The following is a 144,179-nucleotide window of genomic DNA, read 5'->3' as shown; positions in this document are numbered from 1 at the left end:
TCCTACATATTCTACGAAGATCTTTATAGGTCGAACCGCATAACAACATACATTGTTCCCTTTGTCATCGGTATGTTACTTGCCCGAGGTTCAATCGTCGGTATCTCAATACCTAGTTTAATCTCGTTACCGGCAAGTCTCTTTACTCGTTCCGTAATGCATCATCATGCAACTAACTCATTAGTTACATTTCTTGCAAGGCTTATATTGATGTGCATTACCGAGAGGGTCCAGAGATACCTCTCCGACAATCGGAGTGACAAATCCTATTCTCGATCTATGCCAACTCAACGAACACCATCGGAGACACCTGTAGAGCACCTTTATAATCACCCAGTTATGTTGTGATGTTTGGTAACACACAAAGTGTTCTTCCGTAATCGGGAGTTGCATAATCTCATAGTCATAGGAACATGTATAAGTCATGAAGAAAGCAATAGCAGTAAACTAAACGATCAAGTGCTAAGCTAACGGAATGGGTCATGTCAATCACATCATTCTCCTAATGATGTGATCCCATTAATCAAATGAAAACTCATGTCTATGTCTAGGAAACTCAACCATCTTTGATCAACGAGCTAGTCAAGTAGAGGCATACTAGTGACACTATGTTTATCTATGTATTCACACATGTATTATGTTTCCGGTTAATACAATTCTAGCATGAATAATAAACATTTATCATGATGTGAGGAAATAAATAATAACTTTATTATATCATCTAGGGCATATTTCCTTCAGCAATCTTGTGGCTCCAGTCACCATGACGTGACGCGCAGGCCACTTAACATTACAAAATATAACCATCTCGTACATAAACTTATTATCATGATGAAGGTTGTACCACATCATATGCAAACCCTGCAAAACCAAGTTAGAAGTCCTCTAATCGGTTTGGCAAATATTAATTACGTGGCGTCTAGGGTTTTCGGATAAACCTAGCTACCTACGCGGACACCATAAAGTGATAATCCTTGTTGCTAGATTAACTTTCGGGGTGTGTGAAAGAAGAGACTTAATTAAAAATCTCGTTCCCCACACTAAATTTCATCTAATACGCGTGACTCCCTAGAATATCATCCATCTTCATTGCCCTCTTGTGCACACGATGGTTCACTATTCTTGACTATGGTGAAGCCCAAGGAACTGTTAGCAGATCATCGACAACCAGAGTCGAACGATTGACAGAACCTTGTAGAAAGAGATACCATGCCGTCAATGAACTGAACCAAAGCAACACTCGAGGGAAGCATAGCAAGAAAATCACCCTCACTATCACATGTGATCTAGATCGAAACCTGCATCTACTCATAGAACTGCTCATGATGCCACTATTGGGAAACGAAGTAGAAAACAAAATTTTCGCCCTACGATCACCCAAGAACAATATGAAGATGCATAACAGGTTTGGATCAATGATCATTACCGACTCCGGGAGTGCAGCGGAAGTAGAGGAGTCGGTGTAGATCGTACTTGAAGTCCCTCGAACGTCGATAATGATCCCACGTACCGCCCTCGAACGATCCCTCGAACGAAAGACCGAAAGCACGACCTCTCTACTTGGTTGCAAGCGTATGGTCTTCACGATCCGGCAACGCTTCACCGTCCAGAGCTAATCGTCGCTGGAGAATTAGAGGGAGGAGATTAGAACCACACGAGGCTTCTAATTATGAGGATTAGAGGTGCCTAGGGCTAGCTCTAATTAGTCAACTAGGACCGACGAGAACTAGAACTAGATCAACTAGAGGAGGCTCCAAAACTTATGTATCTAATTGGTGATAACCCACAAGTATAGGGGATCGCAACAGCTTTCGAGGGTAGAGTATTCAACCCAAATTTATTGATTCGACAGAAGGGGAGCCAAAGAATATTCTCAAGTATTAGCAGCTGAGTTGTCAATTCAACCACACCTGGAAACTTAGTATCTGCAGCAAAGTGTTTAGTAGCACAGTAATATGATAGTGGTGGTAGCGGCAACAAAAGTAAAGACAACAAAAGTAATGTTTTTGGTATTTTGTAGTGATTGTAATAGTAGCAGCGGGAAAGTAAATAAGCGAGAACCAGTATATGGAAAACTCGTATGCACCGGATCAGTGATGGATAATTATGCCGGATGTGGTTCATCATGTAACAGTCATAACATAGGGTGACATAGAACTAGCTCCAATTCATCAATGTAATGTAGGCATGTATTCTGTATATAGTCATACATGCTTATGGAAAAGAACTTGCATGACATCTTTTGTCCTACCCTCCCGTGGCAGCGGGGTCCTATTGGAAACTAAGGGATATTAAGGCCCCCTTTTAATAGAGAACCGGAACAAAGCATTAGCACATAGTGAATACATGAACTCCTCAAACTATGGTCATCACCGGGAGTGGTCCCGATTATTGTCACTTCGGGGTTGCCGGATCATAACACATAGTAGGTGACTATAGACTTGCAAGATAGGATCAAGAACTCACATATATTCATGAAAACATAATAGGTTCAGATCTGAAATCATGGCACTCGGGCCCTAGTGACAAGCATTAAGCATAGCAAAGGCATAGCAACATCAATCTCAGAACATAGTGGATACTAGGGATCAAACCCTAACAAAACTAACTCGATTACATGATAGATCCCATCCAACCCATCACCGTCCAGCAAGCCTACGATGGAATTACTCATGCACAGCGGTGAGCATCATGAAAAATTGGTGATGGAGGATGGTTGATGATGACGATGGCGACGGATTCCCCTCTCTGGAGCCCCGAACGGACTCCAGGTCAGCCCTCTCGAGAGGTTTTAGGGCTTGGCGGTGGCTCCGTATCGTAAAACGCGATGATTTCTTCTCTCTGATTTTTTTCTCTCCGAAAGCAAATATATAGAGTTGGAGTTGGCGTCGGAGGGCATCCAGGGGGCCCACGAGGTAGGGGGCGCGCCCTAGGGGGGACGCCCCCCACCCTTGTGAGAAGGGTGTGGACCCCCTGGTCTTCATCTTTGGCGAGGATTTTTTATTATTTTTTCTAGGATGTTCTATGGAGTTTCAGGTCATTCCGAGAATATTTGTTTTCTGCACATAAAACAACACCATAGCAATTCTGCTGAAAACATCGTCAATCCGGGTTAGTTTCATTCAAATCATACAAGTTAGAGTCCAAAACAAGGGCAAAAGTGTTTGGAAAAGTAGATACGACGGAGACGTATCAACTCCCCCAAGCTTAAACCCTTGCTTGTCCTCAAGCAATTCAGTTGACAAACTGAAAGAAAGAAAGAAAAACTTTTACAAACTCCGTTTGCTCTTGTTGTTGTAACTATGTCAAGCCAACATTCAAGTTTTCGGCGTAGATCATAACTAACCACATTTGCAATAATTCTCAGGTCTCATAATTACTCATATCAATAGCATAATCAACTAGCAAGCCATAATAATAAATCTCGGATGACAACACTTTCTCAAAACAATCATAATATGATATAACAAGATGGTATCTCGCTAGCCTTTTCTGAGACCGCAAAACATAAATGCAGAACACCTTTAAAGATCAAGGACTGACTAGACATTGTAACTCATGGTAAAAGAGATCCAATCATAGTCATACCCAACATAAATTAACAGTGATGAATGCAAATGACGGCTGTGCTCTCCAGCTAGTGCTTTCTAATAAGAGGGTGATGGCTCAACATAAAAGTAAATGGATAGGCCCTTCGCAGAGGGAAGCAGGGATTTGTAGAGGTGCCAGAGCTCGGTTTTGCAATAGAGATAAATTGTATTTTGAGCGGTATACTTTCATTGTCAACGTAACAACTAAGAGATGGCGATATCTTCCATGCTAAACACATTATAGGCGGTTCCCAAACAGAATGGTAAAGTTTATACTCCCCCTCCACCAACAAGCATCAATCCATGGCTTGCTCGAAACAACGAGTGCCTCCAACATACATCAGGTCCCAGGGGGAGTTTTGTTTACAATTAATTTTGATTTAGTTTGCATAAAGCATGGGACTGGGCATCCCGGTGACCAGCCATTTTCTCGTGACTGAGGAGCGGAGTCCACTCCTCTTGAGAATAACCTGCCTAACACGGAAGATAAGGACAGCCTTGGTTGATACATGAGCTATTCAAGCATACAAACAGAATGATTATTTGAAGGTTTAGAGTTTGGCACATACAAATTTACTTGGAACGGCAGGTAGATACCGTATATAGGAAGGTATAGTGGACTCATCTGGAATAACTTTGGGGTTTAAGGGATTGGATGCACAAGCAGTATTCCCGCTTAGTACAAGTGAAGGCTAGCAAAAGACTGGGAAGCGACCAACTAGAGAGCAACAGCAGCCATGTACATGCATTAAAATTAATAAACATTGGATGCAAGCATGAGTAGGATATAATCCACCACGAACATAAATATCGTGAAGGCTATGTTGATTTTGTTTCAACTACATGTGTGAACATGTGCCAAGTCAAGTCACTTAAATCATTCAAAGGAGGATACCACCCCATCATACCACATCATAATAATCTCAATAGCATGTTGGCACACAAGGTAAATCATTATAACTCATAGCTAATCAAGCATGGCACAAGCAACTACGATCTCTAATCGTCATTGCAAACATGTTTATTCATAGTAAGATGAATCAAGAACAAGGGACTCATCATATTTACAAAAACAAAAGAGGTCGAGTTCATACCAGCTTTTCTCATCTCAGTCAGTCCATCATATATCATCATAATTGCCTTTCACTTGCACGACCGAACGGTGTGAACAATAATAAGAGTGTACGTGCATAGGACTAAGCTGGAATCTGCGAGCATTCAATAAACAGGAGAAGACAAGGCAATATGGGCTCTTGGTTAAATCAATAATAATGCATATAAGAGCCACTTCAACAATTTAATTGTGGTCTTCTCCTACTGACCCCCAAAGAAAAGAAAAGAAATAAAACTATTTACATGGGAAAGCTCCCAACAAGCAAAAGAAGAACGGGAAATATTTTTGGGTTTTCTTTTTAATTATTACTACTATAGCAGAAAAATAAACTAGTACTAATTTTTTGGTTTTTCTTAAGGTTTAACAAACACACAAGAAGAAAGCAGGAAAAAGAAAATAAACTAGTATGGATATTACAGTGAAAAAGTATGAGCACCGACATCTAGCAATGAGTGTGTGTGAACATAAATGTAATGTCGGTGAGAAATACGTACTCCCCTAAGCTTAGGCTTTTGGCCTAAGTTGGTCTATGGCCACGGCTGGCCTGGCGGATATCCATAATAATAGTTGTTGGGGTCGTACTATGATGAGGAAGAATAGTTGGGATCATACTGATGTGCAGCGGTTATCGCCTGCTGAGCTGCAGCGTGGAGTCGAGCTGCCTCCGCTCTCCTCTCGTACTCTTCTGCCTCCTCTCTGGTAATAACATATCTTCTTTTTGTCTGTGAATCAAAGAAGGTAGGAGCAGGGAGAGTAATACGGAAAACACGTCGTTTATCAAAAATTAAACGATATAAGAGAGGTGATTCAGGCCTCTCGACAAACTGGTGCGAAGCCATAGAGTCATAATCTAAATATGCAGGAGGCAACTCCGTATCACCCTCACGAATGTCTATCTCAAGAAAATGAGCTAAGCGGGTTGCATAAATTCCTCCAAAGAAATATCCATTATGTCTATTATGATGCAACCTACGAGCTACAATGGCTCCCATATGATAAGATTGGTCTCCTAACACAGCACTCCTAAGAATGCTAAGATCAGGGACACACATATGACATGCTTCATCCTTAGCATTTATGCATCTACCGATGAAGAGAGCAAAATAATGTATAGCAGGAAAGTGAATGCTCCCTGTGGTAGCCTGTGTTATATCTCTAGATTCCCCCACAGTTATACTAGCAAGAAAGTTTCTAAATTCAGATTTAGGGGGATCCCTAACACTACCCCATGATGGAAGTTTGCAAGCAGAAGTGAAATCCTCTAAGTCCATGGTATAAGATTTGTCATAGAGATCAAACATGACTGAAGGAGAATTACGCGAAGATGAATACTCAAACCTCCTCACAAAGGAACTTATGAGATCATGATACTGGGGGCATTTGTTAGCCTCAAAATCCTCAAGACCGGCATTGCGCAAATATGCTTTGAATTCTTCTTTAATTCCCGCACGGTCCATAAAATTTTACGACGGCCATTCGCAAGGCCTTACTGGAGCGTCTCTTGGTGGATCCTCGTCAGCATCGCGCATAGCAATCCTGGGTCCTTGCTTCTTAGAGGAACCACCTTGGAACATCTTCCTAAGCATATTGTTTTTCTCTGAAAAATTCTGAAATTTTTAGTAACTTCAAACAAAAGTAAACAAACTTCAATAATATTGATAGAAATTACTCCTACAAGTAGCTAGAGCCTATATCAAGCATTAGAACTACTTGGAGCCATATAAATTCGACATGCAAGCTCAAGAAGATGGTCACCTATGCAGCACAAATTTGCAAAGAATAAAGCACTAGAACAAAACCTAATTGGGCCAATGGAGGAGTCACATACCAAGGAACAATCTCCCCAAGCAGTTCTGCGAGAGGTGCTTTGAGCAAGGAGATCAAAAATCACAGCAAAAGTGGTTGGAACTCGTGCTTGAGTTGGTTTTTCGGGTTTGTGTGAGACAAAGGAAGAAGATGGGTGCTGGGATAAGTGGAGGAGGGCCACCGTGGGCCCATGAGACAGGGGGCGTGCCCTAGAGGGGGGGCCCACCACCCTCATGGCCAGGTGGCAGCTCCTCCCACGGTAATTTTTGCACAGTAAATCCTCAAATATTCCCGAAAAAATCATATTAAATTGGCATGTCATTCTGAGGAATTTTATTTTCGGGATATTTTTATATTGCACGGATAAGTCAGGAAACAGATAGAAAAATACTATTTTTACTTTATTTAATATAAATAACAGAAAGTAAAAGAGGGGTACAGAGGGTTGTGCTTCTAGTTTCATCCATCTCATGCTCATCAAAAACAATCCACTAACAAGGTTGATCAAGTCTTGTTAACAAACTCATTCCGATAATCATGAAACCAGAGAAATTTCGAATAACACTAAGTTACCTCAACGGGGATATGCACATCCCCTATAATAAGTATATCATATTTCTTTTTGACAGTAGGAAGAGGAAATTCAAAACCTCCAATTATAATCGATGGAATTTTTCCAATGGAGTTGATACTATGAACTTGAGGTTGTTTCCTCGGAAAGTGTACCGTATGCTCATTACCATTAACATGAAAAGTGACATTGCCTTTGTTGCAATCAATAACAGCCCCTGCAGTATTAAGAAAAGGTCTTCCAAGAATAATAGACATACTATCATCCTCGGGAATATCAAGTATAACAAAGTCCGTTAAAATAGTAACATTTGCAACCACAACAGGTACATCCTCACAAATACCGACAGGTATAGCAGTTGATTTATCAGCCATTTGCAAAGATATTTCAGTAGGTGTAAACTTATTCAAGTCAAGTCTACGATATAAAGAGAGAGGCATAACACTAACACCGGCTCCAAGATCACATAAAGCAGTTTTAATATAATTTCTTTTAATGGAGCAAGGTATAGTAGGTACTGCGGGGTCTCCAAGTTTCTTTGGTATTCCACCCTTAAAAGTATAATTAGCAAGCATGGTGGAAATTTCAGCTTCGGTATTTTTCTTTTATTAGTAATGATATCCTTCATATATTTAGCATAAGGATTTATTTTGAGCACATCAGTTAATCGCATACGCAAAAAGATAGGCCTAATCATTTCAGCAAAGCACTCAAAATCCTCATCATCCTTTTTCTTGGATGGTTTGGAGGAAAAGGCATGGGTTTCTGAACCCAAGGTTCCCTTTCTTTACCATGTTTCCTAGCAATAAAGTCTCTTTTACCATAATGTTGACTCTTTGATTGTGGGTTATCAAGATCAACAGCAGGTTCAACTTCTACATCATTGTCATTACTAGGTTGAGCATCATCATGAACATCAATATTTTCATTAGGTTCATGTTCATTACCAGATTGTGTTTTAGCATCAGACATAGAAATATCATTTGGATTATCAGGTGGTTCAGCAATAGGTTCACTAGAAGTTTGCACGGTTCTATCATTTTTCTTCTTCTTCTTTTTAGAATAACTAGGAACATCAATATTATTTCTTTGAGAATCTTGCTCGATTCTCTTAGGGTGGCCTTCAGGATACAAAGGTTCCTGAGTCATTCTACCAGTTCTAGTAGCCACTCTAACAGCATAATCATTTTTCTTACTATTCATTTCATCAAGCACTTCTTTTTGAGCCTTAAGTACTTGTTCTATTTGAGTGGTAACCATAGAAGCATGTTTGCTAACAAGTTTAAGTCCTTTAATATTAGCCATATAATCACCCAAGCGTCTAATCATATAAGCATTTTTCTTTTAATTGTCTACCAAAATAAGCATTGAAGTCGTCTTGCTTAAACATAAAGTTATCAAACTCATCCAAGCACTGACTAGCAATTTTAGTAGGAGGGACTTCAGCTTTATCATATCTATAGAGAGAATTTACCTTTACTACCTGTGTCGGGATATCGAGATCAGGAGGTTCTTCAATAAATAAAGAATTGAGATCATATGTTTCTTCAACAGGCGGTATATTAAGACCATGTATTTCTTCAATAGGAGGTAAATTCTTAACATCTTCAGCTTTAATACCTTTTTCTTTCATAGATTTCTTTGCCTCTTGCATATCTTCAGGACTGAGAAATAGAACACCTCTCTTATTCGGAGTTGGTTTAGGAATAGGCTCAGTAATTGGAGCAGGAGTTGGCTCAGGAGCTGGCTCAGGAGGTGCCCAATTATTTTCATTTGTCAACATATTATTCAATAGGATTTCAGCTTCATCCGGTGTTGTTTCCCTAAAAAGAGAACCAGCACAACTATCCAGGTAATCTCTGGAAGCATCGGTTAGTCCATTATAAAAGATATCAAGTATTTCAGGTTTCTTAAAAGGATGATCAGGCAAAGCATTAAGTAACTTGAGAAGCCTCCCCCAAGCTTGTGGGAGACTCTCTTCTTTAATTTGCACGAAGTTGTATATTTCCCTCAAAGCAGCTTGTTTCTTATGAGCAGGGAAATATTTAGCAGAGAAGTAATAAATCATATCCCGAGGACTACGCACACAACCAGGATCAAGAGAATTAAACCATATCTTAGCATCACCCTTTAATGAGAATGAAAATATTTTGAGTATATAAAAGTAACGTGATCTCTCATCATTAGTGAACAGGGCAGCTATATCATTTAACTTAGTAAGATGTGCCACAACAGTTTCAGATTCATAGCCATAACACGGATCAGATTCAACCAAAGTAATTATATCAGGATCAACAGAAAATTCATAATCCTTATCAGGAACACAAATAGGTGAAGTAGCAAAAGCAGGGTCGGGTTTCATTTTATCTCTAAGTGATTCTTTGTTCCATTTAACTAATAACCTCTTAAGCTCATATCTATCTTTGCAAGCTAAAATAGCGGCAGAAGATTCCATATCAAAAAGATAGCCCTCAGGAATAACAGGCATGTTTTCATCATCACTATCATCATCATATTCAGATTCAATAATTTCTTTTTCTCTAGCCCTAGCAATCTGTTCATCAAGAAATTCACCAAGGGGCACAGTAGTATCAGGCATAGAAGCAGTTTCATCATAAGTATCATGCATAGCAGAAGTGGCATCAGTAACATGCGACATATCAGAACGAATAGCAGAAGCAGGTGTAGGTGTCGCAAACTTACTCATAACAGAAGGTGAATCAAGTGCCGAGCTAGATGGCAGTTCCTTACCTCCCCTCGTAGTTGAGGGATAGATCTTGGTTTTTGGATCCCTCAAGTTCTTCATAGTGATAAGCAGATATAAATCCCAAGTGACTCAAAGAATAGAGCTATGCTCCCCGGCAACGGCGCCAGAAATTAGTCTTGATAACCCACAAGTATAGGGGATCGCAACAACTTTCGAGGGTAGAGTATTCAACCCAAATTTATTGATTCGACACAAGGGGAGCCAAAGAATATTCTCAAGTATTAGCAGCTGAGTTGTCAATTCAACCACACCTGGAAACTTAGTATCTGCAGCAAAGTGTTTAGTAGCACAGTAATATGATAGTGGTGGTAGCGGCAACAAAAGTAAAGACAGCAAAAGTAATGTTTTTGGTATTTTGTAGTGATTATAACAGTAGCAGCGAGAAAGTAAATAAGCGAGAACCAGTATATGGAAAACTCGTAGGCATCGGATCAGTGATGGATAATTATGTCGGATGCGGTTCATCGTGTAACAGTCATAACATAGGGTGACACAGAACTAGCTCCAATTCATCAATGTAATGTAGGCATGTATTCCGTATATAGTCATACGTTCTTATGGAAAAGAACTTGCATGTCATCTTTTGTCCTACCCTCCCGTGGCAGCGGGGTCCTATTGGAAACTAAGGGATATTAAGGCCTCCTTTTAATAGAGAACCGGAACAAAGCATTAGCACATAGTGAATACATGATTCCTCAAACTATGGTCATCACCAGGAGTGGTCCCGATTATTGTCACTTCGGGGTTGCCAGATCATAACACATAGTAGGTGACTATAGACTTGCAAGATAGGATCAAGAACTCACATATATTCATGAAAACATAATAGGTTCAGATCTGAAATCATGGCACTCGGGCCCTAGTGACAAGCATTAAGCACAGCAAAGTCATAGCAACATCAATCTCAGAACATAGTGGATACTAGGGATCAAACCCTAACAAAACTAACTCGATTACATGATAGATCCCATCCAACCCATCACCATCCAGCAAGCCTACGATGGAATTACTCACGCACGGCGGTGAGCATCATGAAATTGGTGGTGGAGGATGGTTGATGATGACGATGGCGACGGATTCCCCTCTCCGGAGCCCCGAACGGACTCTAGATCAGCCCTTTCGAGAGGTTTTAGGGCTTGGCGGCGGCTCCGTATCGTAAAACGTGATGATTTCTTCTCTTTGATTTTTTTCTCTCCGAAAGCAAATATATAGAGTTGGAGTTGGCCGGAGGGCATCCAGGGGGCCCATGAGGTAGGGGGGCGCGCCCTAGGGGGGCGCCCCCCACCCTCGTGAGAAGGGTGTGGGCCCCTTGGTCTTCATCTTTGGCGAGGATTTTTTTTTATTTTTTCTAAGATGTTCCGTGGAGTTTCAGGTCATTCCGAGAATATTTGTTTTCTGCACATAAAACAACACCATGGCAATTCTGCTGAAAACAGCGTCAGTTCGGGTTAGTTCCATTCAAATCATACAAGTTAGAGTCCAAAACAAGGGCAAAAGTGTTTGGAAAAGTAGATACGACGGAGACGTATCAATTGGGCACCAAAACTCCACTATATATAGGTTAGAGGGGAGAGGGAGAGCTGCCACCATGGAAGGAACCCCTCCTTGGGGCGTCCAACCAAGGGGAGGAGGATTTGGACTCCTCCCCCACTCCTATTCGGCCTCCTTCCTTAGGGAAGGGCGCCTCTCCCCACTTGGGCCCTTGTGGCCCAAGTTGCTTTCCACCTCTTGGCTTTTTTAGACCCGTTGATATTAAACTAAATATATATTTATTCTAAACTTTTTTAGAACATTATATATATAATCTAATATCCTCGGAAACATTTTCCACCTATATATATATATATATATTAGTTGCTAATACCCGGTATTACCCGATATTCACTGAAACCCTTCCAGTGACCCCAAAATGCTTCCAAAACCTCTCTGGACTATTCCAGATATTAATGGAACAATTCCACAAATATATTCTCATTACTCTCGTACCACTAACACTCAGTAGATCGTGATTACCTTAAGCTTGTGAACCCGTAGGTTCGTTGTTCATAGACATGAACGAAACCCCTTTGTTCACTGACCGGTAGCGGAACTGTGGACATCCATATCGGTCCCTATGATTACAGGAATGATATTCGAGTGAACCTTTGGTTATCATGCGGTGTTCCCTTTGCTTCATGATACTTTACAAAACCCGGTGTGCATCGGTATCCTCCTGAGTCATCACCATGCTCACTATACTGTTGCCCCAGTTAGCGGGTTTTTTCTTCTTTCTCGTTGACATATTCCAGCATCCCTGTGGTGTAGTCAACTGTGTCTGCCCAGACAATGATGAATGTCGTCACATTGAGAGGGCCCTAAGAATATCTCTCAATCGTCGGAGGAGCAAATCCCACTCTCGAGCTATCCGGTCACTTGTCAAACTTTTCGTGAGCCTGAAAGTTGTCGTTATGATCACCTTGTTATAGATGATGTTTGAGCAACCCCAAAGTCCACCGTCTGGTAGGAGTGACCAAGACACTCTCATGGTCTGAGGAACTAAAACACATGCTAACACTCCGTGTTATAACAAATGATTTCAGACGATATAATCACAAAGTATAATAGCCAAGTTGAAGGAAATATGCCCTAGAGGCAATAATAAAGTTGTTATTTATATTTCCTTATATCATGATAAATGTTTATTATTCATGCTAGAATTGTTTAACCGGAAACTTAGTACATGTGTGAATACATAGACAAACAGATTGTCACTAGTATGCCTCTACTTGACTAGCTCGTTGAATCAATGATGGTTATGTTTCCTGACCATAGACATGAGTTGTCATTTGATTAACGGGATCACATCATTGGAGAATGACTTGACCCATCCGTTAGCTTAGCACGATGATCGTTTAGTTTGTTGCTACTGCTTTCTCCATAACTTATACATGTTCCTATGACTATGAGATTGTGCAACTCCCGAATACCGGAGGAACATTTAGTTGAAGGAAATATGCCCTAGAGGCAATAATAAAGTTATTATATATTTCCTTATATCATGATAAATGTTTATTATTCATGCTAGAATTGTATTAACCGGAAACATAATACATGTGTGAATACATAGACAAACAGAGTGTCACTAGTATGCCTCTACTTGACTAGCTCATTGATCAAAGATGGTTATGTTTCCTAGCCATAGACATGAGTTGTCATTTGATTAACGGGATCACATCATTAGGAGAATGATGTGATTGACTTGACCCATTCCGTTAGCTTAGCACTTGATCATTTAGTTTGTTGCTATTGCTTTCTTCATAACTTATACATGTTCCTATGACTATGAGATTATGCAACTCCCGTTTACCAGAGGAACACTTTGTGTGCTACCAAACGTCACAACGTAACTGGGTGATTATAAAGGTGCTCTACAGGTGTCTCCGAAGGTACTTGTTGGGTTGGCGTATTTCGAGATTAGGATTTGTCACTCCGATTGTCGGAGAGGTATCTCTGGGCCCTCTCAGTAATACGCATCACTCAAGCCTTGCAAGCATTGCAACTAATAAGTTAGTTGCGGGATGATGTATTACGGAATGAGTAAAGAGACTTGCCGGTAACAAGATTGAACTAGGTATTGAGATACCGATGATCGAATCTCGGGCAAGTAACGTACCGATGACAAAGGGAACAACGTATGTTGTTATGCGGTTTGACCGATAAAGATCTTCATAGAATATGTAGTAACCAATATGAGCATCCCGGTTCCGCTATTGGTTATTGACCGGAGACGTGTCTCGGTCATGTCTACATAGTTCTCGAACCCGTAGGGTCCGCACGCTTAAAGTTCGGTGACGATCGTAATTAGGGTTTTTTGTGTTTTGATGTACCGAAGGTTATTCGGAGTCCCGGATGTGATCACGGACATGACGAGGAGTCTCTAAATGGTCGAGACATAAAGATTGATATATTTGAAGCCTATATTTGGATATCGGAATCGTTCCGGGTGAAATCGGGATTTTACCGGAGTACCGGGGGGTTACCGGAACCCCCCCTGGGGGTTAATGGGCCTACATAGGACCTAAGGGAGAAGAGGAGAGCCGTCCAGGGCAGGCCACGCGCCCCTCCCCCCTAGTCCGAATAGTACAAGGAAGGGGGGCGGCGCCCCCCTTTCCTCTTTCCCCCTTCCCCTTTCCTTCTCCAACAAGGCAAGAGGGGGGGTCCTACTCCCGGTGGGAGTAGGACTCCTCCAGGCGCACCCCTAGGGGCCGGCCGCACCTCCCCCTCCCTCCTTTATTGTGACGCCCGGATAATCGAGCTACGGTAAACCTCTGCTAATGGTGCCACGTCACCTCGGTTACTGTTGATAATCTCGAGTTAGTTCAAAAACGATTCAAATTTAAAATTTAAAATATAGGCAAACAGTAAAATTTTCAAATATCAAAACTAAAATGTTTGGGTTGTGTCAAATAAATCATAAGTAATTATGGTGGAGAAACTAAACTTTGATAAAATGTTTAAAGGCTCTAAAACAATTAAAACAGTAGTGAGAACAATTAAACAAATGCCTATCGAATTTATAAAATGCTAAAACTATTTTATTATGGGTTAAGAATTAATCTTACAATAGTTTGTTGATTATTACAAATTTGGGCACTAGTGGTAATTTTGTAAAACTAAAAATAGAAAACAAAATTAAATAATAACAAAAAACAAAACAACAAAAAAAGGGGGAAAAGGGGGGGAAACCCCCTGCCCCCTGGGCTTCGGCCCGGCAGGCCGCAAGCCCCCCTCCTTGGGCCACAGCCCACCTGGCCCAGCCGGCCTCCCCCAGTCCTCCTTATCCACTCCCCATAACCCCTGGGGCGACCGAAACCCTAACCCCCCCCACGACCGCACGCTCCCCCACTCCCCACTCGCTCTCCCCCTACCCCCTCGCTCTGGATCTAGATCGGTGAGAGGCCCGACCCCGTCGCCCCCGGACCCCGTCGGCCGAAGCGCCGCCTCGCCGCCCTCCTCCTCGACGGACCACCTCGCCGGCCTGCTTCCTCCTCCCCACCGACCTGCCTCCCCGCCGGAACGTCGTCTCCGATCTCCTCCTCAACCCTCGCTGCCCGAACCCCTACGCCTCCCTGTGAGCTTCCCCCTCTGCTCCCCTGTCTTCCACGCGCACGCGCGCACGCCCCGCGGCCTCGTCCTGCGCTCGCCGCGCCGTTCCGCACGCGCACGCTACCGCGCACCGCGGCCCCTCCCAACGCCCGCTCGCGCTCCGCCGCGGCATCCCCGGCCACGGCCACGCATCGGCCGCGGCCTATGCCACACCCGCAGCGCGCCTCGCGCCGCCGACCCGTCGTTGCCTCGCCCCCCCCCCCCCCCGCACTGGCCTCCCCCTGTCTCCAGTCGCTGGCCACGGCTTGGCTGCGCCTTGGTCGTGCTGGCCGCGAGCCCCGTACCTGCTTGCGCTCGCGCGCCCCGTAGCGCTCGTCGCCGCCTCCGCTCCATATGCCCTCCCGTGGCGCCACCCGGGGCGACCCTTCTGCCGCCGCCGCCGGCCGGCTGCACCAGCCGCGCCCCTCGGCCCTGCTCCTGCTGCGCCTCGCTCCTGGGCGTGCTGCGGCTTCGCCCGCAGCCGCGCCCGCACGCCCGACGCGCTATGGCCCCCCTGGGCCTATGACACATGGGCCCCGCCCAGAGAACGTTAAAAAAAGAGATTAAAAAGAGATGAATAAATAATTAATTAATTAAAAATTAATTAATTAAGGAATTAATTAAGTTAATTAATCCTACTTAATTAATCTAATTAACCTGTTAGTCTAACTAAGCAATAATTAGTTTAACCTAACCCTAATTAACTTAACATAGTATGACAGGTGGGTCCCACTGGGCCCACACGTCAGTTTGACCCAGTCAACCTTGTTGACTGCTGATGTCATGCTGACGTCAGCAAACACTGTTCTGGATAATGTTGCATTAAAATAATTAAATAAATCCTGAAAATGATTTAAATCTTTTAAAATTAATAGAAAATAAACCGTAGCTCGGATGGAAAAACTTTGTACATGAAAGTTGCTCAGAACGGCAAGACGATTTCGGATACGCAACCCCTTTGTCCGCCACGCATCCCTAGCATAGCAAACACGCAACTTTCCCCCTCCGACTCATCTGTCCGAAAACGCGAAACACCGGGAATACTTTCCCGGATGTTTCCCCCCTTCACCGGTACCACCTCGTACCGCGTTAGGGCACACCTAGCATCACGCTTTGTCATGTCATGCATCGTCATGCATTTTTTTGCATTATATTTATTGTTTCTTCCCCCTCTTCTCTCGCTAGACACCGAGACCGACGCCGCTGCTACCCAGTACGACTACGGTGTTGACAACCCCTCTCTCTTGCCAGAGCAACCAGGCAAGCCCCCCCTTTGATCACCAGATATCGCCTACTCTTCTCTATACTGCTTGCATTAGAGTAGTGTAGCATGTTACTGCTTCCCGTTATTCCTATCCTGATGCATAGCCTGTCCTTGCTACTACTGTTGTTACCATTACCTGCTATCCTACTGCTTATTATAGGATGCTAGTATTTCCATCTGTGGCCCTACATTCTTGTCCGTCTGCTGTGCTATACTATCGGGTCGTGATCACTCGGAAGGTGATCACGGGTATATACTATTTACTTTATACATGATACATGTGGTGATTAAAGACGGGTCGGCTCGTAGGAGCACCCGCGAGTGGATCTTTGAGGCGGAGCGGCAGGGCAGGTTCCGACCACCTAGGAGAGAGGTGGGCCTGGCCCTGGTCGGCGTTCGTAGATACTTAACACGTTTAATGAGATCTTGGTATTTGATCTGAGTCTGGCTACTGGCCTATACGCACTAACCATCTACGCGGGGACAGTTATGGGCACTCGACGTCGTGGTATCAGGCGAAGCCTTCGTGACGTCAGCAACGGAGCGGCACGCGCTGGATTGGACTGGAACGCCACTAGGCTAGGTCTGCTTCCGGCCGCCCACGCAACATGCAGGTGTGCTAAGGGCGATGGGCCCAGACCCCTGGGCGCTTAGGTTTAGACCGGCGTGCTGACCTCTCTGTTGGTATAGGTGGGGCTGCGACGTGTTGATCTTCCGAGGCCGGGCATGACCCAGAAAAGTGTGTCCGGCCAAATGGGATCGAGCGTGTTGGGTTATGTGGTGCACCCCTGTAGGGAAGTTAATCTATTCGAATAGCCGTGATCTTCGGTAACAGGACGACTTGGAGTTGTACCTTGACCTTATGACAACTAGAACAGGATACTTAATAAAACACACCCTTCCAAGTGCCAGATACAACCGGTGATCGCTCTCTCACAGGGCGACGAGGGGAGGATCATCGGTTAGGATTATGCTATGTGTTGATACTTGGAGGACTTCAGTCTACTCTTTTCTACATGCTGCAAGATGGAGGTTACCAGAAGCGTAGTCTTCGAAAGGACTAGCTATCCCCCTCTTATTCCAGCTTTCTGCAGTTCAGTCCACATATAATAGCCTTATCCCAGTTGATACCAATGCATACATATGTAGTGTAGCTCCTTGCTTGCGAGTACTTTGGATGAGTACTCACGGTTGCTTTCTCCTTCTTTTCCCTCTATCCCTTCTACCTGGTTGTCGCAACCAGATGTTGGAGCTCAGGCGCCAGACGCCACCGTCGACGACGACTCCTACTACACCAGAGGTGCCTACTACTATGTGCTGCCCGCTGATGACGACCAGGAGTAGTTTAGGAGGATCCCAGGCAGGAGGCCTGCGCCTCTTTCGATCTGTATCCCAGTTTGTGCTAGCCTTCTTAAGGCAGACTTGTTTAACTTATGTCTGTACTCAGATATTGTTGCTTCCGCTGACTCGTCTATGATCGAGCTCTTGTATTCGAGCCCTCGAGGCCCCTGGCTTGTAATATAAAGCTTGTATTATTTTAATTTGTGTCTAGAGTTGTGTTGTGGTATCTTCCAGTGAGTCCTTGATCTTGATCGTACACATTTGCGTGTATGATTAGTGTACGGTCAAATCGGGGGCATCACAAGTTGGTATCAGAGCCGACTGCCTGTAGGAATTCTCCTTCCACACTCCTTGGCCGAAGTTGAGTCTAGTCATTACAAAACTTTTACTAACATGGCTATGTGCCTTACGAGCCCACATCGCCATTTGGGTGGTATTAGAATCTTTTACTCCTCGATCTTTACTCCGGGATTCTGAACTCTCTTCTATTCGGGTTAAACGATTTTTACTAAAATCTAACTTTAGGTTCTCGAAATTACTTTCTCCCGGAGAGCCCCTTCAGTCCAGATGATCGTCGGCTGCACCAGAAGATTTCGAAGATACTCTCCAATATTCTCTCGAGACCTTGTGCCGTTGCTTTTGCAATTCCCTTCCACCGAAATATCCCTATGGATAAATACTTACACCTGTCGTGCTTACTTTTATTCCCAGTCGATCTTGTTATTATAAGATACCCCGAGAATACTTTGTGCCTACTGCCTTGCAGTTCTTTGCCACATGCATACCACTACGGATAATTACTCGCATTTATCGAGTATCCGCTCATCCCCAGATATTCATGCAGTTCACAAAATTCTTCGAAATACCATTCGGTCTTCCGAAAATCCTGAGCAACCTATTGCTCCTGAAATTCTTGCTTGCTTGCATTATGGTTAATCCCATAAGTATAGTAATCTTATTGGCAACCTTTGTCAATATCATTTTGAGTCCATTGACTCAATATGTTGCGCATGCTCGCAATCCTCACTCAGATCATAGAATTCATCCTTCCAGCTCAGATTTCATTTAAAACGTGAGCTGGTCCTCAGCCAATCAGATTGCCATCGATTGTACCCCTAAGTCTATTCAACTTGTCCGTCCTTGATCAGAGCGTTTGCTCCTGATCCCTTGATTTGAAAGTCATAAATCCTTTGTTATTTAAACGTTGAATTATACAGACGTTCTGTAAAACGATGCATTTGCATTCTTTCTTCCTCTGATTGGGTATCGATACTCACATCAGCTCCATTGTGGATCACCATATCCACTGATGGGTTATTATCCGACAATGTCCTTCATAATTAATCACCTTGTGAGTTCTTTCTCCGATACATAATGCCTTTGGTAATTTGTATCCTCTCCTTTTGCCAACCATGCTCTGCTTTCGAGCTGGTAATACTTACTCTCAAAGCTTGTGGTATAGGTTTCCATGATACCCTGACGGGTTGAACCTATGCCTTCCTTAATTTGTGTGACCTCGAAAGTTATGCGGGTTATACCCTGCTGACGCTTCGTCAGTTAACTTTTCAGCACTACAACTTCGAAAAAGGGGAGGTAAATGTAAGGTTATGCATTGAAGAAGTGGGAGTCGACCTTGAACTTTGTGTTCATGCCCATGGACACAATGTATATCTTATCATTAAAGCTTCTCTTAAATTAATTACTCCCTTGGTATAAGTTCATATTATATCTGGGATCTGTCCTTTTGCAATCGTGGTTTCGACCATGTTCTCTTTTAGGTACCGTTTCTCGTGCAAGTTTAAGCACTTGTCTTCTGCAGAGCAATACCCCAGACCAACCTCTACTTTGATCTGTCGTCGAGTATTACCCCCTGGTATCTCGAGGATACCACGGGATACATAACTTCTTATGAGTTCTTCATCAACTAATATTCTTGCCGATTCCATTTTTCCAACGGGTTCTCAGTTGTTAGAACCCCTCAAGGACACCGACAACTGAATTGAGTCCGCACTACGATTCAACAACTCTTGGTAACCTTCATTACTTACGAGTCGGAACTCGATCACGTCATTCCGAGCCTACTCGGCTATATCATTATTGTGCCAAATTTTAACTATGCTACCTGGTCCTTCTTTCCGGAGCACAATTTCGACGATGGGCTAAGCTTACGTCGATCTTCCTTGTCTTATCGTTTCACCTCAAACAACAAACTTGATTTCAAGTTTGTGTCGTACCCATGGTTGCAATAACCTTTCGCTTCATCATTCGTTTGACTTGATGTCATCGCCGACCGATTACATCTCCATGAAACCTCTCGACAAAAATTGTCATGATCATCATCAACATTTCGAGCTCCTCAAGGATATCAATTGAATTCCTGATGAGAAATACCATCCTTGCCCTCGATGATTTGTGTTATCATCGACCACTCGATTGCCTTCCGTTCAACACAAACTTGTTCGTGTTTTGTGTTATACCTTGAGATCCTTGCTATCCAGCATTTGTTCTCCTTTACCTTGGAGTATTGCCATCTTTTATGTCAAGAATGTTGTGAGAATTTCACCACCTCTTAAGAATTCTTGGTATCGTGATACTTCTCACCATCACCATTCTTTCTAGGTCCTCGTGTTGATTCCAACGGGGTACCAACAAGTGAACGGTGTTGTTTGGATTCTGCACTTCTAGCAACCCTATTGGTTTGAAGTTAATGGTCGACCGTTCGTTCTTAGACTATTGATTATTGAATCACCATTCTGACATTGGTCGTGCAACCCAACCCATATTTTTGGCGCACCTTTCAACCAATGTTTAATTGTGTATGTTTTCCGTGAGCATACTCCCTTATATCATTTGATCTGACAAATGTTATCTCCTTGTTCACTTAATTGTGGAAATCCATCTTTTGGAAATCTCGATGAATTGCTGTTGAGTTCACCAGACACCTCCTTGTCCTCTCCTTGGATTAATGATGAACTCTTGTTAACGGAAATCACTTCATAGTTCATTTCCCGAGAATCTTACATTGTCATCTCGTCAATTGTGTTGCACCTTTTCTTCTCAGGCTTACTAAGTCGGAGGTATCCTGGCACTAATCAGATCTGAATCTAGGTTAGATATGATGGTTGGAACATATTTCCAAGAGTTACAACAATGGTCCTTATGTGACCCGGTAAGGTGATGTCATGCCTAACACACCTGGCCGGAGGCCCAATTGTTATAGTTTCCCTTTTCAGCCAGGCTATCCTTTCTTCCATGAGGAAATTGTAAGACTTATTCTATAAGTTCTCCCTGATGGACCCCTTTTGTTTCCAAAGTCTGAACTTGCTTGAAGACCTTGTAATGCTATCTCGAAGCATGTTTGTGGTACTCCAATTTTCAACAAGGACATTTGAAGCCAATGCTAAATGTTTCCTGCTAAATTATCCAAACACCGCTGTATGGGTAATGTCATGAAATTTCTCTCCCTTACCTAAAGAGCTTTTCTACATTATATCCTATCATGGATATCATGCTCTGCTTGTCCTTGGGAAGGATATACCCCTGAAAGATGTGTTTAAACACATTTTTTTCCTTTCCATTGTTCTGTTTAACCTGAGGATCACATTTTCCTTTCCATTGGTTTGTTTAACCTTTCTTGTGATTTATATGATCTAAACAGTAAGATTCTTCTGCTCATGTAAACACATCGGTGTACAATTCTGTCAGCAAGACCCTGTTACTATTGTTTATGACATCCCGGTAACCACCGATGGATGAGAACTTTGCCTATTGGACCGCCTCGTTTAACGAGCAGGAAAATGGTTCTCTTCGTCCCTCGCCCTTGGTACCGACGCTGTTGCCAACACAACTGGCAGGCTACCCTATGACATGCCTTATCTACATGATCGTGCAAGGCATCACCGCCCTTCCTACTTTTACCCCACATGGTGGGCCCATAACCCACAGTTCCACAGGATCGAAACCTGACTCTCCTATACACCCTGTTGCCAAAGTTATTCCTAGAGCTTGACTTCGTATGTAATTTGCGAGCCACCTTCGTAGTGATCAATTATGGTATCGGACGCAATACTTATTCCCGTTGCTCTGAACCCCATTCACACTCTGTTTCAGGCAATGAACGATTGCCTATCCGCTTGAAACTTCTTATCGCACCGTCTTACTTTTCTCTCGATGTGTTTCATTTGTTCAACTCGAGAGATACTCATATGTTCATACTTGGGAAACCCCCAGAAGTTTTTTCCCTTATAACATCCTAGCGTTGTAGAGCTGCCCCTTACCTATTTGTAAGTACGATGGAGATCCCGAAGAAAGGATGACAAATTGATCATGGTGACTTGAAGCAGTGAAATGAAGACATCAACGAAAGGGATCAACCTCTTCGAAAGGGTAGCCAAGACCGAGAAGACTCGTTAGGTTTTTCGCTACCAACACCTTCCCCCCTTACTCCACCGCTTAAATCTCGGGACGAGATTTCTTGTAGTGGAGGAGATTTGTGACGCCCGGATAATCGAGCTACGGTAAACCTATGCTAATGGTGCCACGTCACCTCGGTTACTGTTGATAAGCTTGAGTTAGTTCAAAAACGATTCAAATTTAAAATTTAAAATATAGGCAAACAGTAAAATTTTCAAATATCAAAACTAAAATGTTCGGGTTGTGTCAAATAAATCGTAAGTAATTATGGTGGAGAAACCAAACTTTGATAAAATGTTTAAAGGCTCTAAAACAATTAAAACAGTAGTGAGAACAATTAAACAAATGCCTATCGAATTTATAAAATGCTAAAACTATTTTATTATGGGTTAAGAATTAATCTTATAGTAGTTTGTTGATTATTACAAATTTGGGCACTAGTGGTAATTTTGTAAAACTAAAAATAGAAAAGAAAATTAAATAATAACAGAAAACAAAACAACAAAAAAAGGGGAAAAGGGGGGGGAAACCCCCTGCCCCCTGGGCTTCGGCCCGGCAGGCCGCAATCCCCCCTCCTTGGGCCACAGCCCACCTGGCCCAGCCGGCCTCCCCCAGTCCTCCTTATCCACTCCCCATAACCCCTGGGGCGACCGAAACCCTAACCCCCCCACGACCGCACGCTCCCCCACTCCCCACTCGCTCTCCCCCTACCCCCTCGCTCTGGATCTAGATCGGTGAGAGGCCCGACCCCGTCGCCCCCGGACCCCGTCGGCCGAAGCGCCGCCTCGCCGCCCTCCTCCTCGACGGACCACCTCGCCGGCCTGCTTCCTCCTCCCCACCGACCTGCCTCCCCGCCGGAACGTCGTCTCCGATCTCCTCCTCAACCCCTACTGCCCGAACCCCTACGCCTCCCTGTGAGCTTCCCCCTCTGCTCCCCTGTCTTCCACGCGCACGCGCGCACGCCCCGCGGCCTCGTCCTGCGCTCGCCGCGCAGTTCCGCACGCGCACGCTACCGCGCACCGCGGCCCCTCCCAGCGCCCGCTCGCACTCCGCCGCGGCATCCCCGGCCAGGGCCACGCATCGGCCGCGGCCTATGCCACACCCGCAGCGCGCCTCGCGCCGCTGACCCGCCGTTGCTCCGCCCCCCCCCCCCTCGCACTGGCCTCCCCCTGTCTCCAGCCACTGGCCACGGCTTGGCTGCGCCCGCGCCTTGGTCGTGCTGGCCGCGAGCCCCGTACCTGCTTGCGCTCGCGCGCCCCGTAGCGCTCGTCGCCGCCTCCGCTCCATATGCCCTCCCGTGGCGCCACCCGGGGCGGCCCTTCTGCCGCCGCCGCCGGCCGGCTGCACCAGCCGCGCCCCTCGGCCCTGCTCCTACTGCGCCTCGCTCCTGGGCGGGCTGCGGCTTCGCCCGCAGCCGCGCCCGCACGCCCGACCCGCTATGGCCCCCCTGGGCCTATGACACATGGGCCCCGCCCAAAGAACGTTAAAAAAAAGAGATTAAAAAAAGAGATGAATAAATAATTAATTAATTAAAAATTAATTAATTAAGGAATTAATTAAGTTAATTAATCCTACTTAATTAATCTAATTAACCTGTTAGTCTAACTAAGCAATAATTAGTTTAACCTAACCCTAATTAACTTAACATAGTATGACAAGTGGGTCCCACTGGGCCCACACGTCAGTTTGACCCAGTCAACCTTGTTGACTGCTGATGTCATGCTGACGTCAGCAAACACTGTTCTGGATAATGTTGCATTAAAATAATTAAATAAATCCTGAAAATGATTTAAATCTTTTAAAATTAATAGAAAATAAACCGTAGCTCGGATGGAAAAACTTTGTACATGAAAGTTGCTCAGAACGGCAAGACGATTTCGGATACGCAGCCCGTTCGTCCGCCACGCATTCCTAGCGTAGCAAACACGCAACTTTCCCCCTCCGACTCATCTGTCCGAAAACGCGAAACACCGGGAATACTTTCCCGGATGTTTCCCCCCTTCACCGGTACCACCTCGTACCGCGTTAGGGCACACCTAGCATCACGCTTTATCATGTCATGCATCGTCATGCATTTGTTTGCATTATATTTATTGTTTCTTCCCCCTCTTCTCTCGCTAGACACCGAGACCGACGCCGCTGCTACCCAGTACGACTACGGTGTTGACGACCCCTCTCTCTTGCCAGAGCAACCAGGCAAGCCCCCCCTTTGATCACCAGATATCGCCTACTCTTCTCTATACTGCTTGCATTAGAGTAGTGTAGCATGTTACTGCTTCCCGTTATTCCTATCCTGATGCATAGCCTGTCCTTGCTACTACTGTTGTTACCATTACCTGCTATCCTACTGCTTATTATAGGATGCTAGTATTTCCATCTGTGGCCCTACATTCTTATCCGTCTGCTGTGCTATACTATCGGGTCGTGATCACTCGGAAGGTGATCACGGGTATATACTATTTACTTTATACATGATACATGTGGTGATTAAAGACGGGTCGGCTCGTAGGAGCACCCGCGAGTGGATCTTTGAGGCGGAGCGGCAGGGCAGGTTCCGACCACCTAGGAGAGAGGTGGGCCTGGCCCTGGTCGGCGTTCGCAGATACTTAACACATTTAACGAGATCTTGGTATTTGATCTGAGTCTGGCTACTGGCCTATACGCACTAACCATCTACGCGGGGACAGTTATGGGCACTCGACGTCGTGGTATCAGCCGAAGCCTTCGTGACGTCAGCAACGGAGCGGCGCGCGCTGGATTGGACTGGAACGCCACTAGGCTAGGTCTGCTTCCGGCCGCCCACGCAACGTGCAGGTGTGCTAAGGGCGATGGGCCCAGACCCCTGGGCGCTTAGGTTTAGACCGGCGTGCTGACCTCTCTGTTGGTCTAGGTGGGGCTGCGACGTGTTGATCTTCCGAGGCCGGGCATGACCCAGAAAAGTGTGTCCGGCCAAATGGGATCGAGCGTGTTGGGTTATGTGGTGCACCCCTGCAGGGAAGTTAATCTATTCGAATAGCCGTGTTCTTCGGTAACAGGACGACTTGGAGTTGTACCTTGACCTTATGACAACTAGAACAGGATACTTAATAAAACACACCCTTCCAAGTGCTAGATACAACCGGTGATCGCTCTCTCACAGGGCGACGAGGGGAGGATCATCGGTTAGGATTATGCTATCTGTTGATACTTGGAGGACTTCAGTCTACTCTTTTCTACATGCTGCAAGATGGAGGTTACCAGAAGCGTAGTCTTCGAAAGGACTAGCTATCCCCCTCTTATTCCAGCTTTCTGCAGTTCAGTCCACATATAATAGCCTTATCCCAGTTGATACCAATGCATACATATGTAGTGTAGCTCCTTGCTTGCGAGTACTTTGGATGAGTACTCACGGTTGCTTTCTCCTTCTTTTCCCTCTATCCCTTCTACCTGGTTGTCGCAACCAGATGTTGGAGCTCAGGCGCCAGACGCCACCGTCGACGACGACTCCTACTACACCGGAGGTGCCTACTACTACGTGCTGCCCGCTGATGACGACCAGGAGTAGTTTAGGAGGATCCCAGGCAGGAGGCCTGCGCCTCTTTCGATCTGTATCCCAGTTTGTGCTAGCCTTCTTAAGGCAGACTTGTTTAACTTATGTCTGTACTCAGATGTTGTTGCTTCCGCTGACTCGTCTATGATCGAGCTCTTCTATTCGAGCCCTCGAGGCCCCTGGCTTGTAATATAAAGCTTGTATTATTTTAATTTGTGTCTAGAGTTGTGTTGTGGTATCTTCCAGTGAGTCCTTGATCTTGATCGTACACATTTGCGTGTATGATTAGTGTACGGTCAAATCGGGGGCGTCACCCCTAGGGGCCGGCCGCACCTCCCCCTCCCTCCTTTATATACGGGGGCAGGGGCACCCCATAACACACACGTGTTGATCTTCATGATCGTTCCTTAGCCGTGTGCGGTGCCCCCTTCCACCATATTCCACCTCGATCATATCGTAGCAGTGCATAGGCGAAGCCCTGCGTCGGTAGAACATCATCACCATCATCACGCCGTTGTGCTGACGAAACTCTCCCTCAACACTCGGCTGGACCGGAGCTCGAGGGACATCACCGAGTTGAATGTGTGCAGAACTCGAAGGTGCAGTACATTCGGTACTTCTCGAAACAGGGACTACGGATTAAGCGAACACTGGCGAAGGACGAGGTGACGATGCACGTGGGAAATGGTTCCAAAGTCGATGTGATCGCAGTCGGCACGCTACCTCTACATCTACCTTCGGGATTAGTATTAGACCTAAATAATTGTTATTTGGTGCCAGCGTTGAGCATGAACATTATATCTGGATCTTGTTTGATGCGAGACGGTTATTCATTTAAATCAAAGAATAATGGTTGTTCTATTTATATGAGTAATATCTTTTATGGTCATGCACCCTTGAAGAGTGGTCTATTTTTGATGAATATCGATAGTAGTGATACACATATTCATAATATTGAAGCCAAAAGATGCAGAGTTGATAATGATAGTGCAACTTATTTGGGGCACTGCCGTTTAGGTCATATCGGTGTAAAGCGCATGAAGAAACTCCATACTGATGGACTTTTGGAATCACTTGATTATGAATCACTTGGTACTTGCGAACCGTGCCTCATGGGCAAGATGACTAAAACGCCGTTCTCCGGTACTATGGAGAGAGCAACAGATTTGTTGGAAATCATACATACAGATGTATGTGGTTTGATGAATGTTGAGGCTCGTAGAGGATATCGCTATTTTCTCACCTTCACAGATGATTTAAGCAGATATGGGTATATCTACTTAATGAAGCATAAGTCTGAAACATTTGAAAAGTTCAAAAAAATTCAGAGTGAAGTTGAAAATCATCGTAACAAGAAAATAAAGTTTCTACGATCTGATCGTGGAGGAGAATATTTGAGTTACGAGTTTGGTCTACATTTGAAACAATGCGGAATAATTTCGCAACTCACGCCACCTGGAACACCACAGCGTAATGGTGTGTCCGAACGTCGTAATCAAACTTTATTAGATAGGGTGCGATCTATGATGTCTCTTACTGATTTACCGCTATCGTTTTGGGGTTATGCTTTAGAGACGGCTGCATTCACGTTAAATAGGGCACCATCGAAATCCGTTGAGACGACGCCTTATGAACTGTGGTTTGGCAAGAAACCAAAGTTGTCGTTTCTGAAAGTTTGGGGTTGCGATGCTTATGTGAAAAAGCTTCAACCTGATAAGCTCGAACCCAAATCGGAGAAATGTGTCTTCATAGGATACCCAAAGGAGACTGTTGGGTACACCTTCTATCACAGATCCGAAGGCAAGACATTCGTTGCTAAGAATGGATCCTTTCTAGAGAAGGAGTTTCTCTCGAAAGAAGTGAGTGGGAGGAAAGTAGAACTTGATGAGGTAACTGTACCTGCTCCCTTATTGGAAAGTAGTACATCACAGAAACCAGTTTCTGTGACACCTATACCAATTAGTGAGGAAGCTAATGATAATGATCATGAAACTTCAGATCAAGTTACTACCGAACCTCGTAGATCAACCAGAGTAAGATCCGCACCAGAGTGGTACGGTAATCCTGTTCTGGAAGTCATGCTACTAGATCATGATGAACCTACGAAATATGAAGAAGCGATGGTGAGCCCAGATTCCGCAAAATGGCTAGAAGCCATGAAATCTGAGATGGGATCCATGTATGAGAACAAAGTGTGGACTTTGGTTGACTTGCCCGTTGATCGACAAGCAATTGAGAATAAATGGATCTTCAAGAAGAAGACTGACACTGACGGTAATGTTACTGTCTACAAAGCTCGACTTGTTGCGAAAGGTTTTCGACAAGTTCAAGGGATTGACTACGATGAGACCTTCTCACCCGTATCAATGCTTAAGTCTGTCCGAATCATGTTAGCGATTACCGCATTTTATGATTATGAAATTTGGCAGATGGATGTCAAAACTGCATTCCTGAATGGATTTCTGGAAGAAGAGTTGTATATGATGCAACCGGAAGGTTTTGTCGATCCAAAGGGAGCTAACAAAGTGTGCAAGCTCCAGTGATCCATTTATGGACTGGTGCAAGCCTCTCGGAGTTGGAATAAACGCTTTGATAGTGTGATCAAAGCATTTGGTTTTGTACAGACTTTTGGAGAAGCCTGTATTTACAAGAAAGTGAGTGGGTGCTCTGTAGCATTTCTGATATTATATGTGGACGACATATTACTGATTGGAAATGATATAGAATTTCTGGATAGCATAAAGGGATACTTGAATAAGAGTTCTTCAATGAAAGACCTGGGTGAAGCTGCTTACATATTGGGCATTAAGATCTATAGAGATAGATAAAGATGCTTAATTGGACTTTCACAAAGCACATACCTTGACAAATTTTTGAAGAAGTTAAAAATGGATCAAGCAAAGAAAGGATTCTTGCCTGTGTTACAAGGTGTGAAGTTGAGTAAGACTCAATGTCCAACCACCGCAGAAGATAGAGAGAAAATGAAAGATGTTCCCTATGCTTCAGCCGTAGGCTCTATCATGTATGCAATGCTATGTACCAGACCTGATGTGTGCCTTGCTATAAGTATAGCAGGGAGGTACCGAAGTAATCCAGGAGTGGATCACTGGACAGCGGTCAAGAACATCCTGAAGTACCTGAAAAGGACTAAGGATATGTTTCTCGTATATGGAGGTGACAAAGAGCTCATCGTAAATGGTTACGTAGATGCAACCTTTGACACTGATCCGGACGATTCTAAATCGCAAACCGGATACGTGTTTATATTGAACGATGGAGCTGTCAGTTGGTGCAGTTCTAAACAAAGCGTCGTGGCGGGATCTACATGTGAAGCGGAGTACATAGCTGCTTCGGAAGCAGCAAATGAAGGAGTCTGGATGAAGGAGTTCATATCCGATCTAGGTGTCATACCTAGTGCATCGGGTCCAATGAAAATCTTTTGTGACAATACTGGTGCAATTGCCTTGGCGAAGGAATCCATATTTCACAAGAGAACCAAGCACATCAAGAGACGCTTCAATTCCATTCGGGATTTAGTCCAAGTGGGAGACATAGAAATTTGCAAGATACATACGGATCTGAATGTTGCAGACCCGCTAACTAAACCTCTTCCACGAGCAAAACATGACCAGCTCCAAGGCTCCATGGGTGTTAGAATCATTACAGTGTAATCTAGATTATTGACTCTAGTGCAAGTGGGAGACTGAAGGAAATATGCCCTAGAGGCAATAATAAAGTTATTATTTATTTCCTTATATCATGATAAATGTTTATTATTCATGCTAGAATTATATTAACCGGAAACATAATACATGTGTGAATACATAGACAAACAGAGTGTCACTAGTATGCCTCTACTTGACTAGCTTGTTGATCAAATATGGTTATGTTTCCTAGCCATAGACATGAGTTGTCATTTGATTAACGGGATCACATCATTAGGAGAATGATGTGATTGACTTGACCCATTCCGTTAGCTTAGCACTTGATCGTTTAGTTTGTTGTTATTTCTTTATTCATAACTTATACATGTTCCTATGACTATGAGATTATGCAACTCCCGTTTACCGAAGGAACACTTTGTGTGCTACCAAACGTCACAACATAACTGGGTGATTATAAAGGTGCTCTACAGGTGTCTCCGAAGGTACTTGTTGGGTTGGCGTATTTCGAGATTAGGATTTGTCACTCTGATTGTCGGAGAGGTATCTCTGGGCCCTCTCGGTAATACACATCACTCAAGCCTTGCAAGCATTGCAACTAATAAGTTAGTTGCGGGATGATGTATTACGGAACGAGTAAAAAGACTTGCCGGTAACGAGATTGAACTAGGTATTGAGATACCGACGATTGAATCTCGGGCAAATAACATACCGATGACAAATGGAACAACGTAAGTTGTTATGCGGTTTGACCGATAAAGATCTTCGTAGAATATGTAGGAACCAATATGAGCATCCAGGTTCCGCTATTGGTTATTGACCGGAGACGTGTCTCAGTCATGTCTACATAGTTCTCGAACCCGTAGGGTCCGCACGCTTAAAGTTCGGTGATGATTGTAATTAACGTTTTGTGTGTTTTGATGTACCGAAGGTTGTTCAGAGTCCCGGATGTGATCACGGACATGACGAGGAGTCTCGAAATGGTCGAGACATAAGATTGATATATTGGAAGCCTATATTTCGATATCGGAATCGTTTCGGGTGAAATCGGGATTTTACCGGAGTACCGGGGGGTTACCGGAACCCCCCCGGGGGTTAATGGGCCTACATAGGCCCTAAGGGAGAAGAAGAGGGCCGGCCAGGGCAGGCCGTGCGCCCCCTCCCCCCTAGTCCGAATAGGACAAGGAAGGGGGGGGCGCCCCCCTTTCCTCTTTCCCCCTTCCCCTTTCATTCTCCAACAAGGCAAGAGGGGGGAGTCCTACTCCCGGTGGGAGTAGGACTCCTCCAGGCACACCCCTAGGGGCCAGCCGCACCTCCCCCCTCCCTCCTTTATATACGGGGGCAGGGGCACCCCATGACACACACACAAGTTGATCTTCGTGATCATTCCTTAGCCGTGTGCGGTGCCCCCTTCCACCATATTCCACCTCGGTCATATCGTAGCAGTGCTTAGGCGAAGCCCTACGTCGGTAGAACATCATCACTGTCATCACGCCGTCGTGCTAACGAAACTCTCCCTCAACACTCGGCTGGATCGGAGCTCGAGGGACGTCACCGAGTTGAACGTGTGCAGAACTCGGAGGTGCCGTACGTTCGGTACTTGGATCGGTCGGATCGGGAAGACGTACGACTACTTCCTCTACGTTGTGTCAACGCTTCCGTTGTCGGTCTATGAGGGTACGTAGACAACACTCTCCCCTCTCGTTGCTATGCATCACCATGATCTTGCGTGTGCGTAGGAATTTTTTTGAAATTACTACGTTCCCCAACATTAGTGTGCTATCAAACGTCACAACGTAACTGGGTGACTATAAATATGCGCTACAGGTGTCTCCGATGGTGTTTGTTGAGTTGGCATAGATCGAGATTAGGATTTGTCACTCCGAGTATCGGAGAGGTATCTCTGTGCCCTCTCAGTAATGCACATCACTATAAGCCTTGCAAGCAATGTGACTAATGAGTTAGTTACGGGATGATGCATTACGGAACGAGTAAAGAGACTTGCCAGTAACGAGATTGAACTAGGTATTGAGATACCGATGATCGAATCTCGGGCAAGTAACATACCGATGACAAAGGGAACAATGTATATCGTTATGCGGTTTGACCGATAAAGATCTTCGTAGAATATGTGGGCGCCAATATGAACATCCAAGTTCCGCTATTGGTTATTGACCGGAAATGTGTCTCGGTCATGTCTACATAGTTCTCGAACCCGTAGGGTCCGCACGCTTAACATTCAGTAACGATCGGTATTATGAGTTTATGTGTTTTGATGTACCGAAGGTAGTTCAGAGTCCCAGATATGATCACGGACATGACGAGGAGTCTCGAAATGGTCGTGACATAAAGATTGATATATTGGATGACTATATTCGGACACCGGGTGATTTCCAGGGGTCACCGGATAATTATCGGAGTGTCAGGGGGTTATCGGAACCGCCGGGGGATCTAATGGGCCAACATGGGCCTTAGTGGAGAGAGAGGGCCGGCCAAGGTAGGTCCGGGCGCCCCTCTCCCTCTAGTCTGAATTGGACTAGGGAAGGGGGGCGACGCCCCCCTTTCCTTCTCCCTTCTCCTCTCCTTCTCCCCCTTCCTCTTCCTAGTTGGACTAGGAAAGGGGGAGTCCTACTCCTACTAGGAGGAGGACTCCTCCCCTCCTTGGCGCACCCCAAGGGTCGGCCGGCCTCCCCCTTGCTCCTTTATATACGGGGGCAGGGGGCACCCTAGAACTCACAAGTTGATCATTGATCCCTTAGCCGTGTGCGGTGCCCCCCCTCCACCAAAATCTACCTCAGTCATATCATCGTAGTGCTTAGGCGAAGCCCTGCAACGGTAGCTTCATCATCACCGTCATCACGCCATCGTGCTGACGAAACTCTCCCTTGACACTCAGCTGGATCAAGAGTTCGTTGGACGTCACCGAGCCGAACGTGTGCAGATCGTGGAGGTGTCGTACTTTCGGTACTAGGATCGGTTGGATCGTTTAAACGTACGACTACATCAACCGCGTTATCATAATGCTTCCGCTTACAGTCTACAAGGGTACGTGGACTACACTCTTCCCCTCTCGTTGCTATGCATCACCATGATAGATCTTGCATGTGCGTAGGAATTTTTTTGAAGTTACTGCGTTCCCCAACAGTGGCATCCGAGCCAGGTCTATGCGTAGATGTTATATGCACGAGTAGAACACACAGGAGTTGTGGGCGTGGGTATATACATATTGCTTGCCGTCACTAGTTGATTCTTGATTCGGCGGTATTGTAGGATGAAGCGTCCCAGAAAGACATTACGCGTACGCTTACGCGAGACTGGTTCTACCGACGTGCTTCGCACACAGGTGGCTGGTGGGTGTCAGTTTCTCCAACTTTAGTTGAATCGGATTCAATGAACAGGGTTTTTTCTGAAGATCAAAAAGCAATCACTATACCGTGTTGTGGTTTTTGATGCGTAGGTAAGAACAGTTCTTGCTCAGCCCTTAGAAGCCACGTAAAACTTGCAACAACAAAGTAGAGAATGTCTAACTTGATTTTGGAGGGCATGTTGTGATGTGATATGGTCAATACATGATGCTAAATTTTATTGTATGAGATGATCATGCTTTGTAACACAGTTATCGGCAACTGGCAGCAGCCATATGGTTGTCGCTTTATTGTATGAAGTGCAATCACCATGTAATTGCTTTACTTTATCACTAAGCAGTAGCGATAGTCGTAGAAGCAATAGTTGGCGAGACGACAATGATGCTTCGATGGAGATCAAGGTGTCAAGCCGGTGACGATGGTGATCATGACGGTGCTTTGGAGATGGAGATCAAAGGCACAAGATGATGATGGCCATATCATATCACTTATACTGATTGCATGTGATGTTTATCCTTTATGCATCTTATTTTTCTTAGTTCGGCGGTAGAATTATAAGATGATCTCTCACTAAATTTCAAGGTATAAGTGTTCTCTGATACGTCTCCAACGTATCTATAATTTTTGATTGCTCCATGCTATATTATCTACTGTTTTGGACTATATTGGGCTTTATTTTCCACTTTTATATTGGACTACATGATAGTATTTTGCATGTCTATGTTGTTGTAGATAGATGGCCCGTGCTGTTGTTCCATTGAATTTTAATGCGCTCCTAGAGAAAGCTAAGTTGAAATATGATGGTAGCAACTACACGGACTGGGTCCATAACTTGGGATTATCCTCATTGCTGCACAGAATAATTACGTCCCGGAAGCACCGCTATGTGACAAACCCGCTATAGGAGCAACGCCAGATGTGGGGAACACCTGGCAGAGCAAAGCTGATGACTACTCGATAGTTCAGTGTGCCATGCTTTAGGGCTTAGTACCGGGACTTAAACGATGTTTTGAACGTCATGGAGCATATGAGATGTACCAGGAGTTGAAGTTAATATTTAAAGCAAATGCCTGGATTGAGAGATATGAAGTCTCCAATAAGTTCTACAGCTGCAAAATGGAGGAGAATAGTTCTTTCAGTGAACATATACTCAGAATGTCTGGGTACCACAACCACTTGACTCAGCTGGGAGTTAATCTTCCTGATGATAGTGTCATTGACAGAGTTCTTCAATCACTGCCACCAAGCTACAAGAGCTTCGTGATGAACTATAATATGCAAGGGATGGATAAGATGATTCTTGAGCTCTTCGCAATGCTAAAAGCTGCGGGGGTAGAAATCAAGAAGGAGCATCAATTGTTGATGGTCAACAAGACCACCAGTTTCAAGAAAAAGGGTAAAGGGAAGAAGGGGAACTTCAAGAAGAACAGCAAACTAGTTGCTGCTCAAGTGAAGAAACCCAAGTCTGGACCTAAGCCTAAGACTGAGTGCTTCTACTGCAAAGGGACTGGTCACTGGAAGCGAAACTGCCCCAAGTATTTGGCGAAGAAGAAGGATGGCGAAGTGAAAGGTATATTTGATATACATGTTATTGTTGTGTACCTTACTAATGCTCGCAGTAGTGCCTGGGTATTTGATACTGGTTCAGTTGCTAACATTTGCAACTCGAAGCAGGGGCTACGGATTAAGCAAAGATTAGCTAAGGACGAGGTGACAATGCGTGTGGGAAATGATTCCAAAGTCGATGTGATCGCAGTCGGCACTCTACCTCTACATCTACCTTCGGGATTAATTTTAGACCTAAATAATTGTTATTTGGTGCCAGCGTTGAGCATGCACATTATATCTGGATCTTGTTTGATGCGAGACGGTTATTCATTTAAATCAGAGAATAATGGTTGTTCTATTTATATGAGTAATATATTTTATAGTCATGCACCCTTGATGAGTGGTCTATTTTTACTAAATCTTGATAGTAGTGATACACATGTTCATAGTGTTGAAGCCAAAAGATGCAGAGTTGATAATGATAGTGCAACTTATTTGTGGCACTGCCGTTTAGGTCATATTGGTGTCAAGCGCATGAAGAAACTCCATTCTGATGGACTTCTGGAATCACTTGATTATGAATCACTTGGTACTTGCGAACCATGCCTCGTGGGCAAGATGACTAAAACTCTGTTCTCCGGAACAATGGAGCGAGCAACAGATTTATTGGAAATCATACATACTGATGTATGTAGTCCAACGAACATTGAGGCTCGCGGCGGATATCATTATTTTCTCACCTTCACAGATGATTTGAGCAGATATGGGTATATCTACTTAATGAAACACAAGTCTGAAACAATTTCAGAGTGAAGTGGAAAATCATCGTAACAAGAAAATAAAGTTTCTATGATCTGATCGTGGAGGAGAATATTTGAGTTACGAGTTTGGTCTTCATTTGGAACAATGCGGAATAGTTTCGCAACTCACGCCACCCGGAACACCACAGCGTAACGGTGTGTCCGAACGTCGTAATTGTACTTTACTAGATATGGTGCGATCTATGATGTCTCTTACTGATTTACCGCTATCGTTTTGGGGTTATGCTTTAGAGACAGCTGCATTCACGTTAAATAGGGCATCATCTAAATCCGTTGAGACGACACCTTATGAACTGTCGTTTGGCAAGAAACCCAAGTTGTCATTTCTTAAAGTTTGGGGCTGCGATGCTTATGTGAAGAAGCTTCAACCTGATAAGCTCGAACCCAAATCAGAGAAATGTGTCTTCATAGGATACCCAAAGGAGACTGTTGGGTACACCTTCTATCACAGATCCGAAGGCAAGATATTCGTTGCTAAGAATGGGTCCTTTCTAGAGAAGGAGTTTCTCTTGAAAGAAGTGAGTGGGAGGAAAGTAGAACTTGATGAGGTAATTGTACCTGCTCCCTTATTGGAAAGTAGTTCATCACTGAAATCAGTTCTAGTGATTCCTACACCAGTAAGTGAGGAAGCGAATGATGATGATCATGAAACTTCTGATCAAGTTACTACCGAACCTTGTAGGTCAACTGGAGTGAGATCCGCACCAGAGTGGTACGGTAATCTTGTTCTGGAGGTCATGTTACTTGACCATGACGAACCTACAAACTATGAGGAAGTGATGATGAGCCCAGATTCCGCAAAATGGCTAGAGGCCATGAAATCTGAGATGGGATCCATGTATGAGAACAAAGTGTGGACTTTGGTTGACTTTCCCGATGATCGGCAGGCCATAGAGAATAAATGGATCTTCAAGAAGAAGACTGACGCTGATGGTAATGTTATTGTCTACAAAGCTCGACTTGTTGCAAAATGTTTTCGACAAGTTCAAGGAGTTGACTACGATGAGACATTCTCACCCGTAGCGATGCTTAAGTCCGTCCGAATCATGTTAGCAATTGCCGTATTTTATGATTATGAAATTTGGCAAATGGATGTCAAAACTGCATTCCTTAATGGATATCTTAAAGAAGAGTTGTATATGATGCAACGAGAAGGTTTTGTCGATCCAAAAGGTGCTAACAAAGTGTGCAAGCTCCAGCGATCCATTTATAGACTGGTGCAAGCCTCTTGGAGTTGGAATATACGCTTTGATAGTGTGATCAAAGCATATGGTTTTATACAGACTTTTGGAGAAGCCTGTATTTACAAGAAAGTGAGTGGGAGCTCCGTAGCATTTCTGATATTATATGTAGATGACATATTGTTGATCGGAAATGATACTGAATTTCTGAATAACATAAAAGGATACTTGAATAAGAATTTTTCAATGAAAGACCTCGGTGAAGCTGCTTATATATTGGGCATCAGGATCTATAGAGATACATCAAGACGCTTAATTGGACTCACTAGTAGAAAAAGGGGGCTTTGGTCCAGGCCGGGTAACCCCATTAGTCCCGGTTCAATCCAGAATCGGGACCAATGGGTGCATTAGTCCCGGTTCGTGCGGCTAAGGCATTAGTCTCGGTTCACCTGGGCCCTTTAGTCCCGGTTCATGCCACGAACCGGGACTAAAGGGTGCGATGCCCATTAGTCCCGGTTAGTGGCACCAACCGGTACTAACCTTTAGTACCGGTTGGTGCCACTAACCGGGACTAATGGCCTTTGAGGCATTAGTATCGGTTCATGGCGTGAACCGGTACTAAAGGTCCAATTTTCAAACTCTCCCCCCCCCCCCCCCCCGTGGACCGCCTTTTCAGTTTTAGAAAAAACAAAAGAAAATGATGGAAATGTCAAAAAAATAAAATAAAATAAGTTTCCCATGTGATATGTGGTCTAGTTGTTTGGAAAATTTACAAATATGAATTTCGACTTTCTTTACAAAATCTCTCTGGAATTTGTAAAATGGGCATAACTTTTGCATACGAACTCGGATTAAAAAGTTTTTATATGAAAAATCATCTACTTAAAAAGTTACATCCGATGGAGACTGCCTACGGCCTGTTTGCAAATTTGTAGAATCCTCAGATTCCAAAAGGAAAAAAAGTTATGCTCAAATTTCAGTTTTTTATATGAAAAATCATCTACTCGAGAAGTTACATCCGATGGAGACAGCCTACGGCCTGTTTGCAAATTTGTAGAATCCTCACATTCCAAAAGGAAAAAAAGTTATGCTCAAATTTCAGTTTTTTATATGAAAAATCATCTACTCGAGAAGTTACATCCGATGGAGACAGCCTACGGCCTGTTTGCAAATTTGTAGAATCCTCAGATTCCAAAAGGAAAAAAAGTTATGCTCAAATTTCAGTTTTTTATATGAAAAATCATCTACTCGAGAAGTTACATCCGATGGAGACAGCCTACGGCCTGTTTGCAAATTTGTAGAATCCTTAGATTCCAAAAGGAAAAAAAGTTATGCTCAAATTTCAGTTTTTTATATGAAAAATCATCTACTCGAGAAGCTACATCCGATGGAGACAGCCTACGGCCTGTTTGCAAATTTGTAGAATCCTCAAATTCCAAAAGGAAAAAAGTTATGCTCAAATTTCAGTTTTTTATATGAAAAATCATCTACTCGATAAGTTACATCCGATGGAGACAGCCTACGGCCTGTTTGCAAATTTGTAGAATCCTCAGATTCCAAAAGGAAAAAAAGTTATGCTCAAATTTCAGTTTTTTATATGAAAAATCATCTACTCGAGAAGTTACATCCGATGGAGACAGCCTACGGCCTGTTTGCAAATTTGTAGAATCCTTAGATTCCAAAAGGAAAAAAAGTTATGCTCAAATTTCAGTTTTTTATATGAAAAATCATCTACTCGAGAAGTTACATCCGATGGAGACAGCCTACGGCCTGTTTGCAAATTTGTAGAATCCTCAAATTCCAAAAGGAAAAAAGTTATGCTCAAATTTCAGTTTTTTATATGAAAAATCATCTACTCGATAAGTTACATCCGATGGAGACAGCCTACGGCCTGTTTGCAAATTTGTAGAATCCTCAAATTCCAAAAGGAAAAAAGTTATGCTCAAATTTCAGTTTTTTATATGAAAAATCATCTACTCGAGAAGTTACATCCGATGGAGACAGCCTACGGCCTGTTTGCAAATTTGTAGAATCCTCAAATTCCAAAAGGAAAAAAAGTTATGCTCAAATTTCAGTTTTTTATATGAAAAATCATCTACTCAAAAAGTTACATCCGATGGAGACAGCCTACGGCATGTTTGCAAATTTTTAGAATCCTCAAATTCCAAAAGGAAAAAAAGTTATGCTCAAATTTCAGTTTTTTATATGAAAAATCATCTACTCGAAAAGTTACATCCGATGAAGACAGCCTACGGCCTGTTTGCAAATTTGTAGAATCCTCAAATTCCAAAAGGAAAAATAGTTATGCTCAAATTTCGGTTTTTTATATGAAAAATCATCTACTCGAAAAGTTACATCCGATGGAGACAGCCTACGGCCTGTTTGCAAATTTTTAGAATCCTCAAATTCCAAAAGGAAAAAAAGTTATGCTCAAATTTCAGTTTTTTATATGAAAAATCATCTACTCGAAAAGTTACATCCGATGGAGACAGCCTACGGCCTGTTTGCAAATTTTTAGAATCCTCAAATTCCAAAAGAAAAAAAGTTATGCTCAAATTTCAGTTTTTTATATGAAAAATCATCTACTCGAAAAGTTACATCCGATGAAGACAGCCTACGACCTGTTTGCAAATTTGTAGAATCCTCAAATTCCAAAAGGAAAAATAGTTATGCTCAAATTTCAGTGTTTTATATGAAAAATCATCTACTCGAAAAGTTACATCCGATGGAGACAGCCTATGGCCTGTTTGCAAATTTGTAGAATCCTCAAATTCCAAAAGGAAAAAAAGTTATGCTCAAATTTCAGTTTTTTTTTAATTTTCATTAAATCTGGTCACACTATGGTCAAACTACTTATTCAAGAAGTATTAGTGTTACTAAACAATTATTCAAGAATATTAGTGTTATTAAATAATTATTTTAGTTTTTTTGAATTTTGGTCAAATTTGCTCAAACTGTGATCAAACAATGGTCAAACTATTTATTCAAGAAATATTAGTGCTACTAAATAATTATTGTTTTTTAGAACAATAGTTTCAAACTCAAACAGTGAAATGTGTGACTTCATGCTCAAGCTAAAATCCTGAGGGTTAATAGGATTAACATCTTACTATTGTCAGGAAAACAACGAGTGCAGACTTGGAAACGAGGGAGAATAGAACCTGGATGTTAAGCGTGCTCAGGCTGGGGGAGTGGGAGGATGGGTGACCGTCCGGGAAGTTAGATGATTTGGAATGATGAGGGGTGATTAGAGATTAAATTGAGCAGTGATGAGAGGGGTGGTTAGAGATTAGAGGTTAAAATAAATCAGAAATTTGAAAATAAAAAAGTTTCAAAAAAGAAATTCAAAAAAAATCAGAAAATTACCTTTAGTACCGGTTGGTGTTACCAACCGGGACTAAAGGTGGACCTCCAGGCAGCAGCCACGTGGAGGGCCTTTAGTCCCGGTTCTTGAACCAGGACTGCAGGCCCTTTTTCTACTAGTGACTTTCACAAAGCACATACCTTGATAAAGTTTTGAAGAAGTTCAAAATGGATCGGGCAAAGAAAGGGTTCTTGCCTGTGTTACAAGGTGTGAAGTTGAGTCAGACTCAATGCCCGACCACTTAAGAAGATAGAGAGAAAATGAAAGTCATTCCCTATGCTTCAGCCATAGGTTCTATCAGGTATGCAATATTGTGTGCTAGACCTGATGTGTGCCTTGCTATTAGTTTAGCAGGGAGGTAGCAAAGTAATCCAGGAGTGGATCATTGGACAACAGTCAAAAAAATCCTGAAATACCTGAAATGGACTAAGGATATGTTTCTCGTTTATGGAGGTGACAAAGAGCTCATCGTAAACGGTTACGTCGATGCAAGTTTTGACACTGATCCGGATGACTCTAAGTCACAAACCGGATACGTGTTTTTATTAAACTAGTAGAGTGGCCCGCTCGATGCGCGGGCTAGAGTTTTATAAATTTAAATAATATGACTATATTAATTGAATTTTTAAATTAACTTTGGAACAATCAACTGTACTGTTCATGATCGGTGGCATTTTGGAAATTCAACCCAATTGATCTTTCCCTAGTTTTTTCTTTGATGATATATAAATATACTCTCTTTGTCCTAAATATAAGTCTTTATAGGGATACTACTATATACCACATATGGATGTATATAGATGCATTTTAGAGTGTACATTCACTCGTTTTGCTCCGTATGTAGTCCATAGTGCAATCTTTACAAAGACTTATATTTAGGAACAGTGTGAGTATATAGTTTATCCATTTACCTGCTGATTATGCATGTTGTAGCGAGGGCATCTTCTTTAGTACCACTTTAGTTTGCCAGATTTGAAAATCAATAATAAACGTGCTAGTAAAGACCTTGATCTCATTCTTATTTGAAAGAAATTTTGAAAAATAGTTGTCATAGGATTGTAGAATTTGTGTATTTTTTCTATATAATTGGTATTAGAGGAATTTTCATCTATTTAATCTATTATGTGTTTCTCTGAATGAAAGGGATGAATAATGTCACTTTTCATATGAATCAAAGTGACCCTACCTAGTTGGGTAGATAGGAACTAAATTTAAGATTTTAGGTGTATACGGTACATAATGACATTGTTATATAACTACCACAAAAATAAGATATGAAATGTGCATGTAAGATCCTTAGTAATCTTTAGTGTAAGATCCTTAGTAATATTTAATTCAGGGACATATGATTATTATAGTATTTTTAAAGTACTATATTAATGATCATATGTCTCTTCTTATGTGCTATTATATTAATAAAAACATTTTTTGCGAAATATATTAATAGAAACATTGTGAGGTAGCTTATAGTTTTGATGCAATATTATATCAGGCGTGTGTATTAGATGTATCATATTTTATGATCCAAATAATGATGAAGGAGCGAAGCAAGACCAACATGTTGTTCATGTGATCTTCCTAATGAGGATAGGAAAGCAAAACGAATTTATCCCCTTTAATAAGTTTGGTGACTAAATAATGTAATCCTTCTCATTTTAATTAATTTATGTATATGCTTGATAATATCATTGACTTTCTCTGGTATGACATACATAATGATTTAGACATCATAACAGTATCCACGATGCAAAATGTTGAGCATTATTTTGTAGATGCACATGCTTATTTTTTGTGAAAGATAAATGGAAAATAAATAAATACTTTTCCTGCACATGTTATTTTATTTGATATATTTATATATCGATAGCCAAAATTAGATCATTCTGTTGGTTAGATTTCTAGAACGTCTTCTATTTGGCAAAAGATGTCATATTTTTTTTCAAAAAATTCTCCATGATATCCCCCACTTTATTTGTGCAGTAACATATATTCATATAAACAATATGGACAAGGTGCATTCTGTAGACTGTCTATATAAAATACCTTCCATATATGTTCGAAAAAATGTATGGGTTATGGAGGACTCTCGGCAGCATAAGAAAGCACACCCTATGCTATTACATTAATTCTTCATCAAGTAATCTATCAAATTGAACTAAACAATAACGATCAATGTGCATCTTTTACCCCCTCTATAAAAAAATCATATATATTTGAGAGATGTATAATTTATATATGTGTCTCATGGTTTGCCCGTCTCACGTTAATTCTTTATGTAATTTGTCATATTGTATTAGGGTTTGTATAGGACCCATCTAGATGTGCCTTAGTTATTGCAGATCTAAGTAACACAAGCAAGCATAGAATCTAGATGTGCTTTAGAAAAACTGTTGTATTAACTATTAAATTATATACAGCGAGATGTGGTTAATGCAGTTTTCCATCTGCCTATTAATTAACCACTCATGCATACACACCTGACAATATGTAAAGTAATTTCCCCGCAAAAAAAAATATGTAAAGTAATTTATAATACAGTTTAATTTATGTCTCAAATAATACATTTTGACGCTAAGGCATCAACAACATAAAGTCAAGAACTAAAACTACATTTTGATTACCTCCTGCAAGGAATTTTCCTAGCTCTCTTCACATCCACAAAAAGCACGCCCATAAACTTGGCTGCCATCGTTAACAAATCAATAGTGATTGTGCCGATCACCAATTAATTTGTTGATCTGTCTTGGAGACATGGACTGAATCAGAGGTAGGCACGTTATTCAGTGTTGCATGGTGCCAGCCATATAAATGATGGGTGTCGTCTATGGTCGTATACTCGTGCTTCCGCAGGAGATCGGATGTCCAACTTTGACTTACGGGGTCGATGCCGAGATGCTCCACTTCGACTTCGACCTACAACGCCACCGCTGGGTTCTTGAGTTTCATGTACATGTAGGGAAGGTGTATATATATGCCTAAGGCCATGATGCCTTTCTTGCCCTTCATCAATAGCAATGTCAAGGCATGTTCGACGTTAGTTCTAGATCAGAAAAGACGGAAATAGACTAAAAATAATTGTTTCTAAAATAAACATAACTACATGCTAGAAAGTACACGTTTGCCAGCACACGTTGACAGGCTGCCATCGTTAACAAATCCATCGATCCTTATAGCAAATTCGGAAACTATGATGATTTTTATGATGATTTGTCCGTGGGTTCAAGATCCATGTAGCGACAATATGTGTTGGCTTACATAGGCCTGATCGGGCGTTTGCTTCTGTGTGCTAAGTCCATACAATCCATCGATCCTTCTGTGTAGGTGCATCATTTACCTGAGTGTCTTCCGGCAGAATCCGTCGGTCAGGTAGGGTAGCCAGCTTTTGGTGCGTACGATGCATGCTCCGGTGGAAAGTACTCATGACATACGCGCCGGAGGGTATGCCCTAGCTACAGTGCACCGCCTGGGGAATGTATCGGCACTTCGGCAGCCGCTAGCTTCGCTTCATACATGTTGACGCGCTCGAGATAGAGATTGGTGTCGCGTGAGTACCTGCCGATCTAGTCGATGTTGTAGTCGTGCTCGTTGGCGATCGTCGATGTTGTAGTCGTGCTCGTACGCGATCATCTCTGAGAGGTTGGCGCCGATCAAGCTGCTGCATCGGCTGATGTATCCCATGCACGAGATTGGTGTCGCGTGAGTACCTGCCGATCTAGTGGTGTTGTAGTCGTGCCCGTTCGCGATCGTCGATGTTGTAGTTGTGCTCGTTGGCGATCGTCTCTGAGAGGTTGGCGCCGATCAAGCTGCTGCATCGGCTGATGTATCCCATGCACCGGCCAGCTATTTATTTAATAGATTGGAATAAGAAAACACCCCAAGGAAGAGAGATGTACTCCCTCCTTTCCGGTTTATAGGGTTTATCTCAAAATATTAGTTTTTCCATTTTATAAGGCTCAATTTTGTTGTTTCCCATCACATATTCAGATTCCAAGATAAATTAAATCATTTCATGCAAGTATTAAGAGAAAATTGACCAATGCATGTAATTTATGCATGCATACATTGCAATTAATGCATTGGTAAACATATTTTTTTGAGAAAAACAAGAGCATTAATTGGGTGCTTTTGTAAACTACAAAAAGTATTCCACCACTCACCATCTACCTTGGTTGGTGAGATTTTTAAATTGAGCCTTATAAACCGAAAAGGAGGGAGTACTGCGGATTGACGTGATCTGCCATGATTTGCTACTAATGAGCTGGATTTGGGATCTGCCGTGGACTTCTGCTAATGAGTTGGATTTGGGCGACGGCTGAGCATCAAGTCTCATGGAAGAGACACGTATGAACACGCCTAACCATGGCATGGAAAGTCTCTAGGAGAGGAGGAGCATACATGCATGAGATATATTATATCTTTATTAGGTTAAGAAGACTCATCGCTGGCAGGAAGATTATTCTTTTGAGAGATTTTTTTAGACATAGTATTATGTAATGGCAATGGTGGGTAATTTAGAGAGGATGGCATGGTGGGTAATTTATTTGGTTTTACAATGGATCTAACGGTTGTTGTTTTCTAATATACTAAATTAAAGGCCAGATATTTCTAATTTTTGTGCGATTTTCTAGCATATTTATCTAATTTTTGGTAGCCCATCAAATACTTTTTATTTATATATAAATAGATGGTGGAGCTGTCAGTTGGTGCAGTTCCAAGCAGAGCGTCGTGGCGGAATCTACATGTGAAGCAGAGTACATAGCTACTTCAGAAGCAGCAAATGAAGGAGTCTGAATGAAGTAGTTCATATCTGATCTAGATGTAATACCTAGTGCATCGGGTCCAATGAAAATATTTTGTGACAATACTGGTGCAATTGCCTTGGAAAAGGAATCCAGATTTCACAAGAGAACCAAGCACATCAAGAGACGCTTCGATTCCATCCGCGATCAAGTCAAGGAGGGAGACATAGAGATTTGCAAGATACATACGGATCTGAATGTTGCAGACCCGTTGACTAAGCCTCTCTCATGAGCAAAACATGATCAGCACCAAGACTCCATGGGTGTTAGAATCATTACAATGTAATCTAGATTATTGACTCTAGTGCAAGTGGGAGACTGAAGGAAATATGCCCTAAAGGCAATAATAAAGTTGTTATTTATATTTCCTTACATCATGATAAATGTTTATTATTCATACTAGAATTGTATTAACCGGAAACTTAGTATATGTGTGAATACATTGACAAACAGAGTGTCACTAGTATGCTTCTACTTGACTAGCTCGTTGAATCAATGATGGTTATGTTTCCTGACCATAGACATGAGTTTTCATTTGATTAACGGGATCACATCATTGGAGAATGATGTGATTGACTTGACCCATCTGTTAGGTTAGCACGATGATCATTTAGTTTGTTGCTATTGCTTTCTCCATAACTTATGCATGTTCCTATGACTATTAGATCATGCAACTCCCGAATACCGGAGGAACACTTAGTGTGCTATCAAACGTCACAACGTAACTGGTGACTATAAAGATGCTCTACAGGTGTCTCCGATGGGTTTGTTGAGTTGGCATAGATCGAGATTAGGATTTGTCACTCCGATTATCGAAGAAGTATCTCTGGGCCCTCTCGGTAATGCACATCACTATAAGCCTTGCAAGCAATGTGACTAATGAGTTAGTTACAGGATGATACATTACAGAACGAGTAAAGAGACTTGCCGGTAACAAGATTGAACTAGGTATTGAGATACCGACGATCGAATCTCGGGTAAGTAACATACCGATGACAAAGGGAACAACGTATATCTTTATGCGGTTTGACCGATAAATATCTTCGTAGAATATGTGGGAGCCAATATGAACATCCAGGTTCCACTATTGTTTATTGACTAGAAACGTGTCTCGGTCATGTCTACATAGTTCTCGAACCCATAGGGTCTGCACGCTTAACGTTCGGTGATGATCGGTATTATGAGTTTATGTGTTTTGATGTACCGAAGGTAGTTTAGAGTCCCGGATATGATCACGGACATGACGAGGAGTCTCGAAATGGTCGAGACATAAAGTTTGATATATTGGATGACTATATTCGGACACCGGATGAGTTCCGGGGATCACCGGATAATTATCGGAGTGCCGGGGGGTTATCGAAACCCCCGGGGGATCTAATGGGCCAACATGAGCCTAGTGGAGAGAGAGAGAGAGGGCCGGCCAAGGCAGGGCCGTGCGCCCCTCCCCCTCTAGTCCGGATTGGACTAGGGAAGGGGGGCGCCACCCCTCCTTTCCTTCTCCCTTCTCCTCTCCTTCCTTCCCTCTTCCTCTTCCTAGTTGGACTAGGAAAGGGGGAGTCCTACTCCTACTAGGAGGAGGACTCCACCCCTCCTTGGCGCGCCCCAAGGGCCGGCCGACCTCCCCCCTTGCTCCTTTATATACGGGGCAGGGGCACCCTAGAACACATAAGTTGATCATTGATCCCTTAGCCATGTGTGGTGCCCCCTCCATCATAATCCACCTCGGTCGTATCATCGTAGTGCTTAGGCGAAGCCCTACGACGGTAGCTTCATCATCACCGTCATCACGCCGTCGTGCTGACGAAACTCTCCCTCGACACTCAGCTGAATCGAGAGTTCGTGGGACGTCACCGAGCCGAACGTGTGCAGATCACGGAGATACCGTACTTTCGGTACTCGGATCGTGAAGACGTATGACTACATCAATTGTGTTGTCTAACGCTTCCGCTTACGGTCTTCGAGGGTACGTGGACAACACTAGTCCCTTCTTGTTGCTATGCATCACCATGATAGATCTTGTGTGTGCGTAGGAATTTTTGGCAAAATTATTGCGTTCCCCAACACAAGTTTTGGTCGATTCAATATGATTGTTCTTGTAACGTCATACCCTCAATACTGTTTTAGGACTATCGTTACACTCAACGATATTCTAAGATCCGGAAAACATGGTCACCAACAACACTTGACCCAGTCTTAGAGGCGAGACTAGGAACCTATTGTTTACCGTTTGTCATTTCACACGTGTATATGAGTTTTCCACTGAATCACATATTTCAGGATCATAGAAGTTATAGCATGAAATATAAACTCTTAATTATAAATAATGAAAATATAATAATACAGTATTATTGCCTCTAGGGCATATTTCCAACACTATCCACAATGGAGGTCGTCGACAGGGGGCGGAGTGTACCTAGGTACAAACGGCTCCAGGGTGTAGCGCCGTCGTAGAGGTGAGCGGGCACGTCGGTGCTGGTTGTGGGCGTCCGGCAATGTCTCTGTGGCAGCCTGAGGTATACAACAGCGACGACCGAGGTGGATGGTACGGATGAAAAGCAAGGGAAGAAGAGGTTGAGTGAAAGAAAATGGGACCAGAAGGGAGATTGGGTGGGCCGGTGGTGTCGGAATCCTACGTGTCTGTTGTCCGGACTTCCACAAAGCTCCCCCACTTTGTCTTCAATTTGCAGGAAAAAGGGTATCTGGACCGTCTTGCGGACCAATACAGGCCCGCGTTGAATGACTTCCCGGTCCGGACAACACGGTCCAAACATATGCAGGTGGTTTGGGGGTCGGCGTTGGAGATGTGTATTATCAAAGTTGGTGTCGTTTGTTTAGGCAGGGAGGGAATGAGGTTCCTCTCCCTCAATTGTAGCAGTGTGTCAGGATGGCAGGAGCACGGAGCTAATCCTTGTAGGCACGAGAATTTCTCGGTTCCATCTCAGATACTTATATTTATTGATAAAGGATGTAACATTACAATTTTATGGAACAGATCCTGTTCAAGTAAGGTGAAATATTCTCGGATGGTCAAGATTTTTATGTATTGGTGATCATTTATATGGCATACAGACATATTGAAATGTCACAAACATAGTCAAAGCATCTACAACCGGACCTATCAAAAGCGAGACTCCACATGTCTGAGACGACAGTGTCAGTCACCCTTCATTTTTCACACATTGCAACCACACTCCTCATTTTCATATCCCCATTTTCATACAATGTCATGCAACATCTATTTGTTCTAAGTACATAAACAAAGTAGCAAACTAAACTACTCGTTGTCGAAAATGTTGACGACCTCCTTACCGGAGGCACCGGCCTTGTGATCATTGGCGGCCGGACGAAACATTAACCTCTACTCTTTGTTGTCCTCATCCGTGAAAAGCTGCTCAGACTCCATGGAGGAAGTGACAGTTCGCCCTTCGTCATCTCCGCCTTGGACTGGATGAACTCGAGAATGGCCTATTGTCCGCCACCTCCTCCGCTTGGTTAAGCTCAAACTCCGCCAACACGTCCTCCATGCCGAATTCAACTTGTTCCGGCATCGATGCCTCTTCCTTGTACGACGGCGGCTCTTCCTCCCCTGCTTCGCCTCTTCCATCTCCTCGTCCGACACCTCCTTGTCCGAAGTAAGGCAGATCGTAATGCTTGAGGTGCGCATCTCGCCTGGATCTCTGTCCAGCGCTCCGGTGTCAGCAGCTTGTAGCATGTCACCTCGAATTGGAAGTGGAAGAGGGAGAGGAAGTGGCAGCGGCGACGCATATAGGGTGGATAGGGACAAGCTTGCTTTGCCTCGTCGTCCAGTTTAATAGCCTGATTTAGTCCCTCAGCCCCTGCGCCGGAGCGGTGACATGAATGCGTCCTCACCTAAACCAGAGGAGGCGCCTGCCAGACCAATGGGTTTTGGCGCCAGGCACCGGAGCAGCGACATGAATGCGTCCTCACCAAAACCAAAGGAGGCACCTGTCGAACCGATGGGTTTTGGTGCGGGCCTAGCCCGTTAGACCGACGTGACGGACGCGTCCTAGCGTCCCCATATCCGACAAAAAAGTGAGTATGCAAGCTCCCTAAAAAACATAGTTTAAGCTAGAAAAAACATAGTTGTAACCCTCTTATTTCGCAGAAGTATGATATGCCCATATTTATAGTTCATCTTGGGAGTGGAAGAATTAAACAGCTTCATGTGAAATTCCATCCACATGAATTGATCAACCATTTAAAAAGTGCCCATAAATCCAAGAAAGCAACACTGTTTGCAACATGTCCAGGGCTAATGCTGCTGGCATATTGCTACAATAGAACCCTGGACATGTCGACCAGCACAAAACAGAAACAACAGCAGAGAACAGGGACATGGAAGAATAACCAAAGTGCAAAGCTAGAATACTGCTGTCGGTCGATACACGGTACATCTCATCGCTCCGCAAATGGTCTCACTGAAAGAATCCGTTTGGACAAAGTTTAAGCTAACAATCATCACAGTTCAAACCAAATCGACAAAGCATTCAGCTAGAGCTAGCTAATAGAGAGATATTACAGAAGTTTCTGGCTACTTAACATAACCAACTTGAGTGAGCATCACACTATGACAGGTGCAGCCATTTGGTCCGAAGCAGGTGGCGTTGAGCACAACCATCCACAGTTTCAGTCCCTATCTTCCCTTGCAGGCGACCTTGCAGGCGAGCGGCTGCGCAGTGGAAAACAAGCTCAGTGCGGCACCTCAACACGATTTAGCAAGCACAAGGAAGCATTTTCAGCGTACTAACCTGCGGCGCCTGTCATAGGCAGGACTGGCTTCACGGCGTTCACGGTCATACTTGGGGCTAGCCCTGTCATCCCCTTTGCTGCCGTATGGGCTTCCACCACGGACATAGTCAGGACTATCTCTGGCACCACCCTTGCCATAGTCCGGGCTGCCCCTCTCCCTGCCCCTGCCATAGTCTGGGCTGCCCCTTTCCCGCCCTCTGCCATAAGGACTTGCGGACCTACCGCGGTTGTCCCTTCTGTCCGGAGATCTATCACGGCCTCCTCCTCTCCTGTCTGGACTGTACCCGTTCCTTTTTTCATCGTCATCACGAAGTGCATACTCAACAGAGATGACCCTGTCCATCACAGTGCTGCCAAAAGAATGAATTCAGTTATAATCAAGCTATTACTGCAGGCCTTATATGTCATGACAGTGCAAGTGATCCTTATAAGCACATCAAGAAACAAGTGTTAGTACCTTCCATTAGTACCGTCCAGAGCTTTAGTAGCATCTTCCTGTGTTTCATACTGGACAAATGCAAAGTTCCTTCTGATTCTGATATTTGCAATCTTGCCATACAGATCAAAGTGCTTCTCCAAATCTATTGTCCTTGTGTTGATCGGATCAAAGTTGATCACAAACAAGGTTTTGGTTGGTTTCACGCTGCTTGGAGATCGCTTCCCATTTCCTTTCCGACCACCACTGCGATCCTCCTACACAAATAATAGACAGCAGATATTAAGAAAAATAAGGCTACTGAGAGATGACTTTTATTATTTGTTGACAACTGCGCACCTTTGTCCATTCAACTCTCAGTCTCCTCCCTTTTCTACCAAAGTCAGTTCTATCAAGTCTATGGATAGCATCTTCAGCATCACGTTCATCTTCCATGTAGACGAACGCAAATCCTTCAACGTTGAACATGGAGAAGTGACTAGTTATTTAAAGTAACTCACACATTTTACTAACCTTAGGGTAAACAGATAAAGGCAAGTATGGTGATCAAAATCTTTGTAAGATACAAAAAACTGCAAGATCACCTTGGTAAGCTACAAATTGATATGTCAGCACAAATAGGAACAGACCTTTTGTATGTTGCACTAAATGATGTCAGAGTATGATAATCCGAACGTTCGTGGTACACCAAAAGTGGTGGTGGTGCTGCCGGTGGAACCTCTACTCTTCTCCAGCCGGCCATGAGATTGGCATGGTTGGATTGACGTGGGAGAGTGTAACCAGGCGGGGGAGGAGGGTGCAACATTGATGTAAAAGTAAGACATCAGTCACGAGGTGGTCGTTTCCAAGTGACAGATGTCATGGTGGACTGTGAACTCCTGGAAATGGACAGGGCATGAGGCAGGGGCTCAGGCAGGAAAGGTAGAGCCCAGTCCATCAACCAGGGAGAGCACAGATGCTTCGTGATATTCCTGCGGCAAAGAAACAATTGAGTACTGGACCTAAGCTTTAAGAAATAACTTCTTTTTCTAAATTTATCCTGGTTTGGACTTGTCCAATGACTTTGACAAAATAACATAAACATAATCTGATTCTGCTGAACATTCTCTGGCCTGATACACACTTTGTCCAATCATATCTTATAACAGACCGCAGCATACTGCACCAGGGATGGTTGAAGAAGTGATGGCAGTCTTTGCAGCAACGAGGACGTCTGTTTCCACTTGGCAGCCACCCAATCTTGTTAAAGCTAACTGAGCACACCACTCACTCCATTCCCTTGGAAGACTTGTATGGAGCTAATGTATTTGTGCACATCAATATCCTTTTTTGAGTAAATAGCAGTTTGCAGCGGGTAAATTGGATACGAAAAAACACAATTTAAAGCTGTTTACTCAAGCAACTTGTAAGCTTATTTCTTAAAAGAGTTTGGTGTCTTAATGAACTGAATACAGAAACTGAGACCACCAAATAGGTGCAACAGCAAGTCAGGTGGCAAAAAGGCCAACTTAAATCTAGAGAATGGACATGAACAGTCTTACCTGTCTTCATGTCAACTCGCTCCACTCTTCCATATTTGCCGAAAAGACGCTCGATTTCAGACTGGCGGGCATCATAGTCAAGGTTCCCACAGAAAATTGGCCTCATGTTGCTGGATAAACAGCTCTTCTCCAAACCTATTCGAAGATAGAAGTCAAAGGAACTGTTAGCTACGGACACACTGAACTTACTATCAAGTGCTAGCAGGATTATAATACACATCCTTGATAGATAATAGCAGATTCACGTATTCCAGAAATTAAACACATAAACTAGAGACATAAACATCACTAGCAGATTTGCAAAAAATCAGCACATTTGAGGTACTTACAGGGAATTGCACGTTTGCTAGCTAGATACCTTTACCCATATCCAAATGGATGCAAACTGCAGTGATGACAGTATGTAAAGCACAGGAAGCTCAAACACCTTGGTGTCCAACACAACTGATCAGCTGACCAGCGAAATGGTGAACCCAAATATGCTTTATTGATTTGCAGTCTAAATAAATAGTGTCCTTACAGTATATTAATCAGTGTTGAGCTGTATGAGCGAATGAAAAATCTCTAGGATGACAGTAGTGTATTACTTCAAACGGGAGCACAGGAGAGCAGAGTAGCATCCATGATACTCCCTCTATTTCAAAATATAGTGCATCACTGCATCAAGATGTTAATTATTTTTCTATGAACTTGGTCAAACCCTACAAAGTTTGACTTTGGGGGGGGGGGGGGGGGGGGGGGGGGGGAATCTACAGATGACTATATTTTGGAATGGAGAGAGCATCGATATGCCAACAATCCAGACCGACTGAACCCCCAAGACCTAACAAGCACATGGCCATGATAAACCGTAACAGAACATCCCAGTGAACAGCAACGCTGCGGTACCCTACCTACTCCCTCTGTTCCTAAATATAAGTCTTTTTAGATATTCCAATAAGGGACTACATACGGAGCAAAATGAGTGAATCTACACTCTAAAATGCGTACATCTATATACATCCGTATGTCGTTTGTATTGAAATCTCTAAAAAGACTTGTATTTAAGAAAGTAGGGAGTACGTGGCAGCGTCTGGCAACCACGAGCAACTTTTCACAGTTTAAACAGCATACAAATTCTCGTAAGCATGCACAAGACTTGACACGCTTCTAGGTTTGGCGCAGCTAATCCGAGCCCCCTGCGTGCCCAGAATCCGCCAGAGCTACCGGTTAGAAGGGGCCATGAAAAAGCAACGCAAAGCAAATGCGAGCTAGATTCCCACGGCCAGAAAAAATATTTAAAATCGCCAGATCTGAGCTCCCCGGGCCGAGGCGGCCGAGCGGGCGCCAGATCCGGGGGGGGGGGGGGGGGGGGGGGGGGGGGGGGGGGGCGTAACGCGGACGGGCGCCGTGCTTCGGGGAGGAATCGCGGCATGCGAGAGGCGTGGGGTTGCGGCGCGTTACCTTCGGAGGGCGGGGAGGGCGGAACCCTAGGTTTCCACGGGCGCGGCTCCTCTGGTTTGGACCCGGCGGCGACGGGAGCGGGGAGACAGAGACGGGCAGGGCGAGACGGGCTGCTGTTGGTCCGCGGCCCGCGAGGGGGAGGGAGGGGTTTATAGCCGCGACCGCGCGAGGGAACACGAGGGGCTGTGAGGTGGGGCCCACCTGTCGGTGTGACACATCTTTTCAATCAAAAGATTTCAAAGTTGGTGTGTAAAGTCAAACTCCCTAGAACTACAAATCTTTATTATACTTTTATTTATTACTGTCATGTGGGGCCCACCATTTGGGGTGATACACACTCTCAAACTGCCATGTTCTCATTCAAAGATAGATATAAGCTCCAAATTCAATATAGACATTATTAGATAATAAAGGTCCAGATGCGACTACGACGACGGCATGATCTAATGATAACGCATGGCTCCTGACCGTCGTGGTTAGGGGAGTCTGGAGGCATCTCCATTAAGGCGGATGCGGTCTCCTTGGCACCTCTCGTTGGGGTACTCCCGCTCGACCTAGACAATGGCCTCGGTGGCACCCCTCCTATAGGCCTACCATCCCACCCAGATGCAGCCTCGGCGATACCCCTCCTATGGGAATCCAGCTCCTCACAAATGATGACCTTGGTGGCAGAAGCGTCCGTGGCCACCTTTAGCGCCCTCTCATCCTCGACGGTTGAATCACCATTTTGCTGCATGGAGCCTCCTTGATTCCTCTTCGACCATGATGGTGATGACCTTGACAGTTGAAGAATCTGTTGCCGTGTGGCGTGCAACATCATTTCCTCTTCGATGACAATGATGGCGGCTTCGTCCTTCATGGCCTCGAATGACTCGGTGACTCCGCAACATCATTCCAATCAATCTCGTCACTGAAGGGCGTGTTTGGTTGCCATCTACAATTTGCTTGCATTGCATGCTTGACTCGGTTGGGCCTGACTGAAGAAAAACGGGGAAAAAACCATCATTTGCACATCGTTTGGTTGCCCATATCTATGCTGCTTGCATTAGCGGATCGTTTTTGGCATGGCGTTTGTTGTCCTGCATTGGCCGGGCATCTGCAAATACACGGTGTTTGGTTGCATACAGGTTGCAAGGTGTGGTAACCTTGTCCCCTGCGTGGTAAGCTTACCCGCTACAGCTTACACACGATCGCACCAATGTCACAGCACTGCAATCATGACGAACTAGACGATGATGATGAAGTTCTTTAGCCCAAAATGTCGATCCACCTTGCCAACTTCAACATTGTTGCAATGATGCTTCTGCACGACCTTGGAGTAAGCACCCTCTACCGTCTGCCTACTCTTAAACCCTCTGTGGCAGCTATTGTTATAGCCTGACACTTTTTTATTGCATGCTTCACATCAACTGTAAACCCCTGGAACCCTATCGTTGAACACCACATACCACTTGTCCTAGCATTGCAGAAGAGCAACAGTTCAAGCAGCAAGCAATGGAGAACACTAGACATGAAAAATAACAAAGCATGCATGATCATACGACATAACAAGTTCAATCTACCACTACTATGGTGTTATCCCAACAGCGCATCCAAAATAGGGTGTAGTCCTACCACCGCAAGTTCAACATCAACGTGAGGGGTTAGTATATACCAACTCACGAAATATAGAGACCATCAATAGTATTCAAGCCCTAGCTACACAAAATATACGTCGTCATCGTCATCGTCGTCAAGAATCATGCATGCGGGCACCACCACTAGATACAACACTAGTAGTAGTGCTTGCCCAGCCAGCTCCTGAGCCAGAGCACCCTGTGAGCGTTGCCATGGAAATAAACCCAACACCATGGGCCTTGTTGTCTAGCGGGTGGCTCGGAGCAGCCATCAGAGCCTCTTGGCTGAAGCCACCTTGGTCCACGACGGCGGTGTAGAGGCCAGGGTGGACGTCGATCAACTTCTCTCCCTTATTAGTTGCAATAAAACAAATGGTTGACATGATTAAACAAGGGGGCATGAGCTACCCGTGACATGGCCGGAGTAGTGCTCTACCTCCAGAACGATCGAGTAAGTGGTCTGGTCCCATGAGGCGCCACTAAGGTCCCTAAGCTTAGACACTTGGATCCATCTAGCTCTCCACTTCCTGAGGTGGTTGTAGACCTGGGTGGAAGACACCTCCTGGCCATAGAACTCGAACACCTGCTTCTCAACAGTGTTCAAGTGCACCTCCTTGAAGCCCTTGCTAGTCCTAACCCTACTAGATATGAGCTCACACATCTTGTTAAGAACGAACGTGCACATGAACGGTTGCCACGTCATGTTGTTCCCCCTACCATCCTTCTTTTCCTTTGCGGCTACTGTTTGTGCAGTGGCAACAACAACAACAACAACATTTGGCACAACGAGCACAAAATGGTGTAGGCACGAAAAGGAGGAGCCATGCCTGAAACCTCGAACACATCTGAATTAGGAGGCATCTGGTCCTCGATGGGGGGGGGGGGGCTAGGAGTCCTCGACATAGGACGGAGGGAACTGGCTCTCGGACAGGACAATGGCCTGAGTAACCTCTTGTGTTTGCATGGTCATGTCCTACAATCGTAGCACACACATGGACAATAAGCAAAGCGCACACTACTGGACCATCTAGCTCAATATGATATGAGCAGCATACATGAACAAGCACTCTATCAATCCATCACTACTAGCATTCCAATCCATTGTGTTCAACACTACGATACAACCCTAGCATACTACAAAACCCTACCACATGCTCACGGATCAAACCCTACCACACGCTCTCAGATCAAACCCTACCACACGCTCTCAGATCTAGCTACAACGAATACATAGAAGGGGGTGGCTGAACTCAAAGAGGCCATCGATGCAGCTCGAGGGAGACATGGAAAACGCCAGGGAAGATGACACGAGTCGCCGCTGCCGTGGACCGCCGACCGGAGAAGAAGCGTCGCTTACCTGCTCGTCGGTGCCGATGCGCGTCGGAGGGAAAACTCAAAAGGGCGGGAGGGGGGCGGATGGTGGAGGGAGTTTTGATGGTGAGGCGAAGGGGGCTATATAGAGTGATTCAATCGGCGGGAGGTAAACCAAAATCCTCCCATCGATATTTCGGAGACACGCGCGAGCTTGTGCCATCTCCGTGGTCGCATAAGCTCGGCACCTTGTGTCCCCTCCCCTGCTTCGGCCTAGCCTGCCTTGCTAGAAACTGCCGATTCGGGGGTTCCTAGCGGACCTGGCTGTGATGTGCTTTAAACATCGTGCTATGCAGGCCAAACAGTGAATGCGGGCAACCAAACAACCCATTTTCTTTCCGCACATGCTTGGTTGGGCCTCATGCAGGCAACCAAACACGTCTGAAGTCGCACAAAGTGGAGGTGGATGACACAAGACGAGGCGCATGGGGCAAAGAGCAGGGGAGGAGGCCCCCTCAAGTCAAAATACAAGGTGTTATCTATAAAGAAATACTAACCTCTGCATAAAAGGCTAATGTCACCTGGGAAACACTACTTTCAGAGCAAGTCAAATTGAGCATACCGAGACTTGAGAGTAGCTGAATCAAAAGCTTAAAACAACCTTACTTTATTGTTTTTAGAAAATGAGGATAACCCCCTGGCCTCTGCATCATCCACATGTCCACATAAACAACCATAGTGGCAAGAAGATAATGTTTTAATCACACCCACAGTCAAGCATCATCGCAGACATTTAACCAACAAAAGAAAAGAAATAAAATAGAATAACAGCACAACATGCTAACCAATATTTGTCAGGAAAAGAACTGGCAGTACATGTATGTTGCATCACAGTGACACGCTGCCAGGCAAAAAAGTATCAGAATGCCGCACACTCAAACATCGAGCATCTGCAAGTTTTTGTTGCAGTCTATAGAACAAACTAAAGCTCAAAATGCAACAGCCGTACCTCTATCTACCATCTATGTCGACACATAAAAATGCTCTTGGCAATTTACTATGAGCAGCTAGCATCTTTGCCTGGTCTTCAGATTGCTCTGACAGACATTTGATCTCTACATTTCCGCCTCCAACTTGCGAAGATTAGTACAGGAGGATAGATAGTTCCAGTAAATTATACACATGTAACGCCCGCATATCTTCCCTCTTGCAGGGATGCTATCTGCGATAAGGGAAAAACTGCAATTCCTGTGCGAGCAAATTGTATCCTGCATATTATCATTGCTTTTGAACTTGGAGCACAATCACTATGATCATCTCCATGCAAGGGTGCCGTGGGCTGAAGCTGTGCCACCGATTATGTTGTGGTGAAGGCTGTGGGACTGCTGGGGAATGCTAGTCGGTTACTGTCAGCAAGCATAATCTGAAATGATTTGGAGAATTATCTGTTGTATCAGATAAAAGAACAATATCTTGAGCCAATCAACTTGCCATCTCTTCTGTACATGCTTTACCTGCAAGTTGCAGTGCGCTCTAGCTGGGAACCAAATCACTTCAGCGGCATGATTAGTCCAGCGAGCAAACCAATAAGATGATTCCATACGCATTTTGAACGCAGGGGTGGTCATACTTTTCCCAGGTGATTGTGCAACCTCACGAAATCATCCATCCCCAGTTCAGACGGTCTAGCCTGCAGCAATAGTGAGTTTAGTGCATGGGAGAGGATGGATGGAGGGAGGGAGAGCATACCGTAGGCGGAAGACCGATATTGGTAAGAGCAGCCTCAATGTCAGCAGAAGAACATAGGTGTTGAAGTGATTTCCGAAGCATCTTGCGTTTCCCATTGAACGCGGAGTTCACCTGGAATTAAAGGGCACGAGCAAGTCTTAATGGCTATCACCAACAACTGGCAGTTAGTTTAAAGAAAAGGAGGAAACTTTTGTTTTGCGGAAAAGAGGAGGAAACTTATGTGTGCACTCTGACTCACCATTGAAAAGAAACTTTTGTTAGAACTAACAGGCGGATACTCCCCAGCATCCTTTATTTTAAACCTTATAACACCACCATCAACCTGCATGGTATCCATGATAAGTCCTTACATGCCACATTTATGAAACCCCAAGCACTGTTATAGCATGCTGCGCATAAGGACATCTGAAATAGAAATTGCTTACCGTCGGTTGAGGGAAAAAGTTGGCCCTCTCTACTTTGAACTTGTATTCAGGTTCTACAAAAAAGAAAGATAACGCATGCATGTCATTAACTGTGATGTGTGACTAGGCATACTAAGCGAATTGTTAAGACGCTGGAAAACAATTCAGATGATTTGATGACTGTCAGGGCATGAATTGCATAGCTACACAGTAGCAGTTACTACAGTACAGAAGAGATATAATCTGCCCACGCAGGGATTGAACCCAGGTAGGCAAGGAGATGCCACTGCGCTCCCATCAGATGCAGGCAATGACGGCACTTTGGATCATTTAATTGCTCAAGAATACTAGCTAATGTGCATCAGAGAATCTACATGTAGAAAATCGAAACAATGGAGAAAAACTATTCCTTGTATAAAGCCCAAAACAATATACCCATTGTTATGAGAGTTTACTTACTGTTTTCCTCAGAGAAAAGCATGATTACTTACAAAAACAAAAAGAATAAAAGAGTAAGCCTATTTTCAAGCCTGGACGATGGAATACAGATAGCTGAGATAAGGTGTATTCCAGTGACATGAAGGTATCAAACAGGTCAAACTAAAGGAAGACCCTCTTACCAGAGTAGAAATTCACAAACACATTGATAGGTCGGTACTCTGGTGTTTGTATTGAAGCATTTGCAAGGCGTAGTGCCGCTTCATCCTGAATGAAGAATTAATCAGATTTACCTTTTCTTACTAAAGATGTAATGAATCACCATAGATATTGAAGAGTAGAAGAACCTCACATATAACAAGGACAAAAAATCACTGGGAAAAAATCCGAAAAATCAAACATAAAATTTGGCAGAAGTGAGGAAAATAGAAGGCGCATACGAACATCATTATGATTGACATTAATAGATACACAGAAATGAGCAGTACTTCAAATATACAAATCGTACAAGCAGTTTATACTGCAGAAAATAATCAAAGTTCAGTCATCCTCTGAACCAATACGACCAGGCATTGTCCTACCGACAAACGGGACATCCACTAATTTCTTTCATGCTGATTTTGTAATCCTCCTCGGAGGCTTGCACTGCTAAACTCTCTTTCTGTTCAATGAAAAGAAACACAAAGTCTTTGCGTTTTCTCGAAAAAGAAATGAGCAGTACTTCGAACATACAAATCGTACAAGCAGTTTATACTGCAGAAAATAACCAAAGTTCAGTCATCTTCTGAACCAATACTGGGTTGTAATTAACTGGAACTTGCAAGCAACATGTACCCACTTAATGCAAAAATAGATGTGATGCAAACCTGAAGCATGAGCACCATGACAGAGAAAACATCTCCCATTGGGAGAATTTGTTTGACAACTTCAGTGCTGACATTGAATGGTAAGTTTGACACAACCTACAAAATACAAAGTATCGTGTGGACACAAAAACGTCTTCATCATGACCAATACTTAACGAATTCTACAAGTTCAATGAAATACAAATAATGCCAAACATCAATGCTAACCTTGGCGTATTTTTTCTTGCCACGAGATTTCTCCTCCAGGATAGGGAGAAAATGAGAGTGAACGTGAAATTTTGTAATATCTTCTTCAATGACCTGCATTAAATTTCAAACTCATTACACATCGGATGAGAACTATGTTTGATTTTAACATCCAATTAGAACTTCTAGCTTTGTTAAACATGTAACAAAATGTCCGTCTTTGGTGACAAGAAGAGCAAACTATTAAATAGCAAGATTTGTAATCTCAGATATCCAGAAGAGCAACCAGAGAATGGTCGGTACAATAGCCCTTATTAAAAAACACAGGGATGGTTATCATACTTATATCACTATAAAGGGAAAAGTATTAAAAGCACACACTGTATGTTCCTGTTACATGATAACTTTTGAGCTTAGCACCTTACGCATTTCACGTTAACAACCACCTATCACAACATTTACATGCTAGAAGTTTACAGCCAACAAAAGTGTTCATGGACTAACACACCCACATAAGTTTACTCTGTCGAAAATTCAGAAGGATTCATAATATGTGAACCTTACTTTTCATGTAAAAATGTGGCATGTTTTTCCAACATAAAGCAGGTTAAGTTAGAATGCAGTTCACTACCAAATCACTATACATAATAACCAAGAATATTATAAATTTGATACTGAGATACATCATTCAATTGGTGGTATTTACAACTGTCCGTAATGTAGCATTTGTTTTAGTAGATACAGTGTAAAAAATGCTTTCATATAGAGTGACCCTGCTGTCGGACCCGGCTTATAGATCTCCAGACAAATTTAAAGGAATGAAGGCACAAGCCATGGGCCTTTTACTACCATTTGAGCAACATCAGTAGTCAAACACAGGGATGAAACAATCCAGTATCTTCATTTGAGAACAAGACAGTACCTTCAATTGCTCTGTGGATCCAAATCTATCTCTCACAAGGGTAGCCATATGCTTATCCTGTCACCAAATATAGTATTGCAGATTATGGATGAATTCAGTTAGCAGAGATCAACTATACACAGGGTCACTAGTCGAGCAATAGTACTAGACTAGCAGCAAACTGAAATAGGCGGACCTTCTCGACGGCGACGACGGTGGCGCCGGCGGCGAGCAGCGCGGCGGTGAGCGAGCCCGTCCCGGGGCCTATCTCGAGCACGACGTCCCCCTCCTCCACCCCCGCCGCCGCCACCAGCTCCTCGTTCACCCTCGCGTTCAGCATGTAGTTCTGCAGCACAGTGAGCGCAACCCCACGGTAAGAAACTCGCGGACTGGGGGTTCCGCCATGGAATGGAACGGGGAGGGAGAGGGTGGCTGGACGGACGGACCTGGCCGAGGGATTTGCGGGGGACGTGGCGGCGGCCGTGCGAGTTTAGGGAGCGGATGGTGGAGTGGTAGTCGTCGGCCGCGCCGCCGCCGTCGGACGGGGCGGTCGATACGGCGGATGTGGGACGGATACGGCCGCCAGGCGGCGGCGGCCGGCGGTGAGGAGGCGTGGCCGGAGACGGGGAAGGGCGCGCTGGGCGCGGGGATAAGGAAGTGAGCCCCAGCATTTTCGAAAGGTAATATCTTTTTTCTCTCCCTTTTGCCTTTATTTTGCTGAAATGAAATTTCAAACCCAAAGCCCAAGACCAAGACTTCGCCCCCCCCCCCCCCCCAAACACTCTCTCCCGCGGCGGCGACCACGGAGAGGAAAGAGGGCGCGGCGGCGGCGGCCGGACCCGACCCCAATGCGCGAGAATCCCATGGAGCCGCGCGGAGTGGCGAGTGCGACGAGACCGACGACGATCTGATCAGCCACCTCCCGGACGATGCCCTCGGCACCATCGTCTCCCTCCTCCCCACCAAGGACGGCGGCCGCACGCAGGCCCTCTCCCCCCGATGGCGCCACCTCTGGTGCTCCGCGCCTCTCAACCTCGAGGTCCTCTCCCCCGCCAGCCCCCAGCACCCCTCTGCCGTCCCCAACATAATCTCCCAACACCCCGGCCCCGCCCGCTGGTTCTCCTTCCACTGCCGCCGCGCCGATGATCTCTACGCCCGGACGGAGCGCTGGTTTGCCTCCCGGGCCCTCGCCAACCTCAAGAGCTTGATATCGGCTACGAGTACCCCTCAGCACGTACCAGCCACCCGCTGCCGCAATCCGCGTTTCGCTCCACATCCACCCTCCTCGTCGCCAAGATCAAAGAGCAATTTCCCGGACGTGGTCTCACGGTCCATGAATTTCCCCCTCCTCAACCAGCTTACCTTGGATTGTGTTTCGATCTCGGAGGACACGTTCCATGGCTTGCTCTCCGGCTGCCATGCCTTGGAGAGCTTATCCGGGTCAATAGCTCCTATGCGACACATTTCATGTGAATTGGAAGGAGTGCGGCGTAGTTGCCAGAAATAGCTCCTGTGCACCGTCTTACATGGCAATAATAGCCCCAATACGACCAGGTGGTTAAAACACGGGTCCGGTCGTCAACGGGACTGCGGTTAAGGTAAAAACAGGGGGCAAACTAATCGGTAGTGGGTCCCACTTGGCGATGCATCGATTCCCTGCCTGACTGAACACGTGCTTCTCCCCTGCTTCTAGTTGCTGCTCTCTTCTTCGTTCTCGTCGGCGGCGGTGGCGGCGGCGGCCGTGGCTGCGCATGTGGTGAGTGTATTCGGCACCATTTCCCTCCGACTTGAGTTAGATCTGACCAAGTGAGCCTCTTTTTGCCCCTATTTTCCATGAGATCCAGATTGTGGAGGTGCGTGAGACTGGGGAGCGGCGGTGGGGCAGCATTGGGTTGAACGAGATGGAGCCACGAGAGACTACGTCGACCAGGTAATCACCCTGTCCAACCTCTTCAACCCTGCGATGTGTGCCTCGTCTGCTTCCGCTGCCTCACAGTGCCTGTTGGAAATATGCCCTAGAGGCAATAATAAAATGGTTATTATTATATTTCTTTGTTCATGATAATTGTCTATTGTTCATGCTATAATTGTGTTATCCGGAAATCGTAATACATGTGTGAATACATAGACCACAACACGTCCCTAGTGAGCCTCTAGTTGACTAGCTCGTTGATCAAAAGATAGTCATGGTTTCCTGACTATGGACATTGTATGTCATTGATAACGGGATCACATCATTAGGAGAATGATGTGATGGACAAGACCCAATCCTAAGCATAGCTCAAAGATCGTGTAGTTCATTTGCTATAGCTTTTCCAAATGTCAAGTATCATTTCCTTAGACCATGAGATTGTGCAACTCCCGGATACCGTAGGAGTGCTTTGGGTGTGCCAAACGTCACAACGTAATTGGGTGACTATAAAGGTACACTACGGGTATCTCCGAAAGTGTCTGTTGGGTTGGCACGAATCGAGACTGGGATTTGTCACTCCGTATGACAGAGAGGTATCTCTGGGCCCACTCGGTAATGCATCATCATAATGAGCTCAATGTGACCAAGTGGTTGATCACGGGATCATGCATTACGGTACGAGTAAAGTGACTTGTCGGTAACGAGATTGAACGAGGTATTGGGATACCGACGATCGAGTCTCGGGCAAGTAACGTACCGATTGACAAAGGGAATTGTATACAGATTGATAGAATTCTCGACATCGTGGTTCATTCGATGAGATCATCGAGGAGCATGTGGGAGCCAACATGGGTATCCAGATCCCGCTGTTGGTTATTGACCGGAGAGTCGTCTCGGTCATGTCTGCGTGTCTCCCGAACCCGTAGGGTCTACACACTTAAGGTTCGGTGACGCTAGGGTTGTTGAGATATTAGTATACGGTAACACGAAAGTTGTTCGGAGTCCCGGATGAGATCCCGGACGTCACGAGGAGTTCCGGAATGGTCCGGAGGTGAAGATTTATATATAGGAAGTCAAGTTTCGGCCATCGGGAAAGTTCGGGGGTAATCGGTATTGTACCGGGACCACCGGAAGGGTCCCGGGGGTCCACTGGGTGGGGCCACCTATCCCGAAGGGCCCCATGGGCTGAAGTGGGAGGGGAACCAGCCCCTAGTGGGCTGTTGCGCCCCCATGGGCCTCCCCCTGCGCCTAGAGTTGGAAACCCTAGGGGTGGGGGGCGCCACACTTGGCTTGGGGGGCACTCCACCCCCCTTGGCCGCCGCCCCCCTTGGAGATTCAATCTCCTAGGGCCGGCGCCCCACTAGGGGTCCTATATATAGTGGGGGGAGGGAGGGCAGCCGCACCCTAGCCCCTGGCGCCTCCCTCTCCCTCCCGTGACACTCCTCCCTCTCCCTGTGCTTGGCGAAGCCCTGCCAAGATCACCGTTGCTTCCACCACCACGCCGTTGTGCTGCTGGATCTTCATCAACCTCTCCTTCCCCCTTGCTGGATCAAGTTGGAGGAGACGTCTTCCCAACCGTATGTGTGTTGAACGCGGAGGTGTCGTCCGTTCGGCTCTAGGTCATCGGTGATTTGGATCACGACGAGTACGACTCCATCAACCCCGTTCTCTTGAACGCTTCTGCGCGCGATCTACAAGGGTATGTAGATGCACTCCCCTCTCCCTCGTTGCTAGATGACTCCATAGATTGATCTTGGTGATGCGTAGAAAATTTTAAAATTCTGCTACGTTCCCCAACAGTGGCATCATGAGCTAGGTCTATGCGTAGTTTCTATGCACGAGTAGAACACAAAGCAGTTGTGGGCGTGGATATTGTCAATTTGCTTGCCATTACTAGTCTTATCTTGATTCGGAGGCATCGTGGGATGAAGCGTCCCGGACCGACCTTACACGTACGCTTACGTGAGACTGGTTCCACCGATTGACATGCACTAGTTGCAGAAGGTGGCTGGCGGGTGTCTGTCTCTCCCACTTTAGTCGGATTGGATTTGATGAAAAGGGTCCCTATGAAGGGTAAATAGAAATTGGCATATCACGTTGTGGTTTTGGCATAGGTAAGAAACGTTCTTGCTAGAAACCTATAGCAGCCACGTAAAAACTTGCAACAACAATTAGAGGACGTCTAACTTGTTTTTGCAGCATGTGCCATGTGATGTGATATGGCCAAAAGGATGTGATGAATGATATATGTGATGTATGAGATTGATCATGTTCTTGTAATAGGAATCACGACTTGCATGTCGATGAGTATGACAACCGGCAGGAGCCATAGGAGTTGTCTTTATTTATTTGTGACCTGCGTGTCAACATAAACATCATGTAATTACTTTACTTTATTGCTAAAGCGTTAGCCATAGTAGTAGAAGTAATAGATGACGAGACAACTTCAAGAAGACACGATGATGGAGATCATGGTGTCATGCCGGTGACAACGATGATCATGGAGCCCCGAAGATGGAGATCAAAAGGAGCAAATGATATTGGCCATATCATGTCACTATTTGATTGCATGTGATGTTTATCATGTTTTACATCTTATTTGCTTAGAACGACGGTAGCTTAAATAAGATGATCCCCCATAATAATTTCAAGAAAGTGTTCCCCCTAACTGTGCACCGTTGCGAAGGTTCGTTGTTTCGAAGCACCACGTGATGATCGGGTGTGATAGATTCTAACGTTCGAATACAACGGGTGTAAGCCAGATTTACACACGCAATACACTTAGGTTGACTTGACGAGCCTAGCATGTACAGACATGTCCTCGGAACACGGAAGACCGAAAGGTCGAGCATGAGTCGTATAGAAGATACGATCAACATGAAGATGTTCACCGATGTTGACTAGTCCGTCTCACGTGATGATCGGACACGGCCTAGTTGACTCGGATCATGTTTCACTTAGATGACTAGAGGGATGTCTATCTGAGTGGGAGTTCATTGAATAATTTGATTAGATGAACTTAATTATCATGAACTTAGTCTAAAATATTTACACTATGTCTTGTAGATCAAATGGCCCACGCTAATGTTGCCCTCAACTTCAACGCGTTCCTAGAGAAAACCAAGCTGAAAGATGATGGTAGCAACTATACGGACTGGGTCCGGAACCTGAGGATCATCCTCATAGCTGCCAAGAAAGATTATGTCCTAGAAGCACCGCTAGGTGACGCATCCATCCCAGAGAACCAAGACGTTATGAACGCTTGGCAGTCACGTGCTGATGATTACTCCCTTGTTCAGTGCGACATGCTTTATAGCTTAGAACCGGGGCTCCAAAAGCGTTTTGAGAGACACAGAGCATATGAGATGTTCGAAGAGCTGAAAATGGTTTTCCAAGCTCATGCCCGGGTCGAGAGATATGAAGTCTCTGACAAGTTCTTTAGTTGTAAGATGGAGGAAAATAGTTCTGTCAGTGAGCACATACTCAAAATGTCTGGGTTGCATAACCGCTTGACTCAGCTGGGAGTTAATCTCCCGAATGACGCGGTCATTGACAGAATCCTTCAGTCGCTTCCACCGAGCTACAAGAGCTTTGTGATGAACTTCAATATGCAGGGGATGGAAAGACCATTCCTGAGGTATATTCAATGCTGAAATCAGCGGAGGTGGAAATCAAAAAGGAACATCAAGTGTTGATGGTGAATAAAACCACTAAGTTCAAGAAAGGCAAGGGTAAAAAGAACTTCAAGAAGGATGGCAAGGGAGTTGCCGCGCCCGGTAAGCAAGCTGCCGGAAAGAAGTCAAAGAATGGACCCAAGCCTGAGACTGAGTGTTTTTATTACAAGGGAAGTGGTCACTGGAAGCGGAACTGCCCTAAATACTTAGCGGACAAGAAGGTCGGCAACACTAAAGGTATATGTGATATACATGTAATTGATGTGTACCTTACCAGTACTCGTAGTAGCTCCTGGGTATTTGATACCGGTGCGGTTGCTCACATTTGTAACTCAAAGCAGGAGCTGCGGAATAAGCGGAGACTGGCGAAGGACGAGGTGACGATGCGCGTCGGGAATGGTTCCAAGGTCGATGTGATCGCCGTCGGCACGCTACCTCTACATTTATCTACGGGATTAGTTTTAAACCTCAATAATTGTTATTTAGTGCCAGCTTTGAGCATGAACATTGTATCAGGATCTCGTTTAATTCGAGATGGCTACTCATTTAAATCCGAGAATAATGGTTGTTCTATTTATATGAGAGATATGTTTTATGGTCATGCTCCGCTAGTGAATGGTTTATTCTTAATGAATCTCGAGCGTAATGTTACACATATTCATAGTGTGAATACCAAAAGATGTAAGGTTGATAATGATAGTCCCACATACTTGTGGCACTGCCGCCTTGGTCACATAGGTGTCAAACGCATGAAGAAGCTCCATGCAGATGGACTTTTAGAGTCTCTCGATTACGAATCATTTGACACGTGCGAACCATGCCTCATGGGTAAAATTACCAAGACTCCGTTCTCAGGAACAATGGAGTGAGCAACCAACTTATTGGAAATCATACACACTAATATGTGCGGTCCAATGAGTGTTGAGGCTCGCGGTGGCTATCGTTATGTTCTCACCCTCATTGATGACTTGAGTAGATATGGGTATGTCTACTTAATGAAACACAAGTCTGAGACCTTTGAAAAGTTCAAGGAATTTCAGAGTGAGGTTGAGAATCAACGTGACAGGAAAATCAAGTTCTTGCGATCAGATCGTGGGGGAGAATACTTGAGTCACGAATTTGGCACACACTTAAGGAAATGTGGAATAGTTTCACAACTCACGCCGCCTGGAACACCTCAGCGTAATGGTGTGTCCGAACGTCGTAATCGCACTCTATTGGATATGGTGCGATCTATGATGTCTCTTACCGATTTATCGTTGTCATTTTGGGGCTATGCTTTAGAGACTGCCTCATTCACTTTAAATAGGGCTCCGTAGAAATCCGTTGAGACGACACCGTATGAATTATGGTTTGGGAAGAAACCTAAGCTGTCGTTTCTAAAAGTTTGGGGATGTGATGCTTATGTCAAGAAACTTCAACCTGAAAAGCTCGAACCCAAGTCGGAAAAATGCGTCTTCATGGGATACCCTAAAGAAACTATTGGGTATACCTTCTACCTCAGATCTGAAGGCAAGATCTTTGTTGCCAATAATGGATCCTTTCTAGAGAAAGAGTTTCTCTTGAAAGAAATAAGTGGGAGGAAAGTAGAACTCGATGAAGTATTACCTCTTGAACCAGTAAGTGGCGCAGCTCAAGAAAATGTTCCTGAGGTGCCTGCACCGACTAGAGAGGAAGTTAATGATGATGATCATGAAACTTCAGATCAAGTTGCTACTGAACTTCGTAGGTCCACAAGGACACGTTCCGCACCAGAGTGGTACGGCAACCCTGTCTTGGAAATCATGTTGTTAGACAAGGTTGAACCTTAGAACTATGAAGAAGCGATGGCGGGCCCAGATTCCGACAAATGGCTGGAAGCCATGAAATCCGAGATAGGATCCATGTATGAAAACGAAGTATGGACTTTGACTGACTTGCCCGATGATCGGCGAGCCATAGAAAATAAATGGATCTTTAAGAAGAAGACAGGCGCGGATGGTAATGTAACCATCTATAAAGCTCGGCTTGTCGCTAAGGGTTATCGACAAGTTCAAGGGGTTGACTACGATGAGACTTTCTCACCCGTAGCGAAGCTGAAGTCCGTCCGAATCATGTTAGCAGTTGCCGCATTCTATGATTATGAGATATGGCAAATGGACGTCAAAACGGCATTCCTTAATGGTTTCCTTAAGGAAGAATTGTATATGATGCAGCCGGAAGGTTTGGTCGATCCTAAGAATGCTGACAAGGTGTGCAAGCTCCAACGCTTGATTTATGGGCTGGTGCAAGCATCTCGGAGTTGGAACATTCGTTTTGATGAGATGATCAAAGCGTTTGGGTTTACGCAGACTTATGGAGAAGCCTGCATTTACAAGAAAGTGAGTGGGAGCTCTGTAGCATTTCTCATATTGTATGTGGATGACATACTATTGATGGGAAATGATATAGAATTCTTGGAAAGCATAAAGGCCTACTTGAACAAGTGTTTTTCAATGAAGGATCTTGGAGAAGCTGCTTACATATTAGGCATCAAGATCTATAGAGATAGATCGAGACGCCTCATTGGTCTTTCACAAAGTACGTACCTTGACAAGATATTGAAGAAGTTCAATATGGATCAGTCAAAGAAGGGGTTCTTGCCTGTATTGCAAGGTACGAGATTGAGCACGGCTCAATGCCCGACCACGGCAGAAGATAGAGAAAAGATGAGTGTCGTCCCCTATGCCTCGGCCATAGGGTCTATCATGTATGCTATGCTGTGTACCAGACCTGATGTAAACCTTGCTGTAAGTTTGGTAGGAAGGTACCAAAGTAATCCCGGCATGGAACACTGGACAGCGGTCAAGAATATCCTGAAGTACCTGAAGAGGACTAAGGATATGTTTCTCGTTTATGGAGGTGACGAAGAGCTCATCGTAAAGGGTTACGTCGATACTAGCTTCGACACAGATCTGGATGGCTCTAAGTCACAAATCGTATACGTGTATATTTTGAATGGTGGGGCAGTAAGCTGGTGTAGTTGCAAGCAAAGCATTGTGGCGGGATCTACATGTGAAGCGGAGTACATGGCAGCCTCGGAGGCAGCACAAGAGGCAATCTGGGTGAAGGAGTTCATTACGGACCTAGGAGTCATACCCAATGCGACGGGCCCGATGAATCTCTTCTGTGACAACACTGGAGCCATTGCCCTTGCCAAGGAGCCCAGGTTTCACAGGAAGACCAGGCATATCAAGCGTCGCTTCAACTCCATTCGTGAAAGTGTTTAAAATGGAGACATAGATATTTGTAAAGTACATACGGACCTGAATGTGGCAGATCCGTTGACTAAACCTCTCCCTAGAGCAAAACATGATCAACACCAGAACTGCATGGGTGTTCGATTCATCATAATGTAACTAGACTATTGACTCTAGTGCAAGTGGGAGACCGTTGGAAATATGCCCTAGAGGCAATAATAAAATGGTTATTATTATATTTCTTTGTTCATGATAATTGTCTATTGTTCATGCTATAATTGTGCTATCCGGAAATCGTAATACATGTGTGAATACATAGACCACAACACGTCCCTAGTGAGCCTCTAGTTGACTAGCTCGTTGATCAAAAGATAGTCACGGTTTCCTGACTATGGACATTGGATGTCATTTATAACCGGATCACATCATTAGGAGAATGATGTGATGGATAAGACCCAATCCTAAGCATAGCTCAAAGATCGTGTAGTTCGTTTGCTATAGCTTTTCCAAATGTCAAGTATCATTTCCTTAATTAGACCATGAGATTGTGCAACTCCCGGATACCGTAGGAGTGCTTTGGGTGTGCCAAACGTCACAACGTAACTGGGTGACTATAAAGGTACACTACGGGTATCTCCGAAAGTGTCTGTTGGGTTGGCACGAATCGAGACTGGGATTTGTCACTCCGTATGACGGAGAGGTATCTTTGGACCCACTCGGTAATGCATCATCATAATGAGCTCAATGTGACCAAGTGGTTGATCATGGGATCATGCATTACAGTACGAGTAAAGTGACTTGCCGGTAACGAGATTGAACGAGGTATTGGGATACCAACGATCGAGTCTCGGGCAAGTAACGTACCGATTGACAAAGGGAATTGTATACGGATTGATAGAATCCTCGACATCATGGTTCATCCGATGAGATCATCGAGGAGCATGTGGGAGCCAACATGGGTATCCAGATCCCGCTGTTGGTTATTGACCGGAGAGTCGTCTCGGTCATGTCTGCGTGTCAACCGAACCCGTAGGGTCTACACACTTAAGGTTCAGTGACGCTAGGGTTGTTGAGATATTAGTATACGGTAACCCGAAAGTTTTTCGGAGTCACAGATGAGATCCCGGACATCACGAGGAGTTCTGGAATGGTCCGGAGGTGAAGATTTATATATAGGAAGTCAAGTTTCGGCCATCGAGAAAGTTTCAGGGGTAATCGATATTGTACCGGGACCACCGGAAGGGTCCCGGGGGTCCACCGGGTGGGGCCACCTATCCCGGAGGGCCCCATGGGCTGAAGTGGGAGGGGAACCAGCCCCTAGTGGGCTGGTGCGCCCCCCATGGGCCTCCCCCTGCGCCTAGGGTTGGAAACCCTAGGGGTGGGGGGCGCCACACTTGGCTTGGGGGGCACTCCACCCCCCTTGGCCGCCGCCCCCCCTTGGAGATTCAATATCCTAGGGCCGGCGCACCCCTAGGGGTCCTATATATAGTGGGGGGGAGGGAGGGCAGCCGCACCCTAGCCCCTGGCGCCTCCCTCTCCCTCCCGTGACACTCCTCCCTCTCCCTGTGCTTGGCGAAGCCCTGCCGAGATCACCGTTGCTTCCACCACCACACCGTCGTGCTGCTGGATCTTCATCAACCTCTCCTTCCTCCTTACTGGATCAAGTTGGAGGAGACGTCTTCCCAACCGTACGTGTGTTGAACGCGGAGGTGCCGTCCGTTCGGCGCTAGGTCATCGGTGATTTGGATCACGACGAGTACGACTCCATCAACCCCGTTCTCTTGAACGCTTCTGCACGCGATCTACAAGGGTATGTAGATGCACTCCCCTCTCCCTCGTTGCTAGATGACTCCATAGATTGATCTTGGTGATGCGTAGAAAATTTTAAAATTCTGCTACGTTCCCCAACAGTGCCCCCATTGATAAACAGGGGGAATGTTGCTCATACCTTCGAATTCAGTATTGAATTCTTACCATCTAAAGCAAAGCTAGTTGATGGTAGCATGCGGGACATAGAGAGAGATTCAATTATGAAATGGGAGGTTGAATTTGAAGAGATTGATCCACATAAAATACAGAGCATGGAAAAGAGGGCCGTGAGGAATGTTGTGGAGAAAATTGGGGAAAGCATTTTTTGGGGTCCAGAGCAAGAGGTGGCATTGTAACGGTTTGATAATTGGAAGGATGAGTATGTGAGAATTGAGAATGGTGAAGAGATGGTTGATGAAATCGATCGGCAAGATGGTTGGGCAAGCAAACAGGCTACCTTTCATGTAGAGCTCGTTGATCTGAAATCAGATTCTAAGGTTGGATATGTGCCCTCAAAGTTGGCTTCGCAGATGTAGATGATGATTGGGCTTCACAGAGACAGATAATGCCCATGTTTACGGGTGAAGTGACAGTAATAAAGGGGGCTGAGCAAGATGCAGAAGAGGGATGTGATGGTTTTGCAAGGGTTGTTTGTGTTGATTGGAATTCAGTACAATTAGAAGACACTACTGATTTGGTCATTGCACCAATAGTTGACACTGAGATGGCCAATTTTTTTGGCATTCCAGTAGATCCAGTAGATGATCAAGATGAGGAAGAGAGGGATGAATCGAGTTTGCCTAATGATGCTAACATAGATGCCTGTGAAGATGTGGACGGACAGCTGATGAAAGATGCTGCAGATGATGTAGATGATGCACATGATGATGAGCTTGTAAGTGTGTATGACAAAGAAAATCTTGTTATTGAAGTAGGCAAGTTGTTCCCAAGCATGAAGGAGTTTAGGATGTGTTTCAAGACTTATGCAGTCAAACATGAGTTTTATGCCAAGACTATGTGGACTGACAGAAAGCAATTTTATGCAAGGTGCAGAGGTTTCGATGGAAGCGTCAGGCCTTGCAAGTGGTACATATCTATTAGAATTCAACCTGATGGAAGTACCATTAGGGTTAATCAAATCCCAAATCCACATACTTGTATTACAAGTTCACAGAGAGTATCAACCATGACATCACAACTTTGGAATACAGAAAGATCACTCCAATTTTAGCCAAGAAACCAAACACTACAGCAAAGAAACTTAAAGTGGACTTGGAAAAGTAGTACCCCATTAAGGTGAAGTATACCACAGTGTGGAAAGCAAAACGGAGGGCAATGAAAGAATTATATGGTGATTGGGCAAATACTTTTAGGGTGCTTTATAACTTCAAAGCAGAGGTGGAAAAGAGGTCACCTGGCAGTGTTGTGGAGATAGATACTGAGGTAATGGAGGATGATAGAGTTCTTTTCTCCAAGTTCTTTATGGCTTTAAAGCCTTGCATTGATGGCTTCAAAGCAGGGTGCCGTACATATTTGAGCATAGACTCATATTTTTTGACAGGCAAATGGAATGGTCAATTGGCAGCATGCAATGCTTTAGATGGACATAACTGGATGTTCCCTGTTGCTATTGGTTTGTTTCAGCCAGAGACAGAGGTTTCATGGACATGGTTCATGATGCAGTTGAAAAGATGCATAGGGCCAGTGTCACCTTTGGTAGTACACACAGATGCATGTAAAGGGCTAGAAATGTAGTGAAGAATGTTTTTCCTCATTGTGAGCAGAGGGAGTGTTTTGGCCATATGTGGATGAATTTGATAAAAAAATTTCGAGGGGAAGAATTTGGGAGAATGGCCAGCAGCAAGATCTTACACCAAACAAACACATTCATATCATCTTGATAAGATAAAAACAGCATGCAGTGAGTTTGGTCCATGGTTGAACACCTATCATTCTCTATTGTGGTACAGGTCAGGATTTAACACTACCATCAAATGTGATCATATCAACAATAACTTGGCAGAAAGTTTTAACAAGATAAAGCAGTTGAAGAACTTGCCTGTGCATGACATGGTTGACCAAATCAGGATCATGATCATGCGCATGTGGGAATTGAGAAGAAGGATTGGCGATTGTCTGCAAGGGGATAAGCTTCCTGCAGTGGTACAACAGTTGGTGAACAGGAGCAGAAATCTTACACATTTATCTGTGGAAAAATCTTCATTGTGGGGTGCTGAAGTTAGAGATACCAAGATTGGGAGGAGGCATGCTGTTAACACTGAGTTGCATGACTGCACTTGCTGTTGGAAATATGCCCTAGAGGCAATAATAAAATGGTTATTATTGTATTTCCTTGTTCATGATAATTGTCTATTGTTCATGCTATAATTGTATTAACTGGAAACCGTAATACATGTGTGAATACATAGACCACAACATGTCCCTAGTAAGCCTCTAGTTGACTAGCTCGTTGATCAATAGATGGTTATGGTTTCCTGACCATGGACATTGGATGTCGTTGATAACGGGATCACATCATTAGGAGAATGATGTGATCGACAAGACCCAATCCTAAGCATAGCACAAGATCGTATAGTTCGTTTGCTAAAGCTTTTCTAATGTCAAGTATCGTTTCCTTAGACCATGAGATTGTGCAACTCCCGGATACCGTAGGAATGCCTTGGGTGTGCCAAACGTCACAACATAACTGGGTGGCTATAAAGGCACACTACGGGTATCTCCGAAGGTGTCTGTTTAGTTGGCACGAATCGAGACTGGGATTTGTCACTCCGTGTGACGGAGAGGTATCTCTGGGCCCACTCGGTAATGCATCATCATAATGAGCTCAATGTGACTAATGAGTTAGCCACGGGATCATGCGTTACGGAACGAGTAAAGAGACTTGCCGGTAACGATATTGAACGAGGTATGGGGATACCGACGATCGAATCTCGGGCAAGTAACATACCGATAGACAAAGGGAATTGTATACAGGATTGATTGAATCCCCGACATCGTGGTTCATCCGATGAGATCATCGTGGAACATGTGGGAGCCAATATGGCTATCTAGATCCCGCTATTGGTTATTGGCCGGAGAGATGTCTCGGTCATGTCTGCATGGTTCCCGAACCCGTAGGGTCTACACACTTAAGGTTCGGTGATGATAAACTTGTTATGGGAAATAGTATGTGGTTACCGAAGGTTGTTCGGAGTCCCGGATGAGATCCCGGACGTGACGAGGAGTTCCGGAATGGTCCGGAGGTGAAGATAGATATATTGGACGAAGGGTATTGGAGTCCGGAATTGTTCCAGGGGTACCGGGTGACGACCAGCGTGTCCGAAAGGGGTTTCGGAGGCCCCGCCAAGCGTTGGGCCTTATGGGCCAAGGGGAGGGGGCACATCAGCCCACTAAGGGGTTGAGCGCCCCTTCCACCCCATCTCACGTAACTTGGAGAGATGGGGGCGCCTCCCCTAGGGCAGCCACCCCTCCCGGCTTGGGGGGTAAGTTTCCTAGGGGTGGGGGTGCCCAAACCCATCTAGGGTTTTCCCTGTGGCCGCCGCCCCTCCCCTAGGGAACCCTAGGGCGCCTCCTCCACCCCTTCCCCCTATATATAGTGAGAGAGAGAGAGGGAAGTGGCACCCCTTCCCTGGCACAGCCCCTCCCTCCTCCAACTCTTCCTTCTCCTCCGTAGAGCTTGGCGAAGCCCTGCAGGAATACCACAAGCTCCACCACCACGCCATCGTGCTGCTGGAGTTCTCCCTCAACTTCTCCTCTCCCCTTGCTGGACCAAGAAGGAGGATACGTCCCCGGGCTGTACGTGTGTTGAACGTGGAGGCGCCGTTGTTCGGCGCTTAGATCGAAATCGATCGCGATCTGAATTGCTGCGTGTACGACTCAACCAACCGCGTTCTTGTAACGCTTCCACTTAGCGATATTCAAGGGTATGAAGATGCACTCCCTCTCTCTCATTGCTAGTATCTCCTAGATTGATCTTGGTGACACGTAGGAAATTTTTGAATTATTGCTACGTTCCCCAACAGTGGCATCATGAGCTAGGTCTATGCGTAGATTCTATGCACGAGTATAACACAAAGTAGTTGTGGGCGATGATTTGTTCAATTTGCTTACCGTTACTAGTCTTATCTTGATCTGACGGCATTGTGGGATGAAGCGGCCTGGACCTACCTTACACATACGCTTATGTGAGACTGGTTCCACCGACTGACATGCACTTGATGCATAAGGTGGCTGGCGGGTGTTTGTCTCTCCCACTTTACTCGGATCGGATTCGATGAAAAGGGTCCTTATGAAGGGTAAATAGCAATTAGCATATCACCGTTGTGGTTTTGCGTATGTAAGAAACGTTCTTGCTAGAAACCCATAGCATCCATGTAAAACATGCAACAACAATTAGAGGACGTCTAACTTGTTTTTGCAGGGTATGCTATGTGATGTGATATGGCCAAAAGGATGTGATGAATGATATATGTGATGTATGAGATTGATCATGTTCTTGTAATAGGAATCACGACTTGCATGTCGATGAGTATGACAACCGGCAGGAGCCATAGGAGTTGTCTTAATTTATTTATGACCTGCGTGTCAATGAAAACGCCATGTAATTACTTTACTTTATTGCTAACCGTTAGCCATAGTAGTAGAAGTAATAGTTGGCGAGGCAACTTCATGAAGACACGATGATGGAGATCATGGTGTCATGCCGGTGATGATGGTGTTCATGCCGCGCCTCAAAGATGGAGATCAAAGGCGCAAGATGATATTGGCCATATCATGTCACTTTATGATTTGCATGTGATGTTTGTCATACTTACATCTTATTTGCTTAGAACGACGGTAGCATAAATAAGATGATCCCTCGCTAAAATTTCAAGAAAGTGTTCCCCCTAACTGTGCACCGTTGCGAAGGTTCGTTGTTTCGAAGCACCACGTGATGATCGGGTGTGATAGATTCTAACGTTCGCATACAATGGGTGTAAGCCAGATTTACACATGCGAAACACTTATGTTGACTTAACGAGCCTAGCATGTACAGACATGGCCTCGGAACACAAGAGACCGAAAGGTCGAACATGAGTCGTATAGTAGATACAATCAACATGAAGATGTTCACCGATGATGACTAGTCCGTCTCACGTGATGATCGGACACGACCTAGTTGACTCGGATCATGTATCACTTAGATGACTAGAGGGATGTCTATCTAAGTGGGAGTTCATTAATTAATCAGATGAACTTAATTATCATGAACATAGTCAAAAGGTCTTTGCAAATTATGTCATAGCTTACACTTTGGTTCTACTGTTTAAGATATGTTCCTAGAGAAAATTTAGTTGAAAGTTGATGGTAGAAATTATGCGGACTGGGTCCGTAAACTGAGGATTATCCTCATTGTTGCACAGAAGGCTTATGTCCTTAATGCACCGCTCGGTGTGCTGAACCTCGAGCGTCATCTATGGATGTTGCGAACATCTGACATAGACGTCTTGATGACTACGTGATAGTTTGGTGCGCAATGCTAACAGTTTAGAATTGAGGCGCCAAAGACGTTTTTGAAACATCGCAGAACATATGAGATGTTCCAAAGACCGAAATTGGGATTTCTGACTAGTGCCCACTGTCGGTGTCAAAACCGTCGGATCTCGGGTAGGGGGTCCCGAACTGTGCGTCTAAGGCGGATGGTAACAGGAGGCAGCGGACACGATGTTTACCCAGGTTCGGGCCCTCTTGATGGAGGTAAAACCCTATGTCCTGCTTGATTGTTCTTGATGATATGAGTATTACAAGAGTTGATCTACCACGAGATCAGAGAGGCTAAACCCTAGAAGCTAGCCTATGGTCTGATTGTATGTTGTCCTACGGACTAAAAACCTCCGGTTTATATAGACACCGGAGGGGGCTAGGGTTACACAAGGTTGGTTACAAAGGAGGAGATATGCATATCCGTATTGCCTAGCTTGCCTTCCACGCCAAGTAGAGTCCCATCCGGACACGGGACGAAGTCTTTAATATTGTATCTTCATAGTCCAATAGTCCGGCCAAAGGATATAGTCCGACTGTTCGAAGACCCTCTAATCCAGGACTCCCTCAGTAGCCCCTGAACCAGGCTTCAATGACGATGAGTCCGACGCGCAGTGTTGTCTTCGGCATTGCAAGGCGGGTTCCTCCTCCGAATACACCACAGAAGAGTTTGAATACAAGGATAGTGTTAGACCCTGCAAAATAAGTTCCACATACCACCGTAGAGAGAATAATATTTTCACAAATCTAATCTGCTGACATGTTTCGACAGCATGACATCACACCATGGCCCGGTTATTATTCGAACCGCTTTTCTCAACCAGCTCCGCACATATCGCGAGGCGGTTTTCTTGATACGTCTTGTCAAAGCAGAGATTGTGTTCCCTTTATCACGGATTCTCATCAATTCGGACGTGGGTAACCCAACCGCGCCATCAATTTCGGCGCCTAGGGAATAAGCGGTTTTGCCAGGCAAGTGGGGAGACTCATCGCCTCCTCCTATAAAGGGGCAAAGATTTACTTTTTTCACCCACACCTTCTTCCTCGCTTTCCCATTCCCGACACCCAAGCTTTAGCGCCCAAGCTCACGTTCTTCTTCTCGAACCACTCCAATCATGTCTGGAGCAGGAGGCAAGTGGATGGTCTCCTCCATCATGGAGGAGAACATCAAAAAGTTACGGGAAGCCGGATACCTAGCTGCGAAAATCGCGCACCGGCTGCCGAATGCGGGGCAGATCGTCCCAACGCCCGAACCCCATGAGAGGGTAATTTTTCTTACCCATTTCGTCCGCGGACTGGGATTTCCTCTCCACCCGTTTGTCCGCGGGCTCATGTTCTATTACGGGCTGGATTTTCATGATCTGGCCCCCAACTTCATCCTCAACATCTCGGCGTTTATCGTCATGTGCGAGGCCTTCCTCCTCATCATGCCCCACTTCGGCCTATGGCTGAAAACCTTCAATGTCAAACCGAAGGTAGTGGATGGTCAGCAAGCAGAATGCGGAGGCGCCATGGTGGGCAAGATGCCTAATGTCACGTGGCTCGAGGGTACCTACGTGGATACCATAAAGGGGTGGTGAGGGAGTCCTGGATTAGGGGGTGTCCGGATAGTCGGACTATACCTTCGGCCGGACTCCTGGACTATGAAGATACAAGATTGAAGACTTCGTCCCGTGTCTGGAAGGGACTTTCCTTGGCGTGGAAGGCAAGCTTGGCGATACGGATATGTAGATCTCCTACCATTGTAACCGACTCTGTGTAACCCTAGCCCTCTCTAGTGTCTATATAAACCGGAGGGTTTTAGTCCGTATGACGAACAACAATCATACCATAGGCTAGCTTCTAGGGATCTCGTGGTAGATCTACTCTTGTACTACCCATATCATCAATATTAATCAAGCAGGACGTAGGGTTTTACCTCCATCGGGAGGGCCCGAACCTGGGTAAAACATCGTGTCCCCTGCCTCCTGTTACCATCCGCCTAGACGCACAGTTCGGGACCCCCTACCCGAGATCCGCCGGTTTTGACACCGACATTGGTGCTTTCATTGAGAGTTCCTCTGTGTCGTCACTTTTAGGCCCGATGGCTCCTCCGATCATTAACAGCGATGCGATCCAGGGTGAGACCTTTCTCCCCGGACAGATCTTCGTATTTGGCGGCTTTGCACTGCGGGCCAATTCGCTTGGCCATCTGGAGCATATCGAAAGCTACGCCCCTGGCCATCAGGTCAGATTTGGAAGTTTGAGCTACACGGCCGACCTCCGCGGAGACTTGATCTTCGACGGATTTGAGCCGCATTCGAGCGCGCCGCACTGTCACGATGGGAATGATCTAGCTCTGCCGCCGAATAGTGCCCTGGAGGCCGCACCCGCATCAGCTCCGACCCTTAATTCGGAGCCAACTGCGCCAATCGAGGATGGGTGGTTGGACACCGCCTCGGGGGCTGCAATCTCTACGGCGATCGAGCCGAACACCAGCCCTATTCTCTGCGAAGCCCGTGACTCCAAGGAGCCAGACTCCTCTCCAGCTTCCGAGCCCTCCGCACCCCTACCGATCGAACCCGATTGGGCGCCGATCATGGAGTTCACCGCCGCGGACATCTTTCAGCACTCGCCCTTCGGCGATATTCCGAATTCACTAAAGTCTCTCTCTTTATCAGGAGAGCCCTGGCCGGACTATGGTCAGCGAGGTTGGGATGCAGATGATGAAGAAATTCAAAGCCCACCCACCACCCACTTCGTAGCCACTGTCGATGATTTAACCGACATGCTCAACTTCGACTCCGAAGACATCGACGGTATGGACGCCGATGTAGGAGACAATCAAGAACCAGCGCCTATAGGGCACTGGAAAGCCACCTCATCGTATGATATATACATGGTGGACACCCCAAAAGAAGGCAATGGCGATGGAACAGCAGAGGATGACCCCTCCAAGAAGCAGCCTAAGCGCCGGCGTCAGCGGCGCCGCTCTAAATCCCACCAAAGCAAAAACGGTGATTCCGACATGGGAGATAATAACACCCCGGACAGTGCCGAAGACAACCACCTCCAGCAAGATTCAGCACAGGAGGATGGAGAAGCCAGCCCTCATGAGAAAGCGGCAGACAGAGAGGTCGAGGACGATAATTATATGCCTCCCTCCGAAGACGAGGCAAGCCTCGACGACGACGAATTTGTCGTGCCGGAGGATCCCGTCGAACAAGAGCGTTTCAAACGCAGGCTTATGGCCACGGCGAGCAGCCTCAAGAAAAAACAGCAACAGCTTAGAGCTGATCAAGATTTGCTAGCCGACAGATGGACTAAAGTCCTTGCGGCCGAAGAGTATGAACTCGAACGCCCCTCCAAGAGCTACCCAAAGCGTAGGTTGCTACCCCGACTAGAGGAGGAAGCACCTAAACCTACATCACCAACGCATGATGCGGCCGACCGGCCACCACGTGGCCGCGACAGAGAAGCCTCTCGGCCCTCCACTCAAGCCGCACCCCGGCGCCGCTCAAAAAATACCAAGGCACGGGAAAATGTGTCAGACCTGCGAGATATATTGGAGGACAAGGCAAGGCAAACAAGATCAATCTATGGATCGCGTGGGCGCCCCACGGCATGAGACGGTAATCATCACTCCGGATACAGTCAATCCAGCCGGGCCGAACACAGTAGACAAAGCTCATTTGAGCTGCGTCGTGATATAGCCCAATACAGAGGCGCCGCACACCCACTATGCTTCACTGATGAAGTAATGGATCATCAAATCCCTGAGGGTTTCAAACCCGTGAACATCGAACCATATGATGGCACAACAGATCCTGCGGTATGGATCGAGGACTATCTCCTTCATATCCACATGGCCCGCGGTGATGACCTACACGCCATCAAATACCTCCCACTCAAGATTAAAGGACCAGCTCGGCATTGGCTTAACAGCTTGCCAGCAGAATCAATTGGTTGTTGGGAGGACCTGGAAGCCGCATTCCTCGACAATTTCCAGGGCACTTATGTGCGACCACCAGACGCCGATGACCTTAGCCACATAATTCAGCAGCCAGAGGAATCGGCCAGACAATTCTGGACACGGTTCCTAACCAAGAAAAATCAAATCGTTGACTGTCCGGACACAGAGGCCCTAGCAGCCTTCAAGCATAACATCCGCGACGAGTGGCTTGCACGGCACCTAGGACAGGAAAAGCCGAAATCTATGGCAGCCCTCACGACACTTATGACCCGCTTTTGCGCGGGAGAAGACAGCTGGCTAGCTCGCAGCAATAACATGACCAAGAGCCCTGGTAATTCGGATACCAAGGACAGCAGTGGCAGGTCGCGTCGCAACAAGCAAAAGTGCCACATTAATGGCGACAATGCTGAGGATATGGCAGTTAATGCCGGATTCAGAGGCTCTAAACCCGGTCAGCGGAAAAAGCCATTCAAAAGAAATACTCCGGGCCCGTCCAGTTTGGACGGAATACTCGACCGCTCATGCCAGATACATGGCACCCTTGAAAAACCAGCCAATCACACCAACAGGGATTGTTGGATGTTCAAGCAGGCAGGCAAGTTAAATGCCGAAAGCAGAGACAAGGGGCTGCATAGCGATGACGAGGAGGAGCCCCGGCCGCTGAACAACAGTGGACATAAAGGTTTTCCCCCACAAGTGCGGACGGTGAACATGATATACGCAACCCACGTCCCCAAGAGGGAGCGGAAGCGTGCGCTAAGGGACATATACACGATGGAGCCAGTCGCCCCAAAGTTCAACCCATGGTCTTCCTGCCCGATCACTTTTGATCGAAGGGACCACCCACTAGCACCCGTCATGGCGGATTCGCCGCATTGGTTCTAGACCCAATTATTGACGGATTTCACCTCACTAGAGTCCTTATGGACGGCGGCAGCAGCCTGAACCTGCTTTACCAGGATACAGTGCGGAAAATGGGCATCGATCCCTCGAGGATTAAACCCACTAAAACGACCTTTAAAGGCGTCATACCAGGTGTAGAGGCCAACTGTACAGGCTCAGTTACACTTGAAGTAGTCTTCGGATCTCCGGATAATTTCCGAAGCGAGGAGTTAATCTTCGACATAGTCCCGTTCCGCAGTGGCTATCACGCACTGCTCGGGCGAACCGCATTTGCCAAGTTCAATGCGGTGCCGCACTACGCATACCTCAAGCTCAAGATGCCAGGCCCTCGAGGCGTCATCACGGTCAATGGAAACACCGAACGCTCTCTCCGAACGGAGGAGCATACGGCGGCTATCGCAGCGGAAGTACAAAGCAGCCTCTCAAGGCAATTCTCCAGTCCGGCCATTAAACGTCTGGACACCGTCAAGCGCGCCCAGAGTAACCTACAACAAGACCGCCTGTCACGTTCAGAGCAAGCGTAGCAATGCGGCCCCAACCCCAGCCCTCGCGAACTTGCGAAACCAGTGCTACGCGTACATAACTACGCTCTGGAAATACCATGGGCACAGGGGGAGGGGCACCATCATGGCACGCCCGAAACGCGGCTTAAACCGCACTAGGGGCTGTCGATTTCTTAATTTTCTCTTATTTTCAGGACTCCATTCTTCGGAAGGCTTGTCCGGCAGTATAATTGCCGCACAAATGATACAACCAGGGAAGCAGAAAACTACGCCGCACTATGGAACTCTAAGGTGGTCTCTATAACAAGCAGTATACCTGTTTCACATAACATTCCGCAGCTTGCCCCTGGAAAGGACATGTTAAATAGTCCCATCTTTTGCTTATTGCAGTATTTATATCGTTCTGCTTTGATCGCAGCTTTTTTAAATAAACAATGCATAGCTTCCGTCTATTATTGCATTACTCTTTTTTATGAATATATGTTCATTAATGACATGTTGCACCCGTACACTTTGGTACGGCCAATACGCCAGGGGCTTAAGTACCCCACAATACGGTGTGAGAAGTCCGAACACTTTCACAAGTGCGGCACCCCGAACTTATAGCATTATATGCATCGGCTCCGAATCATGTCTTGGGTCAATAGTTGGGTTTTCCCGGCTCCTATGTTTTGGTACCTTACGTTCCGTTATATCGGCTAAGGTAGCACTAGGAGAACTACTATGATTGTGCCCCAGTTGAGCTGGGCTAAGCACCTCAGTAGAGAAAGCTAAAACTGACCATCACGATGAGGCGAGAGCTGGTCACTGTTCGAGAGGTTTTCGAGTCCCTAAAGACTTATGCCGCTTAGAGCGAGGAGTCGGCTTTGTTTGGCCTAGGCATGGATAGCGCCCCGAACTCGGTCTTCCGAACACTAGGGGCTTCGCCAAAATTTAAAATTATAGAATTCTATGGCTAAGTGAGAGTGTTCAAGCATTATAGTCTGATTGCCTTGTTCGTTGTGTTGAGCGCCTCCCTCGAAGGACCCAAGAATGGGAAAAAAGAGCGCTCATGTTTATCCCGAACACCCCAACACTCGCGGCATGGGGGCAGAAGCTGACGACTCGCCATCTCTCAAATTTGATAAACGGCCGCACAGAAGGTAATATGTTAAATTCAAAAGTGTTGCTCAGCGCATATGAACAAGTTTTCAGCGTACAGGATCACAAATGCGAGTTTACTCAAATATTACATTTTTGGAGCATTCATCCGCTATAAGGCGAGCACCCTTCAGGACACCCTCATAATACGCTTCCGGGACGCGATGCTCCTTTCCCGGCGGCGGCCCGTCCTTCACCAGCTTCTCCGCATCCATCTTGCCCCAGTGCACTTTAGCACGGGCAAGCGCCCTACGGGCACCTTCGATGCAGACGGAGCGCTTGATTACTTCAAGACGTGGACATGCATCCACCAGCCGCCTCACCAGCCCGAAGTAGCTCCCAGGAAGAGCCTCTCCAGGCCAAAGCCGAACTATGAGGCCCTTTATGGCCTGTTCGGCCACCTTTTGGAGCTCGACCATTTGCTTCAGCTGGTCGCTCAAAGGCACCAGGTGTCCGGCCTCAGCATACTGAGACCAGAACACCTTCTCCGTCGAGCTCCCCTCCTCGGCTCAGTAGTAGGCGGCGGCATCAGACGCACTACGGGGCAAATCTGCGAATTCTCCTGGAGAGCTCCGGACTCGGGTAAGTAACAAGTAATTCACTTTCATGTGTTTGCTTTGCATAATGAATGCCTTACCCGCTGCTATCTTCTTCATATCTCCAATTTCTTGGAGGGCCTTCTGGGCTTCGGCCTTGGCAGACTTCGCGCTTTCGAGGGCTGCCGCAAGCTCGGACGCTTGCGTCTTCGAGTCAAGCTCCAAACTCTCGTGTTTTTTCACGAGAGCCTGGAGCTCTTTCTGCACCTCCTCCACCCGCGCCTCCTGCTTCCCTCTCTCTGTGCGCTCCACGACTGCTCTGTTTTCGGCCTCGGACAGCGCTTTCTTAAGGGTTGCCACCTCGGTCGTGGCCCCTATAATAGCACGTTGATCCTGTCATTTTTTGCAACCACATCTTCTCTATATACTTGCGCAAGGTATTACTTACCTTCCTTCTCCTCGAGTTGCCTCTTGGCATGGCCGAGCTCGTTCTCGGACCGCGTGAGGTTTTGCTTCAGTGTATCCACCTCCGCAGTCAGTGCGGCGGAGGCCAGCAGCGAAGCCTGCATACGCATATTGACTTGATTATGTTAGACTCCTGCGAATGTTATTAGATCCTCTATTCGGCTTTTCTTTCCGAACGCCGAACATAGCATCAGGGGCTACTGTCTATGCGGTAATATTTTTACATATTCTTTACTTACCTCGAAGCCTGTTAGAAGGCTGGCACTGGCTTCAGTCAGTCCGCTCTTGGCGGACTGAACCTTCTGGATCACTGCACTCATAATAGTGCGGTGCTCCTCGTTGATGGAGGCGCCGTTAAGCACCTCCAGCAAATTGTCCGGTGCCTCCGGTTGGGCGGAGGTCACTGGCTCAGTAGGCTTGCTCCTCTTGGAAGGAGGCTGCCTACCAGAGTCCGAAACCGTTGAAGGTTCCGGCGCGGTGTCCGGCTCAAAGCCGGACTTGGAGCCCTTGGGGGTTCTATCCCCTTCACGCCTGGAGTCCGGGAGGTCGCATTGCGGCGCCTCCAGGACCACCTCCTCCTGGCTTGGAACCTGTTGGGACGCCGCCTCGGCGTCGTCCGTAGGGTGGGGGAGGTAGCCGCCGGAAGTGAATTCACATTCGACGAATCCAGGGAGCCGCTCGACGACTCGTCAAGCCCGGCCTTGGGCGGACTGCATAGACATGTTCGACGTAAGGAAAAGCTGTGCAATGGGGGAATACTATGAATCACTCTGGTATCCGGATACTTACGATCTCGCCAGGGGCTTGGACCTGTGCGACCACTCCTCTTCGCCGTCGTCGGCGTTGGTGGAGTAGTCCGGAGGAGGGGTCTTCCCCTTCTTGGACCCTTCGGCCTCCCCAGTTGGGGCGGCCTTCCTTTTCTTCCCTCCCCCCGCTGGAGGGGGAGAGGTCTCTTCTTCCTCCTCGTCTTCATGGGAGGAGTGCGCCTTGGAGTCGTCGGATGATGAATCCGACACCTCCTGGCGCCGGGCACTCTTTCGAGTCCCCGTGGCCTTCTTCTTGGCCTTCTTCTCCGGCACCACATAGGGTGCCGGAACCAGCAGCTTCGCCAAGCGAGCGTCCGTTGGGCCTTCGGGTAAAGGAGCCGGACAGTTGATCTGTCCAGACGTCTCTTGCCAATCCTGTCAAAGGTAAGGGAGCTTAGATCCCGCATGGAGTCAAACTATGAAAGAGTAATACCCTGTAAAAGGTAAAAACAGCTTACCGCACGAGCGTGACGCTGCGTGCTGAATCTGCGATCCTCGGTAGCGGATGCGGGGGCCTCGGCGCCCTTGAAAAGCACCTTCCAGGCATCTTCGTACGTCGTGTCGAAGAGCCTTCTCAGAGTTCGGTGCCGCGCCGGGTCGAACTCCCACAGGTTGAAAGCCCGTTGTTGACACGGGAGGATCCGGCGGATGAGCATAACCTGGACTACGTTGACAAGTTTGAGCTTCTTGTCCACCAGGGTTTGGATGCATGTTTGGAGTCCGGTCAGCTCTCCTTTTTTACCCCACGACAGGCCCGTCTCTTTCCAAGAGGCGAGCCGCGTAGGGGGTCCGGATCGGAACTCGGGGGCTGCGACCCATTCAGGGTCGCGTGGCTCGGTGATGTAAAACCACCCCGATTGCCACCCCTTTAGGGACTCCACGAAGGAGCCCTCGAGCCATAGGACGTTGGGCATCTTGCCCACCATGGCGCCTCCGCACTCCGCCTGGGTGCCGCGCACCACCTTTGGCTTGACATTGAAAGTCTTGAGCCATAGGCCGAAATGGGGGCGGATGCAGAAGAAAGCCTCACACACGACGATAAACGCCGAGATGTTGAGGACAAAGTTCGGGGCCAGATCGTGGAAATCCAGGCCATAGTAGAACATGAGCCCCCGGACAAACGGGTGGAGAGGGAAGCCCAGTCCGCGGAGGAAATGGGGGAGGAACACCACCCTCTCATGGGGCCTAGGGGTGGGGATGAGCTGCCCCTCTTCGGGAAGCCGGTGCGCAATGTCGTTAGACAAGTATCCGGCCTTCCTCAGTTTTTTGATGTGTCCCTCCGTGACGGAGGAGACCATCCACTTGCCTCCCGCTCCGGACATGGTTGGAGAAGGTTGAGGTGGGGTGTGCGGACTTGGGCGCTGGAGCTCGAGTACGCGGAAATGGATACGCAAAGGAGGAAGAAGGCATGGATGAAAAGGTGGATCCTTATCCCCTTATATGGGTGGACGCGACTATGCGTCCCCACCAGCCTAGTAAAAATCGCTTATCTCCCAAGCGCCGTAATCAATGGCGCGGTTGGGATACCCATGCCCGTATTGATGAGAATTCCGGAATAAGAGGACACGATCTCTGCTTTGACAAGACGTGCCAAGGAAACCGCCTCGCTAAACGCGCTGAGGTAGAACAGTAAAACGATTCGAATAAAGACTTGGCCATGGTGTGATGTCATGCTACGGAATACGTCAGTAGATTAGATTTGTGTAAATATTATTCTCTCTATGGCAATATGTGGAAACTTATTTTGAAGAGCCGGACACTACCTTTGTGTTCAAAATCTTCTATGAAGTACTTGGAGGAGGAACCCGCCTTGCAATGCCGAAGACAATCTGCGCGCCGGACTCGTCGTCATTGAAGCCTGGTTCAGGGGCTACTGAGGGAGTCCTGGATTGGGGGGTGTCCGGATAGTCGGACTATACCTTCGGCCGGACTCCTGGACTATGAAGATACAAGATTGAAGACTTCGTCCCGTGTCCGGAAGGGACTTTCCTTGGCGTGGAAGGCAAGCTTGGCGATACGGATATGTAGATCTCCTACCATTGTAACTGACTCTGTGTAACCCTAGCCCTCTCCGGTGTCTATATAAACTGGAGGGTTTTAGTCCGTAGGACGAACAACAATCATACCATAGGCTAGCTTCTAGGGTTTAGCCTCCTTGATCTCGTGGTAGATCTACTCTTGTACTACCCATATCATCAATATTAATCAAGCAGGATGTAGGGTTTTACCTCCATCGAGAGGGCCCAAACCTGGGTAAAACATCGTGTCCCCTGCCTCCTGTTACCATCCGCCTAGACGCATAGTTCGGGACCCCCTACCCGAGATCCGCCGGTTTTGACACTGACAGGTGGCAATCGGGGTGGTTCTACATCACTGAGCCGCGCGACTCCAACTGGGTGGCGACCCCCAAATTTCGATCCGGAATCCCCACGCGGCTCACCTCCTGAAAAAGAAGGGCCTGTCCTGGGGTTCTTCGGTAGAGCTGACCGGACTCCAAACCTGCATCCAAAACATGACGAACAAGAAAATCAAGCTCGTCAACGTGGTCCAGCTTATGCTCTTCCGCCGGATCCTTCCGTGTCAACAACGGGCATTTGTTTTATGGGAGTTCGACTCGGCCCAGCACCAGACGCTGCGAGAGCTCTACGACACGACGCATGAGGACGTCTGGAGGGTGCTGTTCAAGGGCGCCGAGATGCCTCCCTCCCTCACCGAGGACCGTGGACTCAGCGCAAAGCGCCGCGCCCATCCGGTAGGCTTTTATATCTCTCAGGGTATTTATGTGCCCTGGTTTAGTCATGTGCTGGATCTAAGCTTTCATGTCATTAACATGACTGGATAAAGACAACGGAGCGGCTTGATTGTCCAGCCCCCCTGCCCGAAGATCCTGCAAACGCTCTTCTAACAAAGATGCTGACTCCGGCACCTTACGAGGTGCCAGAAAAGAAGGCCAAGAAGAAGGCCGCGGGGACCCAAAAGGGTCTCCAGCGCAAGGTTCTATCGGACTCATCATCCGATGAGTCCGACGCGCACTCCTCCCATGGAAATGAGGAGGAGGAGAAAAGTTCTCCCCCCAGCCGGGGGAGACAAGAAAAGGAAGGCCGACCCATCTAGGGAGGCCGAAGGGTCCAAGAAGGGAAAGACCCTCCTTCCGGACTATGCCGCGACGGCCGCCGACAGCGGCGACGAGTGGCTATCCAGGGATAAGCCCCTGGCGAAGTCGTAAGTGTTCGGACACCATAGTACTTCATGGTATGTTTTATTGTACTGCCTTTGCTCATGCCGAACATGATTATGCAGTCCGGCCCGAGCTCGTCTCGACGTACCCTCGTCGAGCGGCTCTTTGGGCTCGTCGGATATGAACAGCGGTTCTCCTCCGACGGCTTCCGCCCCTCGCCCTACGGACAATGCCGAGGTGGTGTCTCAAAAGGCACCGACCCAAGGGGAGGCGATCCTGGGGGCGCCTCACGGCGACCTCCCGGACCCTGGGTACCAAGGGAGCGAGGCTCCTACGGGCTTCGAGTTCGGGACCCAGTCGGACACTGCGCTAGAACCTTCAATGGTTCCGGACTCTGGCAGGCGGTCCCCCATTAAGGGGGGTTGTCGGTGTCAAAACCGGCGGGTCTCGGGTAGGGGGTCCCGAACTGTGCGTCTAGGCCGGATGGTAACAGGAGGCAGGGAACACGATGTTTTACCCAGGTTCGGGCCCTCTTGATGGAGGTAAAACCCTACGTCCTGCTTGATTAATATTGATGATATGGGTAGTACAAGAGTTGATCTACCACGAGATCAAGGAGGCTAAACCCTAGAAGCTAGCCTATGGTATGATTATTGTATATGGAGTTGATTGCCTACGGACTACAACCCTCCGGTTTACATAGACACCGGATAGGGTTAGGGTTACATAGAGTCGGTTACAATGGTAGGAGATCTTGAATATCCGCATCGCCAAGCTTGCCTTCCACGCTAAGGAAAGTCCCATCCGGACACGGGACGAAGTCTTCAATCTTGTATCTTCATAGTCCAGGAGTCCGGCTACCCAAACACCCCCTAATCCAGGACTCCCTGAGTAGCCCCTGAACCAGGCTTCAATGACGACGAGTCCGGCGCGCAAATTGTCTTCGGCATTGCAAGGCGGGTTACTCCTCCAAGTCCTTCATAGAAGATTGTAAACACCAAGAGTAGTGTCCAGCTCTACAAAATAAGCTTCCACATATTGCCATAGAGAGAATAATATTAACACAAATCAAATCTGCTAACGTATTCCGCAGTGCGTCATCACACTACAGCCAAGTCCTTCACTCGAATCGTTTTCACTTTTCCACCTCAGCGTGTTTTGCGAGGCGGTTTCCTTGTCACGTCTTGTCGAAGCAGAGATCGTGTACCCCCCTTTTACGGGATTCTCATCAATACGGACGTGGGTAACCCAACCGCGCCACTTATCACGGTGCTTGGGAGGCAAGCGAGTTTTACTAGGCAGGTGGGGACGCACAACCGCATCCGCCCATATAAGGGGACAATGATCCACCTTTTTACCTATGCCTTCTTCCTCCTTTGCCTATCCATCTCCTGCGCACCCAAGCTCCAGCGCCCAAGCCTGCACTTCCCACCTCAACCTTCTCCAGCAATGTCCGGAGCGGGAGGCAAGTGGATGGTCTCCTCCGTCACGGAGGGTAAAGTCAAGAAGCTAAGGAAGGCCGGATACTTGTGCAAGGACATCGCGCACCGGCTTCCCGAAGAGGGGCAGCTTCTCCCCACCCCAAGGCCCCATGAGAGGGTAGTATTTCTCCCCCACTTCTTCTGCGGACTGGGTTTTACACTCCACCCATTTGTCCGGGGGCTCATGTTCTACTACGGCCTGGATTTCCACGATCTGGCTTCGAACTTCATCCTCAACATCTCGGCGTTTATCGTCGTGTGCGAGGCTTTTCTCCGCGTCCACCCTCATTCCGGCCTCTGGCTCAAGACCTTCAACGTCAAGCCCAAGGTGGTGCGTGGCAGCCAGGCAGAGTGCGGAGGCGCCATGGCGGGCAAGATGGCCAACGTCCTATGGTTCGAGGGCTCTTTCATGGAGACCCTAAAGGGATGGCAATCCGGGTGGTTTTATATCACCGAGCCGCGCGATCCGAAATGGACCGCAGCCCCCAAGTTCCGATCCGGACCCCCCACGCGGCTTATGTCCTGGAAAGAGACGGGCCTGTCGTGGGGTGACGAAAAAGAGGTGACCGGATTGCAAACATGCATCCAGTCCCTGGTGAACAAGCCAATCCGGCTTGTTAATGTAATCCAGGTTATGCTCGTCCGCCGGATCCTCCCATGCCAACAACGGGATTTTAATCTATGGGAGTTTGACCCGGCGCAGCATCAAACCCTCAGCAGGCTCTTTGACACGACGTACGAAGACGCCTGGAAGATGCTATTCAAGGGCGCCGAGGCTCCCGCATCCGCTTCCGAGGACCGCGGATACAGCTCGCAGCGTCACGCTAGCGAGGTATGCCATCTACACCTTTTACAGGATGTTAAGCTTTTTTCATAGTTTGACTCTATGCGGGATCTAAACTCCCTTACCTTTGACAGGCTTGGCGGGCGATATCCGTACCGATTAACTGTCCGGCTCCGCTGCCCGAAGACCCAGCCCCAGCTCTACTAGTGAAGCTGCTGGCTCCGGCGCCTTATGTGGTGCCGGAGAAGAAGGCCAAGAAGAAGAAGACCACAGGGACTTGAAAGAGTGCCCACAACGTGGTGGTGTCGGACTCGTCATCTGACGAGTCCAAGGCGCCCTCCTCCCGTGAAAACGAGGAGGAGGAAGAAGAAAACTCTCCCCCCCAGCGGAGGGAGGAGAGAAGAGGAAGGCCGCCCCAACGGGGGAGACCGAGGGGTCTAGGAAAAGGAATACCCCTCCGCCGGACTACGCCCCCGACGCCGAAGAGGGCAAAGAGGGGTGGCCAAACAGGGCCAAGCGTCCGGCGAAATCGTAAGTTCGGGTATCAGAGTAACTCATGATGTTCCTTTGTTGCACAGCTTTCCCTAATGTCGAATGTAATTATGCAGTCCGCCCCGGGCCGAATTCGACGAATCTTCGGGCGGCTCCCTGGACTCATCGGACGTGAACTCAGTTCCGCCCGCTATCTCCCCCCGCACTACAGACAATGCCGAAGTGGCATCACGACAAGCTCCGGTGCAGGAGGAGGTGGTCCCGGAGGAGCCGCAAGGCAACCTCCCGGACTCCAGGAGTGAAGGGGATAAGGCTCCCCAGGGCTCTAAGTCCGGCTTTGTGCCGGACACCGCGCCGGAATCAGTTCCGGACCGCGGTAGGCGAACTCCTTCCAAGAGGAGCAAGCCTTCTGAGCCGGCGGCCTCCGTCCAACCAGAGGTGCCGGACAATCTGCTGGAGGTGCTTGACGACGCCTCCATCGACGAGGGGCACCGTACTATTATGAGTACGGTGACCCAGAAGGTTCAGTCCGCCAAGAGCGGACTGACTGAAGCTTGCGCTAGCCTTCTAACAGGCTTCGAGGTAAGTAAAAATATGTAAAAATATTACCGCATAGACAGTAGCCCCTGATGCTCTGTTTGGCGTTCGGAAAGAAAAGCCGAATAGAGGATCTATTAAATTTCGCAGGAGTCTAAAAAAAGAGTCAATATGCGTATGTAGGCTTCGCTGCTATCCACCGCCGCACTGACTGCGGAGGTGGGTGTCCTGAAGCAGGACCTCGAGCGGACCGAGCAAGAGCTCGGCCTTGCCAAGCGGCGGCTCGAGGAGGAAGAAGGTAAGAAATACCTTATAGGAAAAGTGCCTATAAAAAGGCTTGATTGCAAAAAGAGTAACAGGATTGTACTGCTTATTGTAGGGGCCACGACTGAGGTGGCGACCCTTAAGCAGGCGCTGTCTGAGGCCGAAAAGAAAACGGCCGTGGAGCGCACCGAGCGAGACAGACTTGGGGCTCAGGTCGGCGAGGTGCAGCAAGAGCTTCAGGCTCTCATGAAAAAACATGAGAGTTTGGAGCTGGAGTCAAAGGCGCAAGCATCCGAGCTTGCAACGGCCCTAGAGGCTACCAAGTCTGCCAAGGCCGAAGCCCAAAAGGCCCTCCAAGAGTTGGAGGAGATGAGGAAGATAGCAGCGGGTAAGGCATTCTTTATGCAAAACAGAAATATAAAAGTGAACTACCTGTTACTTACCCGAATCCGGAGCTCTCCAGGGGCATTCGCAGATCTTCCCCGCAGCGTATCCGCCGCCGCCGCATTCTACCGAGCTGAGGAGGGTAGCTCGACGGAGAAGGTGTTCTGGTCTCAGTATTCTGAGGCCGGACACCCTATGCCCTTGAGCGACCAGCTGAAACAGCTGGTCGAGCTCCACAAGGCGGCCGAGCAGGCCATGAAGGGCTTCATATTTCGGCTGTGGCCCGGAGAGGCCCTGCTTGGGAGCTATTTCGGGCTGGTGCGGCGGCTGGTGGAGGCCTGTCCGAGGCTTGAGGTCATCAAGCGCTCCGTCTGCATCGAAGGTGCCCGTCGGGCCCTTGCCCGTGCAAAGGTGCACTGGGGTAAGCTGGACGGTGAGAAGCTTGTGAAGGACGAGCCGCCACCGGGGAAGGAGCATCGCAAGCCCGAGAACTACTACAAGGATGTTCTTGCAGGTGCCCGCCTTGTGGCGGATGAATGTACCAAGGATGTGATATTTGAATGAACTCGCTCGTGTTTATCCTATGCGCTGAAAACTTGTTCATATGCGCTAAGCAATGCTTATTGAATTTAAAATATTACTTTCTGTGCGGCCGTTTATCAAAAATTGAGAGATGGCCAGTCGTCGGCTTCTGCCCCCGTGCCACTAGTGCTGGGGTGTTCGGGATAAACCTGAGCGCTCTTTTTCCCATAGTTCGGTCCTTCGAGGGAGGCGCTCAGCACAACGAACCAGGCAATCGGACTATAATGCTTGAACAATCTCACTTAGCCATAGAACTCTATAATTTTAAATTTCGCCGAAGCCCCTAGTTCGGAAGACTGAGTTCGGGGCGCTATCCACGCCTTGGCCGGACAAAGCCGGCTCCTCGCTCGAAGCGGCATAAGCCTTTAGGGACTCGAAAAACCTCTCGAACAGCGACCGGTCTCTCGCCACATCATGACAGTCAGTTTTAGCTTTCTCCATTGAGGTGCTTAACCCAGCTGAACCGGGGCACAATCGCAGTGGTTCTCCTAGTGCTACCTTAGCCGATAGAGCGGAACGTAAGGCACCAAAACATAGGAGCCGGGCAAACCCAACTATTGACCCAAATCATGATTCGGAGCCGATGCATATAGTGCTATGAGTTCGGGGTGCCGCACTTGTGAAAGTGTACGGACTTCTCACACCATTATGAGGGGTACTGAAGCCCCTGGCGTGTTTGCCGTACCATGGTGTACGGGTGCAATCATGTCATTTAATAAACATAAATGTGAAAAGAAGACAATGCAAAAAATAGACAAGAAGCTAAGCATTGTTTATAGAGAGGCTATTTATCAAAGCCGAACGATACAAATAGTGCGGTAAGCAAAAGATATTGGACTATTCAGTATGTCCTGACCAGGGGCAGGCCGCGGAATTGTATTTAAAACAGGTATACCGCTCGTAACAGAGACCACCTGGGAGTTCCATAATGCGGCATGGCTTGTCTGCCTCCCTGGATCTTGCATCGTTTGTGCGGCAGTCGAATTGCCGAACAGGTCGTCCGAAGTATGGAGTCCTGAAAGTAAGAAAAAATTAAAAAAAGAATCCGGCAACCCGTAGTACGTTTTAAGCTGTATTTTGGGCATGCCGTTATTGTGCCCCTTCCCCTGTGCCCATGGTATTTCAAGGGCGTAGTTATGTACGCGAGGTACTGGTTTCGCTATGTTGCGAAAGCTGGGGTTGGGGCCGCATTGCTACGCTTGCTCAGAGTGTGCCAGGCGGTCCTGCTGTGGGTTACTCCGGGCGCGCTTGGCAGTGTCTGGCTTTTTAATGGCCGGACTGGAGAATTGCCTGAGCAGGCTACTTTGTACCTCCGCTACGAGAGCCGCCGTATGCTCCTCCGTACGGAGGGAGCGTTCGGTGTTTCCTTTGACCATAATTACTCCTCGAGGGCCTGGCATCTTGAGCTTGAGATATGCATAGTGCGGCACCGCAGTGAACTTTGCGAATGCGGTTCGTCCGAGCAGGGCGTGATAGCCACTGCGAAACGGGACTATATCGAAGATTAACTCTTCGCTTCGGAAATTGTCCGGGGATCTGAAGACCACGTCAAGTGTTACTGAGCCTGTATAGTTGGCTTCTACACCTGGTATAACGCCTTTAAAGGTCATTCTTGTGGGCTTAATCCTTGAGGGATCTATGCCCATTTTCCGCACTGTATCCTGATAAAGCAGGTTCAGGCTACTGCCGCCGTCCATGAGGACTCTTGTGAGATGAAATCCGTCGATGATTGGGTCGAGAACCAATGCGGCGAAGCGGCCATGACGGATGCTAGTGGGATGGTCCCTTCGATCAAAAGTGATCGGGCAGGAGGACCATGGGTTGAACTTTGGGGCGACTGGCTCCATCGCGTATACGTCCCGTAGCGCACGCTTCCGCTCCCGCTTGGGAATGTGGGTTGCGTATATCATGTTCACCGTCCGCACTTGTGGGGGAAAGCCCTTCTGTCCATTTTTGTTCAGCGGCTTGGGCTCCTCGTCGTCGCTGTGCAGCCCCTTGTCTCTATTTTCGGCCCTTAACTTGCCTGCCTGCTTGAACACCCAACAATCCCTATTAGTGTGATTGGCTGGCCTTTCGGGGGTGCCATGTATCTGGCAGAAGCAATCGAGTATTCGGTCCAAACTGGACGGGCCCTGAGTATTCTTTTTGAATGGCTTTTTCCGCTGACCGGATTTATAGCCTTTGAATCCGGCATTGACTGCCGTGTCTTCATTGCTGTCGCTGCTAACGCGGCGTTTTTGCTTATTCCGACGTGTCCTGCCACTTTTGTCCTTGGTATCCGAATTACTAGGGTTCTTTGATAAGTTGTTACTGCGAGCTAGCCAGCTATCTTCTCCCGCGCAAAAGCGGGTCATGAGTGTCGTGAGGGCTGCCATGGATTTCGGCTTTTCCTGTCCCAGGTGCCGGGCAAGCCACTCGTCGTGGATGTTATGCTTGAAGGCTGCTAGGGCCTCTGCGTCCGGACAGTCGACTATCTGGTTTTTCTTTGTTAGGAACCGTGTCCAGAATTGTCTGCCCGATTCCTCTGGCTGCTGAATTATGTGGCTTAAGTCGTCGGCATCCGGTGGTCGCACGTAAGTGCCCTGGAAGTTGTCAAGGAATGCAGCTTCCAGGTCCTCCCAGGAACTGATTGAGTCTGCTGGCAAGCTGTTAAGCCAATGCCGGGCCGATCCTTTAAGTTTGAGCGGGAGGTATTTGATGGCGTGTAGATCATCGCCGCGTGCCATGTGGATGTGAAGGAGATAATCCTCGATCCATACCGCCGGATCTGTTGTGCCATCGTATGATTCGATGTTTACGGGTTTGAAACCCTCTGGGATTTTATGATCCATTACTTCATTCGTGAAGCATAGCGGGTGTGCGGCGCCTTTGTACTGGGCTATATCACGACGCAGCTCGGAAGAGCTATGTCTGTTGTGTTCGGCCCGGCCAGATTTGTTGTATCCGGAGTGAGGATCATTGTCACATGCCGTAGGGCGCCTGCGCGATCCGTAGATCGATCTTGTTTGTCTTGCCTTATCCTCCAGTATGTCTCGCAGGTCGGGCGCATTTTCCCGTGCCTTCGTTGAGCGGCATCGGGGCATGGCTTGGGTGGAGGACCGAGAGGCCTCTCTGTCGTGGCCGTGAGGTGTCCGGTCTGCCATGTCATGCACTGGTGATGTAGGTGCTTCCTCCTCTGATCGGGGTAGCGGCCTGCGCTTCGGGTAACTCTTGGAGGGGCGTTCGAGTTCATACTCTTCGGCGGCAAGGGCTTCAGTCCATCTATCAGCTAGCAAATCTTGGGCAGCTCTAAGCTGTTGCTGCTTTTTCTTGAGGCTGCTTGCCGTGGCTAAAAGCCTGCGTTTAAAACGCTCTTGTTCGGCGGGGTCTGATGGTATGACGAATTCGTCGTCATCGAGGCTTGCCTCGTCTTCGGAGGGAGGCGTATAGTTATCATCCTCGACCTCTCGGTCTGCCGCTCTCTCATGAGGGCTGGCTTCTCCATCTTCCTGTGCCGAATCTTGCTGAGGTGGGTGTTCTTCGGCGCTATCCGGGGTAGTATTATCTCCCGTGCCGGAATCACCATTTTTGCTTTGGCGGGATTTAGAGCGGCGCCGCTGACGCCGGCGCTTTGGCTGTTTCTTGGGGGCATCATCCCCCATTGTTCCATCGCCATCTCCATCTTTTGGAGTATCCACCATATATATGTCATATGACGAGGTGGCCTTCCAGCGCCCTACAGGTGCTGGTTCCTGTTCGTCTCCTACATCGCCGTCCATGCCGTCGATGTCTTCGGAGCCGAAGTCAAGCATGTCGGTTAGATCGTCGACAGTGGCTACAAAGTGGGTGGTGGGTGGGCTTTGAATTTCCTCATCATCCGTATCCCACCCTCGCTGACCGTAGTCTGGCCAGGGCTCTCCTGATAAAGAGAGAGACTTAAGAGAATTCAGGATGTCACCAAAAGGCGAATGCTGAAAGATGTCTGCGGCGGTGAACTCCATTATCGGCGCCCAATCGGATTCGATTGGCAGGGGCGCGGGGGGTTCGGAGTCCGGGGAGGAGTCCGGATCCTCGGAGTCACGGGTCGTGCAGAGTGCGGGGCTAGCGTTCGGCTTGATCGCTTTTGGGATCGCAGCCCCCGAGGTGACGTCCAACCGCTCATCCTCGATTGGCGCAATAGGCTCCGAGTTAGGGGTCAGAACCGATGCGTGTGCGACCTCCAGGACACTGTCCGGGGGCAGAGCTAGATCATGCCCCTCGAGATAGTGCGGTGCGCTTGGCCGTGGCTCGAGCCCGTCGAAGATCAAGTCTCCGCGGATGTCAGCCGTGTAGTTTAAGCTTCCAAACCTGACTTGATGGCCAGGGGCGTAGCTTTCGATCTGCTCCAGGTGGCCGAGCGAATTGGCCCGCAGAGCGAAGCCGCCGAAGACGAAGATCTGTCCGGGGAGAAAAGTCTCACCCTGGACCGCATCGTTGTTGATGATCAAAGGAGCCATCGGGCCTAAGGCGACGACACAGAGGAACTCTCAATGAAAGCACCAATGTCGGTGTCAAGACCGGCAGATCTCGGGTAGGGGGTCCCGAACTGTGCGTCTAGGCCAGATGGTAACAGGAGGCAGGGAACATGATGTTTTACCCAGGTTCGGGCCCTCTTGATGGAGGTAAAACCCTACGTCCTGCTTGATTAATATTGATGATATGGGTAGTACAAGAGTAGATCTACCACGAGATCAAGGAGGCTAAACCCTAGAAGCTAGCCTATGGTATGATTGTTGTATATGGAGTTGATTGCCTATGGACTACAACCCTCCGGTTTATATAGACACCGGATAGGGTTAGGGTTACATAGAGTTGGTTACAATGGTAGGAGATCTTGAATATCCGCATCGCCAAGCTTGCCTTCCACGCCAAGGAAAGTCCCATCCGGACACGGGACGAAGTCTTCAATCTTGTATCTTCGTAGTCCAGGAGTCCGGCTGAAGGTATAGTCCGGCTACCCGAACACCCCCTAATCCAGGACTCCCTCAGGGGCCAACCATCCGTGCCGGTGTCCTCTGTCCAACCAGAGGCACCGGACAACTTGCTGGAAGCGCTTCACAGTGCTTCCATCGATGAAGAACACCGCACTATCATGAGTGCGGTGGTCAAGAAGGTTCAGTCCGCCAACAACGGACTGACCGAAGCTTGCGTCAGCCTCCTAACAGGCTTTGAGGTAAGCATTCAAAATATAAAAATATTACCGCATAGATAGTAGCCCCTGATGCTCTGTTCGGCGTTCGCGAAGAAAAGTCGAATAGAGTATCAAATGATAACTCAGGAGTCTAATTAGAGTATGTCTATGTGTATGTGCAGGCTTCCCCGCTGGCCGCTGCCGCACGTACTGCGGAGGTCTCTGCACTGAAGCAGGCTCTGAAGCGGTCCGAGGACGAGCTCGGCCTTACCAAGGGGCAGCTCGAAGAGAGCAAAGGTAAGATATACCCCAGTTTATATAGTTAAAAAGAAGTTCGGTGTAAAGTAATAGGATCATCATGAATTTGTCAGGGGCCACGACCGAGGTGGAGACCCTGAGGAAGGCGTTGTCCGCGGCCGAAGACAAAGCAGCTAAAGAACGCATTGAACGGGAGAAACAAGAAGCCCGAGTGGGTGAGGTGCAGCAAGAGCTCGCGGCTCTCGCCAAAAAGCACGAGTCCTTGGAGCTTGACTCCAAGACGCGAGAGTCCGAGCTCGCGCAGGCGCTTGAAAGCGTCCGGAGTGCCAAGGCCGAAGCCCACAAGGCCCTCCAGGAGATTGATGCAGCGAAGAAGATAGCAGTGGGTAAGGCATTCAATATGCAAAGCAAGCATGTGAAGGAGACTTTCCTTTTTCTTACCCGAGTTCAGCTCTCCAGGAGCGTTTACAGATCTTCCCCGCAGTGTGCTGGATGCCGCGGAGTTTTACCGAGCTGAGGAGGGGAGCTCAACGGAGAAGTTGTTCTGGTCTCAGTATATTGGGACTGAACACCCCGTGTCCTTGAGCGACCAGCTGAAGCAGTTGGTCGAACTTCACAAGGCGGCCGAACAGGCCATGAGGGGCCTTATAGTCCGGATGTGGCCTGGTGAGCCCCTGTCCGGCAGCTACTTCGGTCTGGTGAGGCGGCTGGTGGAAGCCTGCCCACGGCTTGAAGTCATCAAGCGATCCGTCTGCATCAAAGGTGCACGCAGAGCTTTTTCCCGGGCAAAGGTGCACTGGGCGAAGCTGGACGCCGTGAAGCTTGTGAAGGAGGGGCCGCCGGAGGGCAAGGAGCATCGCTGCCCCGAGAATTACTATGAGAGCGTCCTGAAGGGTTCCCACTTAGTGGCAGATGACTGTGCCAAGGATGTAATTTTTGAATGAACATGCCCATGTGATCCTGTAATATGAAATGAGTTCTTTTGCGCCATGTGACGCTTTCTTAATTTAAAATATTACCTTATGTGCGGCCGTTTATAAAATCTGAGAGTTGGCCAGTCGTCGGCTTCTGCCCCCATGTAACTAGTACTGGGGTGTTCGGGGTAAATCTGAACACTCTTTACCCCAATTTTGGGTCCTTCAAGGGAGGTGCTCAGTGCAACGAACCAGGTAATCAGACTATAATGCTTTATCACTATCACTTAGCCATAGAAGTCTATGATTTTAAATTTTTTGGCGAAGCACCTGGTATTCGGAGGGCCGAATTTGGGGCGCTATACACGCCTAAGCCGGACAAGGCTGACTCTTCGCCCGAAGTGGAAAAAGTCTTTAAGGACTTGAGACCTCTCGAACAGCAACCGGTCTCTCGCCTTATCATGACAGTCAGTTTTTGGCTTTCTCTACTGAGGTGCTCGTCCGAAAGAACCGAGACACAATCGCAGTAGTTCTCCCACCGCTACCTTAGCCGATATAGCCGAACATAAGGTACCAAAGCATGGGAGCCGGGCAACCCAACATTTGACCCAAGACATGATTCGGAGCTGATGCATATAATGCTATAAGTTCGGGGTGTCGCACTGTCGAAAGTGTTTGGACTTCTTGCGCCGTATTACGGGGTAAACGAGAGCCCCTGGCATACTGACCGTACCCGAGCGTGCAGGTGCGGAATGTCGTAAATGGACATATAAGAGAAAGAGAAAAATTTAAATAATGCAATGACAGATTAATAATATGCATTGTTATTTGAATAATACGTCGAAGCGTACTGGTACAAGTAGTGCAATAAGCATAAAGTAGGACAATTCGAAATGTCCTACCCCAAGGCAGGCTACGCATAAATAGTGAAAAGCGGGTATATCAAGTATTACTAGAGACCACCTGGCGGTCCCCATGTTCGTCTTAGCTTCATGCCGCCTTGGTTGTTGCTTCCGGAATGTGTCCGGCAATCGGACTACCGGAAAGGGCTTATGAAGAGTTAGGCCCTGAAAGAGAAAAGGAATGTCAAAGGTATACAACCCCTGGTGTGGTTAAGCCACAATGCGGGGCGTGTCCTGATTGTGCCCCCGCCTATGTCCATGGTATTTTCAATGCGTAGTTATGTACGTGAGGTATGAATTTCGTTGCTACACTGGGACTGGGACGGGGCCCGGATTGCTAGGCGAGCGCTGATCGCGCCAGGCGATCCTATTTCAGATTGTTCCAGACTCGCTTGAAGGTGTCCGGGGGCTGTAACGCCAAATGAGTGGTCTGCATGAACAGGCTGCTTTGTGCCTCTGCTGCAAGGGCTGTAGTGTGCTCTTCCATACGGAGCGGGCGTTCTGTGTTTCGATTTACTGTTATGACCCCGCGGGGTCCTGGCATCTTGAGCTTGAGGTATGCGTAATGTGACACTTCATTGAATTTTGCAAATGTTGTCCGTCCGAGCAGTGCATGATAGCCACTGTGAAACGGGACGATGTCAAAGATTAACTCTTCGCTTCGGAAGTTATCCGCTGATCCGAAGACCACTTCCAGTGTGATTGAGCATGTGCAATGGGCCTCTACACCTGGGATGACGCCTTTAAAGGTGGTTTTGCTGGGTTTGATCCTTGAGGGATCGATACCCATTTTTCACACCGTATCCTGATAAAGCAGGTTCAGGATGCTGCCGCCGTCCATAAGGACTCGAGTGAGGTGAAATCCGTCAATGATGGGGTCTAGGACCAGTGCGGCAGATCCAACATGACGGATACTAGTGGGGTGGTCCCTGCGATCGAAGGTGATCGGACAAGCAGACCATGGGTTGAACTTCGGGGCGACGGGATCCATCGCGTAGACGTCCCTTAGTGCACGCTTCCGCTCCCTCTTGGGAATGTGGGTTGCGTATATCATGTTCACTGTCTTCACTTGTGGAGGAAACCCCTTCTGTCCTCCTGGGTTCGGCGGCAGGGGCTCCTCCTCGTCATCTCTATGCAGCCCCTTGTCCTTGTTTTCGGCATTTAACTTGCCGGCCTGCTTGAACACCCAACATTCTCTGTTGGTGTGATTGGCTGGCTTGTCAGGGGTGCCGTGGATTTGACACGAGCGATCCAGTATGCGATCCGGACTGGACGGAGCTAGAGTATTTCTTTTAAATGGCTTCTTCCGCTGACCGGATCTAGAGCCTCTGAATCCGGCATTGACTGTCGTATCTTTGGTGTTATCACCATTATTGCGGCGCTTTGGTCTATTACGATGCTGCCTACCGTTAACGTCTTTGGTATCTGAGGTATCCGGATTCCTTGATGTGTTGTTGCTGCGAGCTAGCTAGCTATCCTCGCCCGCGCAAAAGCGGGTCATGAGTGTTGTGAGGGCTGCCATAGATTTCGGCTTCTCTTGGCCGAGGTGGCGGGCGAGCCACTCATCGCGGATGTTATGCTTGAATGCTGCTAGGGCTTCTGCATCCGGACAATCTACAATTTGATTTTTCTTAGTCAGGAACCGTGTCCAGAATTGTCTGGCCGATTCCCCTGGCTGCTGGGTTATGTGGCTCAAGTCATCAGCATCCGATGGCCGCACATAAGTGCCCTGGAAGTTGTCAAGAAATGCATCTTCCAAATCCTCCCAACTGCCAACAGAATCTGCTGGCAAGCTATTCAGCCAATGCCGAGCTAGTCCTTTGAGTTTTAGTGGGAGGTACTTGATGGCATGTAGATCGTCACCGCGAGCCATGTGGATGTGAAGGAGGAAATCCTCAATCTATACAGCAGGATCTGTTGTGCCATCGTATGATTCCATATTTACGGGTTTGGAACCCTCCGGGAATTCATGATTCATAACTTCATCAGTGAAGCATAGGGGGTGTGCGGCACCTCTGTGCCGGGCTATATCTCGTCGTAGTTCGTATGAGTCTTGTCTGCTGTATTCGGCCCGACCGGATTTACTCTTGGTGTATCCGACGCGACGATCATCGTCCTGTGTGGGCGCACGTGCGCGTGTCCCGTATATTGACCTTGCGATTTTTGCCTTACTGTCCAAGATGTCTCGCGGGTCCTCTGTGTTGCCCCAGGCCTTAGTATTTTTGACTGAGTGGCGACGGGGTGCGGTCTGAACTTTAGGCTGAAACGCCTCTCTAGCTCGGCCGCGTAGTGGCCGGTCAGCTGCATCGTACACTGGTGAATGAGGTTTCAATTCTTCCTCCTCGAAGTGAGGTAGCAACCTGCATTTTGGGTAACTCTTGGATGGGCGCTCGAGTTCATGCTCCTTTGCCGCAAGGACTTCGGTCCATCTATCTGCTAGCAAGTCTTGATCAGCTTGAAGCTATTGCTGTTTCTTCTTTACGCTACTTGCCGTGGCCATAAGCCGACGCTTGAAGCGCTCTTGCTCGACGGGGTCCTCAGGCACGATAAACTCGTCGTCGCCGATGCTCGCCTCGTCTTCGGAGAGAGGCATGTAATTGTCCTCCTCCGGTTCTCCATATGCTGCCTGCTCTGGAGGGCTAGCTTGTTCGTCCTCTAGCTCTGCATCGTGCTGGAGGGGATTGTTGTTGTCTTCGGCGCTATCCGGAGTGTTATTATCTCCTGTGCCGGTATCACTGCTCTTGCTGTGGCGGGGCTTAGAGCGGCGCCGCCGACGTCGACGCTTGGGTTGCTTCTTGGAGGGGTCATCCTCCGCTGTCTCGTCGCCATTGGCTTCTTTGGGGGTGTCCACCATGTATATATCATATGATGAGGTGGCGGCCCATTGCCCCGTGGGCGGTGGATCCTGTTCGTCTCCGGCTTCGTCATCCATACCGTCGAAGTCTTCGGAGCCAAAGTCGAGCATGTCAGTTAAGTCGTCGACAGTGGCTACTAAGTGGGTGGTGGGTGGGCAGCGAATTTCTTCGTCGTCCGCATCCCATTCTAGCCGAATGTAGTTCGGCCAAGGTTCTCCTGACAGGGAGAGAGACCTTAATGAATTTAGCACGTCTCCGAAGGGTGAGTGCTGAAAGATGTCCGCGGAGGTGAACTCCATGATCGGCGCCCAGTCGGACTCGACGGGCACGGATATGAGCGGCTTGGAGTCCGTGGCCGGAGATAAATCCAGTGGTTCGGTACGGCTCTCGTAAGGGGTGAAGTCAGTATCCGGCTCTATCACCACTGAGAGTGCAGCCTCCATGGCGGGGTCCATCCCTCCGCTCTTGGGTGGCACGACTTGCTTCGGATTGATGGACGGAGTACCTGCGGATGCGATCTCCCGAACACTGTCCGACGGCAGAGTTACGTCATGCTCGTCAAGACTGTACGACGCGCCCGACATGGGCCCGAATCCGTCGAAGATCAATTCTCCACGGATGTCGGCCGTGTAGTTCAAGTTTCCAAATCTGACCTGATGGCCAGGGGCATAGCTCTCAATCTGCTCCAGATGGCCAAGCGAATTGGCCCGCAGTGCAAAGCTGCCAAATATGAAGATCTGTCCGGGGAGGAAAGCCTCACCCTGGACCGCATCTCTAGCGATGATCGAAGGAGCCACAAGCCTTATGGTGACGACACAGAGGAACTCTCAATGAAAGCACCAATGTCGGTGTCAAAACCGGCGGATCTCGGGTAGGGGGTCCCGAACTGTGCATCTAAGGCGGATGGTAACAGGAGGCAGGGGACACGATGTTTACCCTGGTTCGGGCCCTCTTGATGGAGGTAAAACCCTACGTCCTGCTTGATTGTTCTTGATGATATGAGTATTACAAGAGTTGATCTACCACGAGATCAGAGAGGCTAAACCCTAGAAGCTAGCCTATGGTCTGATTGTATGTTGTCCTACGGACTAAAACCCTCGGTTTATATAGACACCGGAGGGGGCTAGGGTTACACAAGGTCGGTTACAAAGGAGGAGATATGCATATCCGTATTGCCTAGCCTGCCTTCAACGCCAAGTAGAGTCCCATCCGGACACGGGATGAAGTCTTCAATCTTGTATCTTCATAGTCCAACAGTCCGGCCAAAGGATATAGTCCAGCTGTCCGGAGACCCCCTAATCCAGGACTCCCTCACCCACGTCAAGAGGTATGAGACCTCTGACAAGTTTCTTAAGCCTGCAAACTAAGGGAGAAAAGCTCAATCGTTGAGCATGTGCTCAGATTGTCTGAGTACTACAATCGCTTGAATCGAGTGGGAGTTAATCTTCCAGATGAGATAGTGATAGTTCTCCATAGTCACTGCCACCAAGCTACTAGAACTTAGTGATGAACTATAACATATCAGGGATAGACATGATGATCCTTGAGCAATTCGCGACGTTTGACACCGCGAAAGTAGTAATCAAGTAGGAGCATCAATTGTTGATGGTAAGTAAAACCACTAGTTTCAAGAAGGGCAAGGGAAAGAAGGGATACTTCACGAAACGGCAAATCAGTTGCTGCTCTAGTGAAGAAACCCAAGGTTGAACCCAAACCCGAGACTTAGTGCTTCTGTAATGAGGGGAATGGTCACTGAAGCAGAACTACCCTAGATACTTGGTAGATGAGAAGGCTGGCAAGGTCGACAGAAGTATTTTGAATATACGTTATATTATTGTGTACTTTACTAGTACTCCTAGTTGCACTAGGGTAATAAATACCGGTTCGGTTGCTAAGTGTTAGTAACTCAAAATAAAAGGCTGCGGAGACTAGCTAAAGGTGAGATGACGATATGTGTTGGAAGTGTTTCCAAGGTTGATGTGATCAAACGTCGCACACTCCCTCTACCACCGGGATTGGTGTTAAACCTAAATAATTGTTATTTGGTGTTTGCGTTGAGCATTGACATGATTGGATTATGTTTATCGCAATATAGTTATTCATTTAAGGAGAATAATGGTTACTCTGTTTATTTGAATAATACCTTCAATGGTCTTGCACCTAAAATGAATGGTTTATTGAATCTCGATCGTAGTGATACACATGTTCATGCCAAAAGATATAAGATAGTAATGATAGTACCACATACTTGTGGCACTGCCATTTGAGTCATGTTGGTATAAAACGCATGAAGAAGCTCCATGTTGAAGGGTCTTTGGACTCACTCGTTTTTGAAAAGATTGAGACATGTGAACCATGTCTATTGGTATATATGCATGAAGAAACTCCATACAGATGGATCGTTTGGACTCACTTGATTTTGAATCACTTGAGACATGCAAATCATACCACATGGGCAAGATGACTGAAAGGCCTCGTTTTCAGTAAGATGGAACAACAAAGCAACTTGTTGGAAGTAATACATTTTGATGTGTGCAGTCCAATGAGTGCTGAGGCACGCAGTGGATATCGTTATGTTCTTACTTCACAGATGATTCGAGTAGATGCCGAGTATATTTACTTGATGAAACACAAGTCTGAATTATTGAAAGGTTTACGTAATTTCAGAGTGAAGTTGAAGATCGTCGTGACAAGAGGATAAAATGTCTATGATATGATCATAGAGATGAATATCTGAGTTACGAGTTTGGCACACAATTAAGACATTGTGGAAATTGTTTCACAACTAATACCGCCTGGAACACCATAGTGGGATGGTGTGTCCGAACATCATAACTGCACCCTATTGGATATGGTGCATGCCATGATGTCTCTTATCGAATTACCACTATCGTTTATGGGCTAGGCATTAGAGACAACCACATTCACTTTAAATAGGGCACCACGCAATTCCGTTGAGATGACACCGTATGAACTATGGTTTAGAAAAACCTAAGCTGTCGTTTCTTAAAAGTTTGGGGCTGCGACGTTTATGTGAAAAAGTTTTAGGCTGATAAGCTCGAACCCAAAGCGGATAAATGCATCTTCATAGAATACCCAATACAGTTGGGTATACCTCCTATTTCAGATCCGGAAGAAAAAGTGATTGTTTATAGAAACGGGTCCTTTCTCAAGGAAAAGTTTCTCTCGAAAGAATTGAGTGGGAGGATGATGGAGACTTGATGAGGTTATTGAACCATCACTTCAACTAGTGATACAACCAGAATGTTTTGTCAAACCTAAGTTGTTCCTGTGGCACCTACACCAATTGAAGTGGAAGATTATGATAGTGATCATGAAACTTCGGATCAAGTCACTACCAAACCTCATAGGTCGACAAGGATGCGTACTACTTTAGAGTGGTACGTAATCCTGTCTTGGAAGTCATGTTGCTAGACAACAATGAACCTACGAGCTATGAAGAAGCAATGGTGGGGCCGGATTCCGACGAATGGCTCGAGGCCATAAAATCCGAGAGAGGATCCATGTATAAAAACAAAGTATAGACTTTGGAAGAACTACTTGATGGTCGTAAGGCTGTTGGGTGCAGATGGATTTTAAAAGGAAGACGGACAATGATGGTAAGTGTCACCATTAAGAAAGCTCGACTTGTCGTTAAGATGTTTTCCGACAAGTTCCAGGAGTTGACTACGACGAGACTTTCTCACTCGTAGCGATGCTAAGAGTCTGTTGGAATTATGTTAGAAGTTATTGCATTATTTATGAAATCTTGCAGATAGGATGTCAAAACATTGTTTCCTCGACGATTTTCTTGAGGAAAGGTTGTATGTGATACAACCATAATGTTTTATCAATCCTGAAAGATGCTAACAAATATGCAAAGCTCCAACAATCCTTCTAAGGACTGGAGTAAGCATCTCAGAGTTGGAATGCACGCTTTGATGAGATGATCAAAGATTTTGGGTTTATACAAAGTTTATGAGAAACTTGTATTTCCAAAGAAGTGAGTGGGAGCACTATAGAATTTTTGATGAGTATATGTTGTTAACATATTGTTGATCAGAAATGATGTAGAATTTCTGGTAAGCATACATGGTTATTTGAAAAGTGTTTTTCAATGGAAAACATGGATTAAGCTACTTGAACATTGAGCATCAAGATCTATAAGGATAGATAAAAAACGCTTAATAGTACTTTCAAATGAATACATACCGTGACAAGATTTTGACGGAGTTCAAAATAGATCAGCAAAGAAGGAGTTCTTGGCTGTGTTACAAGGTGTGAGTATTGAGTAAGACTCAAGACCTGACCATGGCAGAAGAGAGAGAAAGGACGAAGGTCGTCCCCTATGCTTTAGACGTAGGCTCTATAGTATGCTATGCTGTGTACCGCACCTGAAGTGTGCCTTGCCATGAGTCAGTCAAGGGGTACAAGAGTGATCCAAGAATGGATCACATGATAGCGGTCGAACTTATCCTTAGTAACTAGTGGACTAAGGAATTTTCTCGATTATGGAGGTGGTAAAAGAGTTCGTCGTAAAGGGTTACGTCGATGCAAACTTTGACACTAATCCGGATGACTCTGAGTAGTAAATCGGATTCGTATAGTAGAGCAGTTATTTGGAATAGCTCCAAGTAGCGCGTGGTAGCTACATCTACAAGATGACATAGAGATTTGTAAAGCACACATGGATCTGAAAGGTTCATACACATTGACTAATAAACCTCTTTCGCAAGCGAGATATGAACAAACCCCATGGGTGTTGGATTCATTACAATCACATAGTGATGTGAACTAGATTATTGACTCTAGTGCAAGTGGGAGACTGTTGGAAATATGCCCTAGAGGCAATACTAAAATGGTTATTATTGTATTTCCTTGTTCATGATACTTGTCTATTGTTCATGCTATAATTGTATTAACTGGAAACCGTAATACATGTGTGAATACATAGACCACAACATGTCCCTAGTAAGCCTCTAGTTGACTAGCTCGTTGATCAATAGATGGTTATGGTTTCTTGACCATGGACATTGGATGTCGTTGATAACGGGATCACATCATTAGGAGAATGATGTGATGGACAAGACCCAATCCTAAGCATAGCACAAGATCGTATAGTTCGTCTGCTAAAGCTTTTCTAATGTCAAGTATCATTTCCTTAGACCATGAGATTGTGCAACTCCCGAATACCGTAGGAATGCTTTGGGTGTGCCAAACGTCACAACGTAACTAGTTGGCTATAAAGGCACACTACGGGTATCTCCGAAAGTGTCTGTTGAGTTGGCACGAATCGAGACTGGGATTTGTCACTCCGTGTGACGGAGAGGTATCTCTGGGCCCACTCGGTAATGCATCATCATAATGAGCTCAATGTGACTAATGAGTTAGCCACAGGATCATGCATTACGGAACGAGTAAAGAGATTTTCCGGTAACGAGATTGAATGAGGTATGGGGATACCGACGATCGAATCTCAGGCAAGTAACATACCGATAGACAAAGGGAATTGTATACGGGGTTGATTGAATCCCCGACATCGTGGTTCATTCGATGAGATCATCGTGGAACATGTGGGAGCCAATATGGGTATCCAGATCCCGCTATTGGTTATTGGCCGGAGAGATGTCTCGGTCATGTCTGCATGGTTCCCGAACCCGTAGGGTCTACACACTTAAGGTTCGGTGACGCTAGAGTTGTTATGGGAAATAGTATGTGGTTACCGAAGGTTGTTCGGAGTCCCGGATGAGATCCCGGACGTGACGAGGAGTTACGAAATGGTCCGGAGGTGAAGATCGATATATTGGACGAAGGGTATTGGAGTCCGGAATTGTTCCGGGGGTACCGGGTGACGACCAGCGTGTCCGAAAGGGGTTTCGGAGGCCCCGGCAAGCGTTGGGGGTGGACTTATGGGCCAAGGGGAGGGGGCACATAAGCCCACTAAGGGGCTGAGCACCCCTCCCCCCATATCACGTAACATGGAGAGGTGGGGGAGCCTCCCCTAGGGCATCCACCCCTCCCGGCTTGGGGGGCAAGTTTCCTAGGGGTGGGGGCGCCCAAACCCATCTAGGGTTTTCCCTGTGGCCGACGCCCCTTCCCTAGGGAACCCTAGGGCGCCTCCTCCACCCCCTTCCCCCTATATATAGTGAGGGAGAGAGAGGGCAGCCGCACCCCTTCCCTGGCGCAGCCCCTCCCTCCTCCAACTCTTCCTTCTCCTCCGTAGAGCTTGGCGAAGCCCTGCAGGAATACCACAAGCTCCACCACCACGCCGTCGTGCTACCGGAGTTCTCCCTCAACTTCTCGTCTCCCCTTGCTGGATCAAGAAGGAGGAGACGTCCCCGGGCCGTACGTGTGTTGAACGCAGAGGCGCCATTGTTTGGCGCTTAGATCGGAATCGACCGCGTTCTGAATCGCTACGTGTACGACTCCACCAACCGCGTTCTTGTAACGCTTCCACTTAGCGATCTTCAAGGGTATGAAGATGCACTCCCTCTCTCTCGTTGCTAGTATCTCCTAGATTGATCTTGGTGACACGTAGGAAATTTTTGAATTATTGCTACGTTCCCCAACACTTGCCTCGAGTGGCAACACACCGGGAAACCATGTGACCATTCCATTATTTTCTTGGCCTCCCAACCCAAGATAAACATTCACCCATATTTGCATGAATATTACTCAGTGGAAAGATTCAAGGCTGCATATGCAACTCCAATTCCAGCACTTACAGATCAGTCTCAGTGGTCTGAAGTGGAAATTGAATTTTCCATGTGTCCTCCCCTCACAAAAAGGAAGGCTGGCAGACCTAAAGAGAGTAGATTCAAGGCATCATTTGAGAAAGGTGGGAGTAGTAAAAAGGGGAAGGGGAAGAAGGATGCAAAGCCAAAAAGGTCCCAAAAAGGTAACAAAAATAAATGCAAGTTGTGCCAGGAACTTGGGCACCAAAAAGGATCTCCAAAATGTCGTTACACTCGTGAAAGGCCAAAGTATGTTTACGTTTGTGTTTTTTATTTGGATGTTGTTTTTAATTACTAGCAAAATTACAAGCTTTGTTTTCCAGGAGGAAGCGTGGAGGTCAACCCCTTGTTGTTGAAGATTGCTAGGCAATCAAAAAGGCAAGAATCAATGGCTGTAGAAAAAAGAGAAATTTTGGTGATGAAACAGAGTTGGATGATGCTGCGGTGCAAAATGAGCAAGAGTTTAATGAAGTTGTGATGCAAAATGATCAAGATTTGGATGATGTTGTGCAAAATGAGGTAGTCTTTGATCTTGTGATGCATCATGAGCAACATTTGGATGATGATGTGCTGCACAATGTGGTGCAAACTGAAGCTGTTGCGGCAGATGTTCTGCAAACTGAAGATGTTGCGGCAGATGTTCCGCAAACTAAGCCTATATTGCAAGTTGTATTACCAATTGAAGCTACTAGAGTTGATGTTGTGCAAACTGAGCCTCATGTAGATGTTGTGGTGCCAACTGAAGCTGTCCCAGCTAGTCCAGTTAAGAAAACCAAGACTTTGAGTGAACTAGGTATGGTAGGATCAAAAGGTGGTAAGAAGAAGAAATCGAGTGGTAAGATGAAGAAGTGAAAACTTCTTTTGTCAAACTTGTTTAATGGTGATGTGTGTTGTAGAATAACAAACTTGCCTCAATTTGTGTACAATGATATTTGTGTAATGCTATTCAAATTCTGGTCGAATTTCAAATTTGACCCAAAATTCAAATTTGAAATTGTTTAGTATGTGGTATTGATGTTAAAATGCTTTCTCAAATATTAGTCATATATAAGCATGTTAAGCGATCAATCTGAGCACTTATTGTTGATGTGAAACACTAGTCATGAAAAATGGGCTCCAATTGAGCTCCGAAGCTAGGCTAAACACCCCATTTGTAAGTAAGCAATTTTTTGACCTTTTCTAAATGGGCCAAAAATCAAAACTTGACATATAGTGTGCAAATATAGGGTCCATGCCCAATATGAGATCGTTTGGATAAATTATGACATGCTTAGCCCTAAACCCTAGCTTGAATTCCATGCAACCTCGTTCATGATAGCTATGTTTTGTGAAGGGTTTTTCATGAAAATACCCATAAACCAAGTTTCTTATTTTCCCAGCAACTCACTCACATAAAACGATGATGGGTGCAAGTTTCATATTTTTTGATTTTTTTGAATTAGTTATGTTCAACCCTAGCCCTCAAAACCCCATCTGAAACCCCACACCATTCCGCGCCGCTTGATCTCTGTTAGTGGACAGCCTGGATCAGGCGCTAGGGCTACGTCACCGATCCGCGTGAGGCTCTGTGATTGGCTGCAGTCGACAACGCTGAATCACTGGATAACCCCCCGCCTCAACTCTGGATCGCTGGATCACTGCGTGTTCTATGGTGTGGATTAGCATGCAGTGCTACATATCAGCGATCCGCGCGCTACGCTCTGATTTGTTGGATTAATAAACACATTTTTTTGTGCTGCAGCGAGTGGGCTTGCCGTTGGGCTCTGGTGAATGAAGCCCACCCTTTGGACCTTTGGATCGAACCACGCCTCCTCTAGCCAGGCCCTAGCCAACAGGCTACGTTGCCATGCTCGGAGCCTATGATGCATGCATGCACATGCGGCACATGCACAGAAAATGGGTCAGCGTGACCCCCGACCGATGGCACAGACGCGTGCACCTGTGTGAAACGTCGCAGCGGGGCTATTGATGCAGGGGCACCCCCCATTGATGCATGGAGCCTTTGGTTTCCCTTTCCCATGCGTGTGTACACACTCCCGATGCCACCAAGCGCCATTCGGTCATTATTTCCACCCGGTGAAACCATTAAAAAAATCAAAAAACACATCGCACTAGGGCTATTTAAGCCATACCTATCATCTTCCTCTCCCTCCTCATCCATACCCCAACCCCATCCTCTCACATCTGGCCCCATCCGCCCTCCTTCTTCCTTCTTCTCCACAAAGTAGAGGGTCCTAAAGCCACCATGCAGTACAAAGGCCTGACCTATCGGTACCCCCACCGTGCCGGAGAGGCTCTATCCCGCCGATGTCTATGTAGAGAACAGCCTGTGGGCGATCTCAAGGTGGAGGGGCGCAAGGGAGTTCACGCAGTTCTTCCTTTCGGCCGGCTACCACCACCTCCCCCAGGCTCTCCAACCATGTTCCATGTTGAGGAGGTCAATCACAATGGCGTTGTGGTTGGGCTCCTTGCTACATTCACCAACCACTTCGACGCCTTCCACCTCCTCGGCCGAGTGTTTTGGTGTGGGTGTGAGTTTATTGCTTTCACCACCCACAACATTTTCACCGACTTCAACAACATCTTCCCCACCCACAACGGCATGCACACCCTCCCGTACCCCGTCGACAACCAGCAGTGAAGGACGCCCGAAGGAGCGAGGTGGTGTTCGCCAAGAGGAGGAGAAGGAGAAGAACCCTGTTTGGTGCCCCCGATCTATCTAGCTAGCTATCTAGCATTTTAGTATTTTAAGTTGTAATAGTTTATGTATGTGTGCTACTATTATTAAGTTGTAAGGCTGTGCTATCTATGTCGTGGAACTATCGGTTGTGCTACTATTTATATTGTTGTTGGTTTTCTTATTATTATATTTTTGTTTCATGCTATTATTTGTGGGTTGCTATGGGTTGTACTCGTTTCGTGCTATTATTTGTGTGTTGCCTTGTATTGCTACACCCCATTCACCACGCCACACAAACCGTCTTCACAATGTTGGCCAAATCATGAGTCGTGACCCACATACTCACAAAGTGTTGTATCTAGTTTTTGTTTTTTTCCAAATCATGAGTTGTGACCCACATACCCAAAAAATCATATATTGGTGTGCTGCATGTGGGCATGCATGTATCTAGGCTCTGGCTATTTAGGGCCACCCTAGCTAGCCAATATTGGTTTGAATTTTACCTCTGGCCAATATTTTCAGAGCAAAATAAGAAGATTTTGTTGGACCTATTTCAATCAAATTTTAACATGATCATTTCCAAAAATGATTTCTAAGGCTTTCACATATCCCCATTTAATTTGGGTTTCATGGAACCATAGACATGCATAAAAAGAATCACAAAAAAATGTACAGAAAAACAAAAAGTACAATACATACGGCCCAACATTTATTCGACAGAAAAATTTGGCTAAAGAAAAAAACAAGTAAAGAAGTACTCCCTCCGTCCCGTAATATAAGAGCATTTTTTTACACTAGTGTAGTGTCAAAAACGCTCTTATATTATGGGACGGAGGGAGTACATTTTTGTTAAAGGTTTATTTGCCGAAGCAACATTTTATTTTGATTTAGTCTAAGCATTTTTTTTAACATGGGTGCCTCTATGCTATAAAACTGGGCTGGTGCCCCTACGCGGGTGGGCTTTTCTCAATTTGGGCCTGGTTATTTTCTCACGACCCAACATCTATTCGGCAGCAAGATTTGTTGTTTCTGAATTTGGGGGGGGGTGTGCACTCTGTTAACTGAAGAATAAGAACAGATCATGAACACTGAATATTTATGCTTCAATTCAGTTATAAGAACTTGGCATGGGGTACATATCGCATCCTATGCCCTGACAGACCTAAATGCCCCCTCTAATGACGGATGAATAGCAAATAAAACATAAACAAAGCAATGACACAACAATAAAACCCCCTGCCAAGCTATTTGCTTGTTTCTGCAAATTGATCATCTTCATTTGATTTTTCTTGATCTTCTTCAGTTCCTCGGTCAGTTGAGACTCCAAGTGCGGTTCAGCATGGGTAGCATTGCGTGCATAGCCCGCCATCAACACGACTCTGCCCGCCCCTCGGTCCGAGTGATACGTCTCCGTCGTATCTACTTTTCCAAACACTTCTGCCCTTGTTTTGGACTCTAACTTGCATGATTTGAATGGAACTAACCCGGACTGACGCTGTTTTCAGCAAAATTGCCATGGTGTTATTTTTGTGCAGAAATAAAAGTTCTCGGAATGACCTGAAAATCAACGGAGAATTATTTTGGAATATATAAAAAATACTGGAAGGAAGATCCACGTCAGGGGGCCTCCACCTGTCCACGAGGGTGGGGGGCGCGCCCCTGCCTCGTGGGCCCCCTGACGCTCCACCGACCTCAACCCTGACTCCATATATTCACTTTCGGGGAGAAAAAAACTAGAGAGAAGGATTCATCGCATTTTACGATACGGAGCCGCCGCCAAGCCCTAAACTCTCTCGGGAGGGTTGATCTGGAGTCCGTTTCGGGGCTCCGGAGAGGGGAATCCATCGCCATCGTCATCATCAACCTTCCTCCATCACCAATTTCATGATGCTCACCGTCGTGCCTGATTAATTCCATCATAGGCTTGCTGGACGGTGATGGGTTGGATGAGATTTATCATGTAATCGAGTTAGTTTTGTTAGGGTTTGATCCCTAGTATCCACTATGTTCTGAGATTGATGTTTCTATGACTTTGCTATGCTTAATGCTTGTCACTAGGGCCTGAGTGCCATGATTTCAGATCTGAACCTATTATGTTTTCATCAATATATGAGAGTTTTTGATCCTATCTTGCAAGTCTATAGTCACCTACTATGTGTTATGATCCGGCAACCCCGAAGTGACAATAGTCGGGACCACTCCCGACAATGACTGTAGTTTGAGGAGTTCATGTATTCACTATGTGTTAATGCTTTGGTCCGATGCTCTATTAAAAGGAGGCCTTAATATCCCTTAGTTTCCAATAGGACCCGCTGCCACGGGAGGGTAGGACAAAAGATGTCATGCAAGTTCTTTTCCATAAGCACGTATGACTATATTTGGAATACATGCCAACATTACATTGATGAACTGGAGCTAGTTCTGTGTCACTCTATGTTATGACTGTTACATGATCGATCACATCCGGCATAATTCTCTATCATCGATCCATTGCCTACGAGCTTTCCATATATTGTTCTTCGCTTATTTACTTTTCCGCTGCTACTGTTACAATCACTATAAAACCCCAAAATATTACTTTTGCTACCGTTACCTTTTACCACCGTTACCACTACTATCATATTACTTTGCTACTAAATACCTTGCTGCAGATATTAAGTTTCCAGGTGTGGTTGAATTGACAACTCAGCTGCTAATACTTGAGAATATTGTTTGGCATCCCTTGTGTCGAATCAATAAATTTGGGTTGAATACTCTACCCTCGAAAGCTATTGCGACCCCCTATACTTGTGGGTTATCAAGACTATTTTCTGGCGCCGTTGCCGGGGAGCATAGCTCTATTCTTTGAGTCACTTGGGATTTAAATCTGCTTATCATTATGAAGATTTTGAAAGATCCAAGAACCAAGATTTATCCCTCAACTACAAGGGGGGGGGGTAAAGAACTGCCATCTAGCTCTACACTTGATTCACCTTCTGTTTTGAGTAAACTTGCGACACCTAGACCTGCTTCTGCTATTAATTCTGATATGTCACATGTTATTGATGTTGCCACTTCTGCTATGCATGATACCTATGATGAAACTACTTCTATGCATGATACTACTGTGCCACTTGGTGAATTTCTTGATGAATAACTTGCTAGGGCTAGAGAGAATAAAATTATTGAAACTGATAATATTGATGAAAGTGATGATGAAGATTTTCCCCCTAGATATGAATTGCCTGTTGTTCCTGAGGGTTATGTTATGGATGAAGAAACAGCTAGAGACTTTCTTGCTTGCAATGATAGAGGTGATCTTAAGAAATTATTAGTTAAGCTTAAAGAAAAGTCTTTGAAAGCTAGAATGAAATATGACCCTGCTTATGTTACTTCACCTATATTTGTTACTGATAAGGATTATGATTTCTCTGTTGATCCTGAGATAATTACTTTAGTTGAATCTGATCTTTCTATGGTTATGAATCTGAAACTGTTGTGGCACATCTTACTAAATTAAATGATATAGCCACCCTGTTCACTAATGATGAGAAAACTCGCTATTATTATATCCTTAAATTATTTCCATTCTCATTAAAGGGTGATGCTAAGATATGGTTTAATTCTCTTGATCCTGGTTGTGTGTGTAGTCCCCAGGATATGATTTATTACTTCTCTGCTAAATATTTCCCCGCTCATAAGAAACAAGCTGCTTTAAGGGAAATATATAATTTTGTGCAAATTGAAGAAGAGAGTCTCCCACAAGCTTGGGGGAGGCTTCTCCAATTACTTAATGCTTTGCCTGATCATCCTCTCAAGAAAAATGAGATACTTGATATCTTTTATAATGGACTAACCGATGCTTCCAGAGACCACCTGGATAGTTGTGCTGGTTGTGTTTTCAGGGAAAGAACTGTTGATGAAGTTGAAATTCTATTGAATAATATGTTGACTAATGAAAATAATTGGACACTTCCTGATCCAATTCCTGAACCAACTCCTGAGCCAACTCCGAAGAAAGGGGTATTCTATTTCTCAGTCCTGAAGATATGCAAGAGGCAAAGAAATCCATGAAAGAAAAAGGTATTAAAGCTGAAGATGTTAAGAATTTACCTCCTATTGAAGAAATACATGGTCTTAATTTACCGCCTGTTGAAGAAATACATGGTCTTGATAACCCGACACAGGTAGTAAAGGTAAATTCTCTCTATAGATATGATAAAGCTGAAATCCCTCCTGCTAAGCTTGCTAGCCAATGTTTAGATGAGTTTGATAACTTTATGGTTAAGCAAGAAGATTTTAATGCTTATGTTGGTAGACAATTGAAACATAATTCTTATATGATTGAACACTTGAGTGATTATATAGCTAATGTTAAAGGTGAACTAAAACTTATTAGTAAACATGCTTCTATCGTTACCACTCAAGTAGAACAAATACTTAAAGCTCAGAATGATTTGCTCAATGAATTAAATAGTAAGAAAAATGATAATGCTGTTAGAGTTATGACTAGAGGTGGTAAAATGACTCAGGAACCTATGTATCCTGAGGGCCATCCTAAGAGGACTGAGCAAGATTCTCAGAGAAATAATATTGATGCACCTAGTCCTTCTAAGAGGAAGAAAAAGAAAAATGATAGGACTTTGCATGCTTCTAGTGAACCTGTTATTGACACACCTGAGAATTCCAATGATATTTCTATTTCTGATGCCAAAACACAATCTGGTAATGAACATGAACCTAATAATGTTAATGATGATGTTCATGTTGATGCCCAACCTAGTAATGACAATGAAGTAGAGATTGAACCTGCTGTTGATCTTGATAACCCACTGTTGGTGTCAAAACCGGCGGATCTCGGGTAGGGGGTCCCGAACTATGCGTCTAGGATCGATGGTAACAGGAGGCAGGGGACACGATGTTTTACCCAGGTTCGGGCCCTCTTGATGGAGGTAAAACCCTACGTCCTGCTTGATTAATATTGATGATATGGGTAGTACAAGAGTAGATCTACCACGAGATCAATGAGGCTAAACCCTAGAAGCTAGCCTATGGTATGATTGTATGTATATATTGTCTATCGACTAGCCTGGCCTCGGTTTATATAATGCACCAGAGGCCTAGGATAACAAGAGTCCTAGCCGAATACGCCGGTGGGGAGGAGTCCTTGTCTTGATCGCCAAGTCTTGTGGAATCTTCCTTGTATGCGGCAGCTGTCCGAACTAGCCCATGAGTATACGGCCATGGGGGTCCTCGGCCCAACCTAACAGATTGGGAGATGACGTGGTGAGTACCCCCTAGTCCAGGACACCGTCAGTAGCCCCCTGAACCGGTCTTCAAGTTAGGGACGCTCCTCGATTCTTCCGAACTGTTCTTCATCTTCGGTTGCCGGTCTTGAAAACTGGTTCAACAAATCTTCTTTATCTTCGATCTTGAGGATCGCCGAAATGCATTCGACGAGTTTACACGTCGGGTATCCGAGGAGCCCCTTTAAGTTTCCGGCCTTTATCAATGCCTTGTTTATTTTTATGCCACACCTCGGGTTTGAAGTTGTTCCCGGGAGGCAGGGTCCTCTTGTGTCCGAGCTCCAACGCCGGACTGCATTCGAGGTATCTTTTGCAGCCGAGCACCAATGCCAGACCGCTTCCCAGCTCTAGCACCGGAATGTATCCGAGCTCCAACGCCGGACTATGTATCCGAGCTCCAACGCCGGACTGTATATCCGAGCTCCAACGCCGGACTGTGTCCAGGCTCCAATGCCGGACTATATCCGAGGTGTCATATCACCTTGGTTCAAAAAAGTTGAAGGAGTTTAGCAAGGCTTAATGCCGGAAATGCCCTCTATGGAGCCAGCCACTAGCGCCCGAGCTTTATGTCGGACTGCTTCCGAGGTGGTGCACCACCCCGAATGTGGGCCAATTTTTGTAAATATTTTTGATTGGTGCAATTTATTCTCTTCCGAGATATATAGCCAGTAGCCCTCAAGGTGTGTATCGGTCTAAAACCCGAGATGCACCTGAAGGATGACGTAAGACCGCTGATCCCAGTAGCCGCTGAGACTCAGGTTGATTTGCAAAATCGGCCTGAGGATCAAGTCCAAGCTCGGCAGAATACTTCGGGACACTAAAAGCGGCGTGCTCAGTCCTCGAGACTTGGGTTGGGTGCGGCCGACCAACATGAGGATCAAAATCTCCTCGGAAACTATATTGCACATAAAATTTTCTACATTAGACAAGCAATGTAGTAGCCCCCGAGACACTAGTCGGGTGGCAACACCAGATCAGGGGATCGATGTGCCCCTTTAATATTCGTAAATAATAAGCCCGAAGCCCAGTAGCCCCCGAGCCTTAATGCGGGCACGGGGGGCCGAATTAAGGATCAATATCCATAGTAAAATAACAAATTATGTGTAATGACTCTATGTATCCAAGTACTTTACATCATTAATGCTTGGATCCGCATTGTACAAAACTTTGTTGACCGACCATCAACTTCCACCTCCTCGGCCAGTAGCCGAGGAGTGTTTGTCCTACTTTATAAAGCCTTTATGAGGGCAAAGATTTACAACAAACAAGGCAATCTGGCCATACGGTTTTATAAACAAAGGTACGCAGAGAGTTATATCACTGTTTAACAGAAGAAATGTCTTCCAAAGAAAATAGTCCCGCTATCGGTTCCTTTCTTTGGGTTGTCATGCTAAGCATGATCATTAAACCTCAGCTCGAATGTAAGAGCAAAATATCGAGGATTTAGTTTGGGAGGTCAGTTAATAGCCCCCGGTAGTGTTCGGCGACAGTCGAGGTCAAGCCGTAAACACTTCGGCCAATGTTACGAATGGCCCGTCATAGTCATCAGATCGCTGACCAGTTTACGCTTATTGTGACAGTCAGTTTTCGGCTTTCTCCACTAAGGTGCTTAACCATGTGAGCTGGAAGCACAATCGCAGTGGTTCTCCCTTTGCACGCCTAGCCGAACAAAACAGAACGTAGGAAGCAAGTGCAGGAGCCGGGCAACCCAACTATTGAGCGAAGACACAATTCGAAACCGATGCATATATAGCAATATCTGAGAATGTTTTTGCCGAATCCCTAAAGGTGTCCGGCGTTGCACTGCGAGACTAATGCTGGAAAAGCACAAATAGTTTAAAAGTGCCAAAAATCTTGGAAAACCAAGAAACGTCAGTAAAAACATGATGTCCGAACAAGATCAAGTGTTCGGTGCCAATCCGAAAATTGGTCTTAGAAAAAAGAAGTGCTTCTGTCGTCCTTTAACATGACACATCCTATCTCAAGACTTCGAGCGGGTCAGCCTACGGCTTCAACCTCCTATCCCGAGGGCGGAGTACTTCTCATTAGGCTAGTTTAGCAAACTAAACTCTAGCGGCTTTGAGAGAGAAATTAGGCTCCCCGTCTAGTGACCGCACACTCGTGTCAAAAAAAGGAGTGATAAATAATAATAATAGAACTTTGCAACGACTGAGAAGAAGAACACTAATTATAAAACGGCTCAAATACACTTAAGAGCCCCCAAGTGACTTGGGTAGAAGAATGATTGCATGTACCGAAGTACTTATATCATATCTATGTTCAACCGAACTTTAAACGCGTCTTAACTGACCGTCGGCTTCTCCCTCTTTGGTTAAGGACCGAAAAGTGTTATGTACTCCATCGGTCGAGAATATCGACGGTGTTTCCAATAACCAGGCAATCAGGCCATAAGGCTGTAACAGACAAAGCGCGCTCAGGGAACTTATGCTATATTACTGCGAAGAGTAAGAAGCATCTTCGAAGAAAATAGTACCCCCACCGATACCTTTCTTTGATGCTCATTGTTATTATGAGACTTGTGCAATAGATTTTTTGTACTCATGAGTTCCGTTGTGTGCCGACCATCATTGAAAACTATAAGAGCGCTAGCTTTCGGCTTCACCTAGTCTGAGGTCTGGCTCGGTTGACCCGATCGTGACAATCGCAGAGGTGCTCCCTTTACTCCCTAGCCGAACAATCGGGAACGTAGGGGTAAACACAGGAGCGAGGCAACCCAGCTTGCAAATCGCTTAAGTTAATATGGTGCATATTGTGGCGTAATACACGAACAAGGAACGAAGCCGTACAAGTATAATCATATGCAACAGGAAAAGCTTCATAAAGGAAGCCCCCAAGTAAATGGGGTATTTGAATTTATGCGTCACAAACAAAGTTTGGACAAGGAAATTTTTTTAAAGCAACTTTTTTCCAAAAAAGTATAATGCTTGGTCGAACCGAGCACAAGTTAGAAATTAAAGCTTTGAGCATGAAAGCGACTTAGCTAGTTAATGTGTTCGGTATTGATGACGCGGTCCGATCTTGATGCGGGGCAAGGTTCCATCCCCCAAGCTGGTCCCGAGGTGGCGGAGCGGAGAGCTCGACACGCCGAAGTGGTGACATAGCACGGTCAATGCAGACCGACAGAGTGACGCCGAAGTCCCCGGGTCATTTTCCTGTGCACAAAATAGTGCAAACCGGAGATAATAGTAATAATGATAATTTTAAAAAATGTTGCATAATAAATAATTTATGCAAAGTGAGGAATAGAAGAAATATGGCCTGGCGCCGAAGTCAATGTTGATGCAGGGCGTCGGTGTGATGTAGTAAAGGCGTGGCAAAGCCTGAATTCACAGGTCGGTCCGAGCTCTGGATGCGGCGTTCGCCGGACTATGTACGGAAATTGATCGAACCACCACGCGACCATCGTTAATGCGGTCACCATTTGATAGACCTGTGTACATATCATGGACAAACGAGAGTAATAATTCCTTGGGAAAAATGAACCCAAACAAGCAAAAAAAAACTGGGATTAATAGCACCTGATTTATTTGTTGTAGCAATCCGAAGGAAGATGATTCCCAAAATTGGGACTCGCTCCGCCCACCCATTGCCTGATGGGCGATAAAATGACGGCATGGCAATGCTGGTAAAGGTTGACTCACCGAGGCAAAGCCCTCGGGCCAGCTAACGTGACGGAGCTGGTCGGCTAGTGACGCCGAAGTGTCCGGAGTAGGTTGATGAAGAGATGTCGAAGCCCCCGGTCCAGCCGAGATGTCAAAGCCTCGACGTCAGCCGATGAGTCGAAGTAGGTCGGCGTGATGGACACCAGCTTGAAGAAGCAATAATGCGGCCCTGTCGATGCAGGTCGTGACGTGGTCGATGCCGGCTTGATGAAGCGACCGTGCGGTGATGCCGGTATGCCCACTCTGTGTAATCCGTGGGGCGGCTATGTTGATGATGATTTATCCTTCGCGATGCCGGACTCTTGTTCGGCTTGCCGAGATGATGATCTGAAGAAGTTGAGCTCGGCTAAAGTGACGACGTGTCTAGCGCAGGTCGGCAGCCGTGGAGTAATATTGCCGGACTGGTTTGACACCAGCATGATGTTGAAGATCATGTTCAAAAGATCTTAAAGTTAGTGGGATGTGTTCGGAAACAAAACACAATACCCGTACAAAACTTCCTTCAAAAGGGATGTCCGAAATCCCGTTCATAAAAAAGATGAACTCGGGTCGGATTCGTTTTCGCGCAGAAAACAGATCCAAAAAGTGATGCACTAATCGGAAGGTTCCCGGAGTTTGTACGGTCGGATCGAGCTGAAATTTTGAGAGGTGGTAGATATAGGAATTCCGCAGCCGATCAACGGTTGGATCTTCCAAAGGACGTACGAGCTAGAAGCTGGACACCACGCCCTAAACTCATCCAAATTCCCATCCAGATTTGACAGGGCTCCGGTATATCGTGGATTGCCAGAGATTCCTCCATCGGAACTCGACAAAATTTTCTGGGGTTGTTATAGACCCAATTACGCTCAATTCCACCAAAGCGATCGTCAAAGCGATACTCGAGGATGTGGTGGCGGCAGATACGAGTTTGCTGTCCAAAAAAACAGCACGGTCGCTTGAGGGCAATGTTGACGTTGAGCCCCCGAGCTCCATAGATAATTCCTCCATGATGTTGATAGAGATCGGAGTTGATGTTTGATGAAGGCCCTCGTCCGAACATGGTGATCCGAACACGGGGCTCAATTCTTGGTCGAACCAAGGTGACCAGTCGAACTGGTGACGAAGACGCCGAAGTCGCAGTTGATCTGCAGGCGAGCCATCGATCCTTTTGTCGATCACACAGCGGAACTCTCAATGAAAGCACCAATGTCGGTGTCAAAACCGGTGGATCTCGGGTAGGGGGTCCCGAACTATGCGTCTAGGATCGATGGTAACAGGAGGCAGGGGACACGATGTTTTACCCAGGTTCGGGCCCTCTTGATGGAGGTAAAACCCTACGTCCTGCTTGATTAATATTGATGATATGGGTAGTACAAGAGTAGATTTACCACGAGATCAATGAGGCTAAACCCTAGAAGCTAGCCTATGCTATGATTGTATGTATATATTGTCTATCGACTAGCCTGGCCTCGGTTTATATAATGCACCAGAGGCCTAGGATAACAAGAGTCCTAGCCGAATACGCCGGTGGGGAGGAGTCCTTGTCTTGATCGCCAAGTCTTGTGGAATCTTCCTTATATGCGGCAGCTGTCCGAACTGGCCCATGAGTATACGGCCATGGGGGTCCTCGGCCCAACCTAACAGATTGGGAGATGACGTGGTGAGTACCCCCTAGTCCAGGACACCGTCACCCACAATCAAAGAATCGACGTTATGATAAGAGAGACTTTGTTGCTAGGAAGCACGGTAAAGAAAGAGAACCATGGGTTCAGAAACCCATGCCTTTTCCTCCTAAACCATCTAAGAAAAAGGATGATGAGGATTTTGAGCGCTTTGCTGAAATGATTAGACCTATCTTCTTGCGTATGCGTTTGACTGATATGCTTAAAATGAATCCTTATGCTAAATACATGAAAGATATAGTTACTAATAAAAGAAAGATACCGGAAGCTAAAATTTCCACCATGCTTGCTAATTATACTTTTAAGGGTGGAATACCTAAGAAATTAGGAGATCCCGGAGTACCAACTATACCATGCTCCATTAAAAGGAACTATGTTAAAACTGCTTTATGTGATCTTGGAGACGGTGTTAGTGTTATGCCTCTTTCTTTATATCGTAGACTTGATTTGAATAAGTTGACACCTACTGAAATATCTTTACAAATGGCTGACAAATCAACGGCTATACGTGTCGGTATTTGTGAGGATGTGCCTGTTGTGGTTGCAAACGTTACTATTTTAACGGACTTTGTTATTCTTGATATTCCTGAGGACGATGGTATGTCTATTATTCTTGGAAGACCCTTTTTGAATACTGCAGGGGCTGTTATTGATTGCACCAAAGGCAATGTCACTTTTCATGTTAATGGTAATGACCATATGGTACACTTTCCGAGGAAACAACCTCAAGTCCATAGTATCAACTCTATTGGAAAATTTTCAACAATTACTATTGGAGGTTTTGAATTTCCTCTTCCTACTGTCAAGAAGCAATATGATATTCTTATTGTTGGGAACATGCATATCCCCGTTGAGGTAACCTAGTGTTATTCGAAAATTCTCCGGTTCCATGTTATTCGGAATGAGTTTGTTAACAAGACCTGATCAACCTTGTTAGTGGATTCCTTTTGATGAGCATGAGATGGATGAATTTAGATAACACAACTCTCTGTACCCTCTTTTCACTTTCTGTTATTTATATTAAATAAAGAAAAAAAAGGAATTTCTGTCTGTTTTCTGAATTATCCATACAATAAAAAATACCCTGAAAATAAAAGTTCTCCAAATGCCCCGAAATTAAAATATGATTTTTTTTCTGGAATATTTGGCACTAAGAACACAGCAGGGGGAGCAAACACCTGGCCACGAGGGTCCAGGGCGCGCCCACCCCCTGGGCGCGCCCCTGCCTCGTGGGCCCACGGTGGCTCCCCTCCACTTATTCCTGCTACCACACACTCCTTGTTCCTCCCAAAAAAATCACTAGCCAACTCAAACCCGACTCCAAGCTCATCTTGTTGCCATTTTCGATCTCCTTGCTCAAAGCTTCATTCACAAAACTGTTTTGGGGGATTGTTCTTTGGTATGTGACTCCTCCAATGGTCCAATTAGTTTTTGTTCTAGTGCTTTATTCATTGCAAATTTTTTCTTCTTAGGTGACCCTGTTCTTGAGCTTGCATGTCAAATTTATATGGTCAAAAGTAGTTTTAATGCATGATATAGTTTCTATGCACTTGTAGGAGTAGTTGCTATCAATTTTGTTGAGTTTGGTTCACTTTTATTTTCAAGTTGCCAAAAATTTCAGAAAATTTCAGAAAAAGATGAAGAGATTTTTGAGGGGCTCATCGAGCCGAAGCTCGAAGGATAAGAAAAGTGAGGAGGATAAGAGGCCCAAATATAATCTCCCTCGCATCACGGAAGTTCGGCCGTATGAATGGCCTTGTGATAATTTCTTGAGAGCAGCCGAGATTTATGATAATTTTTATGAGTTGGCTAAGAATACAGGCCTCACCGCCTTCCTCCACGACCAACGCGAACAGTATCTCTTACTCACCAATATCTTTGTGCAAAACTTTCATTTCCATGCTAGGATCTCACCACCTTCGGTGTAATTTTATTTATATGATGAGCATAAGGAGATGTCACTTCGTGACTTTTGTCGTATTTGTTTGATCCCTTTTGAGGGCAGTGTAGAGGAACCACATCGTGATGATGTGGAAGGGTTTATTGATACAATTGTTGTAGGGGAAACGAGGAAAGTTTCCGATGCAAGAATTACTAGCATACATTTTCCTGTTTTATGTTACTTCGCAATATTTGCTAGTAGATGCTTAATTGGTCGCGGAAACTGTGGCAACCTTAGTGCCCCTGATATTGTTATTTTGTGCCATGCCTTGTTCCGTGATGACACATTTAGTATGGGCGCTATTGTTGCAAAGCAGTTGAATCTTAACCGTACTAAGGGCCCCGTCCTTGGAGGCATCTTCGCCTCGTGCCTCGCTGCACACTTTAACATACCTATTAGGCATTATGAGAAGGAAGAGAAGTTGCTGCCTCCTGTTTTTCTAGACTATAAGAGTATAGTAGCACATGATTTTATCGTTAAGAATAAGGAAAAGATGCTTAAGTACAAGCTGATATTTGATAAAAATCACCCTGAGACTATTACTTTGCCTGCTCCTTCCTTGTTTGACTTATCTGCAGGCAAGTACCTTATTCCGCCGGAGGCCATTTACGCCTACCGAAACCCCACATCAGCTACAGGGCCAGAGCCGGAATCACAATTTGATCCTCACCGGCAGTCTGTTTATCAGTGGAATCCGGAGGAGATTGCCAACCAGTGGCACGAGGGGGATCCTTCTCAGTACGACCCCAGCTATAACTTTGGTTATCCGCCAGGCCAGCCATGGCCATAGACCAACTTAGGCCAAAAGCCTAAGCTTGGGGGAGTACGTATTTCTCACCGACATTACATTCATGTTCACACACTCATGCTAGTTGTCGGTGCTCATACTTTTTCATTGTATCATCCATGCTAGTTTATTTTCCTTTTTATGCTTTCTTCTTGTGTGTTTAATAAACCTTAAGAAAAATAATAATTACTTGTAGCTTTTTAGCTAGTTTACTTTTCATGCTGTAGTAGTAGTAATTAAAAAGAAAACCCCATAAGATTTCTCATTTTTCTTTTATTTGTTGGGAGCTTTTGGTTGTGATGTGGTATGATAGGGTGGTATCCTCTTTTGAATGATTCGAGTGGCTTGACTTGGCACATGTTCACGCATGTAGTTGAAACAAAATCAACATAGCCTCTACGATATATCCTACTCATGCTTGCATTCGGTGTTGATTAATTTTAATGCATGTTCATGACTGTTGTCGCTCTCTAGCTGGTCGCTTCCTAGTCTTTTGCTAGCCTTCACTTGTACTAAGCGGGAATACTGCTTGTGCATCCAATTCCATAAACCCCAAAGTTGTTCCATATGAGTCCACCATACCTACCTATATACGGTATCTACCTGCCGTTCCAAGTAAATTTGTATGTGCCAAACTCTAAACCTTCAAATTAACATTCTGTTTTGTATGCTCGAATAGCTCATGTATCAACTAGGGCTGTCTGTATCTTCCATGCTAGGCAGGTTATTCTCAAGAGGAGTGGACTCCGCTCCTCACTCACGAGAAAAGGGCTGGTCACCGGGATGCCCAGTCCCAGGCTTTATGCAAATCAAATCAAAATAATTGCAAGCAAAACTCCCCCAGGACTCTTGTTAGTTGGAGGCACTCATTGTTTCGAGCAAGCCATGGATTGATGCTTGTTGGTGGAGGGGGAGTATAAACTTTACCATTTTGTTTGGGAACCGCCTATGATGTGTGTAGCATGGAAGATATCGAGATCTCTCGGTTGTTATGTTGACAATGAAAGTATACCGGTAAAAATATCATTCATATCTATTTTTAAACCGAGCTCTGGCATCTCTACAAATCCCTGCTTCCCTCTGCGAAAGCCCTATCCATTTACTTTTATGTTGAGTCATCATCCTCTTATTAAAAAGCACCAGATGGAGAGCACTGCTGTCATTTGCATCCATTACTATTAGTTTACATTGAGTATGACTTGACTGGATCTCTTTTACCATGAATTACAATGTCTAGTCAATCCTTGTTCTTTAAAGGTGCTCTGCATTTATGTTTTGCAGTCTCAGAAAGGGCTAGCGAGATACCATCTTGTTATATCAAATCATGATTGTTTTGAGAAAGTGTTGTCATCCGAGATTTCTTATTATTGCTTGCTAGTTGATTATGCCATTGATATGAGTAAACATGAGACCTAAGTGTTATTGTGAATATGGTTAGTTTATAATCTTTGCTGAAAACTTGAATGTTGGCTTTACATATTTACAACAACAGGAGCAAACATAATTATTCCGCAAAGCATAAAGGAGTGTTTGAAAGGAGTTTTTCAAAGAAATACCTCGGTGAAGCTGTTTACATATTGAGCATCAAGATCTATAGATATAGATCAAGACGCTTGATAAGTTTTCAATGAGTACATACCTTAACAAATTTTTGAAGTAGTTCAAAATCGAACAGTCAAAGAAAGAGTTCTTGCCTGTGTTACAAGGTGTGAAATTGAGTAAGACTCAAAGCCCGACCACGGCAGAAGATAGAGACAGAATGAAAGTCATTCCCTATGCCTTGGCCATAGGTTCTATAAAATATGCCATGCTGTGTACCAAATCTATTGTATACCCTACACTGTTTTTGGCAAGGGAGTACAATAGTGATCTAGGAGTAGATCACTGGACAGCGGTCAAATTATCCTTAGTGGAATAAGGATATGTTTCTCGATTATGGAGGTGACAAAAAGGTTCGTCGTAAAGGGTTACGTCGATGCAAATTTTGACACTGGTCCAGATGACTCTAAATCTCAATCTGGATACATATTGAAAGTGGGACAATTAGCTAGAATAGCTCCGTGCAGAGAATTGTTAACATAGAAATTTGCAAAATACTTACGGATCTGAATGTGGCAGACCCATTGACTAAACTTCTCTCACAAGCAAAACATGATCACACCTTAGTACTCTTTGGGTGTTAATCACATAGCGATGTGAACTAGATTATTGACTCTAGTAAACCCTTTGGGTGTTGGTCACATGACGATGTGAACTATGGGTGTTAATCACACGGTGATGTGAACTATTGGTGTTAAATCACATGGCGATGTGAACTAGATTATTGACTCTAGTGCAAGTGGGAGACTGAAGGAAATATGCCCTAGAGGCAATAATAAAGTTATTATTTATTTCCTTATGTCATGATAAATGTTTATTATTCATGCTAGAATTGTATTAACCGGAAACATAATGCATGTGTGAATACATAGACAAACAGAGTGTCACTAGTATGCCTCTACTTGACTAGCTCGTTGATTAAAGATGGTTATGTTTCCTAACCATAGACATGAGTTGTCATTTGATTAACGGGATCACATCATTAGGAGAATGATGTGATTGACTTGACCCATTCCGTTAGCATAGTACCTGATCGTTTAGTTTATTGCTATTGCTTTCTTCATGACTTATACATGTTCCTATGACTATGAGATTATGCAACTCACGTTTACCGGAGGAACACTTTGTGTGCTACCAAACGTCACAACTTAACTGGGTGATTATAAAGGTGCTCTACAGATGTCTCCGAAGGTACTTGTTGGGTTGGCATATTTCAAGATTAGGATTTGTCACTCCGATTGTCGGAGAGGTATCTCTGGGCCCACTCGGTAATGCACATCACTATAAGCCTTGCAAGCATTGCAACTAATGAGTTAGTTGCGGGATGATGTGTTACGGAACGAATAAAGAGACTTGCCGGTAACGAGATTGAACTAGGTATTGAGATACCGACGATCGAATCTCGGGCAAGTAACATACCGATGACAAAGGGAACAACGTATGTTGTTATGCGGTCTGACCGATAAAGATCTTCGTAGAATATGTGGGAGCCAATATGAGCATCCAGGTTCCGCTATTGGTTATTGACCGGAGACGTGTCTCATTCATGTCTACATAGTTCTCGAACCCGTAGGGTCCGCACGCTTAAGGTTTCGATGACAATTATATTATGAGTTTATGAGTTTTGATATACCGAAGGAGTTCAGAGTCCCAGATGAGATCGAGGACATGACGAGGAGTCTCGAAATGGTCGAGATGTAAAGATCGATATATTGGACGACTATATTCGGACATCGGAAAGGTTCCGAGTGATTCGGGTATTTTTCGGAGTACCGGAGAGTTACAGGAATTTGCCGGGGAGTATATGGGCCTTATTGGGCTTTAGGGGAAAGAGAGAGAAGAGGTTGGGCGCCCCCCAAGGCCTAGTCCGAATTGGACTAGGGGGAGGGGTTGCGCCCCCTCCTTCCTTCTCTTCTCCCTTCCCTTGCCTTGACTCCTACTCCTACTACATGGAAGGGGGGAATCCTACTCCCGGTGGGAGTAGGGCTCCTCCAGGGCGCGCCATTGGGGCCGGCCCTCTCCCCCCTCCTCCACTCCTTTATATACGTGGCCAAGGGGCACCCCATAGACAACACAAATTGATCTTCGTGATCGTTCTCTTAGCCGTGTGCGGTGCCCCCCTCCACCATAATCCTCGATAATATTGTAGCGGTGCTTAGGCGAAGCCCTGCGACGGTAGAACATCAAGATCGTCACCACGCCATCGTGCTGACGGAACTCTTCCCCGACACTTTGCTGGATCGGAGTCCGGGGATCGTCATCGAGCTGAACATGTGCTAGAACTCGGAGGTGTCGTAGTTTCGGTGCTTGATCGGTCGGGCCATGAAGACGTACGACTACATCAACCGCGTTGTGCTAACGCTTCCGCTTCCGGTCTATGAGGGTACGTAGACAACACTCTCCCCTCTCGTTGCTATGCATCACCATCATCTTGCATGTGCGTAGGAAAATTTTGAAATTACTACGTTCCCCAACAGTGGTATCAGAGCCTAGGTTTTATGCGTTGATGTTATGCACGAGTAGAACACAAGTGATTTGTGGGCGATATAAGTCATACTGCTTACCAGCATGTCATACTTTGGTTCAACGATATTGTTGGATGAAGCGGCCCGGACCGACATTACGCGTACGCTTACGCGAGACTGGTTTTACCGCCGTGCTATGCACACAGGTGACTATCGGGTGTCAGTTTCTCCAACTTTAGTTGAACCGAGTGTGGCTACGCCCGGTCCTTGAGAAGGTTAAAACAGCACTAACTTGACAAACTATCATTGTGGTTTTGATGCGTAGGTAAGAACGGTTCTTGCTCAGCCCGTAGCAGCCACGTAAAACTTGCAACAACAAAGTAGAGGACGTCTAACTTGTTTTTGCAGGGCATGTTGTGATGTGATATAGTCAAGACGTGATGAGATATAAGTTGTTGTATAAGATGATCATGTTTTGTTGAAGTTATCGGCAACTGGCAAAAGCCTTATGGTTGTCTCTCTATTGCATAAGATGCAAGCGCCAAATAATTGCTTTACTTTATCGCTATGCGATAGCAATAGTTGCAAGAGCAATTGTTGGTGAGACGACCATATGACGACACATTGATATAGATCAAGATGATGGAGATCATGGTGTCATGCCGGTGACGATGGAGATCATGACGATGCTTTGGAGATGGAGATCAAAGGCACAAGATGATGATGGCCATATCATGTCACATATTTTGATTGCATGTGATGTTTATCTTTTATACATCTTATTTTGCTTAGTTCGGCGGTAGCTTTATAAGATAATCTCTCACTAAATTATCAAGGTATAAGTGTTCTCCCTGAGTATGCACCGTTGCGAAAGTTCTTCGTGCTGAGACACCACGCGATGATCGGGTGTGATAGACTCTACGTTCAAATACAACGGGTGCAAAACAGTTGCACACGCGGAATACTCAGGTTAAACTTGACGAGCCTAGCATATAACAGATATGGCCTCGGAACACGGAGACCGAAAGGTCGAGCGTGAATCATATAGTAGATATGATCAACATAGTGATGTTCACCATTGAAACTACTCCATCTCACATGTTGATCGGACATGGTTTAGTTGATTTGGATCACGTAATCACTTAGAGGATTAGAGGGATGTCTATCTAAGTGGGAGTTCTTAAGTAATATGATTAAATTGAACTTAAATTTATCATGAACTTAGTCCTGATAGTATTTTGCAAATCATGTTGTAGATCAATAGCTCGCGTTGTTGCTTCCCTGTGTTTATTTTGATATGTTCCTAGAGAAAACTAAATTGAAAGATGTTAGTAGCTATGATGCGGATTGGATCCGTGATCTGAGGTTTATCCTCATTGCTGCACAGAAGAATTATGTCCTTGATGCACCGCTAGGTGACAGACCTATTGCAGGAGCAGATGCAGACGTTATGAACGTTTGGTTAGCTCAATATGATGACTACTTGATAGTTCAGTGCACCATGCTTAAACGGCTTAGAATCGGGACTTCAAAGACGTTTTGAACGTCATGGACCATATGAGATGTTCCAGGAGTTGAAGTTAATATTTCAAGCAAATACCCGAGTTGAGAGATATGAAGTCTCCAACAAGTTCTATAGCTAAAAGATGGAGGAGAATAGCTCAAGCAGTGAGCATGTGCTCAGATTGTCTGGGTACTACAATCGCTTGAATCAAGTGGGAGTTAATCTTCCAGATAAAATAGTGATTGACAGAATTCTCTAGTCACCATCACCAAGTTAGCAGAACTTCGTGATGAACTATAATATGCAATTGATAACGGAAACGATTCCCGAGCTTTTCATGATGATGAAATCGATGAAGGTAGAAATCAAGAAAGAACATCAAGTGTTGATGATTAACAAGACCACTAGTTTCAAGAAAAGGGCAAAGGGAAAGAAAGGGAACTTCAAGAAGAACGGCAAGCAAGTTGCTGCTCAAGTGAAGAAGCCCAAGTCTGGTCCTAAGCCTGAGACTAAGTGCTTCTACTGCAAAGGGACTGGTCATTTGAAGCGGAACTACCCCAAGTATTTGGCAGATAAGAAGGATGGCAAAGTGAACAAAGCTATATTTGATATACAGATTATTGACGTGTATTTTACTAGTGTTCGTAGCAACCCCTCGGTATTTGATACTGGTTCAGTTGCTAAGAGTAGTAACTCGAAACGGGAGTTGCAGAATGAATAAATACTAGTTAAGGGTGAAGTGACGATGTGTGTTGGAAGTGGTTCCAAGATTGATATGATCATCATCGCACACTCCCTATACTTTCAGGATTAGTGTTGAACCTAAATAAGTGTCATTTGGTGTTTGCGTTGAGCATGATATGATTTGATCATGTTTATTGCAATACGGTTATTCATTTAAGTAAGACAATAAATTGTTGTTCTGTTTACATGAATAAAACCTTCTATGGTTATACACCCAATGAAAATGGTTCGTTGGATCTCGATCGTAGTGATACACATATTCATAATGTTGAAGCCAAAAGATGCAAAGTTAACAATGATAGTGCAACTTATTTGTGGCACTGCCGTTTAGGTCATATTGGTGTAACGCGCATGAAGAAACTCCATGCTGATGGACTTCTGGAATAACTTGATTATGAATCAATTGATGCTTGTGAACCATGCCTCATGGGCAAGATGACTAAGACTCCGTTCTCCGGAACAATGGAGCGAGCAACAGATTTGTTGGAAATCATACATACTGATGTATGTGGTCCGATGAATATTGAGGCTCGTGGCAGGTATCATTATTTTCTGATCTTCACAGATGATTTGAGCAGATATGAGTATATCTACTTGATGAAACACAAGTCTGAAACATTTGAAAAGTTCAAAGAATTTCAGAGTGAAGTGGAGAATCATTGTAACAAAAAATAAAAGTTTCTACGATATGACCGCAGAAGTAAAATATTTGAGTTACGAGTTTGGCCTTCAGTTAAAACAATGTGAAATGGTTTCACTACTCACGCCACCTGGAACACCACAGTGTAATGGTGTGTCCGAACGTCATAACCGTACTTTATTAGATATGGTGCGACCTATGACGTCTCTTACTAATTTACCGCTATCGTTTTGGGGTTATGCATTAGAGACATCTACATTCACGTTAAATAGGGCACCATCTAAATCCGTGGAGATGACACCATATGAACTGTGGTTTGACGAGAAACCTAAGCTGTCGTTTCTTAAAGTTTGGGACTGCGATGCTTATGTGAAAAAGTTTCAACATGATAAGCTCAAACCCAAATCGGAGAAGTAAGTCTTCATAGGATACCCAAAAGAATGTTGGGTACACCTTCTATCACAGATCCGAAGGCAAGATATTTGTTGCTTTGAATGGATCCTTTCTAGAGAAGGAGTTTCTCTCGAAAGAAGTGAGTGGGAGGAAAGTAGAACTTGATGAGGTAACTGTACCTGCTCCCTTATTGGAAAGTAGTTCATCACAGAAATCTTTTCCTGTGACTACTACACCAATTAGTGAGGAAGCTAATGATGATGATCATGTAACTTCAGATCAAGTTACTACCGAACCTCATAGGTAAACCAGAGTGAGATCCGCACCAGAGTGGTACGGTAATCCTGTTCTGGAGGTCATGTTACTTGACCATGATGAGCCTACGAACTATGAGGAAGCGATGATGAGCCCAGATTCCGCGAAATGGCTTGAGGCCATGAAATCTAAGATGAGATCCATGTATGAGAACAAAGTATGGACTTTGATTGACTTGCCCAATGATCGGCGAGCCATTGAGATTAAATGGATCTTCAAGAGGAAGACGGACGCTGATAGTAGTGTTACTATCTACAAAGCTAGAATTATCGCAAAAGGTTTTTCGACAAGTTCAAGGTGTTGACTACGATGAGAGTTTCTCACTCGTATCTATGCTTAAGTCTGTCCGAATCATGTTAGCAATTGCCGCATTTTATGAAATCTGGCAAATGGATAAATAAAACTGCATTCTTTAATGGATTTATTAAAGAAGAGTTGTATATGATGCAACTAGAAGGTTTTGTTAATCCTAAAGGTACTAACAAAATATGCAAGCTCTAGCAATCCATCTATGGACTGGTGCAAGCATCTCAGAGTTGGAATATACGCTTTGATAAGTTGATCAAAGCATATAGTTTTATACAGACTTGCGGTGAAGCCTGTATTTACAAGAAAGTGAGTGGGAGCACTACAACATTTCTGATAAGTATATGTGTATGACATATTGTTGATCGGAAATAATGTAGAATTATTCTGCAAAGCATAAAGGAGTGTTTGAAAGGAGTTTTTCAAAGAAATACCTCGGTGAAGCTGTTTACATATTGAGCATCAAGATCTATAGAGATAGATCAAGACGCTTGATAAGTTTTCAATGAGTACATACCTTAACAAATTTTTGAAGTAGTTCAAAATCGAACAGTCAAAGAAAGAGTTCTTGCCTGTGTTACAAGGTGTGAAATTGAGTAAGACTCAAAGCCCGACCACGGTAGAAGATAGAGAGAGAATGAAAGTCATTCCCTATGCCTTGGCCATAGGTTCTATAAAATATGCCATGCTGTGTACCAAATCTATTGTATACCCTACACTGTTTTTGGCAAGGGAGTATAATAGTGATCTAGGAGTAGATCACTGGACAACGGTCAAATTATCCTTAGTGGAATAAGGATATGTTTCTCGATTATGGAGGTGACAAAAAGGTTCGTCGTAAAGGGTTACGTCGATGCAAATTTTGACACTGGTCCAGATGACTCTAAATCTCAATCTGGATACATATTGAAAGTGGGAGCAATTAGCTAGAATAGCTCCGTGCAGAGCATTGTTGACATAGAAATTTGCAAAATACTTACGGATCTGAATGTGGCAGACACGTTGACTAAACTTCTCTCACAAGCAAAACATGATCACACCTTAGTACTCTTTGGGTGTTAATCACATAGCGATGTGAACTAGATTATTGACTCTAGTAAACCCTTTGGGTGTTGGTCACATGACGATGTGAACTATGGGTGTTAATCACACGGTGATGTGAACTATTGGTGTTAAATCACATGGCGATGTGAACTAGATTATTGACTCTAGTGCAAGTGGGAGACTGAAGGAAATATGCCCTAGAGGCAATAATAAAGTTATTATTTATTTCCTTATATCATGATAAATGTTTGTTATTCATGCTAGAATTGTATTAACCGGAAACATAATACCTGTGTGAATACATAGACAAACAGAGTGTCACTAGTATGCCTCTACTTGACTAGCTCGTTGATCAAAGATGGTTATGTTTCCTAACCATAGACATGAGTTGTCATCTGATTAACGGGATCACATCATTAGGATAATGATGTGATTGACTTGACCCATTCCGTTAGCATAGCACTTGATCGTTTAGTTTATTGCTATTGCTTTCTTCATGACTTATACATGTTCCTATGACTATGAGATTATGCAACTCCCGTTTACAGGAGAAACACTTTGTGTGCTACCAAACGTCACAACGTAACTGGGTGATTATAAAGGTGCTCTACAGGTGTCTCCGAAGGTACTTGTTGGGTTGGCATATTTCGAGATTAGGATTTGTCACTCCGATTGTCGGAGAGGTATCTCTGGGCCCACTCGGTAATGCACATCACTATAAGCCTTGCAAGCATTGCAACTAATGAGTTAGTTGCGGGATAATGTGTTACGGAATGAGTAAAGAGACTTGTCGGTAACGAGATTGAACTAGGTATTGAGATACCGACGATCGAATCTTGGGCAAGTAACATACCGATGACAAAGGGAACAACGTATGTTGTTATGCGGTCTGACCGATAAAGATCTTCGTAGAATATGTGGGAGTCAATATTAGCATCCAGGTTCCGCTATTGGTTATTGACCGGAGACGTGTCTCGGTCATGTCTACATAGTTCTTGAACCCGTAGGGTCCGCACGCTTAAGGTTTCGATGACAGTTATATTATGAGTTTATGAGTTTTGATGTACCAAAGGAGTTTGGAGTCCCGGATGAGATTGGGGACATGACGAGGAGTCTTGAGATGGTCGAGATGTAAAGATCGATATATTGGACGACTATATTCGGACATCGGAAAGGTTCCGAGTGATTCGGGTATTTTTCAGAGTACCGGAGAGTTACAGGAATTCGCCGGGGAGTATATGGGCCTTATTGGGCTTTAGGGGAAAGAGAGAGAAGAGGTTGGGCGCCCCCCCAAGGCCTAGTCCGAATTGGACTAGGGGGAGGGGCTGCGCCCCCTCCTTCCTTCTCTTCTCCCTTCCCTTGCCTTGACTCCTACTCCTACTACATGGAAGGGGGGAATCCTACTCCCGGTGGGAGTAGGACTCCTCCAGGGCGCGCCATAGGGGCCGGCCCTCTCCCCCCTCCTCCACTCCTTTATATACGTGGCCAAGGGGCACCCCATAGACAACACAAGTTGATCTTTGTGATCGTTCTCTTAGCCGTGTGCGGTGCCCCCCTCCACCATAATCCTCGATAATATTGTAGCGGTGCTTAGGCGAAGCCCTGCGATGGTAGAACATCAAGATCGTCACCACGCCGTCATGCTGAAGGAACTCTTCCCCGACACTTTGCTGGATCGGAGTCCGGAGATCGTCATCGAGCTGAACGTGTGCTAGAACTCGGAGGTGCCGTAGTTTCGGTGCTTGATCGGTCGGGCCGTGAAGACGTACGACTACATCAACCGCGTTGTGCTAACGCTTCCGCTTCCGGTCTACGAGGGTACGTATACAACACTTTCCCCTCTCGTTGCTATGCATCACCATGATCTTGCGTGTGCGTAGGAAAATTTTGAAATTACTACGTTCCCCAACAGTTGCGATCCCCTATACTTGTGGGTTATCACCGAGCTTCCAAAATTTTCCATCTGCGGCACCCCGCCCAAATTCAGCTCCCTGGTTTCGGCCCCGCTCGAATCAACGTAGCCCTCGAACTGAACCCTCTCAACGTAATCATCCATCCACTCGAAATGTGTGCATTTCTTCAAAATCTGAAAACAACAACATGAACCCTAAATTCAAAATTCGAGGGGAAAAACAAAATATGGAGAAATCAGAGTAAACGGTAGTGAAAGAACGGGCTAAGAACTGAGATCTAACCTTGCCATCCCTTCCTGCCATTGATTTGCTCAAGCACTTCACAAATTCCTGCCTAAGATTTCCATTCTCATCAGTCCTACTGACCCACCATTTCAGAGGCTCTGGGCGTGGGCATGACGGGAACCTTGTGAGCGACACTGGACCATACGGACTCCATTTTGAGTGCGTGGCAGAGGAGGTGGACATCTAGACTAGGTCGCCGGAGAAGAGGAAGAATGGGGAAAGGGGAAGCAATGGGTGGCGGCGGGCGGACAGGCACGGGCGAAGAGGTGGGTCCCGACGGCGGGCAGATGGGCATGGGCGAAGAGGTGGGTCCCACGCTTACTGGACAAGTGGTGGGTCCCGCGCTTACGTGGATAAGTTGTGGGTCCAACCCATAACAGCTAATGAGGGCATCAGTTCAACTTAAGGGCCATGTCGTGTGTAGGCTATTTTCTCGCTCAAAAGTGTCGCCCCAAAGCCATTTTCGTCAACAACGCCGCACTCCTTCCAATTCCCACGAAAGATGTCGCACAGGAGCTATTGACCCGAGCTTATCCATGCTCGAAGTTCATGCTGCTGGTTGCCTCCATGTTAGCTCGCAAACTCTCAGGAGCATTGGCTTCCGTGATAGCTCTGATGAAAAAGCAGAATTAGTCATCGACGACGCTCCTCGCCTCGAAAGGTTATTGTTGGGTAAAGTTCCTTTGTAGCTCAGGCTACATAGAACCTCTTATCCTCAACCCTCCAGCCTTGCTTTGAGATCCGTACTCTCCAACTAACTAACAACAACAAGATTTCTCTTTTTTGTTTCTCGAAAATGAAACAACATATGAACTTCAAACTTTGCAGATCGAACAAACATTAGAACATCAATGTGTGAAAAAACTTTCAGATTTTTTGGTCTGATATAAATATACAAAATGAGATTTTCTTTGAATAAAAATATTATTTCAAGTACTTAAAATGCATGAAAAAATCTGAAAGTTTTTTCCTAGATTGTAGTTAGAATGTATTATTGTTCTGCAAAATTTGAAGTTCATATGTTGTGTCGTTTGAGAGAAACAAAAAAGACAAATGTGTTTGCACGGATCTTGATGCATAAATGGATGGCAAAGATAAGGGGTACCATGTAGCCTGAGCTACAGAAAACCACACTCTTGTTGTTGCCGTATAGTCACCTAAATGATTGTGTCACTATCCGGATTATTAGGGCACCTAAACTGGAGATATTGGTGCCTTTCTCACCGGACTTGTGCCAACTCCCGGTCTTCCAGGTAGCAGCAACAACCACCATTCAGCATTCGTACAAACAGATCATTATTTTGATGTTGGTTGTTTTCTTCGGGGACTGGGTCCAGCCAGCTCCGCAAACTCGATATCTACCATGAAGGTTTTGGCTCTCGGGTGTTATAGTTACCAATTGAATGCAGTTCTTGACATCCTCAGGTGTTTCCCTTGTTTGGGAAAGCTCTATGTCATCGTCAGTATTCATCTTGGCATGCTTTAAATGTATGCTTTGGTTGACATATTTATTAGAGCAAGTATAATAAGGTATAGTCAGCAGACTGTAAGGATTAAAATATTATATGTTTGCTGAGTTGGATGAGAGAGAAGAGGAGAGAGAAGGGAAGCAGGCTGTAGATTAAGAGCCGACTGCAGTACATGCTCCAAGAAACAATGTGAGATTGTAAGGTGGACCATCCATTAATGAAGTAGTACTACTTTGTAAATAGCTACTCCCTCCGTTCCAAAATAGATGACTCAACTTTGTACTAACTTTAGTATAAAGTTGAGTCATCTATTTTGAAACGGAGGGAGTATTATACATGTTAGCTATTAGGTTGGCTATACATGATGTGGAAACTTCATATAGCCCATTGTTGGCTATACTATTAACCATGCTCTAACTAGTCTAGTTAGTAGCAAAGCTCTAATGTATGCCTATTTTTTTTTTACTGTTTTGCAGTTTGGCACGCAAAATTTGCCTCATTGTGACCGACCACATCCCATGGAATGCCTTCAGACCCATCTAAAGGAAGTGGTGTTGAAGCATTTCAATGGTTATGAGCAACAGATTGACTTTGGCAGGTTTTTTGTTTTGAATGCGAAAGTGCTAAACAAAATTGAATTTCATGTACGTGAGGACCACTACAACAATGAATCTGTGGCTCGTCAATACACGCTGCTCCAACCCGAAAACAGAGCTTCTCCAGATGCTCGATTCGAATTCAGGAAAACTTGTGGTTCTATTGACTATCATGTCAGCAAGCATATCCACGATATTTCAGTGGCCAACCCCTTCGCAGACAGGGTTGATGCCTGAAGATTGCCCCCTCTTGTGCTTATTTCTAGACAGGTTGATGCAAAAGGAGTCCACTTCTGAAATGGTGTAATGGTAGGGATACAAAAACAGATTACTGAAGAAAGTAGTAAAGTGGAATGGAGCTGGTAACCCCACCCACCAGAACTCCTCTGGCCCTTTTGACAACTTAACTGTCCTTTCAGTTATATACAGAAGTATGAAAAGTTTAGTTGCCGATCAGATTTTTTTGCATGCACATAGCATATGTATGATGCTTATGTGAGGTCAACATGTACTCCAGGCACTGTGATTTTCTACCTAGGATGTGCGGCTAATGATCCTGGAACAGGCTTCGGTTTACTCCTAGTTGATCTGCCATTAAAGTCTGAGTTTACCGAAATTAAACTTATCTCAGTGCTTGTACAAAATTAGCAAGTAATTTTCCTAACAGCATTATTTTGTGCTAAGGACCTGAAAAAAGTGTGGGGCTGTGGGCTTTTCCAGGAATAATCCGGTTTCTAAACAGCTGAAATATATTACTCCCTCCGATCCAAAATAAGTTTTGCAGTTTTGAACTAAGGTTAGGGAGTAATTTGTTTCAACATTACCACTAGATAAGTAGTATTTCTAAACATCTTTCTTGCTTGCCAAAACCGGGTTTTTGCTGCACCTTTATCACTGTGTATGGGGCATCCTACATTCTTGGGTAAAAGAGGCTTGAGATCCTGAACAAACTTCAGCAGTTTTGATGGAGTTGGCGACATTTTGTCGCTCGGCATGCATATATCTTTCTCATAGATATGGAAGAACCAGCAGTGAACTTTGTGGAGCTCTCCAAAAATTATTATTGGATTTGGAAGCAAATACAATATATCAGGATGCTATGCATGACTGCTAAATCAGTTTTGTGGCATGTATACAAGATAGTTGTTTCTCGCTAAGTTAGTAATTTAGTATCAGGATACCATAGATGATTGCTTCCGATCTTTACAAGGTGGGCATGTACTAGGCTAGGATGAAGAAGAATGGTACCATAGCAAGCAGTATATCTTCTATGATTGGAGATCAACTGGTGCTTGCAACTAGCCCGATCTGAAATATATCGATCCTTAGGTTTGCCCTCCCATTTTCCTTGGTCTTACTCCATCTTGTCCAAGGGAGAGGTTGCTGAATCTGTTGATGGTCGTGTGCACCTGTAAACCAATGTAATTTTATCCGAATTTTGATTAAGTGCCTCACCGACTTCTCCCGGTGAGTAAAATGCACAGAACCATCATAGTCGTGTCACCCGAAAGGCCATGGGGAGAGATTTTTCTGTGATCCATGGATCTCCGATCGGGAAACGGTATCCAAGCTCCATGGCTAGTCTGTGCTCTTTGGACTTCTCAAACTTAGCATACTAAAACATCTGAGTAGCTAAAGGAAGGAAAATCAACTGAGACCCCGTTAGTAGCGATATACCACCACTTTATAAAACATGATAGAATGTCCACGGCCCTGATCCCGACCATTGTCCAACACCCGCTTCTTCCTCGCGGAGAACCACTCCGGGTTCACGGAGTCGAGTGCGGATACAGGCTCCTCGACCGAGGCGCCACGCGCCATCATGTTGTGCAGCAGGAAGCCCCCTCCCCCCTCGACGGGCCCGTTTGTCCCCTCGAAGGCCATGTAGAGCACCTCCACGGTGCGCAAAGCGGCCCTCATGGCTGACTGCAGCTTGAAGGCTACATGCCCGCCGGCATAGGCATGGTCGTCGCCGTCCCACGGACAACACCAGCGCACCCACGGGCATGCCCATCAGCACCTCCCCCCCCCCCCCGGCCTCGGCGCCCGACAACCGTGCTACCAGCTCCGTCAGTGGTGCATGGGCAGGTGTCACGCCCTCCCGGTGCCCAACGGTTGCGCCTCCAGCTCCGGCAGCCAGCGTGCGTTGCCCCCGCCGCAACAGCGGTAGAGCGCTACCGGGGGGGGGGGGGGGGGGCTCTTCTTAGGTGTCCCGGTGCCAGTGCGGCAGCCAGGAGTCCTTGGTGCAGGGGAGGCGTTGGCGGCTTCTTCTTGTACTCACTTAGAAGAGATGCACAATGGTGTTTGATAAAATCTCTATGGATAGAGGAGAGGAGAAAAGAAGAAGACTAGTCCAATTTGCCTATGTGGCATTTTTTTTTCTTGCCAACTCAGCCTGATGGGTGGACCCAGCCGATTAATGATGTCATCCAAAAGCTTAGCATCTACCATCAGTGTCTGCAACGTGTTATAAGTTGGTGGTTTTTTGCATTGTATGACATGATTGTGGTAGTCCTGTGAATTTTACTCTCTCGTGGGCTATAGCCTAGCACCAACCTTATGGCTATTTGAAATTCTAAACCTATATAACCAAGTGCCAATTTTACTGTACATTGATATTTCAAGTTATAGCCAAGCACCAAGCTTATGCCTATCTGAGCCTATACAACTATACATTGATATTTCAAGTGTAAATTCGATCTCACAGCTGATTTCCCCTTAAATTATAAATATATTTATATTCGATTAGAGAAAAGAAAGAGAAAAACACGAACAAACTAAAACACCCCCACCCCCCACGTTGCAAGGTTTCTATTTTGCACTATCTTTTTCTTTTCTTTTTTTAGACGACTTCTCTTTGCTCTTTGTTTGAGGGGATTTTCTTGTTTTCACTACTACGTCCGCCGAATTCCCCACAAACCCTCGCTCCGTCTCGCCAGCCGCCGGCCATGGAGAAGAAAAAGGCAGCGGCGGCGCGATCCGCTCGCAAGGAGCGAAAGTCCCATGGAGCCGCGCGGAGTGGCGACTGCGGTGTGAACGCCGGCGATTTCATCAGCCGCCTCCCGGACGCCGTCATCGGCACCATCATCTCTTTACTCCCCACCAAGGACGGCGGCCGCACGCAGATCCTCTCCCGCCGATGGCGCCACCTGTGGCGCTCTGCTCCTCTTAACCTCGAGGTCGTCACCGGGCCTCTCGGACCCTGTCCTGGGCACCATCATCCCTCCGCGGTCCACCACTCCGCCGTCTCCAAGATAATCTCCCAACACCTTGGCCCCGCCCGCCGATTCTGCCTCAAGCACCTGATCGACGGCGACCTCCCTGAGATGGAGAGCTGGTTGGACTCCCGAGCCATCGTCAACCTCCAGGAACTCGACATCACCAATTACGCTGGATATAAGACCGGCTATACATTGCCGCAATCCGTGTTCCGCTCCGCATCCACACTTCTCGTTGCCAAGATAATGGGTTGCAATTTCCCGGACGCGATCACATGCTCCATGAATTTCTACCTCCTCAACCAGCTTTCCTTGGATTGTGTTTCGATCCCTGCGAATGTGTTCCACGGCTTGCTCTCCGGCTGCCATGCCTTGGAGAGCTTAGCCATGCTGGAAGTTCATGCTGCTGGTTGCCTCCGTGTTAGCTCGACAACTCTTAGGAGCATTGGCTTCCGCAAAGGCTCTCGTAGAAAAGCCGAATTGGTCCTCGAGGATACTCCTCACCTTGAAAGGTTATTATTACCGTATTGTGACCGGAATAATTCTGTGACTATCCGGGTTATTTGGGCACCTAAACTGCAGATATTTGGACCTTTCTCAACAGGCGCGTGTGAACTCCGGGTCTTCCAGGTAGCAGCAACAGACATCATTCAGCATTCTTACATGGAGATAATTGTTTTTGATGTTGGTTGTTTTCTTCAGGGAATGAGCCTGGTCAGCTCGACAAACTCGATATGCACCGTGAAGGTTTTGGCCCTCGGGTGTTCTGAACATCAATTGGGTGCAGTTCTTGACGTGCTCATGTGGTTCCCCTGTTTGGAAAAGCTCTATGTCACAGTGAGTACTCACCCTTGCTCGCTTTAAATGTATGCTTTGATTGACATGCATATCAACTAGCCTAGTTAGCAACGCTTTAACATATGCATATGTTTTTCTGTTTTGCAGTTTCACGCACACTATAGGACGTTTAAGCAAAATGAGCAGCAGTGTGACCCACTACATCCAGTGTGCCTTCAGACCCATCTAAAGAGAGTGGTGTTTAAGTTATTCAAAGGCTCTGAGCAACAGATTGAGTTTGTCATGTTCTTTATTTTGTATGCGAAATTGCTAAAGAAAATTGAATTCCATGTTTGCGGGGACTACTACAACAATGAATTTGTGGCTCGTCAACGCGCGCTGCTCAAAGTCGGAAACAGAGCTTCTCGATATGCTCAATTTACATTCAGGAATATTAGTGGTTGTACTGATGACCATGTCACCAAGCATATCCACGATTTGTCACTGCCTGACCCCTTCAGACTGCCTTAGACAGGGTTGATGGCTGAAGGTTGCACTGTAATGTGCTCATTTTCTAGATGGGGTTAATGCAAAAAAGAGCAAACTGCTGAAATGCTGTAATGGGTAGGAATGCAACAAGAAAACTGCTGAAAATCGTTATCCCAGCCGCCAGAACTCCTCTGGCCCCGTGCAATCTGTTTTTTCCTTTTCTGCCTAAGCTGGGGTAGAAACACGTGCTTGTGTTGGAAACTTAACTGTCCTTTCAGTTATATAACGCGGTATGAGAAGTTTAGTTGCGGATTAGATTTCTTTTCATACACATAGCATATGTATGATGCTTATGAAAGGTCAACCTGTACACTATGGTTTCTATCTAGGAAGCAGGCACTTCTGTGATTTTCTATTTCAGGTTGAAGTTTGGCTAATGATCCTAGAGCAAAATGGGGTTGCCTGCTAGTGGTTGATCTGTTACTAAAGTTTGAGTTTACTGAAATTAAATTTATCTTGTCCTTGTACAAATTAGCAAGTAATTTTTTCTAACGGCATTAATTTGGGCCACGGACCTGAAAAATAGTGTGGGCTTTGCCAGGAATCCTGTTTCTAAACAGCTGAAACATGCTTCTTACCTTGTTTCAACATTACTACTAGATAAGTAATACTCCCTCGGTCCTAAAGTAAGTGTCTCAACTTTGTACTAACATCTCAACTTTGTATTAACTTTAGTGCAAACTTGTACTAAAATTGAGACACTTATTTTGGAGGGAGTAGTGTTTCTAAACATCTTTCTTGCTTGCAGAACCCAGTTTTTCTGCACCTTTATCACTGTGTATGGGGTATCCTACATTCTTGAGTAAAAGAGGCTTAAGGCCCTTAATAAACTTAAAGCAGTTTTGATGGAGTTGGCTACATTTTGTCACTGGACATACATATATCTTTCTCATAGGCATGATAGAATCATTAGTAAACTTTGGAAGCAAATACAAAGTATTGGGATAGTATGCATGATTGCTAATTCAGTTTTGTGGCATGTACAAGATAGTTGTATTTTGCTAAGTTAGTACTATAATGTAGTATCAGGATACTATGGATGATTTCTTCTGATCATTTTGCAAGAATACATTGTTCTTCATCCAATACTTCCTCCCGGAATAAGAATGGTACCGTAGCAAGTATATCTTCATGATTGGAGAGGAACTGATGATCGGAACTAGCCTGATCTGAAATATTTCGATCCTTACTTTTCTCCTCCCATTTTCCTTATGTAATGACTTAAGTTGATGGTTGTGTGCATCGGTAAACCAGTATAAATTCATATGAATTTGGTTTAAATGCCTCACCAACTTCTCCCCAGCTATAGCCTAGCAACAACCCGGTGGATATCTGAACCTTTACAACCCAATGCCAGTTTTACTATACATAAATCTTATACTCCCTTCGTTACTAAATATAAGTCTTTCTAGACATTTCAAATGGACT

The 144,179-nt window shown here is 45.9% G+C and overlaps 4 protein-coding genes across 7 annotated transcripts; 2 read left to right on the top strand and 2 right to left on the bottom strand.

Moving 5' to 3' along the window:
- Nucleotides 1-48,616: 48,616 nt before the first annotated feature.
- LOC125513255 (serine/arginine-rich splicing factor RS41) lies at nt 48,617-52,604 on the bottom strand. 3 transcript variants are annotated; one of them, XM_048678322.2, is made up of 6 exons: nt 52,450-52,604; nt 51,007-51,141; nt 49,805-49,917; nt 49,487-49,722; nt 49,029-49,379; nt 48,617-48,949 (listed from the first exon to the last, which is right to left on the bottom strand). In XM_048678322.2, exons 2-6 carry the CDS (start codon nt 51,110-51,112, stop codon nt 48,907-48,909), a joined length of 849 nt encoding a protein of 282 aa, XP_048534279.2. In that variant the 5' UTR covers nt 51,113-51,141; nt 52,450-52,604; the 3' UTR covers nt 48,617-48,906. The 3 variants fall into 3 exon arrangements, with proteins under 3 accessions (XP_048534279.2, XP_087387332.1, XP_048534280.1); XM_087531206.1 differs by lacking the exon at nt 52,450-52,604 and adding an exon at nt 50,095-50,436; XM_048678323.2 differs by lacking the exons at nt 51,007-51,141; nt 52,450-52,604 and adding an exon at nt 50,095-50,986.
- Nucleotides 52,605-56,168: 3,564 nt separating this feature from the next.
- On the bottom strand, nt 56,169-60,622 carry PFC1 (Ribosomal RNA adenine dimethylase family protein). The gene is made up of 11 exons (XM_048680804.2): nt 60,367-60,622; nt 60,117-60,266; nt 59,942-59,998; nt 59,041-59,133; nt 58,834-58,929; nt 58,150-58,234; nt 57,551-57,603; nt 57,364-57,447; nt 57,126-57,236; nt 56,891-57,066; nt 56,169-56,799 (listed from the first exon to the last, which is right to left on the bottom strand). Exons 1-10 carry the CDS (start codon nt 60,589-60,591, stop codon nt 57,001-57,003), a joined length of 1,020 nt encoding a protein of 339 aa, XP_048536761.2. The 5' UTR covers nt 60,592-60,622; the 3' UTR covers nt 56,169-56,799; nt 56,891-57,000.
- Nucleotides 60,623-60,707: 85 nt separating this feature from the next.
- LOC147963793 (putative FBD-associated F-box protein At5g44940) lies at nt 60,708-138,444 on the top strand (the record flags this gene model as incomplete). The annotated part of the gene is made up of 3 exons (XM_087529710.1): nt 60,708-60,958; nt 137,466-137,601; nt 138,088-138,444. Coding segments are annotated over 3 exons (744 nt in total), but the record flags the coding sequence as incomplete, so codon positions are not given.
- Nucleotides 138,445-141,155: 2,711 nt separating this feature from the next.
- LOC125529944 (putative FBD-associated F-box protein At1g32375) lies at nt 141,156-142,869 on the top strand. 2 transcript variants are annotated; one of them, XM_087527958.1, is made up of 3 exons: nt 141,156-142,055; nt 142,128-142,262; nt 142,371-142,869. In XM_087527958.1, the coding sequence occupies exons 1-3, from the start codon at nt 141,156-141,158 to the stop codon at nt 142,731-142,733; spliced, it is 1,398 nt and encodes a 465-aa protein (XP_087384084.1). In that variant the 3' UTR covers nt 142,734-142,869. The 2 variants fall into 2 exon arrangements, with proteins under 2 accessions (XP_087384084.1, XP_087384083.1); XM_087527957.1 differs by having other exon boundaries at nt 141,156-142,262.
- The last annotated feature ends 1,310 nt before the right edge of the window (nt 142,870-144,179 follow it).

This window comes from Triticum urartu, chromosome 6A (genome assembly GCF_056163025.1).
Source record: "Triticum urartu cultivar PI428250 chromosome 6A, HENAU_Tu73, whole genome shotgun sequence".
Classification (NCBI taxonomy): Eukaryota; Viridiplantae; Streptophyta; class Magnoliopsida; order Poales; family Poaceae; genus Triticum; species Triticum urartu.
This window is presented reverse-complemented; position numbering and strand designations above follow the sequence as displayed.

What these genes read in the sequence shown, in the direction of transcription:
- LOC125513255 (XM_048678322.2), bottom strand. Translation starts at nt 51,112, where the DNA reads ATGAGGCCAATTTTCTGTGGGAACCTTGACTATGATGCCCGCCAGTCT. An exon ending in GCGAGTTGACATGAAGACAG is followed by an intron (nt 49,918 to 51,006) that starts GTAAGACTGTTC and finishes TCAACGTTGAAG; the next exon opens with GATTTGCGTTCGTCTACATG. An exon ending in CTGGACGGTACTAATGGAAG is followed by an intron (nt 49,380 to 49,486) that starts GTACTAACACTT and finishes TTCTTTTGGCAG; the next exon opens with CACTGTGATGGACAGGGTCA.
- PFC1 (XM_048680804.2), bottom strand. Translation starts at nt 60,591, where the DNA reads ATGCTGGGGCTCACTTCCTTATCCCCGCGCCCAGCGCGCCCTTCCCCG. An exon ending in TCATGGTGCTCATGCTTCAG is followed by an intron (nt 58,235 to 58,833) that starts GTTTGCATCACA and finishes TTCTTCATTCAG; the next exon opens with GATGAAGCGGCACTACGCCT. An exon ending in GTTTGTGAATTTCTACTCTG is followed by an intron (nt 57,604 to 58,149) that starts GTAAGAGGGTCT and finishes TCTTTTTTGTAG; the next exon opens with AACCTGAATACAAGTTCAAA.
- LOC125529944 (XM_087527957.1), top strand. Translation starts at nt 141,156, where the DNA reads ATGGAGAAGAAAAAGGCAGCGGCGGCGCGATCCGCTCGCAAGGAGCGA. An exon ending in TGGAAAAGCTCTATGTCACA is followed by an intron (nt 142,263 to 142,370) that starts GTGAGTACTCAC and finishes TCTGTTTTGCAG; the next exon opens with TTTCACGCACACTATAGGAC.